Raw genomic sequence first — 144179 nt, forward strand, 5'->3', positions numbered from 1 at the left:
ATATGGAATTTCACGTCTGCATAAGTAAAAAGAAGCAATCGAATATAAATAAATAGACAAACTAAAGGGAGAAAGGAGAATCATGAACTGAAAATTGAATTTCATGTATGTATGATTTTGTTGGGATGAACCTAGTTACTATGTATAACTATAAAGCTCTACTACTACTACTATTACTAATAAGTGTGCCTTATGTGGCAGCAAGATCCCCACTCCCTGAAGTAGGAGGAAGGGCCACAACCAACCAGAACATACCTGTTATTAAGGGTATTAGGAAACATACTGGGGCTGGGGATATAGCTCAGTTGGTAGAATGCTTGCCTAGCATGCACAAGGCCCTGGGTTCAATCCCCAACACCACCAAAAAAAAAAAAAAAAAAAAAAAGAAAGAAAAAAGAAAAAGAAAAAAAACACACACACACGAAAAACCCAAACCAAACAAACAAAAAACATAGTTTTGGGGCACAAAGCACTTGGCTATCTTGACGACTTCATTTATCCAATAGGTTCTGGAAAGCATGTCACCATTGCTTGGTGGGCAAAACACCATGGCTGTAGTCAGGTCAAGTCTAATTCCTACAGAAGGGTGAGGTCAGGGTGAGGAATGGATGTTTACATGGTTGGTCCTCAAAAGTATGGACATGTTGGTAGATTTGCAATACTTTTAAAATGATAGACTCTTAGCTGGACACAGTGGTGCATGCCTGAAATCCCAAAAACATTCCTCAAAATATCCCCCCTCAATTTTTTTTGAGAACTTTACTATACCAACTTCTGGGGCTTAATGAATACACAGAGTAGGAAGATTTAATCCAACATGGGCTGAGCGCAGGGGTCAGAAAGACTGCCTATAAGAGAAAATTAAAGTCTTGATGATGAGTAGACTAGCTTACTGCAGTGAGGGGGATACTGAAATCCAAGGGATGAATGGGAACATCCATCTGGATACCTCAAAGGCACTTCAAACTCAACTACCCTCCACTTCTTGCTCCACTACCTGGAAGCACGCACATGTGGCTTACATGTGCACCCTCTCCCCAATTTCTCTGGGGTCAGTCTTCCTCACCTCTGAATTCCTTATTAGAATCATTCATGCAGTTTTACAAAAACAACATAGGAGCTGACTTTGCTCATGTCCTCTCAGTCATTACCAAGCCTGCTTTTTCCAACTCCTCAATATCTTCTTGGCCGCCCCCCCCCCCCACCATGTGGTATGTCATTTTCTCACAGTATTTTCTGATTTTCTGTATTGTATCTACTATCTGAACCCATCCAAAGAATTCTTAACTACAGATATTTTACTTTCATTTCCAGGGTATCATTTTGCTCATTTTCTGGAACTTCAATTTTCTGTTAAAATTGTCCATCTCTTCATCCAGTTTGTTCATATTTTCTTCAACATCTTTCTAGCAGTTTCAAGTTATCTCTGATTTCTAACATCTTTGGGGTAGGCTAGGTGCTGTGTGTTGCCAGTCTTCACCTCTGGCAGGACCTTGGGATCTCAGCACCATTTATTTCCGGGATCTCCTACTCTGATTTATCATCCAGTCTCCAGATTCCTGGGACACCACATGTTTAGTACACATCGCCCCAGGGAGAATCGGTAAGAAGGGAGAATCTGTAGGCAGTGAGAATGAACTTTGCCTTGAAATTTCTCCAGATTTTAATTAATCTCACCAGCCCACACACAGATATTTAAGACTTCACTGATTTCATCTTACCCCGGAAGAGTCTCTGTGCCTGACTCAAACCCAGTCCTCACCTGCCCAGGCCTGTTAACAGTCACCCTGGGGAAGGTTGCTGATCTTCACTCATCTAGAAGGCACCTGTCACTCTCTGGAAGAGTTCCTTTAGACTTCTATGTATCCAAACTGTTTTATTGACTTAAAAAGTACATATGATATTATATTTTGTCTTTATCTCTTTAATTATTTCCTTTAAAAGGCGTTCTTATTGTAACAGGAAATGGTCTGTTGTAAACTTTTTATAGTCTAATCCATAAATATTCCCTTACTGGAGCCAGTCTTCTCCATCACAGTTCTGCCTCCCAATCTAGGGTCCCATCATCCCAGCTCAGTTCCTCATCTGTCTGCCTGCTCCCACTCTCACTCTGATGTCCTCTAACCTCTTCTCCATCTTGTAGTCTTTGAACTCTTCAAAAAGCAGATCGTAAGATAACACCCTCTTGCTGTGCATTGATGATCAATGGTTTCTCCTATGGTAAGGGCTGAAATCCTTAACATGGGATATTTGGGTAATACTTATGTGTAGATTCATCAGCTGTAATAAATGCACCAGCCTGATGGAGAATAGTAATCGTAAGGAGGTTGTGTGTACTTGTGGGGAAGAGGTATATGGGAAATCTCATTGACTTCCTTGCAGTCTTTCTGTGAACTTGAAACTGCATATACACATATGTGTGTATAGGCACACACACACACACACACACAGCAGGGGCTGTGCCTCTCAGCTTTCACACATGCACACAAACAGCTCTTTATATCTATGGGTTCCTTATCCAGTATGCAACCAGCTGCAGGTCAAAAATATTTGAAAAATATTGCGTCTGTACTGAACATGTGCAGACATTTTTCTTGTTATTACTTAATTCAATGTAACAACTATTAACATTGCATCTATACTTTATTAGGAGGTATAAGTAACTAGAGATTATGTAAAGTATATGGAAAGGTGTGTAGGTTATATGCAAATGTAGGTTATATCCATTTTATATAAGGGCCTTGTATCTAAAAATTTTGATATCCACGGAAGGTCCTGGATACAAGGGAAATGTGTATAAATGTGATCAAGATCACAATTCTTAACATGCTTTCTAGGCTTATTACATAGGAGGCTTCTTGTATTGATCCAAGTCAAAGATCAACCCTTAAAACTGGAAAAATTGTGGCGCACAAACTACTTTAAATGGGATTCTGATTCTGATTGACAATTCAGTTTTCCAAAACCAGCAATCTTCTGGTGGCTGAAAAAGTGCCAAATGATGTGGGATTTTAAAGAGGCATTTTTAGAGGTCACTGAATTTGAGGAAGGAAAAGAAGAAAGAAATACATTTTAAGTTGCTGTGGAAAGTTTAATGAGAAACACATGGAACACTCTACAGTCTGTAATCTATATTTGCTTTCTTCAGAAATCTTTTAAAATCACAGCCCAGTTGTTCCTAGAAAGTGACATGGCATGTTTTCTTTCTTTAAAATATATCATTTCCCTTTTTGTCACTTCTTATTTAATGGAAAGTGGCATTTAGAGATCAATTTTTACTTTTAAAAGTAAAACTTTTTTTATCTGAATGTAGAATGTTTCAATATAACATTAGGGTGATTTTTAAATCAAGATATCCCCTTAAAATTATTCTAAAACCTTCCCTTATTTCTAATATTAGTTCATTTGACCTATTCAGATAAAAGAAAGGGATGGAGCCTGCTGTCTGTCATCACTTGGTTAAACCCTCCTTTTATTTTCAATCTCCACAGGCTGAGCTACTGAGAGGAGGCTGATCTACCAGTTCTTTCTGCAGACATCCTGGACTAGGTTTGAGATTGCCTTTAAAGCTTCTTGCTGAAAAAGCATGGTCTTGATCAACCCCCAAATCACCAGAGCATCAAAACGATTCAGAACCTCACTTCCCTTTACATTCTTTTAAAACTTATTTCTGCAGCTGCTATGCTTATAAATCTAATCTGCAGAGATGGGGCCCAAAGCAGGGAGGGATCTGGAGTTGGGGCAAAGAGAGGAGTGGGACCATCTGGAACCATCCCTGATGTTGGAGGAAACCTGGAATCTGGACTACTGTTAAAAATCAAGTCTAAAAGAGAACAGGGTCAGTCTTTGTCACAAATGTCACCCTCCAGACTCTTCTAAGATCCAAACTGCTGACAATTCTAGAAGTATTGTTCATCCAGCAACACTACTCAGATACAGTCTATAACCAGACAATGTTGGACTATTTGAACCATTTTTCATCCCTTATTATTCATTTGGTTTCATTTTATATTAAAGCATTTTATCATTGGTAGAGTATACACCAAATTTCTTTAGTTTAAATTGTATTCCATCCGTAACTCACACAGAAAACATGCCTCGTGCATAATGAGGGATGTGCTTTTATTGTATGTAGAACAATGTTTATTAGTGCTGCTGCTACTGTTGCCAGAAAATGTCATTGTAAAAGAAGGGTGTGTGTTGGGCAGCCAAGGGGAAGGCTTACTTTTGGCCCCCAGTACCTTGCAAACACCCATTCTATGCTGGGAGAACTTTCTATTTTGTCTTTGTATTTCTGGTGTGAAACCCAGAAACTTACTCTCTCAGTCCTGGATACAGGCATGAGTCTTGGACCATTCCAAACTGGATATACCAACACAACAACATGAGTTTTGAATGTCCTGGAGAAGGTCTTCATAGCATCTGTTCCAGGGAGGGCAGGGGCTGTATCTCTCAGCTTTCAGAGAGCTCAGGGACAGAGGTCCCAGGATCCAGCTCAGTATTGCCATGAGAGTACCTCATTCACAGTCATGTAGGCTACGAGGGATTTAGGCAGATCTCTAAACATTCTTTAATAAATGTATTTTTTGCTTGAAACAGCTGACATTGATTCTTAGCATTCAGACTAACAGTTTTCATTATATTAACAATTTATCATTTTTGATTTATCATTTAATTTATCCTAAAGTTGGCCACCTAGTCCTAATTGAACTCAACAAACCACTGATCCCAACTAAATCTGAGGTTCTTCATACTCAAGAGCCACTATTCCTCTCAGAGGATCTAAGAGTAATTCTGATGCACATCCCATACCTTGAAACATCAAATCTAAGTCATTTTTAAAGATGAGCCTTGAGTACCACCTAGCACATGCCAGCACTTCCCAGCAAGGCTGTTTCTTTAACCAAAGAGGGCACTGATCCTTAACATTCCTTATTTCAGGAATCCTCAAGGTCTTATAAATTAAGACCCCCCACCAATCCATGTAAAGGATTATATCTATTGATATTTCCTGTACTTGAAATACTGAGAATAAAAACAGTCAAATAACCTCATCTTAATGTAAAAATAGTTTTTCATAATAATTTGCTGACCATCTAAAATAGACTTCAGGGACCTTCAGGGAACACAGGACTATTCTTCAAAAACTGCTTATTTAGGTATTTATTGAACACTTGTCATGTACCTATGTTGAAATAAACTCTATAGAAAGTTGGAAATTCAGCTGAGGATGGCAGCATGAGCAGAGGCAGAGCAATGGAACAGAAGGAGCCTCCATGTGCACACAGACAGTGGGCAGGACCAGCCAGGCAGTGACCAGGCAAGGAAGCAGGAGCCGCTTTCTTCTGTGATCTCAGTTTCCCTTAAGGGCCTCTGAGCAATGCTATTTGTACTGAAGTTTTGTTACATAATGTATTTTTAAAAAAAGGGCTTTAAAAAATCAGCAGTTTTTAAAGATAAAATTGATTTCATGTGATGTAAGGTGTGGTATATTGCAGAGTAACTGTCATTTCCCAGGAGGAAGGGAAGTGATAGTCTCTTCCTTTGAGCTCTGCTAAGGCTTAGAGATAAGCTAATGTGAGATTATGTCTCTTCATCATTCAGTTCACATGGAATCAAGTGGATTATTGCTGTTCGTTGCTGAAAGAGTGAAACTTTCCACCCAACGTTCCTCATGCCTTCTGGGAAATCTCAGGTATGTACCATGCGGCTCAGGTGAGGATGTCTACTGCCAAGTGCTGCCATTCCCATCGCTTCCTGGAGTTCTTGGCTCAGCCATGCGCCCAGTGACTCTTGGCATTTCCCCGCCTCTGCTCTCCTAACTCATGGACTCACAAAGAGGGAAACAGGACCCAGTGCTCGCCTGGAGACCATCTGCTTCTCTCAGAGAACCAGGGTGACAGGCTCATGTCCCAGTGAGTGTGTCAAGTGATGGCCTGGAGTTTTAGGAAAGGTCCAGTGACTCAGGTAGCTTCCAAAAACTATCTTTCAGTAGGAAATGAAATCTGTCCAGCTACATATGTCTATATAATACAGGATGTGTGCATGGACGAATGGTTAGACACATGTGTTATATTTGAAAAACAAAATAGTAAAGAATAAAGTTAATAAAGTAAAAAAATATATATATAAATAGGACTAAAATCTCTATATAGCAACACCCAGAATCAGCAGTTCACATTTGATCCTATTTTGTTTAATTTAAAATAAAAATGCATGGAAATATGCAGATAAAGTTTGTCTCCTCTCTACCCAGTGCAGGACCATCCACCCCCACATGAACTGGTAACAGTAGCTTGCTGCGGCCACTCTGCCTTGTCCCCTGCCGCTCCTTCCTGTCTCTGCTCCACCTCACATCTCACACCGTTTGCCTGAAGTGCAGGGTAGTTGTCCTCTTCTGGGTGCAGCCTCCTCCAGCTCTGTGGAGGTAGACATGTCCTCCCCCTTGGCTTGCCTCCTGGAATCGAGGATCAGAGACCTTGTCTCATGGGTGCTGGGATCGCCAACATTTGCCATACCCCACACAGGATTACAGAGTGAGCAGAGAGGAAAGGAATGGGAGGGATCGAAAGAAGCACAGTGTCCCTTGAACTCTATTCTTGCCTGTTGTGGCCCCCCTGGTGGGCTTCACCTCACTTCCTGGTCACCACAGTCACAGAGATACCAGTTCTTCTCTGGCCCCTGCTTCCATCTTCCCAACCAGTGTGGCAAGAGCTAAGAACCATAGCCAGGCCCTCAGTGCCATGAGCCACATCTGACATGTGGCAGGACTGATGTCTAGCCTCAGCTTCCCCAGATCTGGCCATCTAACACCAACCAGGGAATGGAGAAGTGGTCTTTTCCAAGGAAAAAAAAAAAAAAAAGATGTTTTATTTTCCTCCCTTAATTGTTATCTCTTCACAGGCATTGCTCTTCTACATTAGGGAAAGCTTTGTTAAAACAATAATGGCAGCACAGCAGCATGAAAGCACTTTGCCACCTCCCTCCCCCCCCATACAGGTGTAGGTGTATATTTTAAGGCTATTTGAGAACTTCTGCACACACCCAGGTCACACTTTGAAACAAAGGGGAACACATTTACTCTTTCTGCAGAGTCTGAAGATTTAAAAACACTCCTAAATGAGCGAGGCAAAAGGCTGAACAAAAATGTAATAGCCCTGTGAGTTACATAGGGACCGGGTCTTTATGTTTTTTTTTTTTTTCTGAAATATTTCAGTACATACCACAGCACGCAAGACACAGCAAGTACTAAGTATTTGACAAAAAACAGAACAAATCAATGATAGCAGGTGGCAGGTGGGCAGGGGCACGACATTGTGTGCTGGATGGAGAGCTGCCGGGCAGGTGAACCGTGTGCTATACTCCTTGGAGACTCAATTCTTGCAGGAAGGTGCATCCAGACTTCCACATCTTACTTGCTTGCTATTAACTCACTAATTGAGCTTGCATAATATTTACTCTTTCTCAGGGAAATGAGCCACAGTTATGGGACAGTGGCCATACATGGGAATTTCAGATGAAAAAAAAGGACTAAAATAAATGAGCTGAAAAGAATGGAATTTAGTCAGAGGCTAATATATTTTGAGGCTACTTGAGAATTTCTGAAAAAACATGATAGCAAAACCTGCATTAAAATATCCATTGTTGGCCACAGTTAGCAAATAAATGATATTGCTAAAAACTATGTGCTAGGGGGTTGTGGCTCAGTGGTAGAGTGCTTGCTTGGAACATGTGAAGTACTGGGTTTGATCCTCTGCACCACATAAAAATAAAAAAAATAAAGGTTTTGTGTCCATCTACAACTAAAAAATAATAAGAAAACTATGTGCTAGAATTTTGCCATTTGTTTTAGTGAACGATAAATTGTCGTTTTCTACATGCCTGTGGTGTTAACAAATAACTTAAAAACAGAGGTGAAAACTAAGCATGGGATATTTTCCATACCCTTTTGGAGATATTTAGTAGATTCAGTTGAAATTGGAAATCAAAATAATTAAAATTGGAATTCATCATACAGTGCACAGATACTAAAATCATCTCTATAGAATTCTTTACATAACTACATTTCATCATTAAGTCCCCACACCACTGGATTTTTTTGGAAAACAAAATTACCAGTTAAAACTGTCACTAGACAGGGGTCTGAAGAGATCCCTCCAAGGAGAGAGACCTCAACTGGATCTTGGGAGTTCTTTACTTACATCTTTTTTTTTTTTTTTTTTAAATTTGAATTAAAAATCATAAATTTACATAGGGCAATGTTGTTTGATTCATTTTGTTATTTTTTTCCCTTCCCCCTCCCTTCCCACCCTTCTTTTCCCTCTATACATTCCTTTCTTCCTCATTCTTACCACCCTCCTTATCCCTAACCCTAAACCTAACCCTAACCCTAACACTAACCCCTCCTACCCCCCACCCCCGAATGTCCTCATCCGCTTATCAGCGAGATCATTCGTCCTTTAGTTTTTTGAGATTGGCTTATCTCACTTAGCATGATATCCTCCAATTTCATCCATTTGCCTGCAAATGCCATAATTTTGTCATTCCTCATGGCGGAGTAATATTCCATTGTATATATATGCCACAGTTTCTTTATCCATTCATCAACTGAAGGGCATCTGGGTTGGTTCCACAATCTGGCTATAGTGAATTGAGCAGCTATGAACATTGTTGTGGCTGTACCTCTGTAGTATGCTGATTTTAAGTCCTTTGGGTATAGGCCAAGGAGTGGGATAGCTGGGTCAAATGGTGGTTCCATTCCAAGCTTTCTGAGGAATCTCCATACTGCTTTCCAGAGTGGCTGCACTAGTTTGCAACCCCACCAGCAATGTATGAGTGTACCTTTTTCCCCACATCCTCGCCAACACCTATTGTTGCTTATGTTCTTGATAATCGCCATTCTAATTGGGGTGAGATGAAATCTTAGGGTAGTTTTGATTTGCATTTGCCTTATTACTAGAGATGTTGAACATTTTTTCATATATCTGTTGATTGCTTGTACATCTTCTTCTGTGAAGTGTCTGTTCATTTCCTTAGCCCATATGTTGATTGGATTATTTGTATTTTTGGTGTAGAGTTTTTTGAGTTCTTTATAGATTCGGGATATTAGCGCTCTATCTGAAGTATGATTGGCAAAGATATTCTCCCACTCTGTAGGCTCTCTCTTCACATTACTGATAGTTTCCTTTGCTGAGAGAAAGCTTTTTAGTTTGAATCTATCCCAGTTGTTGATTCTTGCTTTTATTTTTTGGGCTATGGGAGTCCTGTTAAGGAAGTCTGCTCCTAAGCCAACAAGTTGAAGGTTTGGGCCTACTTTTTCTTCTATAAGATGCAGGGTCTCTGGTCTGATTCCGAGGTCCTTGATCCATTGTGAGTTGAGTTTTGTGCAGGGTGAGAGATAAGGGTTTAATTTCATTCTGTTGCATATGGTTTTCCAGTTTTCCCAGCACCATTTGTTGAAGAGGCTATCTTTTCTCCATTGCATATTTTTGGCCCCTTTGTCTAGTATGAGAAAATTGTATTTATTTGGGTTTGTGTCCGTGTCCTCTATTCTGTACCATTGATCTACCTGTCTATTTTGATACCAATACCATTCCGTTTTTGTTACTATTGCTTTGTAATAGAGTTGAAAATCTGGTATTGCGATACTCCCTGTTTCGCTCTTTCTACTGAGGATTGCCTTAGCTATTCTGGGTTTCTTATTCTTCCAGATGAATTTCATAATTGCTTACTCTATTTCTGTAAGGTACATCATTGGGATTTTAATTGGAATTGCATTGAATCTATATAGCATTTTTGGTAGTATGGCCATTTTGACAATATTAATTCTTCCTATCCATGAACATGGGAGATCTTTCCATCTTCTAAGATTTTCTTTAATTTCTTTCTTTAGTGTTCTGTAGTTCTCATTGTAGAGGACTTTCACCTCTTTTGTGAGATTGATTCCCAAGTATTTTATTTTTTTCGATGCTATTGTGAATGGGGTAGTTTTCCTTATTTCTCATTCTGAAGATTCATCACATGTATAAAAATGGATTGGATTTATGAGCATTGATCTTGTAACCTGCTACTTTACTGAATTCACTTATGATTTCTAAGAGTTTTCTGGTAGAATTTCCAGGTTCCTCTAAATATATAATCATGTCATCAGCGAACAGGGATAGTTTGAGTTCCTCTTTTCCAATTCGTATCCCTTTAATTTCTTTGGTTTGTCTAATTGCTCTGGCTAGAGTCTCAAGAACAATGTTGAATAGAAGTGGTGAAAGAGGGCATCCCTGCCTTGTTCCAGTTTTTAGGGGGAATGCTTTCAGTTTTTCACCATTTAGAATGATATTGGCCATGGGCTTAGCATAGATGGCCTTCACAATGTTAAGGAATGTTCCCACTACCACAATTTTTTCTAGTGTTTTGAGCATGAAGGGGTGCTGTATTTTATCGAATGCTTTTTCTGCATCTATTGAAATAATCATGTGATTCTTAACTTTTAGTCTGTTGATATGGTGAATGACATTTATTGATTTCCGGATGTTGAACCAACCTTGCATCCCTGGGATAAAACCCACTTTGATCGTGAGGCACTATCTTTTTAATATATTTTTGTATGCGATTTTTTAAAATTTTGTTGAGAATTTTTGCGTCGATGTTCATTAAGGATATTGGTCTGAAATTTTCTTTCCTCGATGTATCTCTGTCTGGTTTAGGTATCAGGTTGATATTGGCTTCATAGAATGAGTTTGGGAGGGTTCCCTCCTCTTCTATTTTATGGAATACTTTGAGAAGTATTGGAATGAGCTCTTCTTTAAAGGTTTTGTAGAACTCGGCTGAGAACCCATCTGGCCCCGGACTTTTCTTTGTTGGTAGGCTTTTGATGACCTCTTCTATTTCATTACTTGAAATTAATTTGTGTATGTCCTCCTCGTTCAGTTTAGGTAATTCATATGTCTCTAGAAACTTGTTGATGTCTTCCAGGTTTTCTGTTTTGTTGGAGTATAGATTTTCAAAATAGCTTCTAATTATGTTTTGTATTTCACTCGTTGTGAAATATCTGTTGTGATATTTCCTTGTTCATTCCGAATTTTAGTAATTTGAGTTTTCTCCCTTTTTCTCTTTGTTAGTGTGGCTAAGGGTTTATCAATTTTGTTTATTTTTTCAAAGAACCAACTATTTATTTTGTTAATTTTTCCGATTGTTTCTTTTGTTTCAATTTTGTTGAATTCAGCTCTGATTTTAACTATTTCCTGTCTTCTACTACTTTTGGTGTTGGTCTGCTCTTCTTCTTCTAGGGCTTTGAGCTGTAGTGTTAAGTCGTTTATTTGTTGATTTCTATTTCTTTTGTTAAATGCGCCCCATGAAATAAATCTTCCTCTAAGTACTGCTTTCATAGTGTCCCAGAGATTTTGATATGATGTGTCTTTGTTCTCATTTACTTCTAAGAATTTTTTAATTTCCCTCCTGATGTCTTCTGTTATCCATTCATTGTATAATAGTGTATTATTTAATCTCCAAGTATTGGAGAAGTTTCTGTTTTTGATTCTGTCATTTATTTCTAATTTCAGTCCATTATGATCTGATAGAGTACAAGGTAGTATCTCTATCTTCTTGTATTTGCTAACAGTAGCTTTGTGGCATAAACCATGGTCTATTTTAGAGAAGGATCCATGTGCTGCTGAGAAGAAAGTGTATTCGTTTCTTTGTTGGATGGTATATTCTAATAAGTCGGTTAAGTCTAAATTGGTTGATTGTGTTATTGAGATCTATGCTTTCTTTATTCAATTTTTGTTTGGACGATCTATCCAGCGGTGAGAGAGGTGTGTTAAAAATCACCTAGTAATTATTGTGTTGTGGTCTATTTGATTTCTGGAATTGAGAAGGATTTGTTTGACGTACATGGATGAGCCAATGTTCGGGGCATAGATATTTATGATTGTTATGTCCTTGCTGATTTATGCTTCCCTTAAGCAGTATGTAATGTTCTTCTTATATCCCTTCTGACTAGTTTTGGCTTGACGTCCACATTATCGAAATGAGGATGGATACCTCCAGCTGTTTGTTGTGTCCGTGTGCATGATATGTTTTTTCCCATCCTTTCACCTTTAGTACATGGGTATCTCTTTCTATGCAGATGGGTCTCTTGCAGGCAGCATATTGTTGGATTTTCTTTTAATCCAATCTGCAAGTCTATGTCTTTTGATTGATGAGTTCAGGCCATTAACATTCACAGTTATTATTGTGATATGATTTGTATTCCTAGTCATTGGACTCATTTTGTTTTTTGACATGATTTGGTTGTACTTTATTTGGCTATTCCTTTAGGCTAGTTCCTCCCATTGCTGATTTACATCATTGTTTTTTCATCTCTTCCTCATGGAATATTTTGCTGAGAAATGTTCTGTAATGCCGGCTTTCTTTTTAGCAAATTCCTTTAGTTTTTGTTTATCGTGGAAGGATTTTATCTCATCGTCAAATCTGAAGTAAGTTTTGCTGGGTATAAAAATTCTTGGTTGGCATCCATTTTCTTTCAGGGCTTAGTAATGTTTTTCCAGGCCCTTCTAGCTTTTAGGGTATGGACTGAAAAATCTGCTGATATTCTTATTGGTTTCCCCCTGAATGTAATCTGATTCTTTTCTCTCGCGAGCTTTTAAAATTCTGTCTTTATTTTGAATGTTAGGTATTTCATAATAATGTGCCTTGGTGTAGGTCTGTTGTAATTTTGCCATATTTGGAGTCCTATAAGCCTGTTGTACTTGGTTTTCCACTTCATGTCTTGAGATTTGGGAAATTTTCTGATATTATTTCATTGAATAGATTGTTCATTCCTTTGGTTTGTTTCTCTAAGCCTTCTCAATCCCAAATAATTCTTAAATTTGGCCTCTTCATGATATCCCATAATTCTTGTAGATTCTGTTCATGATTTCTTACCATCTTCTCTGTTTGGTCAACCTTGTTTTCAAGATTAAATATTTTGACTTCAATATCTGAGGTTCTGTCTTCCAGGTGATCTATCCTATTGTTTATGCTTTCTATGGCGTTTTTAACTTGGTTTATTGTTTCCTTCATTTCAAGGATTTCCGTTTGGTTTTTTTTCGGTATCTCTGACTCTTTATTGAAATGCTCTTTTGCTTCCATTATTTGCTCTTTTAACTGTTGATTAGTGCGTTCATTTAATGCCTGCATTTGTTCTTTCATCTCCTCGTTTGCTTCCCTGAGTGTTTTAATTATGTACATTCTTAACTCCTTTTCGGACCTTTCTTCTGCTGTTGCTGTCATTGGGTTTTATTGATATAGTATCTAGGTTGTTTCGGACATTTTCTTCCCTTGTTTTCTCATATTGGTCAGATGTCAATGGGACTCTGTGATATTGTAGATTTCCTCTATTGGCTTATAGTGACCCTGTAGATTTCCAGTGTATCACTTACCAGCCTTCAGTAGCCAGAAGTCTTGGATTAATTTGATAATGCAGTGCTTCCGAAGAACGCTGCCCCTAGCCCGCTACTGGTTCCAGGGAGAGAGACCTGGAGAGGTCTCTTGTTGCACAGCCCTGGTTCCAGAGGCTGGTTGTAGGTCGGAGGTCTCCACTGGCTTGGGGACTTGTGGCTGGCTCTGTGTAGACAGGCTCTCACTGGGTGATTTCCCCCGAGAAGCTAGCCTAGAGAGGCGCTTCCTGCTGGAGGGGGGCTGGGCTGCTTGGGGAAGTCCCTGGCGCCCTGTGCTGGTCACTGAAGCAACCTGCAGGCGGGCTGGAGCTGGCAGTGGGGCTGATCGGAGCTGGCCGGGGCGGGCCAGAGCTGGCCGCGCTGCTTCTGTGCAGAAGGGCTCTCACTGGGGGGCCTGATCTGAGAGGCTGGAGGATCTGTCCCTGTGGGCGGAGCCCACCGCCAGAGTGCACAGAGCTGCCTGGGGGAGACGCTATCTGCCCTGTCCCACTCTAATAAGCCACTCGAATCCGGGCCTGCCGCCCAGCTGAGCTTCGCTGGGTAGGGGAGACTCACCCAGTGGTTCTATCTTAGTCTGAGTCTCTCAATGCCTCCCCTTCTTGAATCCTGAGTTCTGGGGCGACTGGAGATGCAGTCACCCTCTAGTCCGCCATCTTGGATCGCCCCGTGGAAAAAGCCTGCAGCTGGAGGGGGACAGTGCTGCCTGGAGAGGTCTCTGGCTGCCCAGCCCTGGTCCCAGAAGCTGCTTGCGTGTCGAATATCTCCACTGGGTTGGGGACTTGTGGCTGGCTCTGCGTTGAGAGGCTTTCACTGGACGGTCTGCCCCGGGAAGCTAGCCTAGAGAGGCGCTTCCCGCCGGAGGGGGCTGGGCTGCTTGGGGGAGTCCCTGGCGCCCTGTGCTGGTCACTGAAGCAACCTGCGGGCGGGCCAGAGCTGGCAGCGGGCTACTTACATCTTAACATGAATTTTCTCATAAGAATTTCAGAACACAAGACACAAGCAAGGCATAAGCTAAGATATATTAAAGAATAGAAAAAGGTATACACCCCCAAAATCAGGGTGCAGACACCCCTCACCTCTCAGTGAAGATGAGTGATGCACCCAAAGTTGAGCTGACTATATGTAGGATTTTCCTGCAAATAACATAGGTTCCCAGGCAAACTTTTGTGAAAATCAAGACTCATGTCAATCATTTGATGTCTGGGTTACAGAATGTTTCTTCCTAGCCAAAAATCAGTTCTGGATACATTATGTAGGATTTTGAATCTGGTGATATTTAAATTGATTATGCTTTTTCTCTAATCAATCTGGTACAAGTATGTGCTGGAGGTTTTGTTCATCTGGCTAAAGAAAACATTCTCAGATCTGGGTTTTCATCTAGTAAGGGTCTCTTTTTCTAAGAGCCCACCCATTCAAAGCTCTCTCTTTTACATTTTGGTTTTTTGGCTGTTTAGTGAAGTTACATCTAAATTCCCTACTATGGCTATTTCTTTTTTTAAGAAATCCAATTTGTCTCCTTTCCAAGTTGCAAGGGTAGAGGAAAAACCTTCTATGTCTCCAGATCCCTTCATCCTCTCCACACCCAAGGCCATGGTCCCATGTAGCTTCTGCCCTGGAGTCTATCAGTGTTGGGTTAGGATGGTGCCACCAGGCTTCTATGGGGCCACTGCCCACCCTTCCACAGTGAATCCATAGCAGGCCTGTTGGTACTCTTCTGCCTGCTCCCTCAAGGATCAGGTAGAAATTTCCAGAATGTCCCACCCCCAAATGCCAGCTCTGGGAAAATGTATGAGCTTTCATTGGCTTCCTTGCTTAAATATGTCACCATGCAATCATCCCTTGATTACAGCTACCTAGTGTCAGGACAAGAGCCTCTTCCCCAACATGAGCCTTCCTCAGAGGCAGGACCAAGCCCCACACCTTTGCTCTGGGATTTCACTTTAATGTAACCAGTGATCTTTCAAACTAGTCCTCCTTCCCTTTTAACCCATTTAGTTCAAGGGCATGCAGGCCTACAGGTTTTTTCAACACTTCCCTTGCTTTCTATCTTTCAGTTTTCTTCCCAGAACAAAATGGGTCACAAGTGAGGATTTCGTGCTTTATAGCCTTCTTTTACCCTTCTCCACTTCTCAAGAGTTAAGTTACAAATCACCAAACCTTGTTAAAACACATATTGCTGGACCCCATCCACAAGGTTATTTCAACAGAACTGAAGTTGGGCCTGAGAATTTGCATTTATGACAAGTTCCAAGGTGATGCTTACGTTACAGATTGGAGAACCACGCTTTGAGAACCACTGACCTGTTCCATGACCTCCTGATATCACTGTCCCTTTCAGTATCATAAAGGAGCCTTAATGGGGGAAGGGCTGCAAGGCATATAGCTCATGTTGTATCATTCTTTTGAAAATGATCTGAGCTTGGGACACTCAGGATCTCAAACAATTACAGTAGAAAACAAGACAGTCTGCTGGGCATAAACAAGGTTAAAGACCAAAAATGTAGAATGATACTTTAAAGACTAGTGTACAGCTCCTTTCTTTTCCTTCCCAACCATGTCACCTTTTCTGAGAACTTGAGGCAACTGTCTTCTTGGAAGGAGACTAGCGCTTTTGTTTTGTTTTTAGGGTTGTAAGGTAAACTACTATGCCAATATTGATCTTCAAACATCCGAAATGGGATTTTTCAGTAAGGTAATATCTTCCTATCCGATGAAAGTGTAACCCCCGCTTGAGCATAATAGGTCTACAAGAGAGGTGAATATAGGAAATGGGAGGAAAAAAGCCTTCCCTCTTTTGTTTTAATTATCCCTGGAGAATGGTGTAAAGGAGTGGGGGTAGGGGAGAGGGGGAGAGAGAAAAGAGAGAAGAGAAAGGGAGAGGAGATACCGGGAGAGAAGTCTGTGGAGGGAGGAAGAAGGGAGGAGGAAAGGAAAAGGAAAAAGAAAAGGAATCCATCTCCCTTCTCTGTCCTGTAGAGGGAGAGGGAAGCGAGATACTGAGTACCTGGGAGGGAGGAATCTTAATCCTCAGCACCCAATCAAGGTCTCTAGGAAGCGGTTGTGTATCAGTGAGTTGAAATGAAAGGAATGAAGTAGTATGCAAAGAAAAGCAGAAGAAAGAATATTTGTCTCCCAATGTTTCAGTCCTGGTCACAAAAAGTTCCTGAAAATGAAGTGACTAAACCTTTGTGAAGGTGTCTTTAAATTCTTAAAATAAATTTTCCTTTCTGCCGAAGTTTTCTGTAATTTACAATCGAGTCCTAGATAACATGATAGAAAATATAATTTTCAAAAAACAATGATTTTCCAGTCACCTTAGTAAAAATTTCTCAATGCCCTGAATCTCGTGTACTGATTTGACAATGCTAATTTAGTTCCTTAAAACAAAAATGTATTTTGAATATTCTAAATTTTTCTATCAGTGCATTTATTTAAAGAATATATACAAATTTTAAGTACACATTTTTTAAAATGCTTCCCCAAATCCTTGTATAAAACTTTCTCCAAAGAAGTGTATTTTGGACACAGATGTAGTCTTTCCCAATTTTGCCTGCCTTCCCCCTTCATCTAGTCACAGATCCTGTTTCCGTGGGTAATTTTCTATCTTCTCAACCCATGTGGTTCTGTGTGGTTGTCTCCACTTCTTTTTCAGTTCCACATGTGACCAAGCCCAGCTAATCAATGCACTGAATCCCTTTGGCCACAGTGGTAAGTTCAGAGTTCAAGTAGGCACATTGAGATTCTTTAAGGACTTGTTTAAAGCGAATCCCTTTCTAGTTAGTTTTAGAGGAATATGTAAATTCAGAACTGCTGGGAGCTATATTGTCTCAAGTTTTGATCACTGATATATTCCCAGTACTAATAAGAAATTCTGGGACATAGTAGGTTCTCAATAAATGAATTAGTAAATGAGATCTTGATTGAGCAGTTAGCCAATGAGAACAAAAAGGGGGAAAGGGAGAAAATGATTTCCAAGGAACCTGTGAATCTGGCAGTAGGTGAAGTCAATTTTACTGCTGGATTTTACTAACACTATTATGTATGAGTTGTGCTTCTGTCATTTGTAAGCAAGCAATTAATAAAAAAGGCATAAACCCTATGTATAAATTACACTATATATTAGAAAGGATAGATAAATCTTGTGATCTGTAAGGACAACATAATATCAATAGTATCTTGAGAAAAGACAGAAAACTCAATATTAAGTAAACAGAAAAAATTAAAGAGAAAAAATCATCCTGTAATGAAGACTCTAGGCAGGACTTTTCCCCCTTTAAGGAGATAAATTAAAAAAAAAAAAATCAAGGATAGATAATTCTAAGAAATGGAAAAATGAACAGTTATATCTTCCTTAGAAATAGTCTATCCCAGGAATTAAACATGATTCAACATGGGAAATATATGGTTAAAATCCATTAAATTACACCAATTAAAGATCTTGGTCCTTCAATACAAGCTGAAAAATCACTTGACAAAATTTTATATATACCTGTAGTTTAAATTTTCAGAGTAGCAACTCAGAAATAAACTGGAATTTAACAAGGGATGTCAACCAGAAACTTGGGAGCACATATCACCCTTCATGAACAAACATTACAAGTATTTCCACTGAAGTCAGTAACAAGACAAAAACTTCTGCTAAGTATTGTTAGCATTTGACATTTGTGCCAGATCCAGCTAAAGCAATTCAATTGTTAAAAACTGTATGATGTATGAACAATTGTTAAGAAATAAAATCATAGAATGGGATTCCCTTTCATTTTCTAGGTAAAGAATATATTGACTAACTTTTAAAAGAGTTTGGCAACGTCATACTAGATAGCCATATAAAAATCAAAATGCTTTTATAATAGCAATCATCATCTACAAAATACACTAGAAAAAGAGATTTCACTATAACAAAAATAAAATCCCCAGAAATAAATTTGTCAAAAAAAATCTATGATTATATTTAAAAAACCTTTGAAACCAAGAAAAGCTTGCTTACAAGTAACTTGATTTAATGAAGACAAACAATGTGCTTAAGGAAAAATATTCTGTATTGTGGTTTTCTACAAATCAATACCATTATTTAGTACAATCCAAATCATAACTTCAAGAAAATATGCTCACCAGTAGCCAAGGAATTTTTGAAATATATTAGGGCTCTACCCCACCAAGTCTTAAACCATACCAAAACTATCATCAAAGTAATGTATTATTTATTAAAAATATAAAATAGCTCAGTAAGAGATTTTAGTACATTTAATGAAGCAGAATTTCAAATCAGAGACACAAGAATTAATTTTTCAATAACTTTATTTTGAAGACATTTGAATTAAGGTATATCTATACCTTGCTTTGGTCACACAAACCAATACAGATAAGTATGTAGACATTAACAACTCACACAGGTACATATTGCAGAAGAAAATACACATTACTGCAAAATGAACAAATATAAAAAATATAAAAAACATTAACATCTTAGAACACAGTATTTGCTTTGTGTCTTGGAATAAGACAAAATTTATCAATTTGGCTATATAAAAATATGAAACCTTTATAAGAAAAGGAAATCCTAAGTAAGGTCAAAGACAGCTGGGAAAAACCACTGGCAACAGATATAGATCAATATGTACATTTTATAAAAACTTAACCAAATCCATGAGATAAAAAGACAGATCATTCAATTAAAAAAAATGAGCAGAAAAGATAACACACACAAAAATATGGTCTAAAATATGAAAAGAAAGATGCTCATTCTTACCAGTGAGAAATTTCTGAATTTAAAGTTTTTGCATTCATTAGGTTAATAAAAATTATAAGGATTTAAGAGTTCCATGACAAGAGGAAATAGCTGCTCATTCTTAGCTGAAGGGAACTGTAAACATGATAGTCATTTTGGAAACCAACTGGATGGAAGTATCTCTTAAAATTAAAAATGCTTATCATCTGGCCCAGCAATTCAAATTCTAAGCAATTATTACTACAGAGAAATTCTTATATTCACATAAAGACTCATAAAATTATGTTCACTTCAACTCTGTTTAGAATTAGGAGGGAGGATTACCTAAGTGCCCATTTTAGGCTGAACAGATTGTGGGACATGATGCAAAATAAAGATATTAGTTAAATGAGAATGTACTAAAATAAAAAAAAACAAGTTTTAAAAGTTGCAGAATGATATAATGATCTTCATGTAAAAAAACAAAAGTAAGACATTTATTTCCTCTGGTGAAATGTGGAAATTGAAGAGTTGTGCCTGATATTTTTAAAAGTAATAGTCATTTATTATGTCTAATTTAAAATTTAAAGATAAAGCAATATACACAGACTGATTCTTTTTTTAAATATACACCAAATTATACTTTGTATTTCTCTTCCCCTCCTTCCTTTGATGGCAAATGCATAGGAAAGATTCTAGAAGGTTATCTGCCAAAGTAATGTGGGTATCTCCAATAAAAATAACACATTCAACTCAGTACTCTCATTTGAAAATATAAAAAAATTCAGTTCATGATGTATGAAATAGGATTTCTGTTGATCGTTATTATCATTTGTTTTAGCTATTTACACTCTTTACAAGGTATATGATTGTGTATTGGACTTCTGGCATCTCTAGAATAATCATATTTAGGACAGAGGGAATCATATCAGGACAGTTTTTTTTTTTTTTTTTTTTTTTTGCGGTGCTGGGGATTGAACCCAGGGCCTTGTGCTTGCAAAGCAAGCACTCTACCGACTGAGCTATCTCCCCAGCCCTCAGGACAGTTTTTAAAGATAACTTAAATCGCCACTAATATTTCAGTTAATGGCTTTAATAAATTGATATATATATTAAAAGATAACCAAAACTGAACACAAAGCAATCAGCTTACTTCCCTAGTATACTAATTCTACATTATTAAATAAAAACACTTTAACATTAAATTCCTTCTTAGACAACTTCTTTTAAGGACTACTTTTTGCAGGGAGATTAGTCTATAAAACTCTCTAATATTTAACAAGAATGTTACTGGTGTCTAAATCTAAGCAGCTGCATTTCAGGAATGATCTACTTGAGTATATAAACTAAAAGTAATTTTTTAGAACACTACCCTTTTAAGAGTTGCTTATTTTTAACTCATGTATGGCTCAAGTACTAAAACATAAAAAGGAAAAAGATTAATGAGGAAGGAGAAAACTGCCAGATCTTCCAGGTTTTGCAATAGTTGAGAGAGAAAAGTAGAGTCAGTTCCCCAATAAAGCAAGTCATCCATGAAGAAGGAAAATCTCTGAAGGACAACTTTCCATAGAAATTGGAATTTCCCTTTCCTATTCTGGGTATCCATCCAATCTTTTCCTACGGCAATTTGCTTTGGGCAAGTGCCCATGATATTTCTGATCCAAGAATAAGTTCCTTCATGATGCGACAATGGAGAAAGCACAAGGCCTGTGTTAGAAACTCAGATTCATCACTTAGATCCCGGCAGACCTCACCCTCTTTCTTCTTTAACCACATAAAGAAGGCTGTACTAGAAGATATCTGATATGCCTTCAGCAATAAAAGCCAATGATTCAGGTTTCATAAAAGTCACCAAGGAAGGAAATACTCCTTTTTTCTTCATAAGGGCATTTTTATAACTATATTATAGATCCCTTATAATTGACATCTTTGCTTTAATTCAGTACTTCACATTAAACATGTAATATCTGTTATATGAAATGTTCAAAAAGCATAAGCTGCTAATGACTATTCAAAAAGTCAACAAGTATCCAAGATTTTTAAGGTTTTCAAAACAAAAGTAGGGGAAATTTTATTTCAAGAAAGTATTTAGCATTTAAAGCAGAGAATTATTTACTTTTCATGTAGTGCTGCACTTTTTTCACACTGAACCCATTTAATAAATGTCTTTGCTTTCTTTAATCACTTAAGGTTATTTTTTATAACAAAGCACTTTTGATATAATTTAAAACACACATGCTTTGATTGAAGAGTGATTGTAAATTAATCCAGCTTTCCTCCACTTGTGATGACAACTTTGTCATTTCTTCTAGGAGTACTGGTTCTGAAGGAAGTATTTTAAGGTGTAACTGAAAAGAAAAATGATAGATATTTTATTTAAGAAAATTAAAGTTTTACCTGTTTTCGATTCATTTTTTTCTTTTTTTCCTGCCAAGGAGCCTGAGAAGATACTACCGAAAAAACATTTTTTTCCCTTAAATGCTGGTTTATTATTCTCTCTTTCCCTCTACATCATCGAACTTTTTCCTAAATCATGACCTCTTTGATGGTACTGTCACTCCCTTAGCACAACCGAGCGGTCACCATTCTTCATCAAACAAAAGTCCTGAACCAAAGTCCTATTTCTAACACTAACTCTAACTAAACTTGGTAAATGTGGAAAAAGACCCTGTATGCTACTGTCTAAATATCTAGATTTTTAATAATTTTAAAATAATTAGATCAAGTGAAAATTTGTTTTAGATAATTCATGAGACAGATGAAGAATAGTGTATTACTGAAAATGAGAATCATCTATCCTTCAATGCACTATACCATTAAAAAAGATCTTCAAAACACAAGTTCTCTATTATGTTAATCATAAAAGCAACTTTTGTGTCAAATCATTTGAAACTGCTTCAACTGTGATAGCAGTAGAAAAAACAAACATAAACCTGACTTTCTCTTTTTGATCAAGAAAAACATTACTTACAAAATGTTAATGGTTCAATACTGTAGATCAAATTGATAGGAAAATTAAAAGGTACAGTCAAAATTATAACAAAAAAATAAAAATTACCATGCTGTGTAGTCCAACTATTTTAATGTAGTAGTTTCTAGACACATGTGGCTATTTAAACTTTAACTTAAAAGTCTAAGATGGGCACAGTGGCACATGCCTGCAATGCCAGTGGCTAGGGAAACTAAGGCAGGAGGATCGTGAGTTCAAAGCCAGCCTCAGCAAGACTGAGGAGCTAAAGCAGCTCAGTGAGAACCTATGTCTCAATAAAATATAAAATGGGGCTGGGGATGTGGCACAGTGGTTGAGCACCCCTGAGTTCAATCTCTGGTACCCCCCAATCCCCATTGTAAAAAATAAGTCTATGAAATTAATAATTCAGTTTCTTAGTCACATTTTATATACTAAACAACTACAGAAGGCAAATGGCTATCAGATAGGACAGTGTGAATATACAGCATTCCCAGCTTTGCAGAAAGTTCTACTAGATAATACTGCTAAGGAGGAAGGTAGGTGGAAAATATTAGATTAGACCTACCTTTAGAAACAATGCAAGGTATGCCTGTGCTAACTCAAAATCACGCTTTCTGTCCAACATCATCTCGATCATTTTCAAGAAACTCTGCATGACTTCTATAGATCCACCACAGTCAGGAGACAAGTTCCGTAGCTCTGTTTCAATTCCTGATGGGCCCATTTCTTTCAGAAGATTGAGAGGGGCTTCATCTGCATTAAGTTTTAAAAGGAATCCAATTATTACCTATAATCACTTAAGAAGTTACAGTTTTTCTTTCATACTCCACACAAGATAAATTTAAATGGCACCAGAAATTTTGAGTGTTAATTTTTCATGTTAAGCAGTAGAATAAACCTCCAATAAATGAAAATCAGTAAAAATAACAAAATCAGTACAATAAAAAGTATTGAGCCAGGTGTGATGGTGCATGCCTGTAATCCCAATGGCTCAGGAGGCTGAGGCAGGAGGATCTCAAGTTCAAAGCCAGCCTTAGCAGCTTAGCAAGGTGCTTAGCAACTCAGCAAGACCCCGTCTCTTAAAAAAAAAAAAAAAAAAAAAAAAAACAAACCAAAAAAAAAGTATTGAAAGCACTAAATTGTTTGCATTTACAGTAAAATTTACAGTAATTTAAACTTTTTCTCCTCCTGCTCTTAAAGGAAATCTAATGCTTCGTGACACACATTTCAAGGTACTCACAAAGTAATTAGAGCAAAGTCTAACACAGAAAGACTGTCAAGGTACATAACAAACTATTAATAGCAATTATCACTTGGAATAAGAGAATATTTTTTCTTTCTCCATTTTTATTGCTATAAAATTATATAAGTACATGATAACTAAGAAATAGTAACAATACAAAAATATATAAGAAGGGAAAGGCTCTAGGCCTTATTCTGATCCATTCCAAACCTACTTCTTCCTAGAAGTAAGCAACAATTGTTTCATATGCACCCTACAAAAACATACTCAACAAACCATTTTACATGAGATTAGATATTGCAATGGCAATGCCTGCTTTAGCTTTTTTAGCTTTTTTTTTTTTTTTTTTTTTTGTGGTGCTGGGGATTGAACCCAGGGACTTGTGCTTGCAACACAAGCACTCTACCGACTGAGCTATCTCCCCAGCCCTGCTTTTAGCTTTTTGAAAGAGCATACCATCAATGACAAAAGGCTATAATAATATTATTTTATGTCACTCAGTATATTTTGAATAATAGTGGGTTTTCTTCTTTGTCCCCCAATAACACAAGTCACTCAAGGGCACTCTTTGACTTTTGCACATGTGGACTTCAAGTGATACTGGCATAAAAACAAAAGCATTCAGGTCATAAACCAACAGGACATGTCAAAATTTTCAGGAAAGTAATTAAGATTTTTAAAATTGCTTATAGTTATAATTTCATTAGTATTAGCTACAGACTCTCACCTTCAAATTTTAAACATATTAGCACATTTAACAAATACATTATAAAAATTCTGTAGGATAATTTGGAAACATGAATTAAGACAAGTCTTTGTTGTATTGAAAATTGTATTCCAAATCATATAAAAACGAAAAGCTTGAAAATTATCTATAAAACTTTTATATTTCGTGTACATCAAGTACCTTATTATAAATGTCAAAATATATCCTCCAAATTGCAAAAAAAAAACACACACAGAAAATCTAATTTTTCATGAAGAAAGTATGTTGCATTTTCCATAGATTTTTACAATATCATTGTCACCTGAGTTTAGTGTCACTCCTTTAATATAATTCAAAAGCTAAAATTAGTTCAGATTAGAACTAAAATTTCAATCCTTTTAGTTTTTACTGTCTTCTTTTAGGTAATTTTTTTTTAGGAAAGTTAATATTTCCCTCAATTTTCTGTCACATAAAGTAAAATAAGCTGCAGATACTTGTTAAAATATTTTATAGTTTAACTTACACTTATTATTTATCAGTCCTTCTTCAAGTTTCAAGCAGAAATCTGATTTTTGAGCCAAAATTCCAAGATTTACCACTTTAGACTTAAACAAAAACAAGTACACATTATTCAAAGAACATAGGTATCACCAAAAATTATAGTTTAAAATTAAAAACTATCAATTATTTACTCTACATTTGTAAAACTGGATCTTGATAAAGAACGATACAAAATATATACAAACATATATACGCTATATACTTATTTTTTAAAAATTTGGGTTCTAACTAGTTTTACATGACAATAGAGTGCACTTTGATACATCATATATAGATGCAGCATAATTTCTCATTCTTCTGGTTGTATATGATGTAGAATCCCACTGGTCGTATAGTTATATATGTATACAGAGTAATAATGTCTGATTCATTCTACTAAACTTCCTACCCCTACACCCCTCCCCTTCATTCACTCCCCTATACCCAATTTAAAGCATCTAAAGTAACTCCATTCTTTCCTAGTCACCTCCCCCCTACCCTGCCCCTTAATGTGAATTAGCATCCACATATCAGAGAAAACAAGTGGCCTTTGGTTTTTTGGGATTGGCTTATTTCGCTTAGCACGATATTCTTCAGCTCCATCCACATACCAGCAAATGCCATAATTTCATTTTTCTAAAGCTGAGTAATATTCCATCATATATGTATATGATATATATATATCACTTTTTTTATCCATTCATCTGTTGAGGGGCAACTACATTGGTTCCATAGTTTTGTTATGGGTGAAGCTACATTGGCAATGACCAAACAGACTCCATTTTACCCTGAGAATCCATGTCATGTAGGAAATGCTTCTCCCATGGGAACACCCCGCCTCTGTATCCATCAACAGTTGCTTAGCGTAGCATGTTTGGCAACACAAAATGGCAATTCTTATACAATGTAAGATTGTTCTCCCTCTGGGTTCATTTTTCTTGGGCAGTATAACCTAACATTTGTTTAAATGTTAGTGACCATTCTCTGATTGTCATAGCAACAGCCACTTATGATTAATGTACTGATATGCTTTACTTATGGTATAAAAGGTGTCCTCTAACCTGGGGGGGAGGGGGAGGTGGTCAAAGGGTGCAGACTTGCAGCCTGACCCTCAGTCCTGCCAGCTGGTGAATCTGGACCGCCAGCTGGTGAATACAGATGGTTCCATCTCCTGCCTTAAGATCGACTTGGTGATTTATTTCGATTTTGCCATAACAGTTTAGCTATTGTGAGTTGAGCTGCTATAAACACTAATGTGGCTGCATCACTGTAAAATGCTGATTTTAAGTCCTCTGGGTATAAACTGAGGAGTGTGATAGCTGGGTCAAATTGTGGTTCCATTCCAAGTTTTCTGAGGAATCTCCATACTGATATCCACAATGGTTGCACCAATTTGCAACCCCATCAGCAATGTATGTGTGCACTTTTTTCCCCTCACCCTCACCAAAATGTATTGTTGCTTGTATTCTTGATAACTGCCTTTCTGATTGGCGTAAGATGAAATCTCCCACATACTTATAATGTTCCAATTTGGTATTTACCTGCTGGGGATCATTATTTTGTTCAGATGTAGCATATCTGGGTACAAGGCCAGGGACTGTTGGAATAAAAAATGGTGCTGATTTGGGTACTTTGGGTGGTTCCTTTGGTTTATTCTTTTTCTGATTAAGAGAAAATGAGAAAGAAACTAGTAAGTTGTTATCCTGACAACAGATTCTAATAGTTAATTCCAAATCAGTTCAAAAACAAATATCAAAAAGTAAAAAAGGAATAAACTTTTTCAGAATAGGATGCTAAAATCCCAGTTGACCAATACCTCGGCTATTCTTCTTATTTGTTCATTTTAGTTACATATGACAGTAGATTTATTTTGACATAGTATGCATACATGGAGTACAACTTCCCATTTTTGTGGTTGCACATGATATGGAGTTACACTGGTCAAGTAATCACAGCTATTCTTAATGTGGGCTTTTCTGATACTAAATTATAGATACCTCTATCAGTTTCTTGATACCAAATTATTAGAATAATTACTACTTCTCGTTGTAAGTATCTGAATCAGCGTTCCTGAACATTTTATCACAGTTTTACTCTTTTTTTTTTTTTTGGGTGCTGGGGATCGAACCCAGGGCCTTGTGCTTGCAAGACTGAGCTATCTCCCCAGCCCCTTATCACAGCTTTAGTACACAAACTTTAGTGATGGTATGTAAGTGTGTACACATACATAACTCAATCACAAAACAATGCTCTTACCAGCAGAAGATAACTTGGAATTTTCTCTATTCTTTTCAGTTGCTTTTGCTACTCATAAATGGGGGCCAAAAAATAGTCTTCACTAACATACCACAGATAACCATTTTTCATGTAAATTTTTAAATTCCTCAAAGACATAAGGCCTCAGTTTGCTTTAATTGCTATAGTCTCAGTACATTATCAAGCACCCATGTCATATTAATTTATGTTCCTGACCCTGACACAAGAGCTCTAAAAATCTTTTTATAGTTAATAAAGTAGGCTATAGGATGACAGATGCTTAACTGAAAAGCTTAATAAAAAATTAGTGAAATTTTCTTGGCCCCCAGACACCTATCAGTAGATACAGAAATTACAGTAGCAATTTTTTTTGTTTGTTTGTTCTTATTTTAGAAGCTTAAAAAGTAATTTATAGACTGGATTTAAAAAAAAAAAATTCAACTTCCAAAGGCTCTGTAGTTACAAATTATACTTAGGTCATATCCAAACAGCTAAAAAGTATTTCAAAGTTGATTACTTTGGGATAATCAGACTAGATAAAATGGCATACAATTAAGTGGCACTGCCTTTGCTGTTAGACATTAACTGCTTTTCCTAATGTCCTCAATGTAGAGGAAGTTATTTCTGCAAACAAGTAAGCAAAAAAAACCCCCTGCCTATGGAATGTGTGCTTGAAGCTCAATATTAAGTGTACTATAATATTACCTTAATAACATCCAGATTAAGAAGGTTTTTCCACCGTGATTCAGGGAGAAGTGAGAGAGTCACCAACTGCTCATTCAACTGTTCTGGTGAATCATACTCTATCATTTCATCACTTGGTTCTACATTTTCTTCTGGTATGTCTATATCTTAAAAATACATATTTTTTTTCAGGTAAAACAAATTAATATGAAATGAAATTTTTATCATATAAACCAACTTAATTCATTACCAATCCATTTGTATTATGTTCACTTAATATAGCCTTATAACTTTTTCTATTTATTCCTTTGTTTATCCCTTTTCCTCATTTTCTCATATTAACTGCAACTTCATCATAAGAACTAAAACACTGTTAATTGGCATATTATTTGGTATTGTATAGATATCACATGTATTATATTTTTGCATAAATTTTAGTCATTTAAAATATTTCATATCACAGTTTAAAATTTTTTGATTAAATGCATTACACTTTGCCTTCTGTAGCAATAACTTTTAAACTAGATTTAAAATAATTCCAAAATTATTTTTGCTGTTTTGTTATTACCTTGGGTTTGACAAGTACCAGGAAGCATCACTACTGAAGGAACATAATCTGTAGGAAGTGGCCGTAATGAGACAACTGAATACAGGGAAATATTAGACCTGACAAATCAAAACAGAAATAGTATTTTAAAAGTTATGTGTTTCTTCACAGAAATGTCAATATCTAGTAATAAACTTTACAATATTGAGTTTGACCAGACTACAATAACCACTAATTAAGAAAAGACCTTAAAGATTAAAAATGCATTTAAGTCAGAGATGCCATCACAAAAAATACTGTATAAAAAATTAACAGAATCTCTATTTTTAAAGTAGTAAAAAACACATTTAAGAGAGACCAGAAGTAGAAAACACTTTTATAAGGTAAAATAATCTCTATAATATTATTTTAATAAATATCAACCTTCAATTAAGGAAATTATAACAAAAAGAAAGATAAGACTCTGAGAGTGACTCAGAGACTGAATATGCTAATCAAATTCTTGGTGCTGCTGAAAATTCATGGGTTTCCCTTTTCTAGAATGGTGCACTTAAGTGGTCATGTTTCTGCTACTTAACCTGGCATGTTAGCCATGGGTTTGTAACCAAGACATTGAGACCTATCCCAAAGTGGGGACATAGTCTTCTCCTCACATATTATGAATCTCAAAAATTGAGATTCTCAGGTCCTGAATTAACATTAATATCAGTCCTATATAAATAAGTTCCATTCTCCTACAGCAGGTACCACAGCTACTATTATCCTCTTATTTTAATAGTTGAAGACTCACTGATTCCAGGAGATAATTCATTTTGCTTATTAAGATGGCCAAAATCTAATTCTAATACATATCAAATTTACATTTTTATCTTAAAAATGTAATAATAGTGTATAACTAGAATTAGAAAAGATATTAATTTTTCCTCTTCCCCAATAATAAGAGTTAAAAGAATTAGATGTATGAACTCAGGAAAAAGATAAAACCTTTTTCTAGACCCAGGTGATCTACCATTTATTTTGAGCAATCACAGCCTAAGATTCAATCATAGAATTTGAAGATCATCATAAATAATCATTACATGGTTAGGACAGTCTTCTAACTAGGATCAATGTTAGAAAGCATTTTGCCTTATTTTATAAAGCAGGTAATGTTCAGCAGTGATTAGATAAGGTCATACAGCAATAGTGAGGTACTAGGAAGAAGGTGAGGGCTTGGGTGGGAACCTCACTTTCTAACCTTTTAAATCCATTTACTTTTCCTGCAAATAAAAGTCAAATATGGTAACAGGCAAAAATCAATCATATAATTTATGCACTTGAGGAAAGTGGTTAAAATTATCAAGCAGATATTGAATCAATCATAACATTTATAGTGAGTTATCTGTGTACTGTGTGACATTTCCATGTATTAAAAAAAATCGCAACTAAATGGTAATTTAACAACCATGATTCTGAAAATATCACTACTGCCCTTTTTCTTTTCCTACTCCTAAAACAGAACAGTATAAAAAAAACTCACCATAAATAAATTCCAAGGTGGTCGACATGGGAAGTGGCTAGAAAGTCTCCAGTAGGGGACATAGTAACATTGAGAGGAGCTGAGTCCAACAAAAAGCAGTCTATGAGGCTACAAAAAGAATTAAGAACACTGAAGTACTTAAGCTTTACCTAGGATATAATGCACAATTTTTTTTTTTGCTCAAAGAATATGGGATAAGAGATTCAGAAAAAAAATTTAATTACCTACTATCAGAAAGTTATCACACAAACAGGTCTGTCAACTAAGTTACTATGTGAAAATATTCTCTTAATGAGAAAGACTTAAAACACTAAACTAATTAACTATAGGAATAACACAGGATGGAATACCATATTTTGTTATATTGACTTGAGGGCAATTTTAAAGATATTACACATTGAAAATACATCTATTATCAGTACTCTCCTGTATTTTTGTTAGTCTAGTGAACAACAAAAGGTTAAGGCAACAAAATGGCTGTAAATAACAAGAGAATGATGACAGAAAAACTTCTGATCAATTCTACATGTTTTCCAAATAGGTAACAATGTTATATATGAAAAAATATGCACCTTCAGTCTTTAAAGTGTAAACATAAAGCAGCTTACAGAAACTAGTCCTGCAGCTTTTTGGAGGGTGGGGTTTGGGAGTACTGGGCATTGAAATCAGGGGCACCCAACCACTAGTCACATTCCCAGTCCTATTTTATATTTTATTTAGAGACAGGGTCTCACTGAGTAGCTTAGCTCCCCACCTTTGCTGAGGCTGGCTTTGAACTCCCAATCCTCCTCCCTCAGCCTCTAGAGTCCCTAGGATTACAGGGGTGTGCCACTGCATTAAAGTGCTAAAGGGTTTTAAAAGTTGAAAAGGAAATGGGAGTGACCACACCCAGGTTGGAGACTCAGAAGAGGCTTCAGCAAGAACACAATGTTTGAGCTAACCCTTACAAATGCACATGAAGTAAAAGCATACTGATGGCAGAAAAAGCATTTCCTGGCTGAGGGAAATACAGAAGGCAAGAAAAAATATAATTGGGTATAGCTGGGTGAAAGCATACAGAATCTTGAACACCAAACATCTGAATTTATTTTTAACTTACAGACGATAGGAAGTCAGTAACATTTTGAGCACACAATGGTACAATTTTCACTTTCATAAGAATATTTGTCATCAGAACACAGAATAGGAAGAATAGTGAAATTATGGTAGTAGTTATTTAACAAAAAAAGATCACAATAGAAGCAAAGAGAAAGATCTACACTCATATCCCAACCTGCTAGGAAGGTTCCTTAGGCTGGTTATGAGCAGGAATACCTTTAGGAAGAGTATACTGGTTTTAAACACAGCTATCTTAAAACCACTTTATTTACTAAAGACAATACATTACCCATGGCAAGATAAAATCAAATGACTAAAGTTCAGAATCTATATAAAATAATACAAATTATTTTAAGAACAATATAACAGCAGTTAACTTTGCTTTGATTTTTTTGGTTAGTGTTCTGGGCTAGGAAATATCCTCAGCATTTGACTGTACTGACTAATCCTTGAAACACCATAAGGCAGGTACACATAAAAAAAACTGAGGCCCAGTAAGTTTTTAAAACTTGTTCAGGATAAAATAATTAAGTCAGGATTTGCAACCAGTCAACATTCTTAACCACATTAATTCTAGTAAAGCCACTACAGAAAATTAGGGTACATCAAACAATGGGCTAACATACATACAAACAAGAAGGGTATGCCTACACTGGTGATTCATGAAACACGCTATGAAAGGTTCAAATGTAAATAAAGGCTCCCAGTGACTCACATATGACAGTTGTGATTTCTCAGGTATGAGGAAAAGGGGAGTAAGAACCTGTCTGATTTCTGCTCCAGCCCACTCTGAATGGCTTTTCTTGGGAATCAGGAAAGGTGGGGAAAGGAAGTATTTGCTAAACACTTATTACAAGCCAGAGATTGTTATTTATGTTAATTCTTTTTATCCAAACAACTCAGAACAGAAGATATAATCTCAATGTATATAAATACAAATTAAACTTAAAATATAGCAATTTCAGATCTTGTAATTTTTCCTTAGACTTGAGCATTATTGTTCAGCAAGTTTAAGTATGTGAGGGTTGAAACTTCCTAACATGTTTAGAATCTATCTGAAAAGAATTAATACTTGAGCAAATATATTTTACTTGATACTATAATATTTTAGGGGGGAAATTTCATTGTGAAACTTCATTTTTGGAGCAGTAGTGTGCAGGTAGACTGGTCTTTCATTATGTAAAATTTCCAATGGAGAGGCAGTTTCCATATATGCAGCATATTTTTACACTGTCACTTCAGTTCATAAAGCCTAGGTATGCAGGCTTTATCCCAGAATTGAAACTACCATATGGTCTGCTGATTATCTCACAAAATGAAAAGTTGCAGGCATAAATTTTTTCCAAAAGAACATTAAAAACATTCCCATTCTGAGGAATCAGATTTTCAAGATTAGAGTTCTATACATACAGGTAATATTAAATAAGTTATTTTGATTATTATTATAGATAGTGTCTATATATTCTATCTCCAAAGTAATGGAACAGTCTTCCACAGGAATCCTTAAGGAGAAGAACAGAGAGATGATTTTGCCTTTGTGAGAACAAAACCATGTTTTATTCCAATTCTTATGTTAACAGTCCTCAGAGAGTAAGGATGGGTGAGGAGTGAGCAGACCAAATGCAAAATTTTAATATAATTGTTTAATTTTATGTATGTATCTTCATTCAAACTGTTCAACCTGAAATTCCAACAACCAGAAGTAAAAAGTGGTGATGGTGGTAGGTGAATGACAATGTAACTTCAGAGGTAAAAAAATCTCAAATTTTCTTTCTCAGAATTTTTAAAAACAAAAACCATTTTCAATCCTTAAAATAATTTATTGTAAACAGTTCAATAACTATGCAATTTGTTTTAGATCACAATTCCAGATATGTGCACTTGTATATTACTACCTCTAAAAGTTTACTTGACAGTTTCACTAGCTAGATTGCTTCTCTTTTAAGTTTAAATAACAAATATAACCATTCTGTAAATACTTAGCATGTTATACAAAAGATGAAATTGCTTATTAAAGAACTAGGAAGGACCAAAGTGGGGGAATAAAAGGAACTCAATAGTTACCTGGGATTTTATGATAAAATATTAATTCTTGCTTTTTATTCTTTGTCTTCGACAGCAAGAAAATCAATTTGTCCTTAGAACATGAAACCACTGAGCAAAGTTGGTAACATAACTGTTGGTTAAATTAATTCTCTTTTGCTTTTTTGCTCCGCCACTTATAAGTTAAGTTACTATTGACCAATCATTTAATTTCTCTCTGAACCTTCATTTCCCCACTTGTACAGAAGAACTAATAATAGTATAATGGTAATAGTACCTATGTTTATTAGGATATGAGAAAATAAAAGCATTTAATATACATAGTAGCACATGACAAACTTCAGTTTAGTTGCAGTTAAGGAGCATTGTTTGATACTACTTGCCAACATGTTTCATTTGCTCCACTTCAAATTTTAACCAAAGAACTACTTAGTATTCTTTAGTAAAAATGTGTATCTATTCAACCACAGTAGATTTTATTATTACATTTTATTTTAACAATTCTATGTGGCTCATTTCCTGCTCTTGTGCTGTACCCAGTTGTATTCATGCCTCTGTATTAACCCTAAAATGGTTTGTGTTCACCTAAGAGTCGTAAACCTATTAGCCTTAAATCTTTTTGACTTCTTTCTATAATAAGAAAATCAGCAAAAAGGTTAATGCTGAGTCAAAGTTTTGTAGCTTTCAAAGCTACTTTCAGATCCTAATTCTTTCATTCCAAACTTGCCACTTAAAAATATATTTTGCCAATTTAGTATTACTGAACATTAACCTATTTCTCCCACCTAATATGACCCAACATTATTAAAAATGAAAATAGAAAGCACATTGTCAACTCTATTATCTATACAACTTTCTATCTTTAATTCAAATTATATAGTGTTCATTTTAGAAAATAGTAAAAGACTAAAAAGCAACACACTACCAATCATTAGTATCTTAAAAAATAAAGGTTTTTAGAGTTAGGTGTGATGGCCCAGGCCTGTTATTCCAGTAACTTGGGAGGCTAAGCCAGGAGGATGTCAAGTTTAAAACTAGCCTCAGCAACTTGGTGACACCCTACCTCAAAATAAAAAATCAAAAGGGTTGGAAATGGTAGAGTGCTTGCCTAGCTTGTGCAAGGACCTGGATTAAATCCCCAGGACCAAAAAAAAAAAAAAAAAAAAAATGTTTAAATTTAGGAAATACCTATTTTTGCTGAAGCAGGAATCAGATTATGCTTTACTCTATTTTAAGTAAAAGAGGTATACATCTGAGGACAAAAGTTCCTAGTCACTAGAGTTGGACCCACTAGTGATACTTTAGCAATGTTTATTCTCAATTTTGTGTATATGCTGAATAGGTAGGTATGCTTCACGCCTACAAAAAACTTGAAGGGAAGTGAGAACATCAGGGTTTTTCCTTTCTAAAGGTCAAACTGCTTTCACATATGAAGTTATCTAATTCCTGAGAAAGTGCTGGATTAGTTGCAAGTTTCACTCCATGAAACAGATTTCTGACACTGTTATGCTTAGAGAAAATATAAAAAAAGGAAAGTCAGGGATTTGACCTTTTAATTAAATTTAATATGAACTTAAAAAAAATGGTTTATAGTCCCAAAGTCTGAGCTCCATTTTGGGGTATTAAGAAGGACAAAAGTGCTTTCTTAAGATTTATACAACTTATTTCTATATCTCTAATTTGCAGGAGAACATTTTAAGAGAGATGTGCAATTGTTTCAATCATTTTTCATAATGCTTCTACTTCCTGCTGTTTAGAGATTCAAAATACTCCAAGGATAAAATATAGTTATGCTAGAAAAATAACTAAATACATTCATGTTAAAAAAACCCACACAATCCTTTAACTACAGGTTAAAGTCATATGTTAAGACAATGACCAAGAAATCATGTGAAGAATTTAAAAGCAAACTCACCAACCAGATGGAAGGTCCCAAGTCCTAATAGAGCAATCCATTGCAGCACTTATTAACCAACGACCATCAGGACTGAAAGCCTTGAAATAAAACAAACAAAAATAATATTTTATACACATAAAAAATACATATATATTTGTATGTATGCATGGGTATATGCATATATATTTAACTCCTTAAAGAATATAAAACATGAAAAAGATTCAGGTTTCATGAAAAAAAAATTTGAGTAAAATTCAGACTGCCTTAATTTATTTTAAACAAAATGTTTTTTAAAATATTTTTTTAGTTGTCAATGGACCTTTGTTTTATTTATTTTTATGTGGTGCTGAGAATCGAACCCAGTGCCTCACACATGCTAGGCAAGTGCTGTCACTGAGTCAAAACCCAAACCCCTGCCTTACTTTCTATAAAAGAAAATATTACTTCCTATATAAGCCAATGTGGAATTTAAAAGGATTAAGTTTTCAAATTAACTACAAAAAGTTTAAAATATTAAGAGCATCAGCCTGATATTAATACCACAATCTCCTACTTCTTTATAGAGAATTAACAAACTGACTATAAATCATTTACAATATTAAAAATGTTACTGGGGAGAATATTCAATTAGAAAATATTTCTAGTCTAATTTCAGTCACAAAGTATTTCTGGAAGCAACAAAAACTCTTATTTCCTTGAAAAGTCTATATATTAGTCTGGCTGTCTAAGACTCCATATCACCACAAGTTTAAAGACAAAGAATGAAAATTCTCTTAAAACATTAACATTATTAAAGTTCTACTTTTACCTGAAGTTTTATTAAAAACTCACCTTCTCTCTCATAATTATGCTTTATTTCCAAAATATAATTCAAAACTACAACTAGTTTTTTAAAATAAATTTAAATGGACCATTTATGCCTCTTTAAAGAAGTTATCTTTTCTATCTATAAAAATGAATGAATAATAGTCCTTCTTGCCTGCAGCACATAAGTTCTGAGAGATTTAGATCAGATGTGAAAGACCCCAAAGGAAAAAATTTTAACGTTTACACTGGCAGTACATAATTCATTCAGGAGTCTAAACTCACCAAAGGGATTTAATCATCCATATTAGCACATGATACTGAAATAAGCTGAATGCTAATTTTGTTCATCAGGCTGCAGCAATATCATGGAGACTCAAACCTCAGGGTATAGATATTTCAATTTATAGAAAGATGGTGCAGATAGTACATGGTAGTAAAAAATAACTCTCAGATTTATATGAACAGGAATATCTGCTCACAGATTTATATGAACAGGGATAACTTATTACTGAACAGGAGAAATTCTAGACACACAAGTTGAAAAGTAAAATTTGATAAGGAAAGAAAGAGGAAGAGCAAGCTGACACTGACAGTTGTTTTTAAAAATGCCATTTCATCATTACCCCACTTCCACCCTTGTTTTCTACAGATGTTGTCAAAACAAATTCAGTTAATGGGTAATTTTGTCAATCTCCTAGGTGCAGAATATAATTTCTTTTACTATTAAAGAAAGGGGTAAGCATTATAAATTCTGATTTTTGGTGTTAGACCATAAGTAAATGAAGCTTATGGGTTTGTCACTCAGTAGTTAGGGTTTTACTTTTATCTTTTCTCTTTTCAAGTAAATGACTCCATCTGCAACTGATTCCAAATAACATATACTTAATTTATCCTCAATGACAAATTTATTTTAAGGTTTATTTTTTAATTGAAACATGCTTTTAAAAGTAGTTTAGTTCTTACCATATCAAATATCCCACTAACAAATCATAATGGCAAACTTAACCACATTTTTATTAACTGAACTCTTCATGTGAACTCTAGAAATTACACTAAACTACACTAAAACCAATACTCTAGGCTATTATTAACTTACTGTATACAAAGTAAAACAGAAATAAGTTCTCTCAGTCTACTTTTATATTAAGTCAAAAGTGATATACTTATGTACCAATGGAGCATTCAATTTTGAAAATAAAATTATGCCTTATGTAGAGTTAAAAAGGATAAACTCTGATAACATCAATTTTCTGAAAAATATTCTTTTTATTCCAATTTTTCCTTTAAAATCTCCTTGACAATTAACCTGCAAATTACCTACTTATAAAATCTCTTCATGTGATGAGTTTAAAGCTATTTAAAGGTAACAGATTTAATTACATGAACATTTTTAACCTGAACGGAAGAGGAAAAAAAATAAACGAACAGCTAAGGTTGGTTTTACCATGTCATTTATTTGGCCTTGGTGTCCAGAAAACTCTCTCACAATCTTCCTGGTTTCTATGTCCAGAACACTAATGGAGAAGTCATCCAAGGCAAGTCCCAGAATGCCACTAGCAAGATAAATGCACCAGTTTTAACAAACAAACAAAGTCCTGGAATCTGGAATTAGTTAAATATACCTTTGAGGAAATTAAACCATTCGCTGTTTTTTACTAAAACAGTCTGATTTTCCCCATATGCTAAATCATATACTTAGGAACTTTTACCAAAAATATCAAAAAGAAGGTCCATTATCATTAAAAGAAAAAGTTTACCTGTCCCTATGTAGCAGCATCATATTTGGAGATGAATCAAGGCTCACAGAATGGATTAAACTTTTGTTTTTAAAGTTCCAGAATTTGAGTAATCCTTCACTACCAGCTGTAATTATCAACTGATTTAATCCATCCACTGCAACACCTCTAATAGATCCCTTATGAGCTTTTAAGTAGACAAGGAAAAAAGAAATCAGAATTGGCAGTGTCTATTGGAACAATACAAGTGATTCTTTTCACATATCTAGATTTCCACTACTTATATGCTTGAAAAATCTTGAAATTAATCTGCTGAATGAAGCTGGGATAACTCATTGAAAACTTACTTAAAAGAAAAAAAGAAAAAGAAAATTCATTACCTTGATCCTTGCCAAAACTTCCCCGATGAATCCCGGACTGCATATTATACACATCTACAGTTCCTGATGAGAGACCAATTATGGCAAAGTTTCCACAAGAAGTTATATCCACTGCCTTTAGAGGGGAAATATTAAAAGCAAATGACAAAACAAAACAAAACAAAAATTTATTGCACTTCATGGCTTCCAAAGTCTAATCTATCAATTATCTCATTAAAAAAAGCATAAGTGAATCGACTTATTACTTTTCTTAGATGTAATTATATTTAGATATATAAGAAATATGTGTTTACTGTTTCTAGTCTTAAATAAGTATAAAGAAATTAAGACAATATGCTAGTTAACTCTATTGATAAATATATTTAGAAAGTAAGGAAAACTGTTTATTGGGACAGTTTTAAATTTTTAATTAATTTACCACAGTGCTGAAGTTAAAGCATTCCACTGCCTACATCCTCCTTATTATACCTTACTTTTCTAATTGTTTCCACAGCAGACAGAAAACTGAAAACATTATTTAGAATGCCCAATGAAAAAGCTCGATATTTTAGTTATGACATATTAGGAAATATATAACTACATAGAACACATTGATTTACAAGAAGTTTCCATAAAACAAATGTATTTTAGGATTTAAAGTATCAATATTTTACCAATAGGATGTCTTTTTAAACAAATGTTGAAAATTCAAGATTGGCTATGTGTTAGGTCTTGGCCAAAGAAATCACTGACTACCTATATGTGTCATTCAGGTGTCACCTACCTAAGCGATAATTCAAAAGAGCTGAATTTATATCTAAAGAAACAGATGACTTCTAACACTTAAATAGAAAATATTTAATAATAAAGATTTATTTAACTGTGTAAAACATATAAAGGTGATATATACCACTGTACAAGTGAAGAAATATTTCTACAGCATTACATAAGAATGTTTCATGTACATAAATTTTTCTAAACAATTAGTTTACTCCTTAAATTAAAATAAAGTTCCCTTTATCTACTCCACTGATCTTTGGGTGAAGGAGCAAGGACAGGAAAAATGAGGAACTGTGGAACAAAAGTGACCAAATTATGCTATGTACATATATGAATGTTTCACAGTGAATTCCACATTTATGTACATCTATATAGCACCAATCAAAAAGAAAACAATAAATAAACATAAGGAAGATTGGTAAAGTAGAAGAAGGGGAGTAAGAGAAGGGATGGGAAGAAGAGAGGGATAGAAGTTGTACTGGGGACTGGAGTAAATTATATTCCATGCATGTATGATTGTGTCAATACCCACCCCACTATTAAATATAATTATAATGCACTAATAAAAACAAATAAAAACAAAAACATACATTCAAAAAACAAAGTATTTTAGACAGAAAAATTGTGAAGGTTAGCTTTGAGTAATAAATTATACTTTATTGCATGAATTCTACTTATTACTTACTGGTTTCTAGCTTTGCTGCAGGTAGCTGAGGTTGTCAGACAAATGACTCAGCACTGGTTAACCATCATTGTAGATATGCATACTAAGTGCTCAGTGAATGATCACTGTAGGTTGTATGTTAAGATCACTGGTCCTAGAATGAGTTGTCTTAAGTTCAAAATCCCTGCTGTGTCACTTCTAGCTTTACTGACCTTAGGTATATTACTCATTACATTAAGGTTCAGTCTTATCATCTATAAAAAGAGGCTAACAATAGACCAAAACAGGATTAAACAAGGATAATGTGAATACATGCTAGGCAGAGAGCCTAAAATAAAGTAAATGTTAGCTGTAATTATCCTTACTACCACTACTACAAATACTACTATGTTAGGAAGTTCCTAAAGAAGCTTAAGAAAGAATTTATATGGTTTAGAAAATTACATGAAAGCTTAAGACTAACTTTTCATACTAGGGAGAGAAGAATATATGTACTTATAAAGTAAAGTGTACATAACTGAGTCAAATGTTGAGTTAAACTTTCCATCAGCATTTTCAAAAGCAGAAGTATCCATTAAGAAATCATTAGAACTGATAAACAAATTCAGCAAGATTGCAAGATACAAGAATAAGCAAAAGTCAATTATATCTTGATACACTAGCAATGAAAAGTCTAAAATAAACTTAAAAGAATTTCACTTCGCATTGAGAATAAATTAGGAAAAACAACCACAGAAAGGGGATATACACTGACAAGTATAATATCTTATTGACTGAAATTGTTCAGAAAATGGAAATGGTAACATTCAAATTGATCTATTGAATAAAAACAATTCTAGCTGTCTTTTTTGCAGAAATTGACGGTCTAATTTTAACTCATGGGATCAAAATATCCAAAATAATCTTGAAAAAGAAAAGAACAAACTTGGAGGAGTAACAAAACCTGATTTCAAAATTAGAAAGTTAACATAATCAAGACAGGCAAAGCACTGGTATAAAGACAGACATATACATATGACCCATGACCACATGAAAAGATGCAATACTATAATCCTCAGAAGAATACAAATCAAAACCACACAGAAATGGGGGTGGGGGACGGGCAATGGGAGAATGGGGGAACTTTAGAATTTGTAGAAGGAAATGAGAGGGAGCGGGGTATGAAAAATGGTGGAATGAGACGGACATCATTATCCTATGTTCATGTATGATTACACGAATGGTATGAATCTACATTGTGTACAACCACAGAAATGAAATGATATACCCCATTTGTGTACAATGAATCGAAATGCAGTCTGTAAAAAATTAAAAGCTAAATAAAAAAAATATATAAAAAGAAAATATTTCTCCAGTGTTTTAGTAAAATACAAGAAAGTAGTCCATATTTATAATGATAGCATATGAAAATAAAGCAAAGTGAAACATCCAAACAAAACAAAAAAAAACCACAGAGATGCTACTTCACAATCAACCTCAAGTAATTAAATAAATTTCTGCAAGCTGAAAAAACTTGATAGTATTAGAGAATAACTTCAAAATGGTAAAACATCTTTCCACCAATATTATTAGTAAACAAGTATAATAAAACTACCATAGGAATTTTAAAGGAGAAAAGACTCTAATAAACAAGCTCACTTACTGTTGCAGTGATGTCATCTGTCTTCAATTCTTTTGGTTTTAGAAAGTAAGCACCTATTGTAGATCTTTGATAATTCCAGGTTGAGCAAGATAGCTTACCTTGATGGCAAGCAATGATACCATCCCAGTCACTCTCACGAGCTTCCTCTAAACATAATTAAAATCATAAATGAAAGTGCTTTTCATTATCTCACTCATTTGCTCATCTATTATTAATTAAGAATCTAATATTCCACATTACTATCTGGTACTAGAGATACAATGGTAAAATAAACAGGCTATCTCTGGAAACAAAGAGTTTCCTATCTAACAGGCTAACTGACAAAAACTGTATATATTTATGGCGTTTTTTTGATACATTATACATTGTTGAATGGCTAAAGCAAATAAACAACATCTAATAATGGATTTTGATTAGAAGAAAGAATGAGAAAGTGTAATTATGTGACTATTTTATATGATTACTGAGGAAGAGTTTTAGTAAGAGATTTTGGGAGAGTAATAAATGGCTTCCTGGGAAAAGCAGTAAACAAATAGAACTTACAGTACAAAGGTGGGCAAAGCCCTCCAGAAAAAAGGTCCAAGAGAAATTGAACAAGACCGAGGAGAGCAAGTAAGGGAAATGTGTTCCTGGGAGAGGTGAGAGGACAAGGCAACTGGGCCACATTACAAAGGACTTGAAAGTCAAGGAGGCAAGAATCTACCTAAAACATTTTAATGAGATGACATGATTCAGCTACATGTTTTAGAAGGATCACTGAGGCTCAAAGCAAATAAGAAGGTGGTCAAAAAAACGAACCAAAAGCAATGATCAGGTTGTTATAATAACTTTGAAACAATAAACCTTAAAATAGAAATGGTGCCTATGCAGTTATTTCCTGATAGTTTTCACTCAACTATCCTATTATATATGTATACTTTTCTTAAACTCACTTCTGAAGAAGTTTGGCTCTATGACATGGTATACTGAGACCTCAGTGTACCTAGATCTTGATTAGTCATAGTTATATCTCACATTTGCTGTCTCACTTTTACCTTTCTACATTAGTGTCATTATACCAGATATGATAGAATAAAAAGAAGGGCTATAAAATATTATTTATTAATAGCTGTTACAGAGAAGAGCAAAGGCTTAAATTTAAAATAAGTTCATGTTAAAATTAATAAGATTAGCACATGCTTAGGGGTTACCTTCTGAATATTTATTCATATTTATAAATGTATTTTTTTTAAATGGAGGAAATAAAGAAGTACAAAACAAAAGAGGAAAGCTTTTTAAAATGCAATATGAAGTTACTTACCAGCTGCAAACTTTGTGATAGGTGGAAGTCTTACTGACATGGTATTCTGAAGTCCTTTACGTTTGACTCTCTTTTTGTTAATTAAACCTGGGGAAGAGGGAATCATTGTTATGAATCTTTCTTCATGGAAAAAAAAGAAAAAGAAAAAGCTCTTCACTGTCACATAACTATAAAGTTCGAGATGTTCCATTTAAGTTAGGAGCACAATAAGGGTGCTGATATTACCACTATTATTTGTTTCTGAATTTATGGAATTAAGATACAAAAGCAAATTATAAGGTATAAATAATCTTAAAAATGAGGTAAATATATTATTTGCCAATAATACGATGATCATACAATTGAGTCAGTCAAAAGAAAACACCAAATAATTATTAGAATTAAGTTTTACCAAGGCAAGTTATAGAACCAACACAAAAAAGAAAACTTGATATATCACATTCCTAGATGAGAAGATTCTTAAAGATATCAAATCTCACCAATTTAATTACAAGAGGAACTATCTTAGATTATCAATTAAAAAAGGATCCTATAAATCACTAGAAATATACACTTGTATGAAGAACTAGAACATTTACTTAAAAATGTAATTATTAATAAAATTAAAAAACATTTTTGTTTAAGATACCTTTCAAAAGCTGAAAACCAGGAAGAGAATAAAAGAAACCCTTTAAAGAAAAAGATGAGATGCTATTTATTTTGATGCTTTCCCTAAAATTGCTTCCATAACTTAAATTCTGCATTCTACAGATGGCTCAAGTTAGGTTGTGTTTTTTGGGTGGAAAGGATATGTTTTATCACCCAAGATGTCTAACATTTTTTAACAGCCTTACAGTAAGAGCACTCCAATTGCTTCTATAGTGATTCTGATCTTAGGATCTTACTAGTTCCTCCTCCATACGATTTTTATTTTACCCAAAATAGAGGAAATGTATGAAGCCTCCTACAGTTCTCACAGAATCTTGAAAAGTTTCTTTTGTGACTAGCAATTTATTTTCTATATTGCATATGACCTACCATGTCCCAAGCTCTTGTTGAATTTTTCATGTATTGTGGAAAATGATTGAAGAGTTCCATCTTGACCTATTGATATAAACAGAAAATATCTCATCAAGCTCCATCAAAACAATGGGCCATTTGAATCACAGAAGTTATAAAACAAGTTTCTTCAAAAAGTTTAGTGTTATGGTTTGGGACATATTAAAGAGGAACTGCAATTTAAAAATATAAAAATATCAAAGCAGGTTAATAGTGAGCTTCTAGCTCTCAATATCTATTGAAGTACTAATGGTAGAAAGTAGAAACTCACTTGCACTTAGAATTTGTTGTCCATTTTGTCCATAGTATCTGATCCTGGTAAGAGGAGCACTGTGTCCCATTCTGAATCTCAAAAGTCGGCCTTCACCTGTGGGGCCATCAAATATCCATATCTGCCAAGAAATAAAATGGTAAGGTTCTTCTACCATGTGCTCTCTGATCTGCAGTCAGGCAGGCTACTGAACCCGAAGTGGGGACTAGAGAGAAATAAGCTACAACTCTCGTACTTCATTGCAATGTCACCTGCTATGCTTTTTATTTATCTATACCAATGTTTTAACCCATATTCCTTTCATCTTCTAACTTTGGGACTGATACATTAAAGCAGGTTTGCAATAACCAAAAGGGTAGGTCAGGAGAACCAGGAAAACGATAAAAATAGTCATAATACCCTGAGAGCATTGTCAGCACCGTTTGTGACAAGAAGAGGCTCTCTATGGAGAAATGTCAGTCCGGCAATTGCTGTAGAGTGTGCATTTCTCATTTGATTGATTAATTTTTTATCTTCTAGGTCCCAAAGTCCAATATGGCCACAGGGGCTTCCAGCTGCCATTATTGGATGACCATCTGTTATTAAAATAAAAAAAATATATTTTAAAAAATAGATACCTTCAAACAAGTAAACTTAACACTTTTCTCTTCTTTTTAATTTATAAAGGTAGGACTACACACCAATAGTCTTCCTATATTTTTTGCCTTGTTCTAGTTCAATATTTCATTAACATCTATTAAACTATAAGACAACATATTAAAACAACTTCTATGATCTTTAAAGAAAAACATTTTAAGTGTTCTTAACTCTCATGAATAAATATGCTGAAGATTACCTGTGCGAAATGAAATTGAAGTAATGGGTCCCCAGTCTTGATGAAACTTCATTAATGTTTCATCAAACTTAATATTGTGAATAATAACCTGACCTGACATGAGACCAACAGCAACAACATCCACAGCTGGTGCCTGAAAATTAAATTACACAAGTTTTTATTTTCATAAGCAACATAGCTTTAACAATCTTGATGATATACACTATCATCATTATCATTATCATTAAAAAAGATAATGGGACATCTTCTTAAAGGAGGGGGCAAAATCCATAAGTATTACCATTATGGCATACTTTAACTGCTATTCAAATGGAAATATTTAGGAATGATTTTTCCAAATTACTTCCCAGTTTAAATTCTACCAGTCAACATCCCCTCTCAACCACCAGAACAAAGCAGTCTTCTTAAGAAAAAGACACAGAAAGAAAAGTTCACTACCAATTACTAACTAGATGAACCAGAAAAAAAGAGACAACCCCTAGAAAACATGAAGGCTTGCCATAGGTATGGCAACATATGTGGCCAACTGGAAAAGAAGGAAATAATTATTTATCCAAGGTAAACAGGAAAAGCATGTAAAACACACTAAAAGGCAAAAAAAGCTTTACAATCTGTTCCAGCCATAATAATCTATGGCTGTAGTGTTCTTATAATTATAATGACCTAACATAAGCTCTATTACGGACTTCTCTATTTTAACACAGATACAGGTATAATATCAAACTAAACATTTCATTAATATGACATCAAATGCCTATTATATGTGAGACCCTGCACTGAAGATAAAGAAAATATAATCCCGTGCCCTTGAAGGACTCAATCATCTGATTCCTTTGGGATCTTCTGGGTAGGCACAGTAAAGTATGGTTGATAACAATAAAACAGGATAAAGGAATGTAAATACCTGGGCAATGGATATTAGAAAGATAAGGTACAATAGCTATATGTGTCACCAACAGACTTACTAGATTTTCTATAAACATACATTCACTCATTTGCTGACTTATAAAAATGAAAAGCAATTATTTCTAAGTCTACCATGAAAACACTTTGGGGTTTTGAACCCAACTATTTCAAATAGCAAATTTCAACATCCTGACAAACTTCTCTGTATGACCTTCTCTCTTGCATCACTGAACAACTAATTTCTGTTCTGTACAAAGCTCTACACTATATGCTTGCAAATTGATTAGTAAATGATTAGGTTCCACAACCACCATAGGTTTAGAGCCTAACTCTAAACACAAAGGATTCTACAAGTGTTTATAGGTAAATGTGTTTCTGCTTGTTTTCAGTATACTTCCAAAACATTTATTTCCTTAGTGAACAGTTATGAACTATATTATTTTGTCTTTAGGTCTAAAAACATAGCCGATCCCTAAAACTAAAAGATTCCATTTTGCTGCTTCTTTGATTTAACCAAAAAATACTAACCTGCTGAAGAGCAGTCACTCCAACCTTCCATCCTGGAAATGTATACAGAAGCTTACTATAAGAAGAAAAATAGTTAAAACCTAGTTTTTTTTTTTTTAGGAAGAAAAACAAAATTGACTATATATTTAAAAGTAAAATAATAACAGGTGGTATTTATTAAATTCTTCACCCCACACTATTCTAAGAACATATCAACTTGTCTAATACTCAAAATAATCATATGAAGTAAATATTATCACCTTTTTCCAGAAAAAGAAACTGGAAAAAAAAATCGTGCTAACACATTAAGCTAAGGTCACATGATTAGAGAGTTAAAAAAAAAAAAAAATAGTGCAGATTTTAGACTTCCAAGCTTCAAACTGCTATGAAAGGCTACCTCATTGAAAAATTAAAATGTTTTGAGTAGAAGAAAAAAATACATCAGTAAAATCCATTTTATCTAGAATGGAATCTAGGCAGATCTCTTTTTTTTTTTTTAACTGCAGTTTATTTCTACAGACATCATCACTAAAGGGAATACATTCAATTTTAACTAAAATAGTACTTGCATATTATATGAACTGTTTTATGAAAACAGTTATGCTGCCCTCAGATTCAGAATCAGACCATGAATGGTTAAGTGAGTTTATGGAGCAGAGATATCTGAAATCATTTTAATACTAGTGATTAAAATATCAAAATATATATTTAATTCTGCAAATGAGCATAAATTAGTCTATGCAATAATTACAGAATGGATAAAGTACAGCAAGATTGTAAACATTACACAGAGCCTAAGGAAACAACCTTAAGGGCACAGACAGCATCTCAGTCAACATCCCTGAGCCTAGTACAGAGTAGGTAGTCAGAGGTATTTGCCAAATTAAACTGAAATATTGATTCAAAACTAAATAAACATTAAACCGTTTCCTTTCAAATTTACAAACGTTTTGAAAAGAACAATGTGGGTGGTTAAATGTTTTTGTTTGCTTGTTTTAACATAATACAAAGCTTGAATTATCCCATTCTCTCTAGATAAAAGTTCAAATAACATAAAGCCATATTTAAAATCAATGTAGCCTTCCCACTATATTAATATTAGATATTCATCATACTGGTGGTTGTTGATGAAAGTACTTGTCCCTTGAAATCATTTCTAAATGCTAGCACCAAACACCAATTTGTTGTATCATCTCTTTCCATCATTTATAAAAATCTAAAAGCTGTCCAATGCTAATCTCATAATATTACTTTATAAAGCCATCTGGATAGTTACATGGAGTCTTTCCAGTTATCAAGTCAATAGTTTATAGAGTTCAATGAAGATTTATGAAGTTGCTTATTTTGTGACAGGACTACCTTTCAAATATGTGATCCCATTAATCAATAACTTCTAACAGCCATATTTATTAATAGCCCTCCAAATAAACATACAAGGGCAGGGAGAACAGAGAAACTCAGAATACTTTAGGAAGCTGGGCATGGTGGTGTATACCTATAATCCCAGAGACTCAGGAGGCTGAAACTGGGATATCCAAGTTCAAAGTCAGCCTCTACAACTTAGACCCTGCCTCAAAATCAAAAATAAAGAGGGTTGGGTGTGACTCAGTGATAAAGCATCCCTGGGTTAAATATCCAGTTAATAAAAAAAAAAAAAAAAAAAAAAAAAGAATGCCCTAGGAAGCAGTAGATCAGGGTAAGGGGAGAAGTATGTTATTTTTAAAGTAAAGTGCTTACTTGGATTTTACATTCCACAATTGCAGGCTTCCTTGTTCACTGCCCAGAAGTATTTTGTTCAAGTAGGTACTTGGATGCAAAATTGCAGAAATTCTAAAAACTGATTTATCAAAAGTCAACTGCAGGTACTCTTCTACAAAAAGTGAAAATTATAAATAACAATTATTTTTTATAAAATAGTTTGAAACTTGTTTCATATACCCATATGTTTACCATTTAATGTAAGTTAATCACATCAGAGACTTATATGCTAATATAAATCAAAAACTTACATACTAACCTATAAATAACTCTCAAGAACCAAAATAAATGATAGGGAAAACTTGTAAATGTGATCTAGATTGTCAAAATAATCTGCAAGTTCTAATATAAATGCTATTATTAGTTTTACTACTTAAATTGGTTTACAGAAAAGAAAACTAAGGATTAATATTTTTATAATTTGATCAAGAGGCAGAAGTAAATGCTCCAAGTGATCAATCAAGTATCTGGAAAGTTCAACAAGCCACTCAGAAGATATGAAAAGAGGTGAAGTTGAGTGAAACCAAATACAGTGCTTCTCACACATTTCCACAGAGGACCCTAACACAGGAGAGGAAAAGAACTTAAAATTCTGAGAAGTTGGGGGTAGCACTGTAGGTAATTATTTGTTACAAGATTAAAAAACAAAAAAATCTTTGAAATCTTACATTTATTATATTTAAAATTTGTTTAAATTTTGCTTTCATTTCAAAATTTCTTCATTACTGAAACAATTTTTTCGCTAAATTTACCAATAAATCTGAGTACTGAAGAAGGCACACTTCATTTAATTTTTAGTTTCACAAACCATCTGGCACATTGCTAAATACTCCCAGAAGTACGTATATCCCAGGTTAGGATGCACAGACCTAGGTGAAAAGTATACAAACTTTACTTTGAATACCACTTTAAATGACCCTTGTTTCAATACCAGAACTTCAACTATACTAACAAAGCAATAGTAACAAAAACGGTATAGTATTGGTACCAAAAGACAGGTAGATCAATGGTACAGAATAGAGGGCACAGACACAAACCCAAATAAATACAATTTTCTCATACTAGACAAAGGTGCCAAAAATATGCAATGGAGAAAAGATAGCCTCTTCAACAAATAGTGCTGGGAAAACTAGAAATCCATATGCAGCAGAATGAAACTAAACCCCTATCTCTCACCCTGCACAAAACTCAACTCAAAATGGATCAAGGACCTCAGAATCAGACCAGACCAGAGACCCTTCATCTTATAGAAGAAAAAGTAGGTCCAAACCTTCAACATGTCAGCTTAGGATCAGACTTCCTTAACAGGACTCCCATTCCACAAGAATCAATAACTGGGACAGATTCAAACTAAAAAGTTTTCTCTCAGCAAAGGAAAGTATCAGAGTCTACAGAATGGAGAAAATCTTGGCCACTCATACTTCAGATAGAGCACTAATTTTCAGAATATATACACCAAGAATACAAATAACCCAATCAACAAATGGGCTAAGGAAATGAATAGACACTTCACAGAAGAAGATCTACAAGCAATCAACAGATATATGAAAAAATGTTCAACAACTCTAGTAATAAGAGAAACGCAAATCAAAACTACACTAAGATTCCATCTCGCCCCAATTAGAATGGCGATTATCAAGAACACAAGCAACAATAGGTGTTGGCGAGGATGTGGGGAAAAAGGTACACTCATACATTGCTGGTGGGGCTGCAAATTAGTGCAGCCACTCTGGAAAGCAGTATGGAGATTCCTCAGAAAGCTTGGAATGGAACCACCATTTGACCCAGCTCTCCCACTCCTTGGCCTATACCCAAATGACTTAAAATCAGCATACTACAGAGATACAGCCACATCAATGTTCATAGCTGCTCAATTCACAATAGCCAGATTGTGGAACCAACTTAGATGCCCCTCAATTGATGAATGGATAAAGAAACTGTGATACACACACACACACACACACACACACACACACAATGGAATATTACTCAGCCATCTCAGCCATAAAGAATAATAAAATTATGGCATTTGCAGGCAAATGGATGAAATTGGAGAATATCATGCTCAGTGAGAAAAGCCAATCTCAAAAATCCAAAGGACAAATGATCTCGCTGATAAGCGGATGATGACACATAATGGGGGGTGTGAGGGAGGCAAGAATGGAGGAAGGAGGGACTGTATAGAGGGAAAAGAGGGGTGGGAGGGGTGGGGGGGAGAGAAAAATAACAGAATGAATCAAATACCATTACCCTATGTAAATGTATGATTACACAAATGGTATGCCTCTACTTCATGTACAAACAGAGAAACAAACGTATCCCATTTGTTTACAATAAAAATTAAAAAAAAAAAAAAAAAAAAAGACCCTTGTCTCACTACAAATAGCTCCTTGAAGACCCTGGGTCAATGTGTTGTTCTAATAGCAATAAAAAAAATCTAGGTATCAGTACCAAGAGAGTTCCTGAGACTTTATGAGCTAGATTCTATAACTTTATAAAGTTTTTTAACATCCCCTTGAAGGGAACATTTTTGGAATTCTGTTACCCCTACTTGAGCAAAGATAAAACAAAGGGTTATCAATTTGTATGAGAATACAGAATAACTCCCAGAAAACAATCTGTAGAATGTTGAATGTATTGAACAATAGATAATCAAGATGTAATACAAGCTAAAAATGTAAACAGATTAAAGAACTTAAAAACATTCAATTTATGATGAACCGGTCTATTTTATTAAGGAAAGTTGAGGGAAATTCTGGTGATAAAATGTCCAACCTTTGAAAATACACAGTCTCTTAAACATATCTAGCAGTTCCACTGTATATCAGTTAAAAGACACTGACTCATATCCTTCAAAAAAAGGCATATGTTTTCCTTCTGATTTATAGAACCTTCAAGTTTACTATTAGCATTTCCTTTTGAAAGCTGAAGATACCAAGAATTTCTCAGGTGTGAACATGTATCAAAATCCATTCTAGAGAGAAAACAAGTTACTAATTTTGAAGAACTGTAATGGAAAATATATAAGTTGAAATAAGCACATTAAAGAAGTTGTAAGTGGTTATCTATTTCCTATTTAGAACCTTTTCTCTTATACATGTTAAAAATTACCTTTTTTTTTTTTTTTTTACTGTTTGCACATGAAACCTCTGGTGTAGAAGTTATGTTCACATAGATTTTTAACTATACACATACAATCCCAAGACAAAGCAAATTAATTAATTCTTACCTTCTGAATATATGTGCCAAATAATAAGAACGCTGTCAGCATCAACTGAGATAATGTGATCCCCAAAAGGTTGCAAAAGATGAATATCTGCCTTATGACCCTTAAAGGTATGTACTATCTACAAAGTTTAAAATAATTTCACATTAGTACTCATTCATCAAGTAATATTATTCTCCAAAAAATCATGCTAATCCTAAAATATTCATGTTAAGAAATTAAGAAATGTAGTTCAATTTTTGATTATACAAGGTTAAACCAACAAATATCAAGGAGTCAGACACATTCATCTGCTCCTTCAGCCGGTTCAATAAGGAAGAAAAGCATGGACTAATAACAAAGAATTGAGAACTCTAGGGCTCAGCCTTCCTACTGAGTTTAGGAAAAAGGCATGCATGTACACCTAGGTCCCTCACTAATTTGAACAGTGTAACTCCCTTATTCTAAAGAAATGGTATGTTCTAGATGGCTGACTTCTAAAATTCCACCACCAGTTGCCTTCCAGATGAGATTAGAGAGGGGAATATAAAGTAATTCTTCCCTGTACCTTCTTGCTTTGACACAGAGACACTAACTAACCCTCATAGTAACTGATCCGTCCATCACTATAACCCCCTCTCCATGGTTTCAGTTCTCACCAAGCTTCAATAACATTTATTTTTTCTCCTTTGTCCTTTATTCTTAGGAGTGGTAATAGCTTCCCAAAGTTGACAGCCTCTGATGCCTTCTTATCCCTATATTGTTCTTCTAACCATGACTAAACCTCAAACTCCTTCATTAAAATGTCTCCATATGAACCACACACAAAGGTATATCTATACACACACATATAAGTGAAATCAATTTTCTCTTCCTCTAGAAAACAGAATATACATTAGAAATTGGTGCAAGCTGAAGCAGTTCAGTGATACAAACCTCTTTATTACGGGCAAATGCAGAAAAAATATTCCCATAAGCAGCAAAGACTAGCCTTCCATCAGCTGCCATACAGCAGATATCCTGTGGAACAGAGTTACCTAGAATATAAAAGAAACGGGATTTGTAAGAAATAGAAACCTTAAACATACATATAGTATTTTTCATGGATATAATTTTTTAAAGTACATTTAATAAAAGAAAACTGAAAATCAGAATAAAATTTTGATTTTAGTGTTGCAAATGTTAAGATTTGCAAACATAACAACATAATGCTAAATAGATAGAAAGAAGCTTTTTGAAGTATTTGGAAAAAATCATCATTTAATACGTAAAACTGACAGATGGTCGGTCGGCCCTTCTGTAAACACCTTCAAGAACATCAAGTTTATTAGTAACTTGGAGAAACATAAAAAAGTAAATCAAAACCTAGATCCACATCTAACTCTATCCTTTGGAACAACTACAAGAAACTTCACATATATTCCTCATGTTGAACCTTAAAAATAAATAAAGATAATACAGTTTCTCCTCAGTTTTCTCCAAGGTAAATATGCTTATCACCTCTAGTCATTCTTATGTAACCTAATTTCTTGATTCCTCTCTCACTAATAAAATCATGGCACCCCTTTTTTTTTTTTTTCTCTTTTGGGGTCAGGGAGATTAGCAGACAGAGGATGATCTTAAGTATTTTTTATGTGCATACTTCATTTGGGGATTTAGTTTCCATAATACTATTTCTATAGGTTTATCATTCACTTTTCTATTCAATTTAGGTTAAACTGTCTTCTAATCTTTTCAAAATTGTTTTTCAGACATTCACAATGGATTTCTCTCACAAGGATCCTATTGTGAAAATAAAACTAGTACTTCTTAGCTTTGGCAAGCGCTTTATTCTATTAAACAGAAAAATAAATACACTCCCACTGGGAAAAAATACACAAATATGAGACTCTTATAGTAGAAGGAATGATAAAAAAAATCAAAACTATTTAATAACCAGCATATCAATAACTGATTCAGGCAAGTCTCATCACTAAAAGCTAACTAAACACAGCAGGTGAAACTTGGAAGAGCAACAGCGTATTTACAGATCTTAATACATCATACCATAAGACACTTATTAATCACAAAGAACAAACTAGTAATTTTAAAACAGAGCCTCCCGACAGATGTCACCTTAAGCAAAAAGTCACTACCAGCAATAGGGTTAACCAGCAGCATGTGCCTAATGATAAAATCCACTGAGAATTCAGTATCATTTCTTCATTATTCCTGCCAAACTACATAAATCTATGAAGAACCATCAGAAAAACTCAAACTGAAAGTTATTATTCAAAAAAAGAATTAATCACGATGTGGTGAAATACAAAGAAATTCTGAAGAACTATTCCAAAATAAATAAATAAATAAGACACGTGACAACTGAAAGCAAAACATGATAGTGACCTAGGCTTTTTTCCCTACAGAGGTTTATTAGACATACACACTGGATTCTTTATACATTCCATAAGGCTTAAACTATGTCAAAAAATTTTAAAGATACTAAGCATGCATAAATTCAGAATAAAATTCACTTACTTACTGAAACCAGACTAAGTTTCTGAACCTGTTTAAAGAAAGAATAAAGGATTAATTTTTCATTAATAAAAACAATTTTATAATAAACTAACACCTTAAGATTAAAATATAATCTCATAGGTAAATTTTCTATGCTGTCCTTCCTTGAAAAGATACTAAATTTTGTTATCGGGAAAGTGATATTTTCAACTATTTCACCAACAGTGGTGATGCAAGTAGGCAAAAGGTTTCTGTAATGAGCCAAAGAATAAATATTTTAGGCTTAGCAAGTCATACTGTGTTGCACTGACTCAACTCTTAACATTGTTTCATGAAAGCACAGATGTAATAAATAAACATACGCCAGTATATTCCAATAAACTTTTCGATTTTCCCTCTAATCTTTAGAAAAGTATCAAAACCATTCATGACTCATGAGTCATGTAAAATCAAATAGTGGTGGGGCTGAATTAGCTATATTACTATAATTTGCTGATTCCAATATATGGTTACCAATCCATCTGTGTGAGCCTAAGGAAAGTTACTTTTCTTCCCTGTGTCTCAAATCCCTCATTTATAAAATACAGATTAAAATATGTACCTACTTTATGGGATTATGAAAATTCAATGGGATTGTGAGTAAATTGTGTAAAACAGAGTAGAACCAGTCATGAAATAAATGATCAATGTTAGCTGCTATCACCACCATCAAGAGCAATCCATACCTTGTCTAGTTTCTGTGTACAAATGCTTATATGTAGGATGTCTGACCATGGGCCATAGGAGAGAGCCCCTGAAGAACAAGTTAATGACTTGGGATCATTAGTGCCATTATGTTTACCCCCAAGTTATTTTCACTTTCAGAGATCACAGCCCAATAAATTGGTTGGTATAAGGAACACACGGTCCTCAGATAATAAGCATTTGAAGGAATGCCATATTATGGTAAATTTTAAAAAATGCATCATTCCCACCCCCGAAAATAAAGCATCACCAGTGTAAGAACTGAAAGAAATCTTAAAACACATTTTTATGACAAAATTTCAATGTGCAGATAATAGTGAAACTTTTATATAATGTATAAAGATGTTACTTTCCTAACCATAGAGTTTGTCTGGAAGAGCAAGGGGGGAAAATGTTTGTGCTTAACAAAATGTCAGGAAAGACAGTGCACCAAAGATAAGATTTCAAGAGGAAATACAGAATTTTGAGACTTTTAAGTCTTTCTGGGAACTCTGATGTGGAAATATGGATGTTTCCATTAAGGGAATGTTGAAGAACTGCAAATAAATTTGACATAACTATTTACACAACAAAGGCAGTAAATTATTCATTTCTTTACTGAAGGATTTATTTAAATAAATATGTGCTTATTAAATACTTAAAGACGGAAAAAAAATGTTTTCTTTAAGAGAGAAAATTAGAAGTCATGTTTCAGGGAGGAAACTTGAGTAAAACCAAAAACTGGCAAGAAGAAAGAAGTGTAGAGAATGGTATCAATAAATACTCCCACATAATTAATGATGTCACTCTAACCCAAGCTTTCTCCATTACTATCCTAGGCTTCCAGAAACCCACTGCTCTTTGCCTCATTCCACCTTTTTCCTTTTGCATAAACTCAACTGGCTCCTAGCTCTCATCTCTTCTTGCTAATATTTCTTTTGATTTTCACAATTCTTCGAGGAAAACAACCCTACACCATGCTTTCCAGAAAAAGTGCTTAATAACAGTAGCTATTATCATCTTCATCATGTTATCTTCCTGCTTCCACACAACTTACACTCTTTTGGAGAAGACAAAGAAATAACAAAAAAAACGACTATTTCAATGAGTGATAAGTTTTTAAAGGAGAAAATCCATCACTAATAAGCAGGAGGGTCATGGCAAGTAATTTTAGTTTCCTAATACTGACTTTCCTAATTTATATAAGGGTGCTACAAAATTACTAAACACTACCTTGCAAAGAAACATTGCTGCAAGACTGAGAGTGAAATCGTGCCAGCTATTCAAGGTTGAAAACAGACGCTCAGGGGAAGTTCGGAGAAATTGGATTGCTATCGAATATGAAGAACCCCTTAAATCACAATCTCATCTTTAAGTAATGTATTTTAGTCTGGATTTCTAACCCAGTTTGTGTGATCAGTAACACAATAAGGGGGCTTGCAAGTCGTCTTCTTGCAAGAAATTAAAAATAAGTACAAAATGGAAAGTTCCTTTTGGGCTGCGGAGGTGGCTCAGTTGGTAAAGTGCTTGCCTTGCAAGCACAGGGCCCTGGGTTAGATCCCCAGCACCGCAAAATAAATAAATAAATAAATAAATTAAAAAAAATAAGGAGGGTAAGGGCTTATTCTTACTTATATTCGCATCTTCAGGGAGGACCAATAAATATCTACTAAACAAATATGATGCCATAAAACTGAGACGTTCTCAAGTATTCATCCCTCAGCCACGTTCCCTCCGAAACTCGCCCCCAGGTGCACTGCAAGAGCTAAATCAGCACAAGGATTAAATGAGCACGGTTAAACAGAACAGGGTGGGGTTACCGAAAAGAGGGGCAGAAAGGGAAATCCTTGGTGGGTGGGAGGGGAGAGCGGGACTGCCCCAGGACAGAGCTGGGAGCCAGGGAGGGAAGTTCTCGGGAAAATGGCAAAGAAACCACTCACGTCATAAGTGTGGAAGCTCTTGCCCACGCAGGTCGTCACGTAGAATCGGCGCTTCAGCGAGCTGAACCGCACCACGTGCGGGATGTCGTTACTAAAAAGCCCCAAGGCCCGGAACCCCGCGAACAGTGCGCTCGCCGTGCAGCCTTCCACGGAGCGTTCCATCTCCGCCGTCCCTATTCCTTTCCGCTCTGGTCCAGGTGGAGCCCGCGCCCGCAGCACTTCAGCAACTCTCGTGGACCAACCTTTGCCAGAGCTGGAAACTTGCGAGCGCTTCCGGTAGCTGCTGCCAATCGCGTTTGTGCAGACTGTCCTTAGTGCAACACGCAAAGAGCTCCCTCCTCAGCCCGCAGGAGAAGGGCGGCTTTGGTTCCGCCCATTTCCGTGTCCTGCCCGACGTGCTGTGGTGCGCTCGAGCTCTGTTGCTGCTGGAACCTTGCGGTTGGCGAGCGGCAAGGGAATCGCTGCGCCCTGGAGGGCTAAACCTGTAATTATTAAAAACGTATAAATCCCCGAGACTATCTGAACACTGGATATTTGACGATATTGAGAAATTGTGATTAAATTTTTAGTATATGATAGTAGTAAAGATTCTTATGTTTTTGAAGATACATATTTGCCGATGAAATGATTACAGATGGGGATTTACTTCAAAATAATGGAAATGAGCCGGATTTAGATGAAACAAAATTGATAATTGTTGAAAGTAGGAAATGCGAGAATTCATAATACTATACTTTGGTATAAAATTGAAATTTTCCATAATAAAATTTTTTTTTTCATTTTAAAACTGAGCTTGTTTACACTAAAAAAATTGGGCTATTAATTGGTTATTAATTTTACCACTGAGTTATGGAAATATGTACAATTTTAATTACTAGATGTATATTTTTAAAGTTTTTTGAATTGTGACTACAGCAGGCAGTGCCTTTTTTTTTTTTTTTTGGTACCAGGGATTCAACCCAAGGGCCCTTTATCACTGAACCACATCCCTGATCTCTTTACCTAGAATATATAACTGATGATTCTAGTTCTCTAGGGTGAATTAGAATGCAGAGGTAGGAAATAAGTAGAAGCAAACTTAAAAAAGGCCCAGAAGTTGTATTTGTATTCAGTAGTAAAGAGAGTATGTGAGAGGTGAAACGGTCTGCATTATGCTTGCATTTGTTGACACAAATTAATGAAAGCATTAGTAGGAAAGTGGACAAGTATGTTGTTATTCTTACTGGCCATCTTATGGATATAGAATATATGGAGGGAATAGCCTGTGTTGAATAAAGATTCTCATACTAGGACCCAGACTTCTCAGAAAGCAGAGGACTAGGTGGAGAATGATCTTCCCTGCAAATAGCATGCTAACCTCAGAACAAAGTAGATAAATTGATAGTGGGCAGCACAGCAGACTGTGTTATACCGGTGCATCAGTGTAGCACAACTGTGTGCCACAGGTGTGGGAAAGGTGGTGATTCTCCATCGGGGGCAGCCAGGGAGAGCCCTATCTACTGGCTTTGCCTTATCCCAAGTCATCTGGAATATTTTCCAAAAACACATTGTGGTTATAACATGGGTATCCTAATTAAATGATAAAGAGACAACATAGTGTAATAGAAAGACTACTGAAGTAGGTGTTGACCATTTGATGCAGGACATCACTGTACATGCCTGTGCCTGTTTTTCTTCTGGCACTGGTGCTTATGGCTTGGTTCTCTGCAGAAAGAGACAACAGGTGTCTTTGGAGCAGGTTTTATCATCATGATTTAGAAAACCTGAGTAGGTAAAGTTCAATATTATAGGTGGAGGCCAGTGTGTTTGACTTCCTCAGGTGAAAACTTCAATAGGACATTTACAGGTGACAAAGAGGAACACTCTTAGATTCACTGGGAAGTAGAATTGATTATCTGGGTATGAATAGGTGCAGATGCCTGGAAACAAAAGATTAAGATATTACTATTACTAGGACCCCTGGATTGGGTTAATACCCTGAGGTCTGCTGTTGAAAGTAGACAAAGCTCATCATAATGGAAAGGTTGTCTAGTCAGATGATCAAGCTAAGGGCTTTGGAATGCTGAAGAAGACTGATTCTGTTGGGGTGAGTATCAGGCTCCATCCTTCAGTTGCCAGCTGCCCTAACAAAAGGATGATTAGCAGATCAATTTCTGAGCATTTGAACATGACCTTAGAATGAGTATGTGGTGACCTTATAACCCAGGAGCAAAATTCAACATATGAAATAATCTCTTTTTGTTTTATTTCCATATGCCTTTCATTTATAAAAAAATCGTTTTGGCACCTTAGTAAGGTTTGAATTAACTGAACAGAGGCATGAGCAAATAATCTTTTATGTTTCCTCCAGTTCTAAAATTTTATTATTTTATTATGAAATGAGAGTAACTTGTCAGCTAATTTGAATTTCTTGAACAAGAAAATCTTGATGTATTTTATAGTGTTTGGCACAAGAGTCTTGAACCCTGGGGATGTTCAGAACATTAAAGAGCAGATACTATCAGAATGATAACTTGTTGTTTGGTCCATGACACGTTGTACTCATTTGTACTTTCACTTTTATGGAATTTCTCAATAGCAATGCACATTTCTACCATGTTTGGGATGTGCTTCAGAAGTGAACAAAATGTTAAGTATCTGCAAATATTTATTCAAATTTTAAACAAGAGAATAATGTCTTGCTGCATTATTAACTTACTTATTAGATTTATTTTATTTCAATATGTTAATGGGTTACCTCCATATGGGAAGGTTTTTTCCTATTTGTTCATTAATACACATAACAAGCAACCAGAGTAGTGTCTGAAATCAAAGAGCTGCTCAGTAAATATTCAACAAGAAAGCAGTATTTAAATAATAGAATGCTAAAAATGTGGAATGTTTATATATATATATATATATATATATTTTTTTTTTTTTTTTTTTGTGGTGCTGGGTATCGAACCCAGGGCCTTGTGCTTGCAAGGCAAGCACTCTATCGACTGAGCTGTCTCCCCAGCCCACTGAATGTTTTTATATTAATCATATTCCCTTCCAGAGTGATGAGTTGTGTATTTTAGCCTCCCCACTATTTATGCCCTCCCCTGTAAGATTTTATGGTTCTGTCCTTTGTCTTGATACTAGCAGTAAATTTGTGGTGGGATTGGCATAGGGAGCCTTTGACTTGTCTTTGACTTGGTTGGCGTACATGAAAAAACACATACCATGTCTCAGCAGAGGCTTACAGTGTTGTTGCTTGTTACTGCTAACCCTCTTCATTGTTCTTTGCCTCTGTTACATGAGAAAGGCATACTCCAGTTAGTGACTGCTTCTTTAGTCTGGATCCTGGAATAAGAAGGTATGTAGGAAAGGCCTGGGTCTGACTTGCAGTTGCCAATTTGTAATGTGAAGGAGAACTAACTGCCGTGCAAGTCAATGGGACCTGGTAGTTGCTTGTCATTTCATCATAACCTGGTGAAAACCTATGTGAATTCTGAAGGAATGTGTGAAAGCATACAAAAATGATTTTTTCTTAAAAAATGTAGGGGCAGCGTTACTGAAATTAAGGACTAGGCCACAAGGTTCCCAGTGATAAATATCCTCTCACAGGATTTTAAGATTTTTCAAATCATTCATGTTCTCATCTGGGTGCCCAGAGAAAACACAGAATAAAGGATTAGCAGATGTTTGATTATTTAAGTACATGCAAGTTTAATTTTTGGTTTTTAATTTTTGGGGGGAGGATTTGGCAGGCTGTCAGAAAAGAAGTCAGTGGGAAATCATGACAAATTGCAATGACACTTATTAATTTGGGGACACAATCCTTTTCCTTTCCTTTTGCTTATCTACAGAAATAATGAGAAATGAAATCAGGTAACATCAGATAGTTTATCTGTTAGTGGCTTCTGTCAATTCATTTTTTTACTCACAGGGCTTTAAGGAAGTTTTATTTAGGAGCAAAAAGTATTAATTTTAATTCATTTATTCATTTACTCAGTGTATTTATTGAGAATTTACTCCATGTAAGATATCGTACCAGAGTGAAATATGGGCTGTATTTAAAAGAAATTAGCAGGAGTGGAGATGTAGTTCGGCAGTAAAGCACTTGCCCTGTGTATAAAGCCTGGGTTTCAATATCCAGCACCACAGAATTAAAAAAAGAAATCACCAGAGCATTCTCAAACTCTACACCATTTTATCTATTTACCCCAAATTATTTCACATATTCTCATATCTGAGTATTTGCTCCAAACCCAGTCTAAAAAGTCATAATCAGCATAATTGGAAACCTTTTCCCATCTCTTCCTCATAAGAAGACTGGCTGGTAAAAGGGAAATAGCAGGGTCATAAAAATAGTTCATCCATAAGCACATCATTGAAAGTAGTGCCTCAGCTCTAATTGCCCAGGTAATAATCTATGAACATGAGAGTTGTTTATAGGCTGTATCTTAGTTTATTTGCACTGCTATAGCAAAATATCTGAGACTGATTTATTTATAAATAACAGAAATTTATTTATCACAGTTCTGGAGGCAGAGAAGTCCAGAGCAAGGTCCCTGCAGTTCCTGTGAAGCCTTCTTCCTCATAGATGGTACTATTTGTCCTCACATGGGAGAAAGGACAAAACGATAAAAGGGAATAAATACTATGTCCTCACATGGCTTGAGGAAACAAGCAAAAAACAAGCTACTTTCTTCCAGTCCTTTGTAAGGCACAGGTTCATTTATCAAAGTGAGCCTCATTGATTTAATAACTTCCCCCAAACACCCCGCCTCTTAATACCCACCATAGAGATTAGGTTCTAACATGAATTTTGGAGGGTGCACACATTCAAACCATATCAGGAAGCAATGAAAAATAGGCCAGAATGACATCTGCTTCACATGCTCACGTCCCTTGCACCTCCACCATTCCAGTTCATGACTTCAAGCTTGTTTTCCATGAAATCAGGGCCTGGCTTCATATTATTCCTTAAGTCAAGTTTAATTTACCTTTTCTTGACTTTTGGATAAATCGCAACTTTCAACAGTAAGTAACAATAACTACACACAAAAAGACAAAAACAAAAACAAGCAAACCCTTTGCTCAACTCGGTTACAGAATGGAAAATCAAGACCGAGGGTGACTACACATTGATTAACTTGCCCTTTCCATTGTAAGTTAAAACTTCAGGTTCTTATTTCTCTGTCATTCACAACTTCATCTCAATACTTATCTTAGGATAATTACCAATGGAAATTGGTAGTGCATAAATATTTTATCACACCCCGTGAGAGGGGAAACCTGTCATTGTTGGACCCTTCTTAAAAGTGAAAAAAATTACTTTTCAGAGTTTCAAAAAAAAATTTATACTTAAACAAAAGTGGTCATGTGCTTACCCTACATAAGATCTGTGTGAAGGAAATTCCATTCTGCCAAGCAAGGAAATTGGGATGACCCAGATTAGCTTCAGCTAATCAAGGTTCATTGCAGGATCTGGGATCAATTCTTAAACCCTATGGAGGAGGGGAAATGAATGCATAATTGACAGTTGGCATAAAATGTATTGAGGATATGACTGTATCTATTAGTTAGGTAATGGACCCAACTGCCACTTGGTAGAAAACATTTCTTATTTTAAAACTTTAAGTTTTAACCCCAGATAAGGAAAAGTGCACAGATCTTGAATTAATCAGATATTGCACTTACTGGTTGTCTTACATTGGATATCGTACTTGCAGAGCCGTCTCTTGCATCCATAAAATGGGAATAGAACCTAGCTCACAGGATGGTTGCAAAGAATGAATAAGATAGCACAAAAAAGCAAATGGCAATGCTACACAGCAAGTGTGGGTTTCATTTATGACAATCTTTGCCTTTATTTCAATAATGGCAGAAAGTAGAAACAAAGAATCTTGCAACCATGCTATAGGTAGAAATTAGTCAGCAAGGCTGTCCAATATTAAATTCAATTGTTTAATATATGATATCATGCTATTGTCATGAAAGAATGTATAAACAGTATAGGGTAAAGAGTCAAAGAAAGAAAACCAAAAGGCTTTGGAGAGGATATCCTGGAGAGGATATCCTGAAAGTGGTATCACAAAGGCATTTATAATCCATAGGCTGTTTTTAAGATTTTCTCATTCAAGCAATTAGAGTAAATAAGCATTACTGCAGTTTCCTTTGTTTCTTTTGTTCTATTGAGCTTCTTGGAACTGTGAATGTGGAGCTTTTATCAAATTTGGAAACCTAAAATTATTATTTGTTTCTACATTTTTCCAGCACCTCTTTACTTCATTCCTTATGTATCGGGCACTTGCTTGTTTCACAGTCCTGTGTTTTATTTCCCCCTCTGTTTTATTTTGAACAGTTTCTCCTGGCATACCTTCCATTTTACTAATATTTTAAAATATCTGATATTCCATTACTATCATCCACTGTATATTTCATTTCACACATATCTAGAAGTTAGATTTGGATCTTCTTAATTTCTTGTATGTCTCTAACCTCTTGAACCTATTGAATACAGTTATGTTAAACGTTTTAACATCCCCACCAGTTAATTCTAACTTCTGTGTTAGCTGTGAGTCAGTGTCATTTTTCCGCCCATCATGGCATATATTTTCCTACTTGTTTCATGCCTGATAATGTTCATTATATATCACACATTGTGGATTTTTCCTTGTTGGGTCTTACTTATTTTTTCTTTCTATAAATATTCTTTTTTAATTTTTTATTTTTATTATTTATTAATTTTAATTAAAATAATAAATTTACATAGGGCAATATTGTTTCATTCATTGTTATTTTTTCTCTCCCCCCCACCCCTCCCACCCCTCTTTTCCCTCTATACAGTCCTTCCTTTCTCCATTCTTACCACCCTCCTTATCCCTAACCCTAAACCTAACCCTAACCCTAACGCTAACCCCTCAATGTCCTCATCCACTTATCAGCGAGATCATTCGTCCTTTAGTTTTTTGAGATTGGCTTATCTCACGTAGCATGATATCCTCCAATTTCATCCATTTGCCTGCAAGGGCCATAATTTTATCATTCTTCATGGTGGAGTAATATTCCATTGTATATATATGCCACACTTTCTTTATCCATCCATCAACTGAAGGGCATCTAGGTTGGTTCCACAATCTGGCTATAGTGAATTGAGCAGCTATGAACATTGATGTGACTGTATCTCTGTAGTATGCTGATTTTAAGTCCTTTGGGTATAGGCCAAGGAGTGGGATAGCTGGGTCAAATGGTGGTTCCATTCCAAGCTTTCTGAGGAATCTCCATACTGCTTTCCAGAGTGGCTGCACTAATTTGCAGCCCCACCAGCAATGTATGAGTGTACCTTTTACCCCACATCCTCGCCAACACCTATTGTTGCTTGTGTTTTGATAATTGCCATTCTAATTGGGGTGAGATGAAACCTTAGGGTAGTTTTGATTTGCATTTCTCTTATTACTAGAGATGTTGAACATTTTTTTCATATATCTGTTGATTGCTTGTACATCTTCTTCTGTGAAGTGTCTGTTCATTTCCTTAGCCCATTTGTTGATTGGATTATTTGTATTTTTGGTGTAGAGTTTTTTGAGTTCTTTATAGATTCTGGAAATTAGCACTCTATCTGAAGTATGAGTGGCAAAGATATTCTCCCACTCTGTAGGCTCTCTCTTCACATTACTGATAGTTACCTTTGCTGAGAGAAAGCTTTTTAGTTTGAATCTATCCCAGTGGTTGATTCTAGCTTTTATTTCTTGGGCTATGGGAGTCCTGTTAAGGAAGTCTGATCCTAAGACAACAAGTTGAAGGTTTGGACCTACTTTTTCTTCTATAAGATGCAGGGTCTCTGGTCTGATTCCGAGGTCCTTGATCCATTTTGAGTTGAGTTTTGTGCAGGGTGAGAGATAGGGGTTTAATTTCATTCTGTTGCATATGGATTTCCAGTTTTCCCAGCACCATTTGTTGAAGAGGCTATCTTGTCTCCATTGCATATTTTTGACCCCTTTGTCTAGTATGAGAAAATTGTATTTATTTGGGGTTTGTGTCCACATCCTCTATTCTGTACCTTTGATCTACCTTTCTATTTTGGTACCAATACCATGCTGTTTTTGTTACTATTGGTTTGTAATACAGTTGAAGATCTGGTATTGCGATATCCCCTGCTTCGCTCTTTCTACTGAGGATTGCTTTAGCTATTCTGGGTTTCTTATTCTTCCAGATGAATTTCATAATTGCTTGCTCTATTTCTGTAAGGTACATCATTGGGATTTTAATTGGAACTGCATTGAATCTGCATAGCACTTTAGGTAGTATGGCCATTTTGACAATATTAATTCTGCCTATCCAAGAACATGGGAGATCTTTCCATCTTCTAAGGTTTTCTTTAATTTCTTTCTTTAGTGTTGTGTAGTTCTCATTGTAGAGGTCTTTCACCTCTTTTGTGAGATTGATTCCCAAGTATTTTATTTTTTTCGATGCTATTGTGAATGGGGTAGTTTTCCTAACTTCTCTTTCTGAAGATTCATCACTTATGTATAAGAATGCATTGGATTTATGAGCATTGATCTTGTAACCTGCTACTTTACTGAATTCACTTATGAGTTCTAAGAGTTTTCTGGTGGAATTTCCAGGTTCCTCTAGATATATAATCATGTCATCAGTGAACAGGGATATTTTGAGTTTCTCTTTTCTAATTCGTATCCCTTTATTTTCTTTGGTTTGTCTAATTGCTCTGGCTAGAGTCTCAAGAACGATATTGAATAGAAGTGGTGAAAGAGGGCATCCCTGCCTTGTTCCAGTTTTTAGGGGGAATGCTTTCAGTTTTTCACCATTTAGAATGATATTGGCCATGGGCTTAGTGTAGATGGCCTTTACAATGTTAAGGAATGTACCCCAATTTTCTCTAGTGTTTCGAGCATGAAGGGATGCTGTATTTTATCGAATGCTTTTTCTGCATCTATTGATATAATCATGTGATTCTTAACTTTTAGTCTGTTGATATGGTGAATGAATTTATTGATTTCCGGATGTTGAACCAACCTTGCATCTCTGGGATAAAACCCACTTGATCGTGGTGCACTATCTTTTTAATATATTTTTGTATGCGATTTGCTAAAATTTTGTTGAGAATTTTTGCATTGATGTTCATTAAGGACATTGGTCTGAAATTTTCTTTCCTTGATGTGTCTCTGTCTGGTTTAGGTATCAGGGTGATATTGGCTTCATAGAATGAGTTTGGTAGGGTTCCCTCCTCTTCTATTTTATGGAATACTTTGAGAAGTATTGGAATGAGCTCTTCTTTAAAGGTTTTGTAGAACTCGACTGAGAACCCATCTGGTCCCGGACTTTTCTTTGTTGGTAGGCTTTTGATGACCTCTTCTATTTCATTGCTTGAAATTGATTTATTTAAGTTGTGTATGTCCTCCTCGTTCAGTTTAGGTAATTCATATGTCTCTAGAAACTTGTTGCTGTCTTCGAGGTTTTCTGTTTTGTTGGAGTATAGATTTTCAAAATAGCTTCTAATTATGTTTTGTATTTCACTCGTGTCTGTTGTGATATTTCCTTGTTCATTCCGAATTTTAGTAATTTGAGTTTTCTCCCTCTTTCTCTTTGTTAGTGTGGCTAAGGGTTTATCAGTTTTGTTTATTTTTTCAAAGAACCAACTATTTATTTTGTTAATTTTTCCGATTGTTTCTTTGTTTCAATTTTGTTGATTTCGGCTCTGATTTTAACTATTTCCTGTCTTCTACTACTTTTGGTGTTGGTCTGCTCTTCTTTTTCTAGGGCTTTGAGCTGTAGTGTTAAGTCGTTTATTTGTTGATTTCTACTTCTTTTCTTGAATGCACCTCATGAAATAAATCTTCCTCTAAGTACTGCTTTCATAGGGTCCCAGAAGTTTTGATATGATGTGTCTTTGTTCTCATTTAATTCTAAGAATTTTTTAATTTCCCTCCTGATGTCTTCTGTTATCCATTCATCATATAATAATGTATTATTTAATCTCCAGGTATTGGAGAAGTTTCTCTTTTTTATTCTGTCATTTATTTCTAATTTCAATCCATTATGATCTGATAGAGTACAAAGTAGTATCTCTATCTTCTTGTATTTGCTAACAGTAGCTTTGTGGCATAAAACATGGTCTATTTTAGAGAAGGATCCATGTGCTGCTGAGAAGAAAGTGTATTCGTTCTTTGTTGGATGGTATATTCTATATAAGTTGGTTAAGTCTAAATTGTTGATTGTGTTATTGCATCTATGGTTTTCTTATTCACTTTTTGTTTGGTCCATCTATCCAGCGGTGAGAGAGGTGTGTTAAAATCGCCTAGTATTATTGTGTTGTGGTCTATTTGATTTCCAGAATTGAGAAGGATTTGTTTGACGTATATGGATGAGCCAATGTTCAGGGCATAGATATTTATAATTGTTATGTCTTGCTGATTTATGCTTCCCTTAAGCAGTATGTAATGTTCTTCTTTATCCCTTCTGACTAGTTTTGGCTTGAAGTCCACATTATCTGAAATGAGGATGGATACTCCAGCTTGTTTGCTGTGTCCGTGTGCATGGTATGTTTTTTCCCATCCTTTCACCTTTAGTCTATGGGTATCTCTTTCTATGAGATGAGTCTCTTGCTGCCAGCAAATTGTTGGATTTTTCTTTTTAATCCATTCTGCCAGTCTATGTCTTTTGATTGATGAGTTCAGGCCTTTAACATTCAGGGTTATTATTGTGATATGTTTTGTATTCCCAGTCATTTGACTCTTGTTTTTTGACATGATTTGGTTTCTCCTTTATTTGGCTATTCCTTTAGGCTAGTTCCTCCCGTTGCTGATTTGCATCATTGTTTTTCATCTCTTCCTCATGGAATATTTTGCTGAGAATGTTCTGCAATGCTGGCTTTCTTTTTGTAAATTCCTTTAGCTTTTGTTTATCATGGAAGGATCTTATTTCATCGTCAAATCTGAAAGTAAGTTTTGCTGGGTATAAGATTCTTGGTTGACATCCATTTTCTTTCAGGGCTTGGTAAATGTTTTTCCAGTCCCTTCTAGCTTTGAGGGTCTGGACTGAAAAATCTGCTGATATTCTTATTGGTTTCCCCCTGAATGTAATTTGATTCTTTTGTCTCGCGGCCTTTGAAATTCTGTCTTTATTTTGTATGTTAGGTATTTTCATAATACTATGCCTTGGTGTGGGTCTGTTGTAATTTTGTATATTTGGAGTCCTATAAGCCTCTTGTACTTGGTTTTCCACTTCATTCTTCATATTTGGGAAATTTTCTGATATTATTTCATTGAATAGATTGTTCATTCCTTTGGTTTGTTTCTCTAAGCCTTCCTCAATCCCAATAATTCTTAAATTTGGCCTTTTCATGATATCCCATAATTTTTGTAGATTCTGTTCATGATTTCTTACCATCTTTTCTGTTTGGTCAACTTTGTTTTCAAGATTACATATTTTGTCTTCAATATGTGAGGTTCTGTCTTCCAGGTGTTCTATCCTATTGGTTATGCTTTCTATGGAGTTTTTAACTTGGTTTACTGTTTCCTTCATTTCAAGGATTTCTGTTTGTTTTTTTTTTTTTCAATATCTCTAACTCTTTATTGAAATGATCTCTTGCTTCCTGTATTTGGTCTTTTAACTGTTGATTGGTGCGATCATTTAATGCCTGCGTTTGCTCTTTCATCTCCTCGTTTGCTTCCCTGATTGTTTTAATTATGTACATTCTGAACTTCCTGTCTGACATTTCTTCTGCTGTGCTGTCATTGGGTTTTATTGATATAGTATCTAGGTTTGATTGGGACATTTTCTTCCCTTGTTTTCTCATATTGGTCAGATGTCAGTGGGACTTTGTGATATTGTAGAATTCTTCTATTGGCTTATAGTATCCCTGTAGATTTCCAGTGTATCACCTTTCTGCCTTCAGTAGCCTGAAGTCTTGGAGTAACTTGATAACGCAGTGCTTCCAAGGAAAGCTGCCCATAGCCCGCTACTGGTTCCAGGACTTGGAGCTGGCTCTGTGTGGAAAGGCTCTCACTGGGGGGCCTGCTCCAAGAAGCTAGCCTGGAAAGGCACTTCCTGCCGGAGGGGGCCAGGCTGCGGGCTGTTTGGGGAAGTCCCTGGCTGCCCTGTCCTGGTCCCTGAAGCAACTTGCAGGCAGGAACTTGCTGCCCTGGTTCAGGGACTTGAAGCTTGGTTCTGTGCAGAAAGGCTGTCACTGGGGGGCCTGCTCCGAGATGCTGGAGAATCTGGTCCTGTGGGAGGAGCCCACCGGGGAGTGTGCAGGGTTGCCTGGGGAAGACTCTAGCTGCCCTACCCTACTCTAATAAGCCACCCGAATCCAGGCCTGCTGCCTGGGCAGCGCTTCACCAGGTGGGGGAGACTCACCCCATGGCTCTATTTTAGTCCAAGTCTCTCAATGCCTCCCCTTCTTGAACCCTGTGTTCTGGAGCAACTGGAGATGCAGTCACCCTCTAGTCTGCCATCTTGGATCGCCCCCTGTATAAATATTCTTGAGATTTGTTGTGGAATGCAGCTAAGTGACTTGGAAACTGATCCTTTGAAGTGTTGTCTTTAAGATTTGTTAGGTGGAATCATTGCAATTAGTCTTGGGTTAATTATTCTCCGTTACTGATGAGACTATTCTGAGTTCCCTACCTGATGCCTAATGAGGTGGGGAAAGAAAGGAAATAGGCAATCTTCCTGCCCTTGAGTGAGCAATGGGCATCATTCTTTCTAATAGTTCTGATGGTTCTTTTCCTCTCTCTTAGGTAGTTTTCTCATATTCATGTCCTGATAAGTACTCAGCTGAATAAACCCTTAAGGGATGCCCTCTATGGGTTTCCAGTTTTCTTTCTCTGTGCACCTCTCTCTTTTGCTACTCTGTCCAAGTTGGTACAGTTCAAAATTGTCTGTCAACAATTGGATGTCTAGTGTCTAAACATTTCAACTTCTTTCCATTGTTGCAAAGCAGTTCTAAACAGAAAACTAAAAAGTAAGAAGAGTTTGTGCAGGTTCTGTAACAGTCTGCTATAATTTGGATAAGTGTTCCCCAAGGTTCCATGTGTGGTGCTAATGGGAGGTGGTAGAACTTTTAGGAGGAAGGGCTTAGTGCAAGGAAGTTAGGTCGTTGTAACTGTGTTCTTTAAAGAAATAGTGTGATCTCAGACTCTTCCTCTCTCTTCACTTCCCAGCCACCATGAGCTGAACAGCTCTGCTCAAACACATGCTCCCCACCTTGATGTTCTGCCTTAACACAGCCCAAAAGCTGTGTTAGTACTTTTGAATAACAGAAAGGAGGAAACATGAAAAGACCCAGATCAACTTGATGTCCTTCTCTGGTACAATTTTCAGAGTTGGTTTGTAAGATTTAGAGAGGAATACAACTGAGATACAAACAAATCCTATTTATTTTGAGGATAAATATATTTGATTTTTAGATTTGAGGGATAACATGGGCTTAGTATGTTTTGACATAAGGAAATAATTTGACAATTTTTCCTTAACCTTTATTTTTATATGGATATAATGAAGATTGGGTTCTGCAAAATTCAAGGAAATTTTTAAAACAAAGAGGAAGGACAAATGCTTTAACAATCCATGAAGTTACCCCCTTTGAAGTAAACAGAGTTGGGTCTTGATCAAAAATTTTCCCCCAATAACTTGAATTAAGCCTTAGACATCTATGAGAGTAGTTATAAAATAAATAATAGAATCAAGGTTCAAATCCTCAGGATCTCAATATACAGGAATGACAGGACAAAATTAATAAGAAATGTTCAGTGTAAAGACCTGCTTGTAGGTTAAAATTATACCATTAATGCAGATATATGAAAACAGAAAACATATCAATGCAATGACAGTGCTAAAAGTAAATATGCCTCAATTTTGGATTTTCTCCCTCCCTCCCCTACAAACCTCTTCCTCTACCACATACACACTAGATGATTTTTTTTTTAAATGTAAGAGACATCTACAGCAAAGGGATGGATCCAGAAACAGCAAAATGTGGACCTATTATTATGGTAAAGGGTACAATTCTCAATAAATAGCTCTTTGAGTTTTCAGTCATAAAATAAAAAGTGTCATCAATTAAAAAGCAAAACTTTAGGGATATGAGGAAATAAATGATAACGGCAGTAGGAGGCTTTAACAGTTCTCTCAGCTCTGAATGAGGGAGACAAAAGTAAGAACATGAATTATATAAACAGCATATAACAGTTAATAAGTCAGTCCCAATAGGTATATATTCAACTATGTGTAACTTATTTATTCTAGAATGTGCAGTTTTCTTTTCATGGCCATAGGTCATTGATAAAACTGACCATACTCTTCCACCAAGAAAACCTTAGTATATTTCAAAAAAAGGAATGTATTATCCATATTTTTTTACAACATTTATGAAAGTTCTTACTAGATTAATATGGTATATTGTATTTCACATGATGTTTACTCAATAGTATAAGCAATTTAAATGATTATTTTTATTTTAAAATACCATGGAATACATAATAGAATAAAATATGTAAATCACACAAAGTTTTAAATATAAAGCAAAAGACACAAAGAAATTGCATTTAATGGAATGACTTTGGGGCTGGAGATATAGCTCAGTGGGTAGAGTGCTTGCCTTGCTAAGCCCAAGGCCCTGGGTTCAATCCCTAGCAGCGCAAAAAAAGAAATAAAAATTGGAATGACTTTTTTGAATAATCTTCTCTCTCGCCAATCCTTCATTTTTCTCTTCTTTTAGAGGAATTCAGCCCAAAATTGGAGAAAAATTGTGACAGTAATTTTTTTCACAGTTTTAAAAAAAATTATAGTCAATGAATCTCTACTAAGATGGAGTTCTTAGATTTAACATGCCATCCCTCTCTCAACCTTTTACACAGAAAATTAAAGATTACTGCTATATTATAGGGACCAAAGAAGATTTTTTTTTTTGTTTTGTTTTGTTTTTTCTGATGGCAGTTAAGGCCCAGGGTCAAGGCTAACTTGGAGGAAGATTTTTGGGAAATGGGCATGTCCTGATTTTCCTCCAAGAGAAGAAAACTGCCTATTCATCTACACTTGGAGCTCCTCTGGCAAGAACTGTGTCTTATTTCCTTCAGCTGAAAACTTGACCCATAGCTTAAATGCTGATTGGATACATAATAAAAGCTTCCTCTTAGCTTCTTGGTGAGGAAGATGAATTTAGAGACATTGAACTTCCCCTCTTCTATTGTGGTTTAGCCTCAACACTAGGGCAGAGCTTAGGAAAACATTTCTATTCACAGGAAAAATCAGTGTATTCCCTTGTGCTCTATTTTAGCCTGGACCCTAGGGTTAGGGTGGTCTCTCCTACCAGTGTTGGAAGATTCTGAGTTGAGGGTGAATGAAAGGGTGCCTATGGCTCCAGCTTGCATCAGGTATTCAAGAATGAACTTAACATCCTCAGTTAACCTTTGCCTGTCTCTTCCAGGTGTGAGAAAAGTTCAACAGGGGAAAGAAAGAAGGACTAAGAACAAAATTTAGGAAAATGAGCAGTGCAATCATCTGTCTCTGAATATTTCAGGTATCTATCTATAAATATTTTCTCCCATAAGCTGGGTCAATAGGCATAGCACAAAGGGGTGTGGTCAATGGGCTGTCAGCATCAGAGGAGGTAAAGACCTCCTCTGAAGAAAAGTGGTGTCTCTTAGAAAACTTTGTGTGAGAGTTGGCCTCTAACTAAACTTAAAAGAACATTCATACAAAACTAATTTGAAAATTATTTTATTAAGAAATATATAATGTACATAATGTCAATCATAAAGCAACATGAACATTTTCAAAAGTGCTCAAAAAATAAATAATACATTATATAAAATTTAAAAATATATATATAATAGTTGTAACAAAGGTACTTCTTCAGAATCTACTTGTATATCCTACTCTTGTCTGTTAGATAATTTTTAAAACTGGGCTTAGAATATTTTCATGACATTTTGCTTGAAACTTCTTTCAAATAGCTTCATTATATTAGCAATGATTTGTACATTCCCATTTGCTTTTATTTTCTTCTTCTATAAAATTTTAGTATGAGAACAGGAAAAGAATCATAACATGAAGAACAAATGCCTGTTTTCAAAACAGAGATTTGCTGTCATTGAATTCAACTTTTTATTTTTTCAAGAGAAAAAGTTTTCTTTCTACTATACTTATTTGTTTTTCCCCTTGAGTAGGGCTAATACAGTTTCAGATGAGAATTCGTGCCATGAAGCCAGTCACCAATGTTACGGAAGTTTCATCTGACATTTGAGGGGTAATACTTTCCTGTGTTAAAACCCCACATTCAACAATATAGACTAATCCCAAAATAAATTAAAAAGAAACCTTTCTGTAATTAAAGAATAACTATTGGTGGTCTTTTAAATGTCAGAGTTAACATTTTATGTATTTAATAAAAATTATTTCTTTTGGTGCTATAAAATATGACAAATGAAAATAATTTTAGTTTCCTAAAAATCGACAGAAACGACGCCACCATCCTAGTATTTGTGAGGTTTGGTTCAGGCAGTTACTGTTGACTCCTTCTTGCTTCATTTTCTGAGAATTATTTTTCTGTTGAATAGGAAAATCAGTGTTAAAAAAATTATTTTCACCATCTTTAACAATTTCTGAGTGGCAGATTACATCATCTTCTCCCCGAAATTCCACCTCTCAACTGCATGAGTGTGAGTGCTTTCAGTAGAGGAAAGCTCACCTCTTTCTCCACCCACACACCCTCCTTTCAAGGTCATGTGGCACCACCTCCACAAAGCCTCTGTGAATTGCTCAGATCTTTCTTTTTGAAACTTCTAATACTTAATAGTATGTGTCATTTCACTTGGCTCTCACCTACTCTCCTTATTATTCCATCATTGGTATTTCCCCACAGCAGTGAGTATAGTGATTTATACATAGGAAACACTGGATATTTATTGCATGATTAAGTGAATAAATTGATGATGTCATGATCTCTCTGACAAGATCATAAGTTCCCAAAGGATAGGACCTATCTCATGTGTCTTTATAGAATTCAGTAAACCTAGTCTATTATTTGAAACTGAAGTACTCCTGCTCCCCATCCCTACAACCAATTACATGTGCCACAGACACCCTGAAGACTTATTCTGCAGAAGATTTTGGTGCATTTCTTAATACTTGAGTAATGAATGACAGGCTGAGCCTCCTAGGCACACACAGATTGATAGAGTTTCCTGGGTTACTAAGCAAGAATCTTACAGTCTAATTCTGCTAAATCCTAATTAATTCTTATTGGTCTCAGACTTCCTGTTTGGGCTGGGATGGGGTGAAATGATTTTCTCCAAACTCTCCCTTTTTCAAAAATGTGCTGTTCGAGAACGTGATCAAATCTGTCCATTGGGTTCTTCTTACGAGTGAATTTTATTGTGACCATCTATAGATTTGTCAGGGTCCCTTTGAAGGAAGCCGTAGAACCAAACAGATTTCTCATATATACATCTGTTTGGTCTTAAGTTTTTCCACTTAAGCTCAACACAGGTGGTTTCAACCCCTAACTTGCTTGAAACCTATGACTCAATCCTCAAGACCTAAAAGGCAGCAGTCTTGGTTACCCAGACATTTGGATTGCATATTTATTAAGTCTACTGGGTTAATAAACAGCAATCATATGTATCTACATTGTCTATTTTTGTCTTTCTTAAAATTGTCTCAAGAAGATACATTTTCTACTTTATTCACCACCTGAAATATTTATTAAGTACCTGTTATATGTCAGGCATTGTTCCAAGTGCTTTTGTATGTGTTGACTCATTTAATTCTCATAGCCTGTGTAGGACTTACTAATAGATTACTTATTTTTCTGAGGCACATAAATGGTAAAAAAAAAAAAAAAAACAAAAAAAAACAAAAAAAAACTTGTCTATATCTTCACAGTTAGAAGTTAAAAGGCTAGGATTCAAAGTAAGATAGGCTGACTCCAGAGTTCCTACTCCAAACTATGCAGTATAATGTCTCCATCTTAAAAGTTATACATTCATTCAAATTCATGTAACTGCATTGCAAAAATTTATTATGTAGAGACTGCAATCCCACCCAAGCAAGCAAATAAGCAAACATAGGGAAGAGATTTCATGTATAATGTAACATTTTAAGAAAGAAGCACACAATTGCTAAGTTATAAACCCAAGCAGAATTGCTAAACTTTGGAATGGACAAAAATCTCTTAAGGAGCCTTATACCCTGAAATTTTGATTTTTAAAAGTCTGGATTGTGTCCCTGAGAACTGACATTTTGAATAGTCATCTTATCATCCCTGTGCAGCCAGAATATTCTCATGTAGGAGGTTCACTGATCACACTTTGAAACACTTAGGAACAGCTTAGAACCATAATTCAACCCAGTCGGTGTGAGATTAATTGACAACCTATAGCTTTTACCTGACATATTTGTTTTTCAAAAGATAAAACCTGAATGAAAATCACTAACTCCCCGGTTTAATTAAAGTTAGTTCCCAGGAATTAAAAAGGTTAGTGTCCTATGCGTTAGGCTTACCTGAATTCCTGAGTAGCCTGAGCACTGGAGAACGAGGGTAGCATTAGTTGTCAAGGCGAAGAGAGACTCGGAGAGTGACAGGCAGTCACTGGTGGGATTGAAGGTATGGTGCTCGATTTTAATGAGACAATCTGACTGCTCACAGGCGGCGACATTAGGAACAAAGGAGAAAACGCCAGGAAAAAAAAAGGGGGGGGAGCAGAGAGAGAGTTGGTATAAATTAAATGAAAGGGGCAGCGAGTAGGTGGGGAGGAGCGGAAGTCACAAAAAAGATGTCTTGAATAAAAAGGAAGGGACTTGAGAAAGAAGACCAACCAATAGAAAGGAGGGGCATTGAGAGCGCTGGACTAGAAGGGATGGTCATCCACATTCACTCCGCCCATCTCCCCTGGAGTTCGCTGTCAAGAGCGCTGAGAGCAGGCGCGCTGCCGACCCCAGGCGGAGGTGTCCCTGACTTCGTTCCTAGGTCCCACTTTCCAGTTTACTCTTTCTCCCAGGGGGAAAAGGAGCAGCCTCTCCCGGAATCCTGCCCGATTGGAAATAAACTTCCTCTTCTGTTGGCACAGAAGTGAATTCCCACGCTGAGCACAGCCTCCCTTTGGTAGCCCAAATGTCCCCTACCGGCCGCCAGACTGACTGTGGAGCTCGGCCGGCCACTGCCTACGGTTCTGCACACCCTAGGATACACCCTCCCTGGAATGCCTGGCGTCTTTCTGGGGAAAGCCAGAAGCAATGATGGTTCTACTCACTGGGTTGTAACAGGATTCGATTTGGTTGAACCTGGTACTTTTGGTCTGGAAGAAGAAAACAAAAATAGGAAAAGGGTAAAACTTTAAGTTCAAAGGGAAAATCATTTTTCAGTGCCTTGCTCCCAGGCTTTAAAGGTGCTCTGAAAGAAGTTTCTCTCTGGTACAAACAATCAAACATGGAGTCTTCAGATGCTACTGGTCAGTGTTTGAAAAGAGACAGCAAAGGGTCCTGGAATCAGAGGTTGGGGGAGATCTCCACCCCCAGACACATACCAAAGCAGACACATGTGCACACAGCACTACCTGCTTGAGTGATAACACCATTCTTTGGATGTCCACATCTGCCCTGTAGTCATTCATGCATTTCATACATGCACTCTATACAGAAACTTGGGTTATCAGGAAAATGATTCCTACTAGACACTTAAAAAAATCCAAAGTACACCATGTCCCATAATAAGATCCTGAAACATCTGGAACACTAGACAGCCCTGATGCACACCTTAATGCCTTAGGTATCTTGAATTTACTCTCTCTTAGTAAAAGGCTTCTTTTTCAAGCCCTTATCCATTGTCTTTTTACTGCAAAATCAGAGCAGCACTTCAGCAGAAAGCATGTGTGATGCATAATGTTATCTATCAGTACCTGTTCCTCATCAGCCTCTGCATACTTAGTAAACACCAGTTTATAGATAGGAATTTTAAATGCTAATATATTTGAAAATCACTTGTAAAAAATTTTGTCAAAATAATTTTTCTCAAAGTATTTTTCTTTCCTTGAAAGTTCAATTGTAGTTTTCATGTATGTATACTTAACCTTCTGATAAGAATATATTTGTTGAAAAATTATTTCTTCACTTACCCCATTCATATACTTCTTCAGGGCATGATAAATGATATTCTCATATTCCCGTCTGATCTTCTGGTAGTCACAGTTAGTGAAGTTGTAAGTTAGCACCAGCCCTACCAACTGCAAGATGAAGATTTTCCTAAAAAGAACTGGTAGAACAAATAATAATACATCAGGAAATGTACCTGGAGACACAATTCCAGCCCAGTGTCACACCAAACTCTCCCCATCAAGACTGAAATGCCTTAGATCTGTCTTAGGGGCCAGTGCTCAGGCACTAGTCTTTGCCTCTCTTTCCCAGTCCACATGAGGCCCATATTCACCCATGCTGTTGCCTTAAGTTGGAGTCTCCCTGATGCTCCAGAGCTTTCTGGCTCCACATATATAACACCTAAACGCCTACGGGCTCTCTTCTCCTAGGCCAATGACTTTCTTTGATGTCATACTCTTGCTTTATAGAATTCTGAATTGATGATGTGAAATAAGAGTACTAGCCAAATCTATGGAATTTTAACATTAGTAAAATCATCAGGAATTTCCCTCACCTTCCTCCTTTTAACTTGATGTGTGCTTGAATGTTCTTTAAGAAATTGATACATACATCTTTCTCTTACAGGATGGTTTTTATGACTGACATTTTCTTTTTGGGAAAACACTTTCTGAAACCAACAGCTACTCTAAGGACTTGATACCAACATCCATGCATCCTGAACACAAGCATTTCCTTTGGCCAGTTTCAATTACTGTTTTTCCTCTTCCTTGGCTACTGGGAAACTCAAGTACTTACTTGGGGGAATGCTTTGGAGGGTCCATGAAACCTCAGGCTTGGATAGTGCTTCCACCTGAAGGCGTTAAATGTGGAATCATGACCAGAATCGCAGGGGCAGGAACGACGGGAGGTTGACATAGCTGGGGAAGGGCATATGGGGTTCCCCTTCAAAAATTCTTATCAATTTCAGGAAAAACGCTTACAGTTGGTGACTGGGAATGCCTTATGGGCTCAGGTCTCTTTGATCACATTATAACAGGCGCCAGGAACTTTTGAAACCAAGTTCAGCGCCCAGTCACCTTCACGACCCTATTCTCGGCCCTGCCAAAGAGTGAGGACACCACACAAGTAGCTAGGTCAGACCACACAGCAGGGTTCGAAACCTTGAGCTCGCCAAGATGCTGTCCAGTGCGCAACTCTCCCAGAGGCGGCGCACCCTTCCGTACTTCCTGCGTCTCCAGCACTTTGACTCTCGCAAAGCAGCAACATTTTGGTCAACTCGGGCTACAGTTCGGGCACCGATTTTAGGAACTAGAGAAGCAGCGAGACGACGGGCTTTGGATTTGTACTCGCCAAGAGATCCAGGAAAGGGCCTAAGCGCAGCCAAGTGACTCAGAGAGAGCGCCAAAGAGGATATCTATCAACCTTCTGGGCTGGAGAAGCGCCAGTACAGGGTTGAAAGGAGGAAAGGCTGACACCGATCCAGCCCTTGGGATGAACCCCACTCTGCCTGAGTCTAGCCTGCGCTGCCCCGTGCCTCCTGACATCCAACTCTCTCCCCCCTCCCTCGCATGTCAGAGCTTGCATTTTGCTGGTCCTTGGGAAGTTCCTAGGAGTCATCGCCCTGAGCAGCTGAGGTTGGGCACTCCACGTGAGTCCCTGCAAATGTCACAGGCCACAGGCTGCCTCGGAAAGAGAGCAGGGAGTGGGAAGAGATGCGGGAAAAGCACAGAATACAGGGAAAAATGCGAGCTGGAGGCGAACTCTCTCTCTCTCTCTCTCTCTCTCTCCCTCCCTCCCTCCCTCCCTCCCTCCCTCCCTCTCTCTCTCTCTCTCTCTCTCTCTCTCTCTCTCTCTCTCTCTCTCTCTCTCTTTCTTTCTTTCTTTCTTTCTTTCTTTCTTTCTTTCTTAAGGAGGAGTTCAACTGCTATACCAATATAGCTGGCTGCAGTTCACTGCTGTTATATTACTGGGGTAATATAAGTTGTAGCAATAACAAGAGTGTGGAAAGTCTCTGATTCACTGCTGATTTCAAAGACTGACTTTTCTGGAACCCTACAAGTGTTGATCTTACGTCATGGTAGCATCCTTTGGAATGCAGCATCCTATCCCTATCCCTAATCCCCAACTTCGGAAAGTGTTGTGAGATGATGCCAAAGCCTGATTCATCTGGCTTTGATGAACTGTTGTGACATCAGAGACGACTCTATCCTGCAGTGGCAGCTGGATATTGGAGAGACAGACAGGAGCGAGAGACCAAGATTTTTTTCACTAAATTGCGATACTCCAAGGAACAAAGGAAAGTGCCTGTTGACTTATTCCACCCTCACCTCCTTGCCTTCCCGTGTATGGGCCTGCTGCAGGGCTGGAGAGTGTCAGTCCCCACTAGAATCTCCAACTCCATCTCTTGATTGCTGATGGGGCAGGGATGACAGAAAGCAGCTCCAGCTGAGGTTGGACTTGCATTTTTCTGGAGGTGTAACTGAGCTGCCTCCCTTGTTTTCTCTCTCCTTTAAAACATTGTGTCCATGGTATGTGCAGGTCTTTGTAGAGATGAGGTAGCCGGGTGCCTCCTCCCCAGGAATCCTGGGAGGCATTTCTTTGACTGTTAAACACATTGTTACACATTTGACCCTGTGGCTCTCAATTTCCTTATATGTAATTATCTGGCCTTTTAACCACTTCAATTATATAATTTTCTGCTCAAAAACATTTGTAGACTCACAGTTGTTTTAAGATTTTCAATCATTTGTCTCCTGCTGGTTCCAAAGTCTTTCCAGCATTATCTCCTTCATTTTCTTACATTTCTGTCAAACATTATCTGGATATAATGTGTTCTAAACATGTGCTGAGCTTTCTTCTTCTTAACTTCACATCCTCAGATATTGACTCATGTCATTCAATGCTTATCTCATTTTGTATTTTCTCCCAAAGTGGTCATTTACTTGGATGTGACTTCACTCTTCTTGAAGCTGTATTTATTTTGGACTTCCCTTTTATGGTGTCTATAGGCTGCATAGTAATATTTCAATAATGTTTTCCAACCTTATCTTTTTATTAGATTGTGAATTCTTTAAAAGCAGGAAATATTTTATAATAATTGATCAGTATTGACTTACTTTTTCCAAAAACATTTGAAGTGACTTGTAATAAATGTATTGGTGCTGAAAGGTAAAAGCAAACAAACCAAACCAAACCAACCAGAACAAAACAAATAACAACAATGAGAAGAATGGAATCAAGGAATGAAGGAGATGAAGATATGATACAGGGAAGACTATAGAAAAGTATGAAGAACTAGAAAATTAAGACAATTGAGCTCCAAAGTGAGTTTTGAGCTTGCAGTCATGACAGAGGGAAGACTACAACCGTCTACAGCATACAAATTCACTAGGAGAAACTAATTTTTTGTAAGCCTGTGGTTGTCATCATAACCACCACAGGTTTCAGTCTTATGTGCTTCATGTAATAGATACTTGATAGGTCAAAGTATTTTAACTTCCTATGGAGATTATTGTCAGGGAGCAAAAATTTTTTCCTATTGGAAGGACTTCTTTATAAAGATTTCTTTTTTTTTTTTCTTTCTTTCTTTCTTTTCTTTTCTTTTTTTTTTTTTTTTTTTTTTTTTAGCTCTTCATTGCTGGAGTCCACTTATGCCTCACCTGGAGCAAACCATTCAGGCTAGGGTCTCTTTGTGAAAATTCCTGATGAGCTGAAGAGTTTCCTCTGTTTTATTTATTTTCATTTTCTTAAATGCTAAAGGTGTGGACAGTATCTACATGTGTAGCTTGGGAAATCCTAGGTTTGATTAAGAATGGTTTCTCTTCCTTGTGGTGGGAAATAGAAGTGACATCATTTGTAGCACTCTGATTAATTACTCAGGAAGCTTAGGCAATACTCTTACCTATGAAAATGACCCATGACATAACTCTCTTTTTCCCTACCTTCCCTGGGATGATCTATCATTCACTTGCTTCCTTATCATTTTTATTTCTTACTTTTATAATAGTTTCCATCTTTCTTTTATTTCTCCATTCTTTCCCTCCCTTTAAAAAAATGTACTTTTTTGAACTCTCCTGAATATTTAGAGTAGCATATTCCTCATGCAAAACTCAGTTTAGATTACAAGAAGTAGCCTTAACTTCAAGAAACTTGGAACTTTTTAAAGAACTTAATAAATCATAGAATTAATGTATTTTAAAATAGAAGGAATAGTAGATAGATTGTTGATGAGATGGGAGAGATCTCTTACCTCGTAAGAAAAGTCAATGACACCAGTCTTGGTTTGATAATATTTTAGGCAGTATAACAGTGGGTTTTTCTTTTGGGCTTGGAAATAAAGTGTATTCCTATACATACTCCAGGATGCTAGTAGTTGTATGATCACTCTACCTCTTGACCACAATTTCGAAATGTCTTATGTCTACATTGTTTCTTTCTTAATATTGTACAGTAATTGTTCATAGTTTGTCTTGGTATTTATGAAATGTGCAGGGGTAAGGAATCTAGTTTTTGATGACTGCAGTGTGTGTTGATTTTTCCCATTTCTTTGCATTATACATTTAAACTTAAGAAGCTTTGATGTTGGTCTGAACTATTTATTTAGTTCAACAAACTATTTATTTAGTTCAACGAACCCCATGTTTCCTTCTAGATTCTTCAGGGACATTGGTGGACCAGAAAGTGAAGACTCCCTGGAGTCTCCAATGACAAATGTGAAAAACATCTCTTTCATTTTGTTTTATTCTAATACTGATGATACCTGCATAATTTAATGTTGAGAGATGTGGGCAGATCTTTTTGAATTAGGGAGTAAGGAGGCTAAATACATTCTTCATGCAAAGCCAGAGCTTGCATTCATTTCTTTGCAAGGCAAGAGTCTTGCCCTTAGCTAGTAGGGGTTAAACGAAGATCTTGCCTACTTTACTTTTTCCTACAATATAATAGCATGAATAGTGAAAAATTTGTTCAAGATGAATATAGATGTAGAGCTTAGGATGCTCCAAAGGAGTTGTAGACAAGGTCAGAGCTGAAGCGTAGTTCCAATTTCGAATACTTTGCAAAGATATTTATTATACTGGGTATCTTTTATTTTCTTCTCTTCCATATTGTCTATTATATTCTCTGACTTTTTCTATCCTGTTTTGTACCCTAGGAAGATGACCCAAGGACTGCATTAGCAGGTTCTCTTCACCTCCAGCATCTGGTTGGGCTCAGCTAATGGGAGACACTGACACGACAACAGAAGGAAGGAAGGAGGACAATTAGGTCAAGATTTTAGTTCACTCGCTTGCTCCTGGTGGTTCACTGTAAACTAGTTGCTTTCTTCTGTGAAGGACCACAGTTCCAATTAGTTGCCCTGTTCATCTTGCTATATGCCAGATTCTGGTAACTATTCCCTCCTTTTATCATTTTAAGTCTAGGGGTGATAACAGCCCCTACTATTCCAAAAATTATATTCACTGAGCCAGAACATTGGCTAAAAATAATTTGTTAATAAAGCTTCCTTTTACTTTCAAAAGTTGCACAACTTCTATGGTAAATTATGATCATTGTTTATTTCACTCCATATGTCCATTGTAAAAATATTCCAGTTATTAAATTTCACTACAAATTACCCAGAGAGTGTTATTTGTTTTCTGTGTGCTCCTGACTGATAGTGTTACTTATAATAGTTAACTCGTATGTCATCACAGGAAATCATCATCTAACATTCCTTTCTCCATCTCTTATGTCTACCTTGTGGCTTTTACTAGATCCTGTATCTTTTGCATGGGAAAAAAGCAGCTTTTTTAAAAACTATGAAATATACATTCATATTTTCAGGGTGATCTAATTTCAAATTCTTGGCTGATATGTGGAAAAAGTAGCTCTTGGTGCTTAATTAAATTTTAATTTTTAGAAAATTTTTAAAAAATCATAACTGTGAAATGAGAGTTATAAGGGAAGAATGGTAGAATGCAATTGACCAAATCATGCTACGTATACATATATGAATATCCCATAGTAAATTCTACCTTTGTGTGTATCTATAAAGCACTAATTTAACAACTGTAAATAAATAGAAGGAAGACCAGTAGAGTAAAGGAAAGGGAACAAAGGAAGAGAGGAAGTACTTGGGACTCCATGCATGTACAATTATGTCAAAATAACCTCAATATTATGTAGAGCTAGAGTGCACTAATAAAACATTAAAAAATAGAAATTCTGCACTTTATTCCTCTTTTTTTTCAAATAACATCTCTTCCTAGTAAAAACATTTGCCAGGATTTACAAGAAAGTTACATACCTACTAGATTCCACAGGGTTATTTGCTTCATAGTTTAGCCTTCCTTGTTTGTAAACAAAAGGGTATTAAGAAAAGTGACTAGTATGTGAGTCAGGTGATTGCCACCGGCTTATTTCTCATTTCTCTGGTGTGTCTCAGGCTAAGTATCTCCCCTATGCGGATCCCACTATCACTAAAAATCATCTCTGCGTTAAGCAATTTCCTCTCTCAAGTGCAATATTCCCCTAATGACCATTTTCATGTGCCTCTTTAAGGTCTCCTCTCTTCCCATAGAGCCAATGAAGGTTTCTGAGAAAGGGCTGCCTAAGAAATTCAACTGATGATGTAGGTGATGGGAGGAAGAAACAAAAAAGAACAGAGAATCCTGGAAGTCGAGAAGAGGAAAAATGGACAGAAAAGAATCTGGGGGTCTAAGAGTTTGACCTGAGTCCTATCCTAAGTAGGACTATCATCCAGAAAAGATGCTGGGAGTATGGAGCAGCAGTTTAGTAAACCATGGCTGATAAACTAAATGCTGCTCACCTGACATGTTTTAATAAATAATAACTTACAGGCATGTATTTATGTCCTTTTAAAAATTATTTCTTAAAAATAATTTTGGCTGCTTTCACTGCAAAGACAGAATTGAGTAGTTGTGACAGAAACCATCTGGACTGCAAAGCCTAAAATATTTACTATTGGGTCTCTTATGTAAAAAGTTTACAGGACTCATCTAGTTTAGTTGTTGACACCTGTATTATTTATAATCATTTATTTAAAAAGTTAACATGATGTGAGCATTCTGTGGCCCCAAACCTATACATTTTGCATTACTATAGTCATTCCATCAAATGAATTACCCCCTTTCCATTAACTTCTAACCAGCCTTTGTAGTATAAACTCCTAATTTACATCAAATGCCACCTAAGGATATTAATTATATTCAAGTTTCCAAGTCTTTCCTCGTGTCCTTCTAGCAGTTTCAGAGGCTTAAATCTCATTTAAAGAGCAATCATTCTAAAAATGCATTTGAAAAGATGATATGTCATTTAAAAACAGATATACAGGCGGTTTTTCAAGATGGCGGCCTAGAGGGTGGCTGCATTACGTGTTGCTCCAGAACTCAGGATTCAAGAGAGGAGATATTGAGACGCTTGGGACCAACTCAAAGTAGCCGGGTGACTCTCACCCCCTGGGGGGGCATCCCGGATGGGACGGGGGTCCCGGAACGCAGGAAACTTTGTGAAGTAGAACTGCCGGCAAGACGCCCCTCCCCCCGCTGGAGCGCCATAGAGGAGGCCGCTCGGCACAGCGCTGGGACTCGGAGCAGCCACTGGGGCTCCGGCGGCTGCCCGGGGGAGGAGTGGCGGGGAGAACTGTGTGGACTCAGGACACCGGGGCCTGCCCTGAGGAGGAGGAGAGGAGCGTGGCCACTTGGATTCGGAGAGACTGCACCAGAGCTGCAGGCGGTTGCCAGAGGAGAAGCCGCGCGGCGAGCTGTTTGGAATCAGAACGACGCTTCTGAACCCCGGGGCCTGCCCTGAGGACAAGGAGGAAGAGGAGCGGCCGCTTGGATTCGGGTGACTATACGGGAACTACAGGCGGTTGCCAGAGAAGGGGCTGCGTGGCGAGCTGTTTGGACTCTGACCACTTCTGAACCCTGGGGCCTGCCCGGAGGAGTAGGAGAAGGAGGAGGAGGAGCGCGGCGGGTCCTTTGGACTCGCAGTGACTGCATTAGCGCTCCAGGCGGCTGCTCAGAGGAGAAGGCGAGTGGTGAGTGGTTTGGTCTTAAAGTGACAGCTCCTGAACACAGGGGGGCTGCCTGGAGGAGAAGCGTGGTGGGACGCTTGGTCTTGAGGGGCCACACCAGAGCTCCGGGCGGTGCCCAGAGGACCCGTGCAGCGGGTCACGTGGATTCAGAGCCACTCAGAGGGACTGCTCCTGAACACCCGGGGGGTTATCTGGAGAAGGAGAAGGAACGGGGAGGGTCACTTCGACTCGGAGTGATTGATTGCCCCGGGCTACGGGTGGTTGGTGGGAGGAGGAGGCACGAAGTGAGTTTCTTGGACTCCTAGTGACCGCACTGGCATACTGGGCAGCTGTCTGGAGGAAGAGGCCTGTGGCGGGTCTCTGGGACTCAGAGCGATTGTTCGGGGCCACAGGTGGCTGCTCAGAGGAGGGGCCACGCAGCCAGGCGATTAGGTGCAGAACAGGGTCCCAGGATCTAGGAGGCTTCTGGGTGGAAGAGCCGCACAGAGACAGGCTTAGGGCGGAGCGAAGGTTCCAGGCCTATGGGCAAATTCTCTGAGGAGGGGCAGCCTAAGGAGATTCATCTGCGAAGGGTGAGGCTCCCAGGCCCAGGAGGTAGGGCCGGGCCCCTGGAAACTTTGCAGAGGAAGGCAGCCCAGCCCAGGCGGTAGCTGTAAATTGAGGGGAACCTCTAGGAGGAAACTGACCAGCGAGACCTCCCCACTGGGTGAGTCTTCCCTGCCTGGTGAGGTTTCCCCACAAGGACGGTAAAACCAGAGACACAGGCCCAAACAGGCCTTGCCTCAGCCCACAGCCTAGGTCCCCTTTGGATGACCATTGGTCAACAAGTGGAGGCACCTCTGCCCACTAGCAGGGAATATACTCCACCTGAAGGCCACCACTCCTAGAGAGGCAGCTTCCTTGTGGAGCACCGCATTATCAACCTCCTCCAAGACTTCAGCCTACTGAAGGCTAAGAGGGGATATATATAGAAATCTTCAGGGTCATTGTAAATCAACAGAGGAAATCTGCAATATCTCAGCGGTCCACTGATATCTGAACAACATGAGAAAACAAGGAAAGAAAATGCTGCAAACAAATCTAGATGTTACATCAATAAAACCCAATGACAGCATGGCAGAAGAAATGACAGAAAAGGAGTTCAGAATGTACATAATTAAAATGATCAGAGAAGCAAACGAGGAGATGAAAGAGCAAATGCAAGCATTGAATGATGAGATGAAAGAGCAAATGCAAGCATTGATTGATCGCACCAATCGACAGTTAAAAGAGCAAATACAGGAAGCAAAAGATCATTTCAATAAAGAGTTAGAGATATTGAAAAAAAACCAAACAGAAATCCTTGACATGAAGGAAACAATAAACCAAATTAAGAACTCCATAGAAAGCATATCCAATAGGATAGAACACCTGGAAGACAGAACCTCAGACATTGAAGACAAAATATTTAACCTTGAAAACAAAGCTGAACAAACAGAGAAGATGGTAAGAAATCATGAACAGAATCTACAAGAACTATGGGATATCATGAAAAGGCCAAATTTAAGAATTATTGGGATTGAGGAAGGCCTAGAGAAACAAGCCAAAGGAATGAACAACCTATTCAATGAAATAATATCAGAACATTTCCCAAATCTGAAGAATGAAATGGAAAATCAAGTTCAAGAGGCTTACAGGACTCCAAATACACAAAATTACAACAGACCCACACCAAGGCACATTATAATGAAAATACCTAACATACAAAATAAAGACAGAATTTTAAAGGCTGTGAGAGAAAAGAACCAAATTACATTCAGGGGGAAACCAATACGCATATCAGCAGATTTTTCAATCCAGACCCTAAAAGCTAGAAGGTCCTGGAACAACATTTTTCAAGCCCTGAAAGAAAATGGATGCCAACCAAGAATCTTATACCCAGCAAAACTTACCTTCAAATTTGACGATGAAATAAAATCCTTCCATGATAAACAAAAGCTAAAAGAATTTACAAAAAGAAAGCCAGCATTACAGAACATTCTCAACAAAATATTCCATGAGGAAGAGATGAAAAACAAAGAAGCAATTCAGCAAAGGGAGGAATTATCCTAAAGGAATTGTCAAATAAAGGAGGAAACAAGTTGTGTCAAACAAATAAATAAACAAAATTTTAAAAATGAACCAAATGACCGGGAAACCAAATCATTTCTCTATAATAACCCTGAATGTTAATGGCCTGAATTCATCAATCAAAAGACATAGACTGGCAGAAAGGATTAAAAAGAAAGATCCAACAATATGTTGCCTGCAAGAGACTCACCCCATAGAAAAAGATACCCATAGATTAAAGGTGAAAGGATGGGGAAAAACATACCATGCACATGGACTCAGCAAAAAAGCTGGAGTATCCATCCTCATTTCCGATAATGTGGACTTCAAGCCAAAGTTAGTCAGAAGGGATAAAGAAGGTCATTTCATACTGCTTAAGGGAAGCATAAATCAGCAAGATATAACAATCATAAACATCTATGCCCCAAACAGTGGCTCATCTATGTATGTCAAACAAATCCTTCTCAATTTCAGAAACCAAATAGACCACAACACAATAATACTAGGTGATTTTAACACTCCTCTCTCACCACTGGACAGATCTTCCAGACAAAAATTGAGCAAAGAAACCATAGATCTCAACAACACAATCAATAATTTAGACTTAACGGACATTTATAGAATATTCCATCCAACCAAGAGTGAATACACTTTCTTCTCAGCAGCACATGGATCCTTCTCTAAAATAGACCATATATTATGCCACAAAGCTAATGTTAGCAAATACAAGAAGATAGAGACACTAGCATGTATTCTATCAGATCATAATGGATTGAAGTTAGAAATAAATGAAAGAGTAAAACACAGAAACTATTCCAACATCTGGAGATTAAACAATATGCTATTATATGATGAATGGATAACAGAAGATATTAGGAAGGAAATTGAAAAATTCTTAGAGGTAAATGAGAACAAAGAAACATCATATCAAAATCTCTGGGACACTATGAAAGCAGTACTTAGAGGGAAATTTATTTCATGGAGCGCATTTAATAAAAGAAGTAAAACTCAACAAATAAACAACCTAACACTACAGCTCAAAGCCTTAGAAAAAGAAGAACAGAACAGCACCAAAAGTAGTAGAAGACAGGAAATAGTTAAACTCAGAGCTGAAATCAATGAAATTGAAACAAAAGAAACAATACAAAAAATTGACAAAATAAATAGTTGGTTCTTCGAAAAAATAAACAAAATTGATAAACTTTTAGCCTCACTAACAAAGAGAAGACGAGAGAAAACCCAAATCACTAAAATTCGGAATGAACAAGGAAATATCACAACAGACAGGATGGAAATACAAAACATAATTAGAAGCTATTTTGAAAATCTATACTCCAACAAAATAGAAAATTTCGAAGACATCAACAGGTTTCTAGAGACATATGAATTGCCTAAACTGAACGAGGAGGACATAAACAATTTAAATAGACCAATTTCAAGTACTGAAATAGAAGAAGTCATCAAAAGCCTACCAACAAAGGAAAGTCCGGGACCAGATGGGTTCTCAGCTGAGTTCTACAAAACCTTTAAGGAAGAGCTCATTCCAATACTTCTCAAAGTATTCCATAAAATAGAAGAGGAGGGAACCCTCCCAAACTCATTCTATGAAGCCAATATCACACTGATACCTAAACCAGACAGAGACTCATCAAGGAAAGAAAATTTCAGACCAATATCCTTAATGAACATCGACGCAAAAATTCTCAACAAAATTTTAGCAAATCGCATACAAAAACATATTAAAAAGATAGTGCACCATGATCAAGTGGGCTTCATCCCAGGGATGCAAGGTTGGTTCAACATCAGGAAATCAATAAACGTAATTCACCATATTAATAGACTTAAAGTCAAGAATCACATGATTATTTCAATAGATGCAGAAAAAGCATTTGATAAAATACAGCACCCCTTCATGCTCAAAACACTAGAAAAAATAGGGATAGTGGGAACATTCCTTAACATTGTAAAGGCCATTTATGCTAAGCCCATGGCTAATATCATTCTAAATGGTGAAAAACTGAAAGCATTCCCCCTAAAAACTGGAACAAGGCAGGGATGCCCTCTTTCACCACTTCTATTCAACATCGTTCTTGAGACTCTGGCCAGAGCAATTAGACAAACCAAAGAAATTAAAGGGATACGAATTGGAAAAGAAGAACTCAAACTATCCCTGTTCGCTGATGACATGATTATATATTTAGAGGAACCTGGAAATTCCACCAGAAAACTCTTAGAACTCATAAGTGATTTCAGTAAAGTAGCAGGTTACAAGATCAATGCCCATAAATCCAACGCATTTTTATACATAAGTGATGAATCTTCAGAAAGAGAAATTAGGAAAACTACCCCATTCACAATAGCCTCGAAAAAAATAAAATACTTGGGAATCAATCTCACAAAAGAGGTGAAAGACCTCTACAATGAGAACTATACAACACTAAAGAAAGAAATTAAAGAACACCTTAGAAGATGGAAAGATCTTCCATGTTCTTGGATAGGAAGAATTAATATTGTCAAAATGGCCATACTACCTAAAGTGCTATACAAATTCAATGCAATTCCAATTAAAATCCCAATGACGTACCTTACAGAAATAGAGCAGGCAATTATGAAATTCATCTGGAAGAATAAGAAACCCAGAATAGCTAAAGCAATCCTTAGCAGGAAGAGTGAAACAGGGGGTATTGCAATACCAGATCTTCAACTCTACTACAAAGCAATAGTAACAAAAACGGCATGGTATTGGTACCAAAATAGAAAGGTAGATCAATGGTACAGAATAGAGGACACGGACACAAACCCAAATAAATACAATTTTCTCATACTAGACAAAGGGGCCAAAAATATGCAATGGAGAAAAGATAGCCTCTTCAACAAATGGTGCTGGGAGAATTGGAAATCCATATGCAACAGAATGAAACTAAACCCATATCTCTCACCATGCACGAAACTCAACTCAAAATGGATTAAGGACCTCGGAATCAGACCAGAGACCTTGCAGATTATAGAAGAAAAAGTAGGTCCAAATCTTCACCTTGTTGGTCTAGGACCAGACTTCCTTAACAGGACTCCCATAGCACAAGAAATAAAAGCTAGAATCAACCACTGGGATAGATTCAAACTAAAAAGCTTTCTCTCAGCAAAGGAAACTATCAGCAATGCGAAGAAACAGCCTACAGAGTGGGAGAATATCTTTGCCAATCATACTTCAGATAGAGCACTAATCTCCAGAATCTATAAAGAACTCAAAAAACTCTACTCCAAGAATTCAAACAGTCCAGTCAACAAATGGGCTAAGGAAATGAATAGACACTTCACAGAAGAAGATCTACAAGCAATCAACAAACATATGGAAAAATGTTCAACATCTCTAGTAATAAGAGAAATGCAAATCAAAACCACCCTAAGATTCCATCTCACCCCAATTAGAATGGCGATTATCAAGAATACGAGCAACAACAGGTGTTGGCGAGGATGTGGGGAGAAAGGTACACTCATACACTGCTGGTGGGGCTGCAAATTAGTGCAGCCACTATGGAAAGCAGTGTGGAGATTCCTTAGAAAACTTGGAATGGAACCACCATTTGACCCAGCTATCCCACTCCTTGGCCTATACCCGAAGGACTTAAAATCTGCATACTACAGAAATACAGCCACATCAATGTTCATAGCTGCTCAATTCACAATAGCCAGACTGTGGAACCAACCTAGATGCCCTTCAATTGATGAGTGGATAAAGAAACTGTGGTATATATATACTATGGAATATTACTCAGCCATAAAGAATGATAAAATTATGACATTTGCAGGCAAATGGATGAAATTGGAGAATATCATGCTAAGTGAGATAAGCCAATCTCAAAAAGCCAAAGGACGAATGATATCGCTAATAAGTGGAGGTTGACACATAATGGGGGGGAGGGAAGGGTTAGAGTTAGGGTTAGGGAGGGAGGCAAGTATGGAGGAAGGAACTACTGTATAGAGGGTAAAGAGGGGTGGGAGGGGTGGGGGGAAGGGAAAAAAATAACAGAATGAATCAAACAACATTACTCTATGTAAATTTATGATTACACAAATGGTATGCCTTTACGCCATGTACAAACAGAGAAACAACATGTATCCCATTTGTTTACAATAAAAAAAAAAACAAAAAAAAAAACAGATATACAATAAATATATTTTATGAAACCAGGAATCTCAGAAAATGTGAGCTATGTTTACTTGTATAAAAGAAGAGATTTATTGTAGTGTGGGTTTTATTCCTATTAGAAGTATGTACCAATTTATGATTTTAATAAAGAATAATTGCTTTTCCTTTAAACCCCCAAACTTCTGTGATATAATGAATTTTACTATGTTCCTCATATGTTCTTGTGTCAAAGTGAGAACATTTTTGTTGGTCACTTGTCTTTAAAGGATTTCTTATGGACGACAACAGTTTTTAAATTTTCCTGATAATTTCAGACCTAGCAATATTTATTTCTGCATTTTGTTTAGGGCCTAGCACATTGTTTACACTTTATATTATGTAACTCAAAACTATTTAATATTTATTAAGCAGCTATTAGTTACAGTGAAATAAAAAAAATTCAGACAGTAGCCTATGTCATTTTGTTTTATAAATACTTGATTTTTAGGAAAAGAACCATGAGAGTTAACAATTAAAACAAAGTGATGAATGAGAGAGTAGTTAGTATAGGATGAGGGCATTTTTATCCTGACTTTCAACCATCTGTTTCCCCCACTGAGAAGATTTAGAGGAGTTAGAATACAGAAAAGCCCTGAAGTATCTGGGGAGAGGACTGTGTACTTTGAATTAAAATATAAAATGCAGAGTGTATAGTTCTCCTTTATCTGCAGATAGAGGAAACTGCCTACCACAAGATGTCTCAAGAAGTATGTGGTACAAATGCGCTTGAGAAACAATCGTCCTGAGTAATTATTCAGAAACTTCCACATTTTCACCTTTTTTTGCAAAGGACTTGAAGTAACAGATTTTACGGGTCATCATTCTTCAGCTGTATAGTGAGACTATATCTGTTTTGTTTTGCTTGGACTGCTATAATGGAGTACTATAAACTGAGTCCCGTAAGTCACAGAAATCATTTATTTGTCTTAGTTCTGAAGGCTGGAGAATTCTAGATCAAGGTGCTGAACAACTCCAATAAAATGTCCTTTTTTTGCCACACCCTCAAATGATGGAAAGGAAAAGATCATCTAGCTCTGGTATTTCTTTGTTTAGGGGTATTAATCTTATCAAGAAGCCTCTACCCTGGGAACCTACATGCCAATGACCCCACCTCCAAATATTATCACATTGGAAATCATATAAACTTGGGGGGAGAGGAACAAAAACACTCAATTCATAGCTTTTATATGTATGTGACTTGTCTTGAAAAAGGAAGAATTTTCTCAAAAACTAGTCCAAAATATTGGTGGGGGGCAGGTAAGGATATTCCATCAAAATAGAAGAAAAACCAGTGGATAATATGAAGGGCATTGAGGGGAAGGGAGAAGGGAACCGGTAAGGGAAGGACAGTGGAATAAATCTAGCCTAACTGTCCTATGTATGTATATGAACATACCACAGTGAATATCACCAACACTGGGAACTGAGTTAGAGAAATTATATTCCATCCCTTTATAATTATGTCAAAATAAATCCCAACGTTATATAAAGAAAGCAATAAGAAAGAAAAAAGAGAGAGAGAAACATTTCCTTGGGTAGAAACTAGAGTCCAGACTCTAGAAACCATAAAGTTTTTCTTCATGTTAGATGAACAATGCATATATATTGATAACTGATTAGAAAACATGAACTAGATGATAATCATTACACTATCCTAAATTATGTTTATGATCTTGTAGGAAATGGGAACTATTTTAAAGATACCAAAATTGTAAAGAACAATAAAACTTCTATATCCCTGCTAACCAATCCTAATACTTTAAATATTTGGCCACATTTTCTTCAGATTTTTAAAAAAGAAATATAACATGCAAGATGCCATGGATTGTGGATTAGTTAATCATATCCGGGTTAACTTTTCTGATTTGATCATTATATCATTGTCATTATTTAGGGGTAAAATGTGTGTGTGTGTGTGTGTGTGTGTGTGTGTGGTGAAAGGGAGTTGAAGGGAATACAAAAAATAGGTAAAGGGCATTAGGGAGTTCTTTGTTCAAGTCTTATAACTGTTTTTAAGTTTGAAGTTATATGAAAAGGAAAAAGAATTATGCTCAAAAGGATTATAGACACAGTTGAAGCATCTCGTATCATTTCATGGTCTATTTCTTCCCGGATGTTATTATTGGTCTAAATTTAATGTTTATCATTCCCATTCATGTCTCTGTGGTTTTTATACAAGTGTGTTTAGAAAATGTACCTTAAAATGCTATATCCATTATGTATTGTTCCATATATATTATGTACATATATGTATACATATTTATAAATGTTCATACATACAAGCAAATTTTACACATTTCTATTTACATACTAGTTTCATACAAATGGTTCATTGTTATATACTATTCTGAGTTTTCTTTCTTCAAATAACAATGTCTTAGATAATGTTTCATATTATTTCATAAAAGATTTTTTAGAATTTTGTTTCATAGTATTCCATTTGTATGAAAAGTCAAAATTTATTTAGTTTCCTACTTTTATAAAACTTTTTAATCTTTTCTCTTTGAAGTAATGCTTCAGTAAATAACTTTGTGCATTCATCTTTTAGCATATTTTATCCATATGTGAATTATTTGTAAGATAAATTCCTAAAAGTAAAATGTCTAAGTTAAATGGTATATTCTTTTGCAATTTAGTTAAATATTATCTATCTATCTATCTATCTATCTATCTATCTATCTATCTATCTATCTATCTATCTATCATCTATCTTCATTCTCTATAGAGGTACCAGTAAGTAGTCTAACACAGGAAATGTAGGAAAGCTTGGGTTTCCTGTCCACAAAGGAAGTCATCAAGTTAACTGAATTTTGTCAAATTAATTGGTGAAAGTTATATTCAGTGTCGATTTAATTTGACTTTTAAAATTTTGGGTCAACACGTGCAGTTGCTCTGAAGTTTATAATAAATGTTTACCTTATGTAAAAGGATGGTTTGTATTTACCCTTTTTTTGAGGGGGTAGTACCAGGGCTTGAACTCAGGGTCACTCAACCACTGAGCCACATCCCCAGTCCTAAGGTGTTTTTTTTGTATTTTATTTTAGAGACAGGGTCTCACTGAGTTGCTTAGTGTCTTGCTTTGGCTGAGGCTGGCTTTGAACTCTCAATCCTCCTGCCTCAGACTCCTGAGTTGCTAGAACTATAGACTGTATTTACTTTAAATAAATTTTTTTTTTTTTAGTTTTATATGGGCACAATACCTTTATTTTACTTATTTACATGTGGTGCTGAGGATGGAACCCAGTGCCTCACACATGCTAGGCAAGTGCTCTACCACTGAGCCACAGTTGCAGTCCTGTATTAACTCTTAAGTGAGCTTCTGCTTAAATACTTTGCTGGATGTATGCTATAAAAGGTTGCTGATGATTTTATTATTAATTTGAAAGGGATCTTTGCAAATTAGGAAAATATCTCTTTGTTAACATATTAATTACAAATATTTTATTTGTGATTTGTCTTTGACCCTGCCTATGCATGACAGTTTCTGCTATAAAGATTTAAGAATCAACCTAATAAAATTCATCAGTATTTTTTTCTTCTGGTTTCTTTTGTGCTGTAGTTAAAAAGACTTTAAGTTTACAACAAAAAGCATTTTTTGTTTACACTAGTACTATTGATGTTTCAATTTTTATATTTAAATTCTGATCTTTCTGAAACTTACTCTAGGATAAGGTATAAGACAGGCATCCACATTTCTTTTTTAAAACAGATGATTATCTGAGTATTCATTTTTGATAGTCTATTTCACCTATTGATTTGAAATGGTATTTTATCATATATTGAAATTAACAATACTTTGATTTTTAACTTACGTATGTCTTATATTGAAGGTTAATTTCATATAGGTTCACGTTTTTACAGCCTTAATCTTACAGCCTTTGCCTTTTAATTGAGGTATTTAGAAAATTTATATTTAATGTGATTGTTAAGGATGGATTTTAAATGTACCATTTGCTATTTGCATTCTGTATTTTCATCTTTCACTTTTTTCATTTTCAACTTTTTCTGTTTTGTTTTGAATTATTTCAGTATATTTTAAGATTCTATTTTATTTCTTTATTTGCTTATTAGCTATAAAAGTGTGTGTGTGTGTGCTTGTGTATGTCTGCATTAGAATTGATAGTAAGTATTTATCTTTAGGGTATCATAGTCTATCATCAAGTAATATTGTGCCACTTAATGTGCAGCCTAAGTATGTTGCAAAAGTGTTCATCTATTTCCCCCTACCTGACTTCTATGCAATTGTAGTTATATATTTTATTTCTATGTATTTTAAACTCCACAATACATTATTTTGTTTAAATTGTAAATTATCTTCTAAATAGATTTTTTAAAGATTAAAATTACCTTATATATTTATTTATGTAGTTGCTATTTTCTGTGTTCTGAATTTTTGTGTGTAAATTCATATTTCCATCTAGTAATCATTTTCCTTCTGTTTTCTTTAATATATTTCTTTGTAGAAAAAGTCTGGTGGTGATAAATCATTTCTGCTTTTGTAGTCTGAAAACTTATTTTTCCTCCTTCAATTTTCAAAAAAATATTTGCCAGTTGTAGTTTCTTTTGGTGCAAAGATCTTGTTCTACTATTCAGTGGTTTCTATTATTTCCAAAAATAAATCTGCTGGTGTCCAATGGTATGAGTGAGTGTATGTAAGGCATGTCAGTCAGCTTTGAATTTCTCTAACAAAATACCGAGATAAACAGGTTAGAAAGAGGAAAGGTTTATTTTGACTCACAGTTTTGGGGGGTTTCAGTCTATGGTCAGTTGGCTGGCTGCTTTTGGGTCTCTGATGAGGCAGCACATTATAGCCTGTGGTAAAGGAAACTGCTCACCACATGGCAGATGTGAAGCACAAAGATGCTCCAATGACTTACCTTCTTTCTTCTAGGGTCACAGCCTGGCAACCAAACCTTTAATACATGGGTCTTTAGGGGTCTCTTGCCCAAACCAGAGTATAAATATGTCTTTTTGTTCCTTCTTTAAGATTTTTAAAATCACTTCATTATATTTTTTTAAACTTTTCTAAACAATTTTATTATGATGTGCCATAGTGAAGTTTTCATTGTGTTTCGAGTGTGCATGTGTGGTGTGTGTATGTGTGTGTGTTATAACTTGTTAATCTGTGGGTTTGCAGCTCTTATTAAAATTTGAAAATATTTGACCATTATTTCTTCAAGTGTTTTTCCTATTCCTCCTTTGGCAATGCCAATTACATGCATCTTTGTCATCTTGAAATTTTTCCACAACTCAGATTCCTTGTGCAGTTTTTTTTTTTGATATTTCTCTTTACTTGTTTCATTTTGCATCCTCGAGTTCACCAATTTTTCCCACTCCTAATAGTATATAGAATATCTTTAATTCGTCAATTTTTATCCTGCTAATTATACCAAATAAGCTCTCTTTAATTTCAGTTATTTTAGTTTTAATTTCTATAAGTCTGATATGGGACTGTTTTTATATCTTCCATGTTTCTATTTAACAAGATCCATCTTTTATTTTTTCTCTATCTTTTGTGTGTACCTGTTGAGCAGGGGCAGCAGGATACTGGGAATTGAACACAGGGGTGCTCTACCACAAAGTTACATCCCAGCCCAGCCCTTCTTATTTTTTATTTTGAGATTGTGTCTCACTAAGTTGCCCAGAATGCCCTTGAACTTGAGATTCTCCTGCCTCAGCTTCCTGAATCACTGAGATTACAGGTGTGTATCACCATGCCTGGCTTATTCTTTTTTTCTAATCTGGAACACAGTTTCATCAACTAATATCCTTTCCACTTATTTTATCATCTCTTTCATTCCTGTATTATTTCTTTGATTGTTTTCTTCCTCATTATGATGATATTTTTCTTCTTCTTGCATTCCTGGTACCTTTTGATTGGATAGTAGATTGTGGGTTTTATTTGGTCATAAATTGGGTATTTTTGCAGCAATATTCTTGTTATTCATACAAAATCAAGTATTTCATGTTGATTTTTGGGGGGGAGACAGTTAATAGGAAAGTTTTCATCTCTTGAGGCTTGCATTAAATTTTTGTTAGGCAGATTCAGAGCTAGGGCAAATTTTTAGGTGTACTTTTCCTGATGATCTATCAATTACGAGTTTTTTCCACCTCGATCACATATTAATCCTGGCCTTGTGGAAGCACTGGTGTTTGTTTCCACTGTTTTTTTTTTGAATGGTTCTATTCCTGGTAGCATCCTTATACACATGCACTAATTAGTACTCAGATGAAGGTTCTGGAGGTCTGAAATAGTGTCATATAAAGACAACAGGCTTTGGAGTTACACAACTTTCTTCCTTATTGCAGCTCTACCACTTTTACTATCTGTGTGATTTTGGTCAACTTACTTAAAATTTGTTAGCCTCAGAGTTCTCATTGTTAAAAGAGAATAATAATAATTTTGTATGAAAATGTAGATAATGACAATGATCATGTAGGATGATGTCTGAGATGGTAAGTGTTACTTGGATAGTTCCTGGAACATGGTAAGTTTTAAATGTTACTGTAAGAGTAAGTGGAGATATTGAATAATGTTTATAGAATAAAATTTAAAAAAGGAAGCATAGTGTTCAAAATTTGTAAGTAAAGATTTTCAGAAATACATAATACATATTTGATTATATAAACAGGATATCACCTTCCAATTCAGCTTTCTGCTAAGACGACCAAAGAGAAAACCATTCTTTCACTTAGAATATTTGTTGAATCTCAGTGTCACATTTTACTCTGAATAAATATAATTTTTAAAATTTCATATTTCTCAAAAACTTCAATACTTTATATATATTTAGAAGACTAAACAACTTATTGTTGACCAAAAATTGTCAATAATTAACCTAGAATTAGAATTCAGGTATCCTTACACCTCTCCAGGCAGCCTGACTAGAGAAGTGAAAATATCTTTTTCTTTTCCTTTTTTAAAATATTTCTTTAGATGTTGATCAACCTTTATTTATTCACTTATTTATATGAGGTGCTGAGAATCAAACCCAGTGTCATAAACATGCTAGCAAGCACTCTACCACTGGGTCACAACTCCAGCTTGAGAAATATCTTTTTCTTGAAGATAACAGAATACATTTTTTCTGTAATCATCCACTCTAATATTTTAATTTTTCTTGAAGTATTGGTGAGGCATTGTATTGTATTTGTCATTGCAGTTTTGTTGTTGTTGTTGTTGTTTTTTTGCCATATTTGGAATCACAAATTCAACCTCATTGTGTGTTATTATCTTACTTTATTTTAAAAGCTTTTTTCCTCAAATCATTTTGTTTTCCATCCCAACACTGAGTGCCGCTGTTTTTTTTCACCTCTGTTTTATTTCATTTCAAATGTTGGCTGATGTTTCTAGTGTAGGCAAACATTGCTTTAGTATTATATGGGCAACAATGGGACAGGCCTGCCTTTGATCACTGGGCCTGGTTGTCACTTTGGATTCAAACTGCTTAAATGCGCGTGACCTCACCTTTTACCTCCACCTTTTGTCCATCTGCCTTACCGTCCTGTCTCTATGGAGATCAAATTCCTTTCCTCCATCTCACGCTTGCTCTCAGGATTATTCTAATGTTCCTGGCAAAAAGACAGAGGTGGATAGAAAGGGAACAGTCAAGGAAAATTACCACCAAAATTGATAATCTACCCAGAACCTGCTATTCTGTTTGTGAAATGTGCTTTGTTTTCTTGCAATTTTATTAACTCTGATTGATTCAGCTAATACTAATTTTGGGTTACACAAAATTCACATTGAGTTGAACCATTTTGCTTTATCATTTGCTTTTTCCTATTTCAATCTATGTCCATTTCCTTCTTTTCCTTGCTTTTGCTACCTTTTCTGTTTTGAATTTGCTTCTTTCCTGGACCAGCTCTTGCTTTGTGGTCTAACATGGCATTGATCTTTGTTGTATTTCCACTCCTTTTTTGTAATACAGGAATGTACAGTATTAGCAGTAAATTGTTAACCTTTTATCTATTGGAATGCTAGCAGCTATTCCATCTGATTATTATAATGGACAGTTTCTGACTCCAAATCAGATACTTATTAAGTACCTTCTAAGTTTTGTATTTTGCTGAGTATTATTAACATTAAAGCATCTTTAAGAGGATTACGGTCTTTTAGAAGTATACACAGGACATCAGTATATAATGAAGTGCTAGAGATATTGGTATGAATAAGTATTATAGGATGTAGAAAAAAATGAGCAACATCATTTGGAACTACTCATTAAGAGTCCATTTTTGAAGCTGGGTGTGATGGTTCTTGCCTCTAATCCCAATGGCTCTGGAAACTGAGGTAGGAGGATTCCAAGTTCAAGGTTAGACTCAGCAATTTAGAAAAACTCTGTCTCAAAATAAAAACAAAAAAGGACTGGGAGTGTAGTTCAGTGGTAGAGTGCCCTGGGGTTCAATACTCAGTATTATCACCATCAACAACAACAAAACCACTTTTGATAGTTGAAGAATGGTAGGATTATAGGAATTAGTTTTGCTGAATACAAGGCAATTATTCTGAAATCTAACATAAATCAACTTAGAAAAAACTTAGAAGACATAAATCTTAAAATATATTTATCTTTCAGATGATGTTTAAGCTCTCAGCATGATTCACTGGTGTATTATTTAATTAACTGCTATTTTTGGATGTAGTGGAGATTGCTAGCTGTCCTCCAAAACCTGTCCTCTAAAACCTGTACTTTTTCTCTCAGCATTAGCAGAATTATTATTGGAAGGGGATTCCCTACCTTAATTAATATGATAACATCTTACCAAAACATGTGCAAGTCTAGGATAAACCCTTTAGCTCTATATTGTGTAAGACTGAAATGTTTTGTTACAATTTCATGGGATGTGTTTTATTTGGAGAACCATTAATTCCAGCTCTATCTGTTTCTCTAAAGTCTTACGACTTTGACTCATGTATGCTACTATCTAGATCTCAGTCAATTCAAGATCTCCAAGAAAATAGAATACTGAATAACTTACTTCTTCAGCTTGAACTTTTCCTAGCAACTGTGTTTTCTATTACTTTTCTCTAAGCCAATTATCTATTGCAAAACATTTAGGGAGAGATAATAGTTCTGACCCATTTCTTTAAGTGGTGCTTGTGTTGAATGACTAGGATCACCTCTTGCAATTTCAACACTGGGTCCATCCCAGACTATCCCTAAGCCAGTGTGCATTTGTCCTAATGTCCTACACCAGTCTCTTAGGACCTCAGAACTACTTTTATGTTCATGGATATAAGTCGTATGAGCAACTGAAATACAACTACAGGAGATACATCTTGGAGCCTGCAACTTGTTTAATCTGTTGTTTCCAGAGGGTGGTAAGTCGAGAAAAAAGGAAAATTGAGACCAGTAAAGTCTGTTACTTGATAACACTAGGGGGAGATTCCCTGGGAAAGGAAACAGAATGATAGGTAAAAATGATAGGCTGTAGTGTGTCAGGGTAGTTTTCTGGACTGTTCCCATGCCCACATAGTATATTTGAAGTCAACTATTTGAAGAAAATTTATTTTCCCATGTATCAAATTTCTTAGCTATAAAATGAGGAAAAAAATAGATTGTCTCTAAGGTTTCTCCCAGATTTCAGTTTCTTTGTTTCTATAGCTTAATTTTTTTTTCTTTTACCAGCATTAAAATGGACAAGAGAAAAGGGGGGGGGGGGAACATGAAACCTTCATTGTCATGATTCTATTAATTATTAACCAATTGTTTCACGGGTGAGTAAAAATTATTTCATTAGAACCCATGATTAAAAGTCTATTTTGGTAAAAGTAGTCAGAGTATGTCTGTATATATCCATATCTCTGTCCTTTCACATAACATTTATTTTGTGCCAGGCTCTGCTGTATTCATTTTATAAATACTAGCTCAAAAAGTATTACAACAATCCTATGAGGTAGACTATTATGTGCCCATTTTACAGATGACAAAGCAGAGGCATGGGGAAGTTAAATATTAGCTTTTCAAAAGTCATACCGACTGGTGGAATTCAAGCAATCTGACACTGGGGTCAGGGATTTTAGGTACATTTTTGGTGTGATAGGGAAAAATAAAAGAAAAAAGAAAATAATACAAGAAATCTCCCAGATGGTAAAGGATGAGAATATTAATTTGCTTCCCATCCTCATTTTTTTTTAAATTGGTTCTTTTTAGTTATACATACCATTCAGATTTATTTGACATAATTATAAAGGCACAGAGTATAATTTGTTCTAATTCAGTCCTAGTATTTCCCTTTCTCTCTCCTCCTTCTTCCCCATATCCTTCCTTCTATTCTACTGATCTTACTGCTATTTACTATAGTTTTTTTAAAATTTAGTGTCTTGTGTGCACACAAACATGATTTAGAATAAAGTAAATACATATAAGAGTGCATTCTGTGCCTAACACTGTGCTATGATTTTCACATTTTAATGTATGCAACCATTCTAGGAATGCTGTTATTAGGCCAAAGTGTATAAAATTGCCCATAGTTAACCACTTTCAACTCACAAAAATATCAATATAACCTATTGTTGTTACCTTTACCTGCTGAAAGAACAGCAGCTTAGTGTGGTTAGGTTACCTTTCCAAGGTGATGGAGATTGTGAGTGATGGTGCTAGTAGTTTGAAATAAACTTGTCAGTCTCCAGATCTCATGTTTTCGACCAAAACGCTGTTCAGCTTCTGTATTTGATGTTCCACACACCTTTTTATAATATCGCTGTATATCTTATTCTTTATTCTCTAGGTCCACATACACCTTTGTACATACTCGTAATGGTTCTGTATGGCTCCTTAACATTATGATCAGCCTCGGGAGTTAAAGCCTGGTCTGTGGATTGGCAGCACTGGCCCTGCTTGTTAGAAATGCAGGCTCTCAGGCCTACCCATCACACTCTCAGAATTATTGAATCAGAACCTGCCTTTCAACAAAATATACATAAAAGTACACAAAAAGCTTGATGAGCACTACTAGAGCATTCAGAAGACTAGAGCATAAAGTACTGGAGACTTTCATCTTGTGAGGGAAGTCAGTATAATATTATATGAAAAAATGGGAAAGAAATGCATCCTATCAAATACAGATGATGCTTGTACATTCAGATAGTTGGAACTGACAAGAGGAGACTTGAGAGATGCTCAGAAAGTTCAAAGTCTGGAATCTGAATGACAGCAGCGAAGATATGAGGTTTTGTTCGATAGATCAGTCCTAAGAGACTCCTTAATTCTTCTCTCCCCATATTGACTTTCTATTTGCTCTGTCCCCACTAAAACCAACCTGGCTTCATTCCTGAAAATGTTGGCAAAAAATATATTTTCCTAATTTTGTGCAATTTAAAATACAACCTTCTCAAAGTGTATAAATAAAAAGCTTACTCTATTAACCTAAAGGGATTTACCCGTTCTGATTCACGTCTCATTAACTCCAGGGAAAAGTCTGTACCCATGCTGATAAAGAACTCACAGGAAGAAAATATTTTTTTTTTAATTAAGTAGAATATGAATCAAGCCCAGGGAAATCCCAGGAGCTAGAATGAAGAGCTTTGAAATGACCCAGCTAGGACTGTGGTCCAACAGTACCAGAGAACTAAAATAGTCAGTGTGAAAATAAATATACTCGAGCAGTAGATCCGACCTGTGTAATGTGCTTATATAATAGACTCTCCCCCACCTTGTGATTTAAAGTAATTGAGCTGTGAATTGCTGCTTCACAGCTATGGGAGAAAGAAAGTAATGAATATCAGTTCACCAACTCTGCTTCTAGCTGGATTAGGCAAAGGAAGTTTATGGGAGAGAAAAGATTAAACAAATGCGTATTGACTTTTTATCATTTCAATCTCCTATTTATGTTTTTCCATTAGTGAAATAATTATTTTTGCTTCAAATGGGAATTATCAGCACTTGTTTAAAATTTCAAGTAGTATAAAATGGTATTTGGAGAAATTTTCTCACCAAATTCTGTTTCTCTCTTAAGAAAAAATTCACAATCTTACAATTTTTTGTGCTGTTTTCCATTTCAAACTTATTTATACATTACACATTGCTTTGTACATTACTTGTAATGTACACATTGCTTTGCATTCAAGTCTTTGATAAACCATACACCTTGGGGAGTGTTCCGTATATCTATATATTATATCTGTCTATATCTCCCTGCCTCATTATTTTTAGTAGCTTTGTATTGATCTGTTGGATGTTTAGATATTAAGATTACTTACTTAGTCAGTCTCCTACTGATGGACATTTAGGTTGTTTTCAGTCTTTTGCTTCAACATGTCTTCAAGAAAGACAACATAACGTGGTTAAGAGCAGAGGCTCTGGAGATGAATTACTTTGGTTTAAATTTCATCTCTGTACATCATTAGTCTGTGGGAAAGTTAATGCACCTTTGTGCCTTCTGATATGTGGTAAGCAATATGCAAGGGTGAGTCACTTTTACTTGAAGTAGTGTCATCTCTACAACAGATTTCTACAAGTGGAATTACTGCGTCAGTGAGTGTATGCATTCACAATTCTTTTTTTTTTTAAATGTTTTAGCTATCCAATTAATTTTTAAAATTTTTTCCTTTTTAAAAAATTTTGATTCATTGTACACAAATGGGGTGCAACTATTGTTTCTCCGGTTGTCATAAAGTAGAGTCAGACCATTTGCATAATCATACATGTACATAGGGTAGTGATGTTTGCCTCATTCTATATCTTTCCTTCCCCCTGTGTAGATTTCCGTCTACACAGTCCATCCTTCTTCCATTTTTCCCTTACCTCTCCCCACCCCCACATTATGTATCATCATCCACTTATCTGAGAACTTATTTGGCCTTTGGTCTTTTTGGGATTGGCTTATTTTATTTATCATGATATTCTCCAACTTCATCCATTCACCTGCAAATGCCATAATTTTTATTCTTCTTTATGGCCGAATAATATTCCCTTGTGTATATGTACCACAGTTTCTTTATCCATTCATCTGTTGAAGGGCATCTAGGTTGGTTCCACAATCTAGCTATTGTGATTGAGCTGCTATAAACATTGATGTGGTGGTGTCACTGTAGTATGTTGATTTTAAGTCCTTTGGGTATAGAACAAGGAGTGGGATAACTGGGTCAAAGGGTGGTTTCGTTCCAAGTTTTCTAAGGAATCTCCACACTGCTTTCCAGAGTGGCTGTACCAATTTGCAACCCCACCAGCAATGTATGAGTGTACCTTTTTCCCCACATCCTTGCCAACACCTGTAGTTGCTACATTCACAATTCTTATATATATTGTCCCATTGCCCTTCACAGATGTTTACATCTTACACAAAGAATAATTGTGCCTCTTCTGCCACAATCTCCTTAAGTGTGATGGGAAATGAACACTTTTTTTTTTTTTCTTCTTTTCTCTAGTCAGTTAAAGGCCGAGTGCAAGTAAAGCTTGGAGGGAACCAAAGAAGAACCCACAGGCAAAGAAAAGGATTAAAATAAATTGATACCATTTATTCTAGGGTGCACTGCATCATTGTACAAGGGGTTCAATATGATTACATTTTCATCAATCTGAGGCTCCAGTGAAGCTTCACAATCCTTGTCATATGTGGCAAAGGTTGGTTGGTCCTTCTCTCCTATTTCTGTCCTCTTCTATCTGGTAAAGGGCTAGACTCTATTTCCCAACTGCCTTGCATTAAGAGAGACCATGAATTTATATAACTAACATAAAGTTGGCAAAAATTCTGTTTTCATCTCCAGATCTAGCCTCTGAAACACCCTGTGTTATCTTCTACTTGCTCTAGGATTTGTTAATTATCTTATTTTCTTCTAATCTGTGAACTATAGCATAGCCATCTTCTTTAACAGATTTTTACTTTAACTTTTTTTTTAAGTTATAAAAATCATTCATCTTATGGTAAAAAATTGAAACGAGACATAAAAATACAAATGAAAAAGGTGTCTCCTTTTGCTTACTGTAATTCACATCTCTTCACCCATTCCCCACAAGCTTTTTTGTGTATAGTTTTTAGAAAAATGTCTACATAAATGAGTGTTCAGGGGTAGGATCTAAATCGAAAACACATGGAACTCTGCTAAACACTCTCCAACAACTTAACTTTTTCCCTTAGGAATATATCTTGAACTTTTTTCTTGACTTCAGTATATAGATCTTTATAAATATTTTTAGTGACCTCATTGTAAGTCATTGTATAGATGCACTAAGTTTCTTTTATCAGCGTCTTGATTTTAGAGTAATTTTAGAATGAATACATGATCCTTCCCCTGCTCCCACTGGGCAGTATGAGATGTTAAATTCAGTAGAGGTCACAACAGGAAATACCAAGTTTAGAAAACACAAAATCAAGTAACTGAGTTTTTCTCTAGCATTTGCCAAAGGCCAGCTTATATGTACATAAAACAGGCAGCATTTGATTAAATTCCAAAATGTATTATTGGGCACCTACCCTGTGTCAGAGCTATGCTAGTCATTCTCTTATAGTATTTTCTAACATAATATTCATAATGCAAACATACCAAATAATATGTTTTTAGTTTAAAATTAACAGAATAAAGAGATTGTTCTGTTTCTGCAGACCCATTTTGTACTAGGAATTACTCCCTATTTTCCTAACATACAGTTCGGAAGTTACAGTTTTTAAAATATGTTAGGAATTTCTGCCAAATAAGTAAACTTTAGCTGCTCTTTCCACAAAACCATGGGTAACTGTGTAAGATGATGGATATATTCATTTACTTCACTGTAGTAGACATTTTATTGCTTCCATGGATCCCGTAACATCATGCTATCTATCTCAAATAGGTACAATATTTTTTAGGTGAATTTGTATTTCTTCTTTATATACTTTATTTTTTTCTGATGCCTTAGAGTTGTATGTAACAATGGAATTTGTCGTTGAATATTCATGCATGCACAAAATAAAACAACATTATTTGGCCAATATCACTCCCTAGCACTTTTCCCTTCTCTCCCCACCTCCACTCTCCACCTCACTTACTCCCCTTTCTATTACTGATCTCCCTTTGATTTTCGTGAGATTTCCTGCCCCCTTCCAAACTTTCTTTGCCCCTTTCCTCTTTAGCTTCCACAAATGAAAGAAAACATTCAACCCTTGAACTTCCAAAGTTGGCTTATTTTGCTTAATATTATGGTCTGTAGTTCCATCCATTTTCCTGCAAAAGACATAATTTGCAGGAAAAAAAAATTAATTTTCTTTACGGCTGAATAAAACTTCATTGTGTGTGTGTGTGTGTGTGTGTGTGTGTGTGTGTGTGTATAATTTTCTTTATCTGTTCATCCATTGATGGATACACAGGCTGGTTTCAAAGTTCGGCTATTGCAAATGGTGCTACTATAAACATGGGTATGCCTGTATCACTATAATATGATGATTGTAATTCTTCGGGATAAATATTGAGAAATGGTATAGTTGGGTCATATGATGGTTCCATGCCTAGTCTTTTGAGGAACTTCCATACTGATTTTCATAGTGGTTGTACTAATTTGTAATCCAACAGTGTAAGAGTGTTCCTTTTTTTTCCCCACATCATTTCCCTGTACTATTAAATATTGTCCATATTCTTGATAACTACTATTCTGACTGGAGTGAGATAAAACTTCAGCCCAATTTTAATTTGCATTTCCCTAATTGTTAATGATGTTGAACATTATTTCATATATATGTTAACCATTTGCACTTCTTCTTTTGAGAATAGTTTGTTTAATTCCTTTGCCCATTTATTAAATGGTTATTTTTTGGTGTTAAGTTTTTGAGTTCTTTATATATTCTAGATATCAACCCTCTGTTAGGAGAGATAAAGTTCTCTCTTCACATTCCTCATTGTTTTCTTTGCTACACAGAAGCTTTTTAACTTGATGCCATCTCATTTATTAACTCTTGGCAGTAGTTCCTGAACTTTAGGAGTCCTGTTGAAAAAAAGTTGCTGCCTGTATCTATATGCTGGAGTGTTGACACTGTTTTATTCTAGGAGTTGCATAATTTCTGTTCTAATTCTGAGGTCTTTGATCCATTTTGAGTTGGTTTTTGTGCAGGGTGAGAGATAAGAGTCTAGTCTCATTCTTCTACATATGGATAACCAATTTTCCCAGTATTGTTTGTCTTTTCTCCAATGTATGGTTTTGGCATCTTTGTCAAGGAGTCAATGACTGTATCTGAGTGGGTTTGTCTTCTACCTGTACCATTGGTTTATGTGTCTGTTTTTATTTCAGTACCATGCAGCATTTGTTCCTGTAACTCTGTACTATAATTTGAAGTCAGGTATTATAATCCCTCCAGCATTTCTTTTGTTGGCTTGGAATTGATTTGGCTGATCTGGGTCTTCTATTCTTCCAAATGAATGTTAGTACTGTTTTTTATAGTTCTGTGAAGAATGTCTTTGGTAGGTTGATGGAGATTGCCTTGAATCTATATGTTGTTTTTGGTAGTATAGCCATTTTAACAATATTAATTCCACTTCTCCTTGAATATTGGAGGTTGTCGTCTTCTGAGATCTTCTTACGGCAAACCGCTGCTTGCCGCCGGGGCTGCTTCAAGTGGCTCTGCTCTTATGGAAAACCGCAGCTTCTCGCTCCTATGGCCCGATCAGCGGGACCAAAGACACTTACACTTCAGAGGTTCATGAAGCAGCTTCCCCTTTATTCAAATAGCACCCTCAATATATAAGCAGTCTCATGCATAAGCAATTGTAACCAGATATGTCCATCCAATCCTGTTAAAGGTCAAGCGATCACTCACTGGAGCATACATGTAAAGTATATCTGTCCACGCGCTAGGCGGCTGAACTGATTATCATACAGCTAATCCTAAACGCTTCCTGCCGTTCTCCAGGCATAATCAGGATGCCGTTTGCTCTCTGCCATTCGCCATCTTTAGATGCACGTGGCGTAATCCTGGGCCCCGGTCTCTCCCGCCACACTTCTTCAACTTCTTTCTTTAATGTTCTATAGTTTTCATTGTAGAGGTCTTTCACCTCTTGGTTAGATGTATTTCTAGGTTTTGTTTTGAGGCTATTGGGAATGGAATTTTTTTTTTCTATTTCTTTCTTAGAAGATTCATTGTTGGCATACAGGAAAGCTATTGATTTTTGTATGTTGATTTAGAAAGGTAGTAGAGATATTCAGTGGGCCTATAGTTTTCAACTAAAGGAACTGAATACTGTCTCTGACCCCAAGAAGGAGCCTCAGAGGAGAGGCAAGATTTTCCTGGGAATGACAGGGATTACGGTAAGAGAACATTCTTATGAGGAAGCAGTGGTGAGGAGAGATGTGTATTTCATGTTTATATACCATTTTGTGCTGTTTATTTTTGAGTGAGTCTATATTTGCAAGTGTCACCCAACTGAAAACACAAAGTGGTATCCAATGAAAATTATTTCTCTCTTCTACTTCTCCCAGTCACTCTTTCCTTCTTCCCCTGCAAGAGTCATTTGCTATTATTAGTTGGCCCCTTATCCCTCCAGAGACATTCTGTGTTTTAGCAAACTAAACCACAATACCTTGAAAAGGTGATAGAATATTCTTATTTGATAAGTTCTAAGTAATGCATGTTATCATAAAATAATTATTAACAGTGCCCTCTTTAATGGTAAAAAAAATACTCTGCCTGGGTATATTACTTATAAAACCCATATAATTTATTGATATAAATGTTAGACACTATACAATCTGTTCAGTCTTGCTGTTTTTATTTAATCATGTGCTTGGCAAAATGTTCACAAAATAACATTGAGCTGTCCTTTATTTGTATAATTGTATTGTATTCCATTGCATATGTACACCGTCATCCAATTTTATTTTGGTGAACATTTAAGTTGTTCTTAGTCTTTGATTAGAAATCAATTCCAACAAACAACACTGAATAAATGAAATATATATATATATATATATTTATATATTTACATATATATCATTGGGAATTGGAATTACTATGTTTCTCTAGGGAAAAAATATCTAAAATACAGAATTTCAAGGTAAAGGGTGTATGCATTTATAATTGCGATAGATATTATAAAATAATCCTACTTAAATGAGTGCAGCAATTTAAATTCAAATCAACAGAATATGAGTATTTTCCTTCACCACTCTCAAGTCTTCATTTTTGTCAACTTAATAGATACCTGATAGAACAGTTTCACTTTTTCATTTTTATTTTAATTATAGGAAAATGCATAAACATAAAATTTACCAACTTAACCATTTTTTAGGCATATTTACAAAGTTGTGCAAGCAATCTCCAGAGCTTTTTCATTGTGTGAAAAGAAAACTCCATACCAATTAAACAACTCTGCATTTCCCTCTTATCTCAGCTGCTGGCAACCACTCCTCTACTTTCTGTTTCTATAAATCTGACCACTCTAAGTGCCTTATGTAAGCAGAACCTTATGTTATTTGTCATTTTGTGACTTGCTTATCTTTCTTAGCATAATATCCTCAAAGTTCATCCATGTTGTAGCATATTTTAATATTTTCTTCTTTTTAAAAACTGAATTATATTCCATTGTATTTCTACACCATGTTTTTTATTCCTTCACCTGTCCATGGACACTTGCACTGTTTCCATGTCTTAGATATTGTGAGTAACTTGCATAAATAAACAATATGCATATTTATAAGTAAATTTGTCCAAACAAGACATTCTTTGAAAGCAATAAAGGCATCTTTAGTAGTTACTCTGTGACAACAGTCGCCACTTGGAACTACCCTGAGCAAACCAGAATAATTATCTATCTATATTGATCTATCTATACATCCATCACTAATTTTATATTCACTTGCTAAATTACAGAGTTTCTCTGGAATCATACATAGCTTTACCTACTGTAAAGCTTACAAAGTAAATAGGAAAGAAAAAAGGAGGAATTAAGAGTTTTGCTTTTCACTGTATAGTCTTTGTATATTTTGAATCTGGTACTATTTGCAAGTATAAACCTATTCAAAAATAAACAAATTTAAATGGTGCATAAAAACATCACTTCACTTCTCCCCCTTTTACCCCTTCTTCCTTACAAGTATCCTCTCTTAGCCCTATCTCTGGTATTACCTGGAATTTTCAGCCTCTCTTGGTTCTTGAAACCTCAGACCACATTCAGTTCCTTAAGATGAAAACTACAGGATCACCTAAGATCTCTACTACCTTCCTGACTCTTGATGATAACAATGAAACGATCTACCCTAGAAGCCACCTAGAGCTGCAGAGAGGGTAAGACATAAAAAGTCAAGGGCATTCTACTGTCATGTATGACTAAAAATAACAAATAAAATTAAAAAAAAAAAAACAAGGGCAATTTGCACATGTTCCCTATGTTCTCTGGTGAGATATCCTGGAAGATGTTTGGAACTCATAATGATTATTATCCTTATTACCATGAATGATAAAACCATATGCAGCACTTCTCAAGTGCCTTCTGTGGAATATCAGTCTAATGTGGAAATCTTTAATTTTTTTTCCCCTGTGTGGCCAATGAAGTTTGCAAAAATATCTCCTTGTTAGAAAGTATCTGTTTTGGAGAATTATGATGTACACTTACTTTATGTCTGATAAATTTTGCAACAAAATGCCCTTTTCATTTGTTTGAACTAGAATTTTCCAAGCCTATGTAACTACAGAATCATTCTTATCTACCCATCTCTCCAATACTGGTCATGATGTACTATGATGATACAAAGTGAGAGCAGATAAATGGTTAATATGAGAGAGCTAATGGTTAATAGAGAGAGAGTGAGAGAAAGAAAGAGAGAGAGGGAGGTGTTGAAGCAGTGGATAACAAGTGTCCAAAGTGCAAAGCTGAATATTTTTACATTAGCTTCAAGAGGACTATTTTTTACATTTTGGTATAATAAATAGGGCTGGACAACAAATAATTCAGAAAATAAAAATCTTGCATAAGTGAGTGCTTCTGAAACTTGAAGACAATCCTCTTATGCAACCTGGACACTACCCATCATTATGTTTGTTTCCTCACATGTTCAGCAAATCCTTGTGACCAAAATGGTCTTCAAGTCCTGCTCTTTCTGACCGAACATAAATCCAGATTTGATGAGTCTAAATCAGTGACAAGTGTTCCAGTGTACGAACTCTAGATAGGGGTAACAACCTCCATTTTCTGGCTTTTCTTTCTAGAATGTTGACAATGACAGAACTAACAGATAGGCTGGAAGGGTGTGACAAGGAAGGAGAAGAAAAGAAGGGATGAGAGCATGCAAGAAAATAGAAAATAAAAAGAGGAAAAATCAGTGCTTGGGCACCTGTCTTGGTCCATTTGGCTGCTGTAACAAAATATCTTAGACTAGGCAGCTTATAAACAGTGTAAATTTATTTCTGATAGTCCTGGAGTGTGGGAAGTCCAAGATGAAGGCCTAGGAAGCTGTCTGATGAGCATCTGTGTGCGGGCCCACTTGCTCACAGATGGAATCTTCTTGGTAGGTCCTCACATGAAGGAAGGGGTAATTGAGCTCCATTTTGACTATGTTATAAGGACAGTGGACCCCTTCATGAAGAATCCACCATCATTACCTATCATCTCCCAAAAAGTTCTGCATCCTAACATTGCCTTAGAGGTGATGGATTTCACCACGTGAATATTGGGTGCACACACTTAGATCACATCAGTAGGGAAGTAGGGATTGCCACTGTTTGTGTTTCAAATGTCACCTAAGGGCCTCGGGAATGAGGTCACCTCTACTATCTAGACTGTAGGGCTCAGTGTTCTCAGTTCTCAGGATACTTTTGAGTCTCAGGAGAGGTAGTGTGTTTATTCAATCTCCAGGAAATTTTTGGTGCTTGCTGTGATCCTAAGAGTTGGAGAGAATCTGTACAACCCACTCCTGTGTCCATATAAAGAAATGCTCTGAGATATGGTTCCCAACTCAGGTGAGAAATTAGAATCACTCAGGGAACTTTAACCATAAAGCTAGAGCAATTAAATTGGAACCTCTGACATTGGGCTATAGAAATGGGCATTTCTTAAAAGCACCCCTGACAATTTTCATGTGCTGTAAGGTTGAGCCACTAATGCAAGGACCTACGTGATGTCTATTATGAATTCACCTACTGAACACCAAGGGCACAAAGGACAATAGACAAATTGGGTTCATTTCAGATCATTGACACTAAGGCTGTTTGGGACTATTTGCAATTAAACCAGTGGTCTATAAGATCTCTAATTTCAGAATCCCAGGATTTTAACAGAAGATATTTGTTGAGTGGTAATGATGATTCTGAACTTGGCTGTAGAGTTGGACTAGTTCCAGTGAAATGATTTAGAGGATGATTAGAGGGTGCAGCACAAAACAGTAGGTAATCACACTGGGTTAGGAATGTAGGCTCTGAAGTTCACAGACTTGGCTATGAATTCTGGCTCTGTTGCTTATTAGCTCTGCAATGTTGAGAATGGTGGTTTATCTCTACAGGCTCATTTCCTTGTGCATGCATGGCAATAGTAGTGTCTATATTATGTAATAGATAAATGAGGAAATAAAAGGCACAGTGTTTGGTTAGCACTCTTTAATGACTGTGTTCATTATTACTTGTGATACAGTTCTTCGTTCTCTGTGATTTGGTTTCCTGAGGTAATAATTTTCTGGGGCAGCTTTCCCATACAATTGTGAATAATTATACCTTATGAACCATAGACCCTCCATAATGTAATTTAAAAATCTTGAATATTATATATATGGCAAAATTTATATTTTTTTATGATGGGGAGCTTCTATAAGTCTAAGTATGATGCGGATGTTGTTCAGTTTAACAGATATTTAAATAAAAATAAGAACTTCTTTATCAAAGCAGTGCTAAAACTTTACCCCAGTGAATTTGGTTTTTTGATCGCTAAGGGATTTTTCAGTGTTCAAACCCATGTGGAAAAGAAAGTGAAGTCATAGTAAGGTTATTGTTGTTTGGATTTTAAATCACTTTGTGGAGATTTTAGGTAATCATATTTTTTAATTATCTGTGTGGAAATGTAAAGAAGGGAGGCCAGAGGGAGGTGGAGCCGAAGGAAACATAATGGGACATTTTGACCAATTTCTGTAGAACATGGCTTGAAAATCTGGGTGACAATTCCTCTTGGGGGTTGCTATTGTTGTATAAGTATTTCCTTAAATGGAGGGTCACAAAATGTCTTCATTTGAATCTGATTTAGAAAAAAAGAGCAAAATTATTACCCAGGGAACCAGGAGCAAAAGACAAAATATTACATTATAGCAATCTTAATAAAAAATATTAATCCTACAAGTCAGGCACGCTGTGAAACTCTTTCTCTTTTTGTTCTGTTCTGGATTTTGTTCTTTCATTAGAGATGAAAAAAAAAAAGATTTCTACATGGAAATATATATTCACTATTTGGATTACTATTTGAGGTGTTAAGAACCAGCAAATCAACCATTGTCAGAAGCATAGTTGCGTTTTGTGTGTTTAATGACAACGTGGGCTACTTTCCATGAGTTTAAAAGTTGAAAATGTCTTTAATGTACAGGACACATAAAAACACTAAAATAAAGGTCTTGATTTTCATATACAAAGAGAATAAATTAAATTGAGAAAGCATACATGAGTGATTGCAATTACCAGCAAAAGATGATTCCTCTTAAGTTGATGTAAATAATTCTTCTTCTGTTGCAGCCTTAAATAGAGCTACTTTTTTCCTCCCTTCTTTTCTTCTATAAAGGAGGATCTGAAATATCTCCAAGGTACAGCCTGTTCCCGTGTTCCTTCTGCAGCTTCTGCAATTCTTATTCTTTTATCTTCCATGTCAGGTGAGGTTGAGTCTTCTCTCTGGGGGTCAAAGAGCACAGCTATATGTTGACAGTGACTGGAGACACACTTAGGATCTCCCTACTCTGTATGTATTAATTTTTCATTAGATAACTTGTAAGGAAAGATTAAAGTATGAATTTTAAATGAAAAACTCAGTCAATTTGATTAGTTGAAATTTGGTAAAGAAATACCCAATGCTATTTGTAAATGAACTTGCAGGGAGGGAGAGCATAGGCAAGAAATTTCTCCCTTTGAGAGGAGAAAGATTTTGTTCTGATTGGAAAATCATCTTAAAGTTTTATGTAAACCCAGAATTAAGCTCCAATGGTCAATGCTGTTTTTCTCCATTTTTTTTTTCTTAAGGAGGAGGAACAAAACCAAGGTCAGACAGTGTGTTCACCAAGTTGATTTTATATTCTAAGAAGGCAACTTAGTTATATTTTAGATAGATTTATTGAAAATGAACCACACAATATAAAATTTATCCATTTAACATGGATAACTAGTGTTTAGTATATTCAGAGATATGTGCAACCATCACGATTGTCAATTTTAGAACATTTTCATAATCTCAACAGCAACACAAAACCAACAAAAACATACCTGCACCCTTTAGTTAATATCCTTCCCCATTTCTTCTGCCATAAGCATCCTTGAATCTGCTTTCTGTCCTGATAGATTTTCTTATTTCAAGTATTTCTTTTTTTTTTTTATTGTAAACAAATGGGATACATGTTGTTTCTCTGTTTGTACATGGCGTAAAGGCATACCATTTGTGTAATCATAAATTTACATAGAGTAATGTTGTTTGATTCATTCTGTTATTTTTTCCCTTCCCCCCACCCCTCCCACCCCTCTTTACCCTCTATACAGTACTTCCTTCCTCCATACTTGCCCCCCTCCCTAACCCTAACTCTAACCCTAACACTAACCCTTCCCTCCCCCCCATTATGTGTCATCCTCCACTTATTAGTGATATCATTCGTCCTTTGGCTTTTTGAGATTGGCTTATCTCACTTAGCATGATATTCTCCAATTTCATCCATTTGCCTGCAAATGCCATAATTTTATTATTCTTTATGGCTGAGTAATATTCCATTGTATATATATACCACAGTTTCTTTATCCACTCATCAATTGAAGGGCATCTAGGTTGGTTCCACAGTCTGGCTATTGTGAATTGAGCAGCTATGAACATTGATGTGGCTGTATCTCTGTAGTATGCTGATTTTAAGTCCTTTGGGTATAGGCCAAGGAGTGGGAGAGCTGGATCAAATGGAAGGTCCATTCCAAGTTTTCTAAGGAATCTCCACACTGCTTTCCAGAGTGGCTGCACTAATTTGCAGCCCCACCAGCAATGTATGAGTGTACCTTTCTCCCCACATCCTCGCCAACACCTGTTGTTGCTCGTATTCTTGATAATCGCCATTCTAATTGGGGTGAGATGGAATCTTAGGGTGGTTTTGATTTGCATTTCTCTTATTACTAGAGATGTTGAGCATTTTTCCATATGTTTGTTGATTGCTTGTAGATCTTCTTCTGTGAAGTGTCTATTCATTTCCTTAGCCCATTTGTCGACTGGATTATTTGAATTCTTGGAGTAGAGTTTTTTGAGTTCTTCATAGATTCTGGAGATTAGTGCTCTATCTGAAGTATGATTGGCAAAGATATTCTCCCACTCTGTAGGCTCTTTCTTCGCATTGCTGATAGTTTCCTTTGCTGAGAGAAAGCTTTTTAGTTTGAATCTATCCCAGTGGTTGATTCTAGCTTTTATTTCTTGTGCTATGGGAGTCCTGTTAAGGAAGTCTGATCCTAGATCAACAAGGTGAAGATTTGGACCGACTTTTTCTTCTGTAAGATGCAGGGTCTCTGGTCTGATTCCGAGGTCCTTAATCCATTTTGAGTTGAGTTTTGTGCAGGGTGAGAGATAGGGGTTTAGTTTCATTCTGTTGCATATGGATTTCCAATTCTCCCAGCACCATTTGTTGAAGAGGCTATCTTTTCTCCATTGCATATTTTTGGCCCCTTTGTCTAGTATGAGAAAATTGTATTTATTTGTGTTTGTGTCCGTGTCCTCTATTCTGTACCATTGATCTACCTTTCTATTTTGGTACCAATACCATGCCGTTTTTGTTACTATTGCTTTGTAGTAGAGTTGAAGATCTGGTATTGCAATACCCCCTGTTTCACTCTTCCTGCTAAGGATTGCTTTAGCTATTCTGGGTTTCTTATTCTTCCAGATGAATTTCATAATTGCTTGCTTTATTTCTGTAAGGTACGTCATTGCGATTTTAATGGGAATTGCATTGAATTTGTATAGCACTTTAGGTAGTATGGCCATTTTGACAATATTAATTCTTCCTATCCAAGAACATGGAAGATCTTTCCATCTTCTAAGGTGTTCTTTAATTTCTTTCTTTAGTGTTGTATAGTTCTCATTGTAGAGGTCTTTCACCTCTTTTGTGAGATTGATTCCCAAGTATTTTATTTTTTTCGAGGCTATTGTGAATGGGGAAGTTTTCCTAATTTCTCTTTCTGAAGATTCATCACTTATGTATAAAAATACGTTGGATTTATGGGCATTGATCTTGTAACCTGCTACTTTACTGAATTCACTTATGAGTTCTAAGAGTTTTCTGGTGGAATTTCCAGGTTCCTCTAAACATATAATCATGTCATCAGTGAACAGGGATAGTTTGAGTTCATCTTTTCCAATTCGTATCCCTTTAATTTCTTTGGTTTGTCTAATTGCTCTGGCCAGAGTCTCAAGAACGATGTTGAATAGAAGTGGTGAAAGAGGGCATCCCTGCCTTGTTCCAGTTTTTAGGGGGAATGCTTTCAGTTTTTCACCATTTAGAATGATATTAGCCATGGGCTTAGCATAAATGGCCTTTACAATGTTAAGGAATGTTCCCACTATCCCTATTTTTTCTAGTGTTTTGAGCATGAAGGGGTGCTGTATTTTATCAAATGCTTTTTCTGCATCTATTGAAATAATCATGTGATTCTTGACTTTAAGTCTATTAATATGGTGAATTACGTTTATTGATTTCCTGATGTTGAACCAACCTTGCATCCCTGGGATGAAGCCCACTTGATCATGGTGCACTATCTTTTTAATATGTTTTTGTATGCGATTTGCTAAAATTTTGTTGAGAATTTTTGCATCGATGTTCATTAAGGATATTGGTCTGAAATTTTCTTTCCTTGATGAGTCTCTGTCTGGTTTAGGTATCAGTGTGATATTGGCTTCATAGAATGTGTTTGGGAGGGTTCCCTCCTCTTCTATTTTATGGAATACTTTGAGAAGTATTGGAATGAGCTCTTCTTTAAAGGTTTTGTAGAACTCGGCTGAGTACCCATCTGGTCCCGCACTTTTCTTTGTTGGTAGACTTTTGATGACTTCTTCTATTTCAGTACTTGAAATTGGTCTATTTAAATTGTTTATGTCCTCCTCGTTCAGTTTAGGCAATTCATTTATCTCTAGAAACCTGTTGATGTCTTCGAAATTTTCTATTTTGTTGGAGTATAGATTTTCAAAATAGCATCTAATTATGTTTTGTATTTCCATCCTGTCTGTTGTGATATTTCCTTGTTCATTCCGAATTTTAGTGATTTGGGTTTTCTCTCGTCTTCTCTTTGTTAGTGTGGCTAAAGATTTATCAATTTTGTTTATTTTGTCGAAGAACCAACTATTTATTTTGTCAATTTTTTGTATTGTTTCTTTTGTTTCAATTTCATTGATTTCAGCTCTGATTTTAACTATTTCCTGTCTTCTACTACTTTTGGTGCTGGTCTGTTCTTCTTTTTCTAGGGCTTTGAGCTGTAGTGTTAGGTTGTTTATTTGTTGAGTTTTACTTCTTTTATTAAATGCGCTCCATGAAATAAATTTCCCTCTAAGTACTGCTTTCAGAGCGTCCCAGAGATTTTGATATGATGTTTCTTTGTTCTCATTTACCTCTAAGAATTTTTTAATTTCCATCCTAATATCTTCTGTTATCCATTCATCATACAATAGCATATTGTTTAATCTCCAGATGTTGGAGTAGTTTCTGTGTTTTACTCTTTCATTTCTACCTTCAATCCATTATGATCTGATAGAATACATGGTAGTGTCTCTATCTTCTTGTATTTGCTAACATTTGCTTTGTGGCATAATATATGGTCTATTTTAGAGAAGGATCCATGTGCTGCTGAGAAGAAAGTGTATTCGCTCTTGGTTGGATGGTATATTCTATAAATGTCCGTTAAGTCTAAATTATTGATTGTGTTATTGAGATCTATGGTTTCTTTGTTCAATTTTTGTCTGGAAGATCTGTCTAGTGGTGAGAGAGGCGTGTTAAAATCACCTAGTATTATTGTGTTATGGTCTATTTGGTTTCTGAAATTGAGAAGGATTTGTTTGACATACATGGATGAGCCACTGTTTGGGGCATAGATGTTTATGATTGTTATATCTTGCTGATTTATACTTCCCTTAAGCAGTATGAAATGACCTTCTTTATCCCTTCTGACTAACTTTGGCTTGAAGTCCACATTATCGGAAATGAGGATGGATACTCCAGCTTTTTTGCTGAGTCCATGTGCATGGTATGTTTTTCCCCATCCTTTCACCTTTAATCTATGGGTATCTTTTTCTATGAGGTGAGTCTCTTGCAGGCAACATATTGTTGGATCTTTCTTTTTAATCCTTTCTGCCAGTCTATGTCTTTTGATTGATGAATTCAGGCCATTAACATTCAGGGTTATTATAGAGAAATGATTTGGTTTCCCGGTCATTTGGTTCATTTTTAAAATTTTGTTTATTTATTTGTTTGACACAACTTGTTTCCTCCTTTATTAGACAATTCCTTTAGGATAATTCCTCCCTTTGCTGATTTGCTTCTTTGTTTTTCATCTCTTCCTCATGGAATATTTTGCTGAGAATGTTCTGTAATGCTGGCTTTCTTTTTGTAAATTCTTTTAGCTTTTGTTTATCATGGAAGGATTTTATTTCATCGTCAAATTTGAAGGTAAGTTTTGCTGGGTATAAGATTCTTGGTTGGCATCCATTTTCTTTCAGGGCTTGAAAAATGTTGTTCCAGGCCCTTCTAGCTTTTAGGGTCTGGATTGAAAAGCCTGCTGATATCCGTATTGGTTTTCCCCTGAATGTAATTTGGTTCTTTTCTCTCACAGCCTTTAAAATTCTGTCTTTATTTTGTATGTTAGGTATTTTCATTATAATGTGCCTTGGAGTGGGTCTGTTGTAATTTTGTGTATTTGGAGTCCTATAAGCCTCTTGAACTTGATTTTCCATTTCATTCTTCAGATTTGGGAAATTTTCTGATATTATTTCATTGAATAAATTGTTCATTCCTTTGACTTCTTTCTCTAGGCCTTCCTCAATCCCAATAATTCTTAAATTTGACCTTTTCATGATATCCATAGTTCTTGTAGATTCTGTTCATGATTTCTTACCATCTTCTCTGTTTGTTCAACTTTGTTTTCAAGGTTAAATATTTTGTCTTCAATGTCTGAGGTTCTGTCTTCCAGGTGTTCTATCCTATTGGATATGCTTTCTATGGAGTTCTTAATTTGGTTTATTGTTTCCTTCATGTCAAGGATTTCTGTTTGGTTTTTTTCAATATCTCTAACTCTTTATTGAAATGATCTTTTGCTTCCTGTATTTGCTCTTTTAACTGTCGATTGGTGCGATCATTCAATGCTTGCATTTGCTCTTTCATCTCATCGTTAGCTTCTCTGATCATTTTAATTATGTACATTCTGAACTCCTTTTCTGTCATTTCTTCTGCCATGGTGTCATTGGGTTTTATTGATGTAACATCTAGATTTGTTTGCAGCATTTTCTTTCCTTGTTTTCTCATACTGTTCAGGTATCAGAGGACCGCTGAGATATTGCAGATTTCCTCTATTGACTTACAATGTCCCTGAAGATTTCTATATATATCCCCCCTTAGCCTTCAGTAGGCTGACGTCTTGGAGGAAGTTGATAATGCGGTGCTCCACAAGGAAGCTGCCTCTCTAGGAGTGGTGGCCTTCAGGTGGGGTATAATCCCTGCTAGTGGGCAGAGGTGCCTCCACTTGTTGACCAATGGTCATCCAAAGGGGACCTAGGCTGCAGGCTGAGGCAAGGCCTGTTTGGGCCTGAGTCTCCGGTTTTACCGTCCTTGTGGGGAAACCTCCCCCAGCAGGGAAGACTCACCTGGTGGGGAGGTCTCGCTGGTCAGTTCCCTCCTAGAGGTTCCCGTCAATTTACAGCTACCGCCTGGGCTGGGCTGCCTTCCTCTGCAAAGTTCCCAGGGGCCCGGCCCTACCTCCTGGGCCTGGGAGCCTCACCCTTCGCAGATGAATCTCCTTAGCCTGCCCCTCCTCAGAGAATCTGCCTGCAGGCCTGGAACCTTCACTCCGCCCTAAGCCTGTCTGTGTGCGGCTCTTCCACCCAGAAGCCTCCTAGATCCTGGGACCCTGCTCTGCACCTAATCACCTGGCTATGTGGCCCCTCCTCTGAGCAGCCACCTGGGGCCCCGAACAATCGCTCTGAGTCCCAGAGACCCGCCACAGGCCTCTTCCTCCAGACAGCCGCCCAGTATTCTGGTGCGGTCACTAGGAGTCCAAGAAACTCACTTCATGCCTCCTCCCACCAACCACCCGTAGCCCGGGGCAATCAATCACTCTGAGTCGAAGTGACCGTCCCCGTTCCTCCTCCTTCTCCAGATAACCCCCCGGGTGTTCAGGAGCGGTCGCTCTGAGTGGCTCTGAATCCACGTGACCCGCTGCACACGTCCTCTCGGCAACCACCCGGAGCTCTGGTGCGGCCCCTCAAGACCAAGCGACCCACCACGCTTCTCCTCCAGGCAGCCCCCCTGTGTTCAGGAGCTGTCACTTTAAGTCCAAACAACTCACCACTCCCCTTATCCTCTGAGCTGCCGCCTGGAGCGCTAATGCAGTCACTGCGAGTCCAAAGGACCCGCCACACTCCTCATCCTCCTCCTCCTACTCCTCCGGGCAGGCCCCGGTGTTCAGAAGTGGTCTGAGTCCAAACAGCTCGCCACGCAGCCCCTTCTCTGGCAACCGCCTGTAACTCTGGTGTAGTCATCCCGAATCCAAGCGGCCGCGCTCCTCTTCCTCCTCCTCGTCCTCAGGGCAGGCCCCGGGGTTCAGAAGCATCGTTCTGAGTCCAAACAGCTTGCCGCGGAGCTTCTCCTCTGGCAACCGCCTGTAGCTCTGGTGCAATCACTCCGAATCCAAGTGGCCACGTTCCTCCTCCTCCTCCTCAGGGCAGGCCCCGGTGTCCTGAGTCCACACAGCTCTCCTCGCCACTCCTCCCCTGGGCAGCCGCCGGAGCCCCAGTGGTTGCTCCGAGTCCCAGCGCTGTGCTGAGCGGCCTCCTTTACGGCGCTCCCAGTTGTCCGAGTTCACTGCTCCAGCCTCAAGTATTTCTTATTAATAGAAATAAGGGGGTTCTTGGGTTCTTGGGGGGATGAAGTTCTCACTTAGCATAATGTTTTCAGTTCATCCATGTTGTAACATGTATGGGTTCCTCATTCTTTTTAAGACCGAATGCATTTTATTGAGCAGATACACCACATTTTGTTTATCCATGCATCAGCTGAGAGACAGTTGTTTCCATCTTTTGGTGATTAAGAATAACACTTTTATAAATATTCTTATAGAAGTTTTTTTTTTTTAACCTATCGATATGTTTTCATTTCTTTTGTGTATATACCTAAAAATTGTGTAACTTCTGGGTCATATGGTAATCTAGGTTTAATTATTGAAGAAATTGCCAGACTTTTCCAAAGTGCTGCACCATTTTATATTCCCACCAGTACTGTGTGAGAGTTCCAGTTTCTCCACATGCTTATCATTACTTGTTATTACCTTTTTATTGTAACCGTGCTAGTGGTTGTTAACTTATTTTTGAAAAATAATTTAGAATGTCCTCACATGAACAGAGAAAGTAATGCAATTGCTCTAAAGCCTTGAAGTCACTACAGAAAAGAGATATGTACATGAATTAACACAATTTTGACTGGAAGATCAGATTAAGCCAAGCCCAAAAAACCAAAGGTTGGATGTTTTCCCTGAGAAGTAGAGAATGATATATAATGGGGGTGGGAGAGTGGGGAGTGAGAGAAGAATGGGGGAACTTTAGATTATGTAGAAGGAAATGAGAGGGGGGGTATGAAAAATGGCGGAAAGAGACAGACATCATTACCCTATGTACATGTATGATTACACGAATGGTATGAGTCTACATTGTGTACAGCCATAGAAATGAAATGATGTACCCCATTTGTGTACAATGAATCAAAATGCAATCTGTAAAAAATTAAAAGCTAAAAAAAAGAAAAAGAATAAATTGAAGTGTTTTTTTTTTTTTTTTTTTTTTTTTTTTAGTCCAAGATAAACTAGGAATTAAGAAGATCTAAAACAAAAGGAGAAAGATAGTAAATTATATGTATGTGTATATATTTTGGTTTATTTTGAATAAAATTATAGGTCTAATACTTTGTTAGTTTAATGAAGATTTTTATAGATAAATCCAAATGTCTTAATTTTGTGCTAATCTCAAGTATTTTGAACCATGCTTTTCAGAACATATCATCATCCAGATTGCTTACCTGGAGGGAGTTAATCAAAGCTGCCCGGGTTCTTTCAGTCTATGTTGCTGCTTGGTGCAGCTCTGATTTCTTGCCAGTCTCTGGTGTTGCTGAGATTACCTGGCTTCCTTTAAGCCATTTCAACATCCACATGCCTGTCTTCTTGGCCACTCAAGCCATGTCTTTCCTCAGTGCTTCAGGGTGGAATTTTGTTTCTCTTACTACCTTTTGCTTTCAGGCTGATGCTGATGGTGTTTATCACTGAATCTATGTTGAGAAAGAGAGTGGTGTCAGGAAAAAAACATGCTTGGTCTACCAGTGCTTCACTCCAGAGAATGTGAGACTCCACAGTGTAGGGTGTACCTATTTTGACCAGAGAGGCAAATCTGATTTTCTGACTTTAGAAACCCAGGGCTGAGGGAGGTGGAAAGGCAGTACGTTAGTAGTGGTGTGAGTGGGACCTGAGAAGATGAGAGGCCAAGGCTGAGAGTTGCTCAGGTACTTCCGGCCTGGATTGAAAAGTACCCAAGAAGAAAGATGTGCTTTAAGGCATTTTCTGGACACCTCTCCTGTTCACTACCCTTGGCTTTTCCCTTGAAAGCAGGACCTTCCTGGGAGCTCTGCTGTGGTCCTGTGGAACCTGCCCAATTCTTTAGACTATGTTATTCACAGCTGTATCTGACCTTAAGCACTAGCCCAGCCCAGAGCTGTGCCTCATTTTTCTGCTTTCCTAGATCTTTCTGCCCACCAAGATAAAAGGCATAGCTAGACAAATGTTGCCTTTCTTCCAAACACTTTCCCAACTTATCCTTAGATTTGCTTTCATAGTCTACAGTACTTATTTTCAATGACTCCTATGGTAGTAATGCTTAAGCTTCTGAGGGGGTGTTTGATTTTAATAAATAGACAACTTGTTTGAAATCAATAATTGAGCAGGTGGCTGATTAATCTGGACAATAGATTTTGTTATTCTTTTGGTTAAAAACAAGATGTATATTTTAATTATTATACAACTTAAAGTTTTGCAACCTGTAGACCAGTTGAGAAATCAGTTCCAAAAAGAGGAGAAGGGATTGAAACATGACTAAAGCAAAGACTATATAATTGGACCAGAGTGAAGCCTGCCTCACTGACCACTTTTTTTAGGATATAACCTTGTCAAGGTCTGAAAGAACCCTTCTCTAACTTTACAATAGTCATTCCAAGAACTCCCTAAGAGCAGCATGATCCTGTGTAGTCATTGTTCATTCATTTCATGACTATGTAATGTTCAATACATTTGTAAATGTAACAAAATTTCTTAATCTATTTTTCTTTTTTAAAAATTACTATTACGATTATATTCCATTTTGATCATTCTTTCCTTGATTTCTATTTACAAGTATATCCCAATACAGTCTGTTTTCATCTGATAACACTGTTGAGTATTTCTTTCACTGTGTTGAAATTTTTTAGTTGAATATAATCTCATTTGTCTATTTTTGGTTTTATTTCCTGTGCTTTAGGGATCTTACCCAAAAACTTGTTAAACCTTCCAATGTCCTGAAGCATTTTATTTGTTTTCTTCTAGCAATTTCATAGTTTTAGGTCTTGCATTTAAGTCTCTAATCTATTTTGAGTTGACTTTTTTACCTGGTGAGAGTTAGCAGTCTAATTTCATCTTTCTGTGTGTGAGTATTCAATTTTATCAGCACAATTTAATGAAAGACTGTCCTTTCTTCATTGTATATTCTTAGTACTTATGTCAAAAATCTGTTGGATATAGATGTGTGGGTTTAATTCTAGTATCTGTATTCTGTTTCATTGGTCTATGGGTCTATTTTTATGTCAATCCCATGCTCTTTTGATTAGTAGAGTTTTGTAGTATGTTTTGAAGTCAGTGCAGTTTTTCCTGCATTGTTGTTTTTGCTCAAAATGGCTTTGCTATTCAGGGTTTTCTTGTGGTTGCATAAAAAGTTTAGAATTTTATTTTTCTAATTCTGCAAAGAATGCTTTCAGTATTTCAATAGGAATTGCATTGTATCTGTAAATTGCTTTGGCTATTATGTGCATTTTTAACAATATTAATTTTTCCAATCCATAAATATGAGATGCTTTTCCATTTGTTTCATGTCTTCTTTGATTTCTTTTTATCAATATTTTATAATTTTTATTATAAAGATCTTTAATTTTCTTGGCTAAATTTGTTCAAGGGTATATTACTTTTGTAGTTATTGCAAATGGTATTACTTTCTTGATTTCTATTTTGAACAATTCATTATTGGCATATAACAATACTACTGACTTTTTTGTTGTTTCTTTTATTACTGATTTATTATGATTATACATAATAATGGGATTCATTATGCCATATTTGTGCATGGACATGACATAATTTGATCAATTTTATTCCTCAATACTTTCCCTTTGTTTTCCCTCCCCTGATTCACTTGCTCTGCTTTACTGTTCTCCCTTCTACACTTGTTATTTTAATTAGTGTGTTATAATTATGTGTGGGATTCTCTGTGATATAGTCATACATGTACATAATTGCTACTGATTTTTGTATGTTGATTTTGTATCCTTCAACTTTGCTGAATTCATTTATATTAGTTCTAGTGTGTTTTTTGGTAGAGTTTTTGGTGTTTTCTGTTTATAAGATAGCATCATCTGGAAAAAGTGATGATTTGAATGCATTTTATTTCTTCCTCTTGCCTAATGGCTCTGGCTAGAATTTCCAGCACTGTGTTGAGTGAAAGTGCTGAAAATGGGGCATCTATATCTTATTTTAGATCTGAGAGAGAAAACTTTCACCTTTTTCCTAATCAGTGTAATGTTAGCTATTAATTTTTTATTAATGTCCTTCGTTGTGTTGAAGTATGTTTCTTATATTTTTAATTTGTTCAGTTTTTATCATGAAGGAATGTTGAATTTTATCAAAAACCTTCCTACACCATTTGAGATGACAACATGGTTTTGTCCTTTACTCTTTTAATATGGTGTATCACATTTATTGATTTGCACATATTGAACCATCCTTGCATCCCCAGGATGAATTCCACTTGATCATGGATAATAATTTTTTTAATGTGCTGTTGAATTTGGTTTACTACTATTTTGTTGAGAATGTTTGCATCTGTGTTCATCAAGGAGAGTAGCCTATTGTTTTCGTTTTTTTTTTTTTTTTTTTTTTTTTAACGTTCTAATCTGGTTTCTGTATTCGGGAAAAATACCAAAATGCATATTTGCCTATGGACTGTCATATAGAATTTGTTTGGAAGAATTCTTCTATTTTTTGGGATAACTTAAGAAGAAGAATTACTATGAGTTCTTTAAATGTTTGCTTGAATTCAACAGTGAAGTCATCTGGTTCTAGGCTTTTCTTTGATGGGAGACTTTATTACCACTAATTCAATCTTGTTATTTTTTACTGGTCTGTTCAGGTTGTTTATTTTTCATGATTCATTCTTGGTGAGGTGTTTGTTTCTAGGAACTTGTCTATGGGAGATTTTTATTACTAATTTGATCTTGTTACTTGTTACTGGTCTATTCAGGTTGTTTATTTTTTTATGATTCATACTTGGTGAGGTGTTTGTTTCTAGGAACTTGTCTATTTCTTTTAGATGACCAAATTTGATGGCATGCAATTATTCATAATAATCTCTAATGATCTTTTATATTTCTGTGATATTGGTTGCAATTTCTTCTTATCACTTATTTGCATCTTCTTTCCCTTTTATTAGACTTATTTTGGGTATGTCAATTTTGTTTATCTTTTGAAAAACCAGTTTTTTTGTTTCATTGAGTTTTGTATTTTTAGTCTTGAATTCCTTTATTTCTTCTCTGATCTTTATTCTTTCCTTCCTTCTATTAATGTTGGACTTCACTTATTCTTGTTTTTCTAATTCTTTGAGACACAGGAATAGGTCATTTATCTTATTACTTAGCTTTTTCTGTGTCCCTTAGATTTTGACAGGTATCTTCTGTTTATTTATTTCAAAAAATTTCTAAATTTTATTCTTTGATTTCTTCCTTGATTCATTGGTCAAAGTTGTTCAGAAGTAAGTTGTTTGGTTTCTAAGGTTCTTCTTGTTACTAATTTCTAGCTTCACTGTGTTGTGGTCAGAAAAGATACTTGATATAATTTCAATTTTTAAAAATTTATTGTTATTTTGTGGGCTATTATGTGCTCTGTTCTGGAGAATGTTTCATTTGATGATGAGAAAAACATGCATTTGGTAGTTGTTAGGTAGAATGCTGCTCTGTTGAGATCTGCTAGGTCCATTTGGTCTAGGTTGAAATTAAACACTGCTGTTTCTTTATTTTTGTCTGTATTATATTTCTATTGCTGAAAGTGAACTGGTAAAGTTGCCAACTACTATTGTATTGGAGTATATCTCTCCCTTTTTTTCTATTAATACTTGCTTTATGTATTTGGGTTTTCTGATATTGGGTGCATATATATTTAGAACTATTATTTCCTCTTGCTGAATTTACCCTTTTATTGTTTTGTAGTGACTTGTCTCTTTTTTACTGCTTTTGACTTAAAGTCTATTTACCTGATATTAGTTTGTCTACTCCTGTTTTCTTTTGGTTTCCATGTGCATGAAATATCTTACTTCATCCTTTCATTTTCAGTCTATGTGCATTCTTGGATGTGAACTGAGTGAACTGAGTTTCTTGTATGTAGCTGTAGTTAGGTCTTTTTTTTCTTTCTTTTTTTTTGTCCATTCAATCACTTGATGTCTTTTAATTGGAGAATTTAATCCTCTTACATTCACAGTAGTTATTGATAGGTGAGTTTTTACTATCTGGTTTTATTGTAGTTCCTCCCTTTCTCCATCTCTTACAGTCTTCCTTGATTATTACATGAATTAATTAGTGGTATGCTTGGATTCCTTGCTTATTATTTTTGTCTGTTATTGAGAGATAAGGATAATTCCTCCTAACCAAAAAATCTGTAAAAATTTATGGTTAAGAATGTAATTAGAACCAGTCCGCATGGGCCAAAGTGACCTAGAATTGTCATGATAGCGAGGACTTGAAAGTCTGATGTCATTCTGCAGTCATCAGTCAAAAGTCAAGAGGTGGACCTGGGAGAACTCTCTGGAAACTTCTCTGGGATTCCCCAATAAACTGGAATGCAGGAAAGGCAGACTGTCCCTCTCCTCTCTGAGAGGAGTCACTCTCTCCCTTAAGAGTGTACCCTTTCCTTTCTCCTTTCCCTTCAATAAATCATGTCTGTTACTATAAGTGACTGTAAGTCCAAAATCTTTCTGACTTGATTGCAAGAACTGGGGTTTGAAGGGGAAGGGGGGGTGTCTTTGTGCTGCCTCAGTTTCTACATGGCCTGAGCCCTGTAACAGAGCCAGATACAGTGACACACACTAGTAATCCCAGTGACTCCATAAGCTAAGGCAGGAAGATTTCAAATTCAAGGCCAAACTCAGCAAATTAGTGAGGCTCTAAGCAACTTAGCAAGACCCTGTCTCAATATAAAAAATAAAAAGACTGGAACCAAGGTTGGAGGATCTGTAGAGACAGTCCCTTGACCACCAAAGCTGGTGCAAAGATAGGTCACACCAGAGTCTATACGTCACAGGGTCCTGCACTATCTTTGGAAGATGGCAGATGTTCCCTAGGACCCCTCCAAAGCAGAAACTGACAAGACCGAAACTCTGGTCTGTCCTGCAGGCACACGGGTCTCTGCCTGACACTGGAGCTGGTTCAGGGCCTAGGTCTGTGAGCTCTGGCCTGTGTACAGGGTCCTTAGTTTCTACTGGATGCTTGTCACTGAGTTCTGAGATAAAGCCTTGAGTTAGCTATGCCCTTCTCCCCAGGAGATGGAGTCCTACTCCTCACTGTGCCACACAGCTTGCAGAGATGGGTGGTGGAGGGAGTATTTTTGCTGCCTGGTCTAAAGCATTTCCAGAGGCTCAGTTTTCAAATATAGGCTTGACAGTAGGGGTCATGGAGTTTCACTGTGGTAGGTTTCAAGACTGGGTTTCCAGTCTAAGACCTGGATTGAAATCTCACTCCCTCCCCCAGGCTGGAAGATCCAGGTTGGTGTTGGGGAGGAGAAACCTTCTCTCCTGCCTTTGTAGATGCTTCTTTTCCTTTTGTTAGCTCTTGTGCTGGCAGTTTGGTGCATAATAGATGGATGTTCAGCTGAGTATTTCTTTTTTTTTCATCTTTCTTTCTTTCTTTCTTTCTTTCCTTTCCCTCTTCCTCCTCCTCCTCCTCCTCCTCCTCCTCCTCCTCCTCCTTTTTAGGAATTAAAGGCTATTTTAATTTCAGTATTTTTTAAAACTTTGTATTTTTTAGTTGAGTATTTTTTTGAGTTGTTTATGTGTTGTTAACATAACCTACTCAGTATTGGTATTTCTGTGGGGAGAACTCCCCTGAGGACATCTTACTCAGCCGCTATCTTGCTCTATCTTCCTACTTCTCAATAATTTAATAGATTTTTTCATAAAAAAGAATAGAAAGACTTTACTAACAATCTGCTACAAACATTTCACTCAGTTTGCCCTTTTAAAAAATATTGTATATTGTATTTTTGATTACAAATGTTTTAAATTTATGATTTTTCTTTAGAATTGTACTTAAGAAATATTAACCTATATTAGGTATTAAATATATTAAATATTGATCCAACACTTTTGTGATTCTTAATATTTTAAAATGTTTATATGTTTAATTTTCCTAAATTATATTTAAATATAAGATGATAATATGCCTTTTTTTTTTTTTTGTCTAGCCATTTTATTCATTTATTACAAATGCATATTGGCCCTCTGGACATCTGTTCAGAAATAATATAACCAAATGAGACATCATACCCACAATTTTTTTCAGATGGTTGCAGACCTTTATGGTTCAATTAGTATGGTGGTTGTATAAGACAGTATAATATGCCATTTTTTTAAAGCATAACTATATCATGAAATATATGTTAATCTATATCTGCATGTGCTAAATAATCTATTATATATTCTTAGGCTTAAAATGTCTGATACTATGATACTTTCTAGTTTATACTACATGAATATATGCTTTGTTCTATTTAACTTTTCTGATTCCTGTACCATTTATTGTTTTGTAACAAATTTTAGTATGGAAGAACTCCAGGTGAACATTCTTCTGAGTTTGAGTGCCCATACCCCAAACACCAACAATAATAAAAACAAATTAGTAAGATTCTGAGGGATCTATAGAGGATGTGACCCATTAAAATTATTTCTAATCATGGCTAAGGGTCATTTTTATAACAAATTGAGTTTTTATATGAGTTCTATATGTGGGTACATGATTACTAAGACATGTGTCAATTGGGTGCTGTCTGGGAAAAAAGGAATGATCGAATAGGGGAATTTCTATTCAAATGTGACCTTTTTCCGAGTCTTAATTTATGAAGTACAAAACCAAAAGCAATAATAATAATAATAATAATAATAAATGATAATTAATAATAATAATTTTTTAGCTAATAGGTTGATGAAAGATGTTTACACCAAACTAATAAGACAAATTTTAAGAGACATTTTATAATCTATAACTTGAGTTTTAGTTTTTAAAGTTGTGGGGTTTTATTATTTTTTGGATAGACTGGAAAAGTAAAGATTTATCTGGAAAACATAAAAGAGAAAAGGCTTTGGGAACCACAGTACTAGAAGGGACATTTTTCTCCCTTATTTTCAATAATATTGCTAGAATATTAAAAATCTAATTTCAAAGGTAATCTATGTTAATTGTAAGAAATATAAACATAGATGAAAGCATAAAGAGAAAAAAATCACTCATCAACCCACACTGCATATAAAATTTTAAGTCATTGTTCTAGGGATAATAATGAGAGAATATGGACTTTCCATTTGGTGATAATATATTGGGAATAGCTTAAGTGTTTTTTTATATCTTTCTGTAATATCATTTTAGCGATTGCATAATACTCTATACAGTCTATAGATTTCTACTTTTTGGAGACTCTCCTAATTGTTGAACATTTCAGCTGCTTCACTATAAAGTCACTTATGTGAAGAGTAGGTTCTAAAGACAGTTTGCATGGCAAACATATCACAATCAAAGTTATATTTGAGATTCTTTCAGGCAGCTTCCACCTGTGATTGTGAAGTTCTGCCTCTCAGAAGGTCTCCTTCAAGGACCAATAAGATGATTTTGTTTGTTTTTGTTTTGTTTGTTTTAGGCTACAAAGACTGCTGCTGGCATTTTTCAGAAAATGATTTTTAAAAAATATTTTTTAGTTGTTGATGGACTTTATTCATTTATATGTGGTGCTGAAAATGGAACCCAATGCCTCACACATGCTGGGCAAGCGCTCTTCCGCTGAGCTACAACCCCAGCCCAGCAAATGACTTTATGCTAGAAGATTATCAGGGGATTATCTGTCATTGGGAACTGTGGACAACTGGCTTTGGGGAAAACCCAAGGGATCTTCGGAAGCCAGGCTACATGAATAGAGGGGTCCATGCGTCACTGCTCCTGCCGCACGGGAGTCATGCCATCCCTGCATCCTTTTCTTCTGATTAAAAGTTTTGATGGTCACACACTGGTAATGTTGTCACCATTTAGTTATACCAGGCACAAAGAATCTGATTTTCTTGGCTTTTAGTTGTGAGAAACCTTAAGAAGTAGGAGTTAGGAATTGTTCTCCCATGAGAAATTTAATCATGGGGGAATTCCACAAAAAAGGGAAACAGTATAATAGCAAGGGGTGGGAGAGGAGATGGTTAACTAGAAAGCCAAGAAACAATAAATATTGCCAATCTTGTGGAGAAAAATCAGGCTTTTCCCCACTAGTAAAATAACAGAGAAGTTAGAGTTTAAAAGCCTCATCGTATGAACTAGAACTCCACACAGCAAAATAAGAACTCTATGCCGTAAGAACTCTGGGACCAGTTGAAAGATTACGTTCATAATTCTCATCTTACGCTTACTCTTCTAGCATAAGCTCATAGAATGAAATGACAGGCAGAATAACCACCTGCCTTGTTTAAATCATAATTATAATTATTATTTCATAAAAGATGTAAAGGTCAGATTTATGTAAATTTTAGAACTCCATTGCCTGAACAACATTTGAAATCCTTTCTGAGTTAAGCAATTTTAGGATTTACATTTTGGGGTGGAGGAGATATCCAGTTTTATGAGATCTCAACTGTATAGCAATTGTTTATTGACTGAATCACTGGAATGTTTAGGGATCATGTGGATTCAGTGAAACTGAACGTATATTTTGTGTACATTTTTCTTGGGGAACATTCTAATACTCTTATCATATGTGCATTGGGGACCATGCCCCAAGTAAGATTAAGAGCTATCTTTGCCTTTTTCTCCAATAACTGAAACAAAAACTGAAACATTCAAGTAGAAGTTAAACCATAGGTGATAAAAGACCTAAAGCATTTGTTAAACTCTGGAATCTTAGAGAAAGAGTGTCTATAAGAAAAAATTTGTGTCACTATATCCCTTTGTGGGCTCTTTTCCTTTCCCATGCCAATACTGGGGCATTCATTTTGTCCTTTCCATGAATAAGGTCTTTTAAAATACATTTTTATCCTGCTCTTTCAATTGATAAGAATAATTTTCCTAGAATTTCACTATTGAAATTTCTTAAGGTAGCAGAAAGTCTAAGGAACATGAAGGTTTGTCATTTTCTAGCAGTGTGCTATATAACCTCATCATCCTCACTTGATTTGGTTCCTCCAGCTTTTCTGATAAGTTCATGTCCACTGGTCCCAATTTCATGATGGACTTTGCTCTTTTCTCCGATGCATCTTTTTTCCTCTCTATTAACATAGTTTATCCTTTCCCTCCAGATTCAGAAGAATAATTCCCTTTTATGAGATAAACTACACCATGTTCTGGAACTGGTTTTGACCTCCCTCCCAATCTTAGTCTGAAACTCATCCCATTCTCACCCTCACCTCCTCTTCTTTACTGATCCTTCTCCTATCCTTCAAAATGTGATTGTATCTCCCTGCTCTTCACATTTTCTCTTGCTTAATTTTACAGACAAACTTTTCAATAAAAGGGCCCAGGCCTTTTATGTTTTCACCAATGTTGGCAATTTAGTAAGCAAATTTCAGGTACTGAATGAGACTTAAAATATTTGGAGGTTTGAACACTGGAGGTCACACTGTCTTTGAAACTGTAGATCTTTATTGCTCAGTAATCCAGCCCCAATTGTAAGTGTTCTAATATAACAATTTGCAGAGTCCTCACAGCACCTGATGAGGTGGTACCATGAGCACTCTCATTCTACAGATAAGCAAGCTGAGGATGGAGAAGTTGAATGCATGTCTGAAGTCCTGTTCAAACAATCTTGCTCTCTACTCTCTAACCTAGGCTCCTTGGCTGGCCTTCCCCACCCTACCTTCTTGTGAGCACCCCTTTCCTCAAGACAGGAATTTTCTTTCTATATTTCTTTGCATTCAGTAAATTAGTTCTGTCTTATCAATAAGATTATCATCATTTTGGAGATTGCTTTTCATTATCCTTTCAACAAATCTTATTCATTTTGAATTCAAAGATCTGACTTGTCTAACACTCACCTTAAAAAAATCATTTCCCTTTCCTTCTTCTATTTCATATTGCATCCATCCTTAAGGCCTTTCCTTTACTGATCTCCACTTTCTTCTCTGTATTCTGTAAACATACTGTTTAGAACCATCTCCTAGACTTTTCACTGGAAGTCAAACAAGAAGAAAGAGCATCTGAATAGTTTATCTGAGATTCCATGTCTGCCTCTCCAATAGGGGGGAAAGACACTAAAGTCCCTCCATTGTATAGACACATTGAGGTAATTCCTCCAAAAGAAATCATATTGCTGTTAGAAAAGGAAAAAGGACATTGGGAAACCGAAACAACAACAAAAAGAGTTTGTAATAGGTGTTGAGTAAACTTTTGTTGAGTAAGTTAGTCAATAATCCTGTGACATTAGTCACCACCTTTACGTTTAGTTATGCAAGCCTAGCATGGCCTATTTGCATTTATTCTGTCTGATTATCACTGAGCCATCATGCGGATGATAATTGGGAGTTGGAAAAATTCAGGGACAAGTCAAGGACATTATAAAGATACATTTAAAATCTCCAAAGTCAGCAGAGACTCATTTGGGCATTTGAGTTCTAGAATGTGTGCTAAGAGGTAAGTCAGAACATGTGGTCTTATTATCTAAACTGCATTTCTGCTTATATCTAAAATATAGAAAGAGGAGGCTGAAATCCACAGACCTTACTTGGGGAGATCATGGCAAATCGAGGAGTTCTAACCCAGCTCTTTCACTGATTCTCTTTACTCTTAGGCAGACATTTGCTTCTGAGCATCCTCAAAGGTAAAAGAGGAGATCAAACACATGAAATTTAAGGTCATCCTACCATTCCAAAGAAAACCCCTAATTTATGTGTGATACAGTTTTGAAGTGACCCATGACTGACTTTCCATTGCTGTATATGTAGAATCTCTGTGCTCATAATAACTAAGTAGGAGAGGCCATTGACTAGTCAGAGGAAGCAAGTAATATTTGGAGGCTTCCCCCAAATTACTCTTCTGTTCAGTAGAAGGACAATACTTAGACTTTCCTGAAATTTTATCCATTGACCTGCTGCTTGAAACTATTCTAAAGTTATTACACATATACATGTTTAGGACCAATCCATGTAAATTAAAAAATAAAGAGTTTTCCCACATTATTTCATTTCCCCTCAGAAACCCAGTAGGATAGCTGCTCTTGAGTTAATAGCAGTAACTCAACATTTTACTGAATATTCCGAGTCTTAGCAATTTTGTTGCACTGTACTTCTTTCTAGTCATACTGTGTTTGGTGTAAACTAGTGTAATACAGGTAATCCAGTATATTGTTATGACTGAAAGCTCAGAATCCAAAGTCAGACAGATCTGGGTTGAAATGTTCACGTGAATCAAGAGGATTCTTAGGAGAAGCAGTGGATTTTTTTTCAAATAGTTTTTTAGTTATAGATGGAGACAATAGCTTTATTTTATTTCTTCTTATGTGGTGTTGAGGATCTAACCCCTGCCTTATGTGTGCTAGGTAAGTGCTCTACCACTGAGCCACAATCTCAGCCCAGGAGCAGTGGATGTGTATGCAAAGGAAATACAGTACTTAATGTACTGTAAGAAGCAGTAGGGAGTAAAGCACAAGACCCAAAGAATATGTCCCCAAACAAGAAAGCAGAGAAAGGAGAGAAATGTGTTTCTTTCTGTTGTCTGTGATTACTTTAAACTCTTTCAGCATAAACAGTGTGACTTTGTGTGTATACCAGTTAATTTCAACGTCTACTCTAGAGGAAGACCACTGACCTAACAATGCATGGTGCAGGGAGGGTCAGTTAACTTGTACCTTCAGTTGTCTATATTTTCATGAATATCTGGGGCTTTTCCTTCTATTATAGCTATTGTACTTTTCACATTGCTGCATTCATCTGTAAATGTATCTGCTTTAAGTTCTTGGGTATGGACCCTGACTTCGTAAGTTTAATGATTGCCCTGGAGCCTGGCACCCAGTAGGCTTGTCATGGAAGTTCCTGAATAAATGATTCAGCAAATGTAGGATGTTGTTTGAGATTTATGTTCTTATAACAGTCATTCTGTTTCAGGTACAGTGGGACATTTGCTTGCATTTTGTCCTATGTGATGATTAATTTTGTTTGTTTTATACTATCCATTTTTCCCTAAAAAAGAAAGTGGCCTATACATACATATAAAGTAGGATAAAAATTACAGAAGTGAATAAATCTGAGTAAAAGTAAATAGGATAAGAAATTAAGGTATTCTAGTTAAACAGCAGATATAAAAAATCATAACATGAAGATGCTGCATATTTGACATGAAGGGAGACATAAAAGTGCTTTTGAGAAACAAAGTATTCTCAACAAAACAAAGAGGAAAAAGCCCAGCAGAAAACTTGCAGTTTTGATGTGTTAAACACAAGCTTGGCACTAAGAAGGAAGCCAATTTTTATTTGATCCACAATTAGGTTTTTAGACAATGTCATACCTGAAAGATGTTTCTACCATGTGTCTTTCTCCATAAGTGGTAGGTGAGTTGGTGGGCAAATTCTCCACTAAGCTTATAACAAGTAGAATTCTCTAGCTGCTTTTCAAACTCAAAATAATAGCTAGATTGTGGAACCAACCTAGATGGCCTTCAATAGATGAATGGATAAAGAAACTGTGGTGTATATACACAATGGAATATTATTCAGACATAAAGAAGAATAAAAATTTTGGCATTTGCAGATAAATGGAGAATTGGCAAATATCATGTTAAGTGAAATAAGCCAATTCCCAAAACCCAAAGGATGAATGTTTTCTCTGATAAGTGGATGATATACATAACAGAGGTGAGTAGGGGGTAAGGGAAGAATGGAGGAATGTTGGATTGTGTAGAAGGAATTGAGGGGTGGCAAGGAGGCAGGGGGAAGGAAAAATAGTGGAATGAGGCAAACCTCATTACCCTATGTACATGCATGATTACACAAATGGTGTGACTGTACATTGTATACAACCAGAGAAGTGAAAAGTTGTACCCCATTTATGCACAATGAATAAAAAATAAATAAATTTAAAAAATAATAGGATATCACCATGCCAACTTATAACAGAGAAAGAATTAACCTTAAAAAGTCAAAGCAATATGTTATAATTATATTTCTGTGATATTATGGTTTGATGCAAGACAAAATCTAGAATACCTGGAAGAATGTATAAACATTGTTTTAGGCAATCACTTAAGAATATTGTGTCTCAAAACAAAGCAAAGTTTTCATTTCTGGATTAATCCTGGTCATTAGATAGTAAACACTGTTCATTAAGAGTTGATTTAGATTATATTATCCATGGAAAACAATATGAAGTTGATATGATTTTGTATAAAATAAAGGACATACTTATTCAATTTGTTCTAAGATATATATCTGAGTACATGGTCATCCCATTATCACATGGAACTTGGCCAAGGTTTAAACTAGATTCTGGGTTTACTCCAGTACAGTGAAGAGAGCTACCAATGGTCACAAAGTATTTTATCATACCTAGAATAATTTTAGCTTTAGACTTTTCAAAAGAAGCAAACAGCTGGTCCTATCACCTAATTGCTGCAACAAATGAAGAAAAATGGTCTTAAAATTAGCTACAGAGTTCATACAATAAATCCATGTAATCAGCTATTTCTATCTCTAAAGCAGGTGGTAGAGAGAGAATATAGACACATTGCCAATAAGTAGCTTCAACCCAGTAAATTACCAATTAAAGATAAAGATGATTCAGTTATAAAGTATTTGACCCAGCACAGACATTTCTCTCCCCTATACACTAGGCCCTTTCAACAATTACAAGAAGTACAAATTGGAAAAAAGAAAAACATTATAATTATTCTAGGAAAAATTTGGAATTCTGTCCCATCTCCCAAAGCAACAAATTTGGGCACCAATTACTGACCCTTATGGAATACATTCAGGCTGGCAGCAGACTGCTAGAGGAAAATTACTTATTAATTTCTAATTTAGAACTTCCCTAGAAGCCCAGGTGACTGAAATATAAAGAAGCAATTTTGAAAACTATGATTTTTTAATTTATGAAACCTATTCACAAAAGTTCAACTTTTCAACTAGTCACCTAAAGAAGGTGTCCTATATTTCTAGAATATTTATAACTGCAAGGGATGTATAATTAATGGAATGAGAAACCTATACTTATTTGTCTATCTAAAGCTAAGCATTGCACAAACCAGAACAAAGAGCTTGGTTTAAGGTTCAATCTTGTAGTTGAAACTCTCCAACAGTGTGCAGCAGTAAAGTCATTGACTATTTTCTGTTCCAATAAACTGTACAGTGATAAATTTGAGAGCAGAAGACACCAATAGACAAGAGATCTCAACAATTTTGAAAGAGAGTATTAGGAGATAAGTTGATGAACCAGCCTTAGAAAAGAGTTCTACAGTACACCACATGTTCTGGAAGTTGTCTTGGGGTGGGAGGAGCTTGTCATACTAGTGGAAGTCACACAGGGTTTATATTGGGAGTTCATAAGTATGATAAGTGGTGGTGGGAAGTACAGTGGAAGTTAAGATAATTAATTCCAAGCTTCTTTATGAAACAGGAAAATCACATCAGCTACAGAGAAATGTTGCTATTCTTAATTTAATAAATGATTTTAATTGTGGTAAGACACACATTATAATTTTCCATCTAAATCATTTTAACTGCACAATTAGTTAGTATTAGGTATATTCACATATTTGTGCAATCATTACTGCCATTCATTTCTAGGATGTTTTTCATCTTGTACACCTGAAATTTTGTGTCCATTAAACAGTATTTCCCATTCTCCTCTCCTCTCAGTTCCCAGCAACCACCAATCTACTTTCTGTATCTATGAATTTAAGTGCTTTAGTTACCTCATGTAAGTAAAACCAAGTAGTGTCTGTGTTTTTGTATGGTTTACTCCATTTAGCACAATGTCCTAAAGATTCATCCATGTGATTACATGTGTCAGAATTTCCGTCCTTTAAAGGACTGGATAATATTCCATTTATATGGATATGTCACATTTACTTACACATTCATCCATCAGTGGACACTTGGGTTGTTTCCTCCTTTTAGACTATTGTGAATGATGTGACTATGAAGATGGTATGAAAATATCTGTTTGAGAACCCTGCTTTCAATACTTTTGGACATACACCCAGAAATGTAATTCCTAAATAATATGGTTATGGTTATTCCATTTTTAAAGATTTTTAGGAAGTTTCATACTGCTTTCCACAACTGCTGCACCATATTACATTTTTACAAATAGAGTACAAGTCTTGAATTATCTCTATATTCTTGTCAACACATCTTTTAAAAAAATAGTAACCATTCTAATGCAGGTGTTATCTCATGGCAGTTTTGATCTGCATTTCTCTAAAGATTAATGAGGTTGAGAATCTTTTCATGTACTTTGCATATATTCTTTAGAGTAATGTCTATTCAGGTTGTTGTCCTATTTTTTAATTAGGGATAAAGGAATTTTTTGATATTGTTGCCAAGCTATAGAATTATGGGAGAATTTCATGAATACTGGACATTGACCCCTTAACCAGATACATTATATGCAAAAATTTTCTCCTTTTCTTTTTTTTTTTTTAATTATTTTTTAGTTGTGTCCTTTGGTGCAAAGAAATTTTGTTTTGATGCAATCCAGTTTATCTAATTTTACTTTTGTTACCATGCTTTGTAATTTTTTTAATTTTTTGATTTTTTTCAGACTGCATTTCAATTCGTTGTACACAAATGGGGTACATCATTTCGTTTCTATGGTTGTGTACAACGTAGAGTCATACCATTTGTGTAATCATACATGTACATAGGGTAATTTTTGGTCTCATTCCACCATTTTTCATACCTCCCCTCCCTCTCATTTCCTTCTACATAATCTAAAGTTCCCCCATTCTTCTCTCACTCCCCACCCCCCACCCCTATTATATAGCATCATCCACATATCAGGGAAAAACAAAAATGGTATAGTATTGGCATCAAAATAGACGGACAGACCAATGGTACAGAATAGAAGACACAGAGACAAACCCACATAAATACAGTCACCTCATGCTAGACAAAGGTGCCAAAAACATACAATGGAGAAAAGATAGCCTGTTCAACAAATGATGCTGGGAAAATCAGAAATCCATATGCAGTAAAATGAAATCAAACCTCTATCTCTCACTCTGCACAAAATTCAACTCAAAATGAGTCAAGGACTTAGGAATTAGACCAGAGACCCTGCACCTAATAGAAGACAAAGTAGGCCCGAATCTTCATCATGTTGGCTTAGGACCAGACTTCCTTAACAAGACTCCCAAAGCACAGGAAATTAAAGCAAGAATCAATAAATGGGATGGACTCAAACTAAAAAGGCTTTGCTCAGCAATAGATACAATCAATAATGTGAAAAGAGAGCCTACAGAGTGAGAGAAAATCTTTTCCACATGCACTTCAGATAGAGCATTTATCTCCAAAATTTATAAAGAACTAACAAAACTTACACCAGAAACACAAAGAACCCAATCAATAAATGGGCCAAGGAACTGGACAGACACATTACAGAAGACATACAGGCGATTAATAAATATATGGAAAAGGGTTCAGCATCTCTAGTAATTAGAAAGATGCAAATTAGAACAACTCTAAGATTTTATCTTACTCCGATTAGAATGGCTATTATCAAGAACACAAACAATAATAGATGTTGGCGTGGAGGTGGGGAAAAAGGCACACTTTTACATTGCTGGTGGAGTTGCAGACTGGTGCAGCCACTCTGGAAAGCAGTATGGAGATTCTTCAGAAAACTTGGAATGGACCCACCATTTGACCCAGCTATCCCACTCCTCGGTATATACCCAAAGGACTTAAAATCAGCTACAGTGAAGCAGCCACATCAATGTTTACACAGCAGTTCAATTCACATAGCTAGATTGTGTAACCAACCTAGCTGCTCATCAACAGATGAATGGATAAAGAAACTGTGATATATATACACAATGGAATATTATTTAGCCATAAAGAAGAATAATATTATGGCCATTTGCAAATAAATGGATGGAATTGGAGAATATCTTGCTTAGTGAAATAAGACAATCCCCAAAAATGAAAGACTGAATGTTTTCCCTAATAAAAGGATGTGCTTTTGATGTCATGTCTAAGAAATCATTTCTAAATTGTAGTCTTCATTTTCAAAATGAGTAAATGAAGGACAGATCATATCAATTTTATATAAATTGTTCTAGACAACAGCAAAGAGGAACTATTTCCAAAATGTTTCTATGTAGTTTGAATAATCCAGATATCAAAATGAGATTAAAAAAGTACAAAAAAGGAAAATTACAGAACTGTTTCATTTATTACTATTAGTACATAATATATATGTGAATAAAATTCAACTGTGTATAAACTACAACTAATCTGAGTTTATCCCAAAATCTAATATTAGAAAAATCCAAATATATAGTTAACCTCCTAATGGGTTAAAAGAAAACCAAGAAAACATCTGCTAATATAGAATGCCATTTGTTATTTAAATGTCTTTGCAAATTAAAAATTATTAGGTTAAAGAACCTGATAAACAGTAATGCAAAGGCATACCATATAGTACTCAAAAAAGTGAATTATAGGGGCATTTTAAAAGATAGATAAATCTTGGCATTATAGTATTAAATAATATCCTTTTCATAAAGTTAAAGCAACTAAAGTGAAATAACATATTTTTAAGAATACAGAACTCCCCAAGTTAACAATGGTTCTATATAATGATTTCCAACTTCACCATGGTGCAAAATTAATACAGTCAGTAGAACTCATACTACAAAAAAAAAAAAAAAAAAAAAAAAAAAAAAAAAAATTTATGGTGCTGGGGATTGGACCCAGGGCCTTGTGCATGAGAGGCAAGCACTCTACCAACTGAGCTATATCCCCAGCCCCTCATACTACAAATTTTGAATACTGATAGTTTCCCACACTATCTGTATATGGTAAGATACTCTCCCAGCCTGCTGGACAGATGCAGTAAAGCTGCTCCCAGTCAGCCAAGCAACCACAAAGGTAAAGGACTGTGACTGACACTGTACAGTGGCCTGCATTGCTAAACTATGATGGTTGGTAGGTTAAGTGTAGTAAATGTATTTTTGGATTATGATATTTTCAACTTACCAAGAATTCATTGGGATATACCTTATTCTGAAAAGAATCTGTATGTAAATGCAGTAAAATTATATTAAAAAGGAAAGTCACTGAATGATTGACATGGGATTCAGTAGAAGGCACCTTGAAAGGAGGGAAGGATGGGGCCTATGATGGGCATACTGGATGCTTATCTGAAGGAACTGACTTGTCTCTGGGGGATGGTGTTTTCACAGCAGTTTATTACAGGACTAAAAGCAAGGAATCAATCAAATAAATAAAGTGAACCAGGCTTGGAGTAATTATCAGATATCATCATGAACCATAAATTATGATTAATCTAGTTTCATGCATCTGAGGTCAAGGAGAGAAAAAATATTTCTCTGTGATGTGGAGAAGAAAATGATAGAAGAATACGTGGAGGAAAATGTGCTGGAAAAACATTTTTGTTGTGTTTTTTATTTACTTTTGTTTTTTGATCAATTCTCAAACTCCCTTTACTTGGTCTTCTTTCTCTCCATTCTTCTGAAGTCTGTCCTCTTTCCAGACAGCAGGTCGTATGCAGAGAGAGCAATGGCACTGATTCACTCACTGGCCCTTCTCTCTTGGTTTTCCTTCCTAGGATGAAGAAGGTAGTTCCTTTCTAATATTCCTTTGTATATTACATTTGTTGCTTGATCTGTATACTTTGTTTGATGAAAATGGTACTGTGGAGTTTGGGACATCTTGCTTTGCCCCAGCAACGATGTGGTGTCCCAAACTGTCCCATCCTCTCACAAAAAAAAAAAAAAAAAAAAAAAGAATTGCAGACTTGAGAGTGGTTTTTGTGCCGATAGGGAAGAGGCAGTGATGAGAACGATACTGGGACATAGGATAGAAAAAACAATCAAAGGGCAGGTCATGCTGAGAAGGGCTGTAGCCAGAGCACTGGGGGAGGTGCGCCTCTAGGGGGCTCCTCTCCATCCCGACAAAAGAGAGAGGAAGTGGGACGTGTGGCTGTAGAGAGCTGTGCGGCATGGTGGCCAGAACTTGCAGGAGTTCCCATTTTATGACTTCTATTTTCTCTTTAAAGTGGAAATCAAGCTTATCTTCTGAGGGAGAGGAGGTGGTAGGTAGGAAATACAGGGAGAGATGTGAAGGCTCTTAGGAGAGTGGTCTGCAACTTGGCTCTGCACCAGAGAAATTAAGGGTTGGGTTCTTGGCCCCCAGAAGTTAGTGTGGATGTTAATGTATACATTTTGGTTGTGGCTGCAGTTCTTTTCCTTTGTCCCCTCTTTCCTTTTCCATTTATTCCTCACCTTTCTTACATTGCAGTTTTTCAAAGTTTTTCTGGAAGGACTATATTTATCCTGACTTTAGTCACATTTCCATTTCCTTGTCAGTCAACTATGACTGGGTGAATAGGAATCCAGAAATGATTAAGCTTGGCTCAGGTGCCCACCCTGGACTATCCACTCTGGATAGCTCTCCAAGAAGGTGACATCTCCCATCCAAAGATGAACTTATTAGAGAAAAGAATACTACTTCGGGCAGACAAAATAATAGAACTCACCGCAGTAATATAATTTTTGACAGTATTAGAACTTGAACCCAGGGATGCTCTACCTCTAAGCTGCATCTCCAACCCTTTTAAACTTTTATTTTTGAGCAGGGTCTTGCTAAATTACCACAGAAGGACTCTAGCTTGAATCCTCTGACCTCAGCTTCCTGAGTAGCTGAGATTACAGGTGTGTGCCATCAAGCCCAATTTACTGTTATTATTGACGCTATGAAAATCGAGAGGAGAACTAGAGAAAAAACTGTCTGGCCATTAGAAAGATTCCTAGGTAAAGCCAACGAGCATGGCTTTTAGTTGCAATAATTCATAATGTAATGCTGTATGAGCATCCCCACAAATACTGTGCAACTCTGATGCAGATGAAGTTTTTATTGGTTCAGACTTGGATTTTTCAGAGAGATCTTATCACATCCACAGCCCAGTTGTGCTAGGGTACTGGGATAGCTTACTGAAAGACCAAAGGAAGTACTTGGAGACCCATATATGACGTATGATTTATTGGGGAAAATTTACAAGAGATCCAGTGACTGATCTAAGGAGACTTCAGTGGTCACAGACCAAACAGTTAAGTCCTTTCCTCAAAGGGTCTTGCTATGCAGTGCCTCTTCTCCCTCACTGTGTTCTGTCTAGTGGTGACCAGACAAGTGACTGCTACCCTTTCCACAGTGCCTTCAGCTTAGCTCCAGCCACTGGAGAGGGTGTGTTTAATGTGTTAGGTTACAGAAGCAGTAATATCATCAGCATTAGCCTGCTTAGTTTGCTTGTCTGACCAACATGCCAAAGAGCAACTGCCCCCTTGTGCCTGTGAGAAAGAAGCTTTCCACAGATAACACTAACTTGCCCAAATTCCCAGGGTGCATAAGATAAAGTCAGTGTTCTTCAAAATAACATGTATCTGATCTTTCTGACTCAGATTGCTCTCATTGTTCCCTTACCCTGGCTAGGTTTTTGGGAATAGAAAGGGGGGCTTTCAGGGAAAGTGTCTTACTGGTCCCTTTACTTTAGGAATAATACAGATATGACAGAAGAAAAAAAAAATGGGCCAGGAAAGGTAATCATACTGGCAAGATAGAAGTTGAAGAGATTAGTGAATGTTATGATCAAAGGTGGATACAAAGACAGGTGAAGAGAGGAAGGAGATCTGGTAGAAAACAGGATTTAAAAGAGGGTTTATTGCTAAAATATATATGATGTCACTGAAATGGTCTAAAGTCTTGGGTCAGAAAATTGGAAGGTTCATTTTCAAGTTTCAAGAGTGGATAGATACAGGATACATTTTAGTATGTGGCTGTGGACATAGTTTCCTAATATAATGTTGGGAAGTTAAAAAACAGATGCTAAGGTTTGGCTGGGTTGCTGGGAAGTCTTGGGGTGAGAGGAGGACAGGGAACCAGATGCTCCAGGCTTTAATGAATGAAGAGGTACATACTTGTTTATACTTGCTGAATTTAGTAGTGATGATCAAGAACTATTTTAACGCTAATGTCTTCAGAATGGAAATTTGGGTCTTGCCATGTATTCATCCTGACTTCGCAAAATAACCCTTTGGATATGGAGTTAATTAACAAGAGGTAAGAAGAGATGAATGAATCAGGAATATGTTTAACAAAATGCTTACTATATATCTAGTATTACATACAGTAACGGTTAAATAAGTTGCATTCCCTGACCTTCAAGAACTTTAACTTATGGGAGTTAACCTTATGGGATTGAGGAATACAAGGTTAGTACAGTGTACAACTTGAAAAGAAAAGTAAATGTGCACAACAAGTGTGTAGAGTTGGACTAGTCAATTTCATTAGGTTCTTATATGATCTTTGAAGCAAAGAAATGTGGACTAGATTACTTTGGGAGTTCCTTTATATTTGGACTAAATTTATATGTAGTTTTTTTTTTTTTCATCTAAGATTGAAATACTTCATTCTCAAACAGGACACACTTTTATTCTTTATTCTCTATTGAGGTACTCTTTAACTGTCTATAATGTTTTAAGTTTTCTGACTTAGGGGAAATTCCCAATGTCATGATTTTCATCCTTTCCTTTCTCCAAAGTATATGCCCTTCAGTTTGGGAATTTCAAAAAAGCATTACTCATTTTGAAAATAACTCAGAAAAAAAGAATGATTTTTAATAGAATGATTTTTCCTTTGGATTCCTCCAAAAGTTTTCAGAATTTTCATGGACCTATGTATAACTGATGGGAGAATCTTTTCTCCAAAATCTGAATTGGAGGCTATTGTTTCTATTCAGCATGAAGAAAATCAAATGTTTTTTAACAGCAGTCAATAAAAATAAACAATATAATTTATCAAATTTATGCCCTTAGGCTATTTGGAAGTGTCCATGTTGTACCTCAACCAAAAATGCCTTTTCACACAAGTCACTCAATTGTTACTTAAGTTTCATTGCTAGGAGACATGGCCTCTTGCCATGCACACTGGATGGCACAGCCAGTAGCCTACCAATTAGAAAATTCTTCTCAGTTTTTGTCTCAAAAAAAAAAAAAAAGAAAGGGATCTCAATTATTGCCATCGTCCACAGCAGTAAAAAAGTATTCATTAACACCATAACCTCATATGTCCCAAGTCTCT

At 36.1% G+C, this 144179-nt stretch overlaps 1 protein-coding gene and 2 long non-coding RNA genes across 5 annotated transcripts; 1 reads left to right on the forward strand and 2 right to left on the reverse strand.

Moving 5' to 3' along the window:
- Positions 1-21083: 21083 nt before the first annotated feature.
- On the reverse strand, positions 21084-55895 carry WDR36 (WD repeat domain 36). 3 transcript variants are annotated; one of them, XM_079143513.1, is made up of 23 exons: positions 55612-55895; positions 52970-52997; positions 51389-51489; positions 50477-50594; positions 47227-47359; positions 45511-45565; positions 44077-44209; positions 43641-43816; positions 43242-43362; positions 42950-43015; positions 41933-42019; positions 40633-40778; positions 37568-37682; positions 37209-37374; positions 36896-37004; positions 34663-34742; positions 29607-29714; positions 28109-28206; positions 27562-27707; positions 26142-26261; positions 24584-24665; positions 22677-22864; positions 21084-21488 (listed from the first exon to the last, which is right to left on the reverse strand). In XM_079143513.1, exons 1-23 carry the CDS (start codon positions 55771-55773, stop codon positions 21339-21341), a joined length of 2688 nt encoding a protein of 895 aa, XP_078999639.1. In that variant the 5' UTR covers positions 55774-55895; the 3' UTR covers positions 21084-21338. The 3 variants fall into 3 exon arrangements, with proteins under 3 accessions (XP_078999639.1, XP_078999637.1, XP_078999638.1); XM_079143511.1 differs by having other exon boundaries at positions 27562-27701; positions 55612-55891; XM_079143512.1 differs by lacking the exon at positions 55612-55895 and having other exon boundaries at positions 52974-52992.
- A 101-nt stretch (positions 55896-55996) lies between these two features.
- On the forward strand, positions 55997-71839 carry LOC306663166. The gene is made up of 3 exons (XR_013764386.1): positions 55997-56095; positions 71027-71119; positions 71769-71839. It is a non-coding gene; the product is annotated as an uncharacterized lncRNA (long non-coding RNA).
- LOC306663163 lies at positions 71358-74592 on the reverse strand. Its single transcript, XR_013764383.1, has 3 exons — positions 74419-74592; positions 74104-74238; positions 71358-72147 (listed from the first exon to the last, which is right to left on the reverse strand). It is a non-coding gene; the product is annotated as an uncharacterized lncRNA (long non-coding RNA).
- Between the last annotated feature and the right edge of the window lie 69587 nt (positions 74593-144179).

This window comes from Sciurus vulgaris (assembly GCF_902686455.1).
Source record: "Sciurus vulgaris genome assembly, chromosome: 6".
NCBI classification, from domain to species: Eukaryota; Metazoa; Chordata; class Mammalia; order Rodentia; family Sciuridae; genus Sciurus; species Sciurus vulgaris.

Coding starts and splice junctions, on each gene's coding strand:
- WDR36 (XM_079143513.1), bottom strand. CDS start 55,773: ATGGAACGCTCCGTGGAAGGCTGCACGGCGAGCGCACTGTTCGCGGGG. Junction 51,490..52,969: donor ACTTAGTCTGGTTTCAGTAA/GTAAGTGAATTT, acceptor TTTATATTCTAG/GTAACTCTGTTCCACAGGAT. Junction 21,489..22,676: donor ACCTTGCATTGTTTCTAAAG/GTAGGTCTAATC, acceptor TTTTCTTTTCAG/TTACACCTTAAAATACTTCC.